The sequence below is a fragment of the Neomonachus schauinslandi genome, chromosome 12 (genome assembly GCF_002201575.2).
Source record: "Neomonachus schauinslandi chromosome 12, ASM220157v2, whole genome shotgun sequence".
NCBI classification, from domain to species: Eukaryota; Metazoa; Chordata; class Mammalia; order Carnivora; family Phocidae; genus Neomonachus; species Neomonachus schauinslandi.
This window is the reverse complement of record NC_058414.1, coordinates 54,043,814-54,187,992: the sequence shown is the minus strand read 5'-3', so window position 1 is coordinate 54,187,992 and position 144,179 is coordinate 54,043,814. Positions and strand designations below refer to the sequence as shown.

The 144,179-nt window shown below is 40.8% G+C and overlaps 1 long non-coding RNA gene and 1 pseudogene across 1 annotated transcript; both read right to left on the bottom strand.

Moving 5' to 3' along the window:
• Nucleotides 1–47,851: 47,851 nt before the first annotated feature.
• Nucleotides 47,852–48,323, bottom strand: LOC110580121 (annotated as a pseudogene).
• Nucleotides 48,324–82,465: 34,142 nt separating this feature from the next.
• Nucleotides 82,466–117,849, bottom strand: LOC110580166. The gene is made up of 3 exons (XR_002480317.1): nucleotides 117,489–117,849; nucleotides 83,013–83,144; nucleotides 82,466–82,669 (listed from the first exon to the last, which is right to left on the bottom strand). It is a non-coding gene; the product is annotated as an uncharacterized LOC110580166 (long non-coding RNA).
• Between the last annotated feature and the right edge of the window lie 26,330 nt (nucleotides 117,850–144,179).

Here is a 144,179-nt window from a genome sequence, read left to right as displayed (position 1 = left end):
TGCAGAAGCTTTTTATCTTGATGAAGTCCCAAAAGTTCATTTTTGCTTTTGTTTCACTAGCTTTTGGAGATGTATCTTAAAAGAAGTTGCTGTGGCTGACGTCAAAGAGTTACTGCCTATGTTCTCCTCTAGGATTTTGATGGATTCCTGTCTCACCTTGAGGTCTTTCATCCACTTTGAGTTTATCTTTGTGAATGGTGTTAGAGAATGGTCGAGTTTCATTCTTCTGCATGTGGCTGTCCAATTTTCCCAGCACCATTTATTGAAGAGACTGTCTTTTTTCCATTGCATGTTTTTCCATGCTTTGTCAAAGATTATTTGACCATAGAGTTGAGGGTCCATATCTGGGTTCTCTATTCTGTTCCATTGGTCTGTATGTCTGTTTTTGTGCCAGTACCATGCTGTCTTGGTGATCACAGCTTTGTAATATAGCTTGAAATCGGGCAACGTGATGCCCCCAGCTTTGTTTTTCTTTTTCAACATCTCCTTGGCGATTCGGGGTCTTTTCTGATTCCATACAAATTTTAGGATTGTTTGTTCCAGCACTTTGAAAAATGTCATTGGAATTTTGATCGGGATGGCATGGAAGGTATAGATTGGTCTGGGTAGCATAGACATTTTAACAATGTTTATTCTTCCGATCCATGAGCATGGAACATTTTTCCATCTTTTTGTGTCTTCTTCAATTTCTTTCATGAGTGTTTTGTAGTTCCTAGAGTATAGATCCTTTACCTCTTTGGTTAGGTTTATTCCGAGGTATCTTATGGTTTTGGGTGGTATTGTAAATGGAATCGTTTCTTTAATTTCTCTTTCTACAGTTGCGTTGTTAGTGTATAAGAAAGCAACTGATTTCTGTGCATTGATTTTGTATCCTGCCACATTACTGAATTGCTGGAGGAGTTCTAGTAATTTGGGGGTGGAGTCTTTTGGGTTTTCCACATAAAGTATCATGTCGTCTGCGAAAAGAGAGAGTTTTACTTCTTCTTTGCCAATTTGAATACCTTTTATTTCTTTTTGTTGTCTGATTGCTGTTGCTAGGACTTCTAGTACTATGTTGAACAACAGTGGTGAGAGTGGGCACCCTTGACGTGTTCCTGATCTTAAGGGAAAGGCTCTCAGCTTTTCCCCATTGAGGATGATATTCGCTGTGGGTTTTTCATAGATGGATTTTATGAGCTTGAGGAATGTTCCCTCTATCCCTATACTCTGGAGAGTTTTAATCAGGAAAGGGTGTTGTATTTTGTCAAATGCTTTTTCTGCATCAATTGAGAGGACCATATGGTTCTTCTCCCTCCTCTTATTAATGTGTCCTATCACATTCATTGATTTGCAAATGTTGAACCACCCTTGCATCCCGGGGATAAATCCCACTTGGTCGTGGTGGATGATCCTTTTAATGTATTGTTGGATCCTATTAGCTAGGATTTTGTTGAGGATTTTGGAATCCATATTCATCAGGGATATCGGTCTGAAATTCTCCTTTTTGATGGGGTCTTTGCCTGGTTTGGGGATTAAGGTAATGCTGGCCTCATAGAATGAGTTTGGAAGTTTTCCTTCTGTTTCTATTTTTTGAAACAGCTTCAGTAGAATAGGTATTATTTCTTCTTTGAATGTTTGGTAGAATTCCCCAGCGAATCCATCAGGCCCTGGACTCTTGTTTTTTGGGAGGTTTTTGATCACTGCTTCAATCTCGTTACTGGTTATTGGCCTATTCAGGTTGTCAATTTCTTCCTGTTTCAGTCTTGGCAGCTTATAGGTTTCCAGGAAGGCCTCCATTTCATCCAGATTGCTCAGTTTATTGGCATACAGTTGTTGATAATGATTTCTAATAATTGTTTCTATTTCCTTGGTGTTAGTCGTGATTTCTCCCCTTTCATTCATAATTTTATTAATTTGGGTCCTTTCTCTTTTCTTTTGGATAAGTCTGGCCAGTGGTTTATCAATCTTATTAATTCTTTCAAAGAACCAACTTCTAGTTTCGTTGATCTGATCTACTGTGTTTCTGGTTTCTAATTCATTGTTTTCTGCTCTAATTTTAATTATTTCTCTTCTAATGCGTGGCTTAGGCGTCGTTTGTTGCTTTTTCTCTAGTTCTTTAAGGTGTAGAGTTAGTTGGTGAATTCGGGATTTTTCTATTTTTTTGAGTGAGGCTTGGATGGCTATGTATTTCCCCCTTAGGACCGCCTTTGCAGTATCCCATAGGTTTTGGACCGATGTGTTTTCGTTCTCACTGATTTCCATGAATTGTTTAAGTTCCTCTTTGATTTCTTGGTTGACCCAAACATTCTTGAGCAGAGTGGTCTTTAGCTTCCAAGTGTTTGAATTTCTGCCAAATTTTTTCTTGTGATTGAGTTCCAGTTTTAGAGCATTGTGGTCTGAGAATATGCAGGGAATAATCTCAATCTTTTGGTATTGGTTGAGACCTGATTTGTGACCCAGTATGTGGTCTATTCTGGAGAAAGTTCCATGTGTGCTCGAGAAGAATGAGTATTCTGTTGTTTTAGGATGGAATGTTCTGTAAATATCTATGAGGTCCATCTGGTCCAATGTATCATTCAAAGCTCTTGTTTCCTTGTTGATTTTCTGCTTAGATGATCTGTCCATTGCTGAGAGTGGAGTATTGAGGTCTCCTACAATTAGCGTATTGTTATCAATATGACTCTTTATTTTGGTTAACAGTTGGCTTATGTAGATGGCTGCTCCCATGTTGGGGGCATAGATATTTACAATTGTTAGATCTTCTTGTTGGATAGACCCTTTAAGAATGATATAGTGTCCTTCTGTGTCTCTTATTACAGACTTCAGATTAAAATCTAATTTGTCTGATATAAGAATTGCTACCCCAGCTTTCTTTTGAGGTCCGCTGGCATGGAAGATAGATCTCCATCCCTTCACTTTCAGTCTGGATGTATCTTTAGGTTCAAAATGAGTCTCTTGTAGACAGCATATGGATGGGTCCTGTCTTTTTATCCAATCTGCAACCCTGTGCCATTTTATGGGAGTGTTTAGGCCATTCACGTTGAGAGTGATTATTGAAAGATATGAATTAATTGTCATCATGTTGCCTGTGAAGACGTTGTTTTTATAGATTGTCCCTGTAAATTTCTGTTGTAGATCACTCTTGGGGTCTTTCTCCTTTTATAGAAGGCCCCTTAATATTTCTTGCAGGGCCGGCTTAGTGGTCACATATTCTTTCAACTTCTGCCGGTCGTGGAAGCTCTGCATCTCTCCATCCATTCTAAATGAAAGCCTTGCCGGATAAAGTATTCTTGGCTGCATGTTCTTCTCATTTAGTACCCTGAATATGTCTTGCCGGGCCTTTCTGGCTTGCCAGGTCTCTGTGGATAGGTCTGACATTATTCTGATGTTCCTCCCTCTGTACGTAAGGAATCTCTTCACCCTAACTGCCCTTAAGATGGTTTCCTTGGTTCTAAGATTTGCAAGTTTTACTATTATATGCTGGGGTGTTGGCCTGTTTTCCTTGATCTTAGGAGGGGTCCTCTCTGCCTCTAGGACTCGAATGTTTGTTTCATTCCCCAGATTAGGGAAGTTCTCAGCTATGATTTGCTCAAATACATCTTCTAGTCCTCTCTCTCTCTCCACTCCCTCCGGGATTCCAATTATTCTGACATTGGAACGCCTCATGGTGTCACTTATTTCTCTGATTCTATTTTCATGGATTCTGAGTTGTTTTTCCCTGACCTCCTCGTTTCCCTTTTTATCTATTATATTGTCTTCCAGGTCGCTTATTCTCTCTTCTGCCTCAGTTACCCTAGCTGTTAGATTATCTAGATTGGATTGGATCTCATTGATAGCATTTTTAAGTTCTGCCAATTCACCTTTTATTTCTGCCCTTAGAGACTCTATGTTGCCATTAATTGATTTCTCCATTCTAGCCATTGTCTTCACAATTGCCAGCCTGAATTCCATCTCTGACATCTTGGTTATATCTGCATCTGTTTGTAAATCGGCAGCCTAAGTCATAATCTCTGAGTCTTTTCTGTTTTGGGGGCTCCTCCCTAGTCATTCTGTTGATGGATGTTTGAGGGAATGTATAGAGTCGAAATTATTGACCAGAACCCAAGCAAGATGCACCTGTTTTCTTGGGACCTTAGGGTTGCTGGCCTCTTGTTTTCCCAGCCTGTCTTCTGTGGGAGGGGCCTGACGTGCTGTTACTCAGGCAACCCTGTTTGGGCGGAGTGGCCCTGCGCCCCTGTGGCGGGGGATGGGCTCAGCGGGAATCAGTCTTTGGGGCTTTTGTTCTCTGGCGCCTTTCCCTGGCGACTTTTGCATCTCTTCCGTGAGTCAGAGCAGAAGAGACCGTTTCCAACCCTCTGCCTCAGAGCAGAGAGACCTCAGTCTGTTCTTCAGTAAGCTCTCCAGGCCACACGGTCTCCGTTTCTGTCCATGCTGCTATAAACTGCAGCGTCCTGGGTTGTGCGCCCCTCCACAGCACCCCCGGCCCTGCCTCCAGGTCAGGGCGCGTCTCTGCCCTTTGTGCTTCTAAAACCGCCAGCTACTCCCAGTTCACGCGCGCGCACGACTCCGCCACTTGGGGTTCTGTCCCAGGGACTGCAGTTCGTGTGTGCGCGACTCCGCCGCTCGGGGTTTCCACCCGGGGGTTGCAGTTCACCTGCGCCACCCCGGCACACCCGGTTTCCCTCTCAGAGGCTGCAGTTCGAGTGCGCGCGACCGTCGCTCCGGTTTCTGTCCAGGGGGCTGCGGTTCGCGTGCGCACGACCCCACCGGTCTGGTTTTCCAACCTGGGGGCTGCCCTAAAGTTCTTTCCCGTCGCTACTGGTCTGCGAGTCTGTGTCCCGTCTGCAGCACACGAGGCTGTCACTCACCGGCGGTGTAGGATCCCCACGTCCAGGCTCCCTCCCGCCGCCGTTTATCCTCCGATATCTGCCCGCAGAATCACGGCTCCCCGCTTCGTACCTCAAAACCAACTGCCTGCGATATTCTGTTTGTAGAGATCCAGATCTTCTTACGTCTCACGCTGGTTTCGTGGGTGCTCAGAGTGGTCTGGTAGATATCCAGCTCAATTCCGGGGACCAGTTGAAATAGGGTCCCCTACTCCTCCGCCATCTTTCCCCCCTCCTCAACTTTTGTGGATTCCTTTGACCATGTTTTGAAGTTTGGAAAGTAAAGATCTGTTCAAATGAAAATCATCATTCTGTGCACTGAATTAAAGCCTTAAAAACCCAGGGTGTCTGGGTGGCGCAGTCAGTTGAGCGTCCAACTCTTGATTTTGGCTCAGGTCGTGATCTCGGGGGGTCGTGAGATCCAGCCCCGAGTTGGGCTCCACGCTCAGTGCAGAGTCTGCTTGAGTTTCTCTCCCTCTGCCCCTCCCCCACTCACATTCTCATGTTCTCTCTCTCTCTCTCAAATAAATAAATCAATCTTTAAAAAAATAAAATGAAGCCTTAAAAACCCGAACTTTATGCCTGCTATCTCTTCCCCAGGTTCAACTTATGATGGCACCCTGCAATTTTGAAGGAGAGCTAGATATGACACCTGCCACCTCTTGGTCAAAAGGGCTAGACACATGTCTGCTCCTCCTTACTGCATGCTTCCTGAAACTGGATATCTCTTCAATTGCAGTATGTGTGCAGTTGTATTCCCCTTAACATAGACCTTTGCATGGTATAAAGCTCTTTGGTGTGCCTTATTTGACCCTTACCAGAACTCCATGGGGTAATGAAGGCAGATATTCTTGGCCCCATTTTATAAATGCAGAAGGGAAGCTTAGGATCATGACTGGTTCCTAGTCCTGCCGGAGCTTATGCAAAGCAGGGTGCTGACCACAGTTCTTTCAAAAGTGTTTTTATTTAGAAAGCAATTATAAGACACTCATTTTTGTTCTGTTCTGTTAAGAATTGAGTTGTCTCCCCCTCATTCATATATTGAACTTCCCCCCTCCCCTCCCCTGTACCTCAGAACGTGACCTTATTTAAAATAGGGTTGTTGCTGATGTATTTAGGATGAGATTATACTTGATTAGGGTGGGTCCTTAATCCAGTATAACTGGTGTCCTTATAAGAAGCGAAAACTTGGACACACACATGCACATATAAAGATAAAGGCAGAAGATCATATAAAGATAAAGACAGAGATCAGAGTGATGCTTCTACAAGCCAAGGAATGCCAAAATTGCCGGCAAACCACCAGAAGCTAGGTGAAAGGCATGGAACAGATTCTCTGCCAAAGCCCTCAGCAGGAACTGACCCTGCCACACCTTGCTCTTGAATGTCTAGCCTCCAGAATTGTGAGACAAATTATTGTTGTTTAAGCCACCCAGTTAGTGGTACTTTGTTACAGTTGCTCTAGCAAACTGATATATACTCTAGTCCACAATTTTTAAAAATCAAAGAAATACATGAATCCTTGCTTAGTATAAGATATTTAAACAATGCAGAATATATTATATAGAATAAAATATGAAATGCCCACCTCACCATGTCAATACCATCCCCCTCCCAGTGTAGCCATGGTTATATTGGGTAGCTATCCTTCTAGAACCTTTTCTATGCATTGACATACATATTTGTAGAGGTTCCCATATGTATATTGAACCTAGTTTTTCTGACTTTGGGTTTTTATTACCTGTAATCTTTCTCTCAGATATCTAAGATAGTGTTTGCTCTTGTATCAGTTGTTAGAAGTGTTCTTTCTCTTCAATAATCCATTGAAGTGTGTGGGTGTGTTAATAATCATTCCTAGGAAGAAAGAAAAATTCAAACAGAAGGATCTCCCTGACTCAAAATACACACATTGGAAAAGCTTTTGGAGATTGCACATATAGGTATACTTGCTTTGTGTTCATCCCACTGCAAGACACTAGGTAAAGGTGTGAAATGCAAGTTTCCTGAGACATTTTCCACCCAGTTTAGAGGGTAACTCATGCTCCCACATAAACATAAATAGTAGTTGTTTCCCCACAAAGATTTGACTGGAACCCTCCAAGTTCCACCTGTTAAGAATATAGTTTTTCCCACTGTCTGGACAAGGTGCCCCTCTTTCCTTCCATCAACTCAGAAATGTCTGCTTTTTCAAAACAAAGCAAAACAGAAAAGACAGCACTATCTCCAGATGGCCATTGTTGCAGGGAACATATGGTGCCTGGGAGGAGAAAGAGAACCTTGGGCTCCTCTAGTCTTTTCCAATGGATACATGGGTGAGGAGTCTGAAATGTACCATCAGAGAAAGGAGTGGAAGCTCCAGGTCTGAGAGGCGAAGTTACCAGTCACATCCTGCAACACCAGGGGGCCATTTCCTAACCTGGTTTTCTTTCCACTTTACTCACCATAGTTCTTAGAATATTCATTCCCTGAGCACTAAACAAATGAGGCATCCCTGAGTAATAGCTGAGGTTGAAAATATTCCATTAACTTTTCTGCTTAAGGAAAATAAAGCAGTAGAAGAGAGGTAAGGCCATAGAACAGGAGGCTGAGGCAGAAAAGAGGAACCTAGAGGCCACAAGGAACAAAGGAAGAGAAGGGAAGATATAGAGAAGCAGTGGGGGTTGGGAGGGATGGGAGGAGGGGTGACCAGAAGGGGTGTGGACAGGAAGAACCTTGGCTACTGTGGTAGCAGGCTCCAAGGTTGGTCCCTTGTGATGGTTACTTTTATGTGTCAACTTGGCTAGGTCATGGTATCCAAATATGTGGTCAAACATTATTCTAGATGTTGTTGTGAAGGTGTTTCTGGATGAGATTAACATTTAAATTAGTAGACTTTAGGTAAAGAAGACTCCTCTCTATATTGTTGGTGGGACTCATCTAATCAGGTGAAGGCCTTAATAGAAAATGACTGACCTTCCCCAAGCAAGGAGTAATTCTACCAGCAGCCTGCCTTCAGACCCAACTGCAACTCTTCCCTTCTTTTCTAGAGTGTGGCCTACCCTGCAGATTTTGGACTTTAGAGGCATAGTCAGCCTCTAAAATCTTATGAGCAATTCTTTAAAATCAATCAATGTCTGTCTCTCTCTGCTTCTCTCTGTCTCTCTATCAAGGTCCCCTATACACCCATGCTACTCCTTCAGCCAAAAGATAGGGTTTATTTCTCCTCCCCGTGAATCTGGGCTGGCCCTGTGATTTCTTTGACCAGTGAAATATGGCAGATGTGAAATTCTGAGATTTCTATGTCTAGGCCATAAAAGACTTGAAACTTCTACTTTCTTCCTTTTGGGACATTTGCACTTGGAATGCTTCCACTTAAAACCCAACCTCCATGCTTTGAAAGGCCCTAACCACAAAGAGAGACTGTGTGGAGGAAAATCTAGGCACTCCGGTCAACAGGTCCCATTGAGGATTCAGCACCATCTTGGATTTTCTAAAACCGGATGAGCCCTCAGATGACCATGGCTCCAGATGACATCATATGGAGCAGAAGAATGACCTAACTGAGCTCAGTCAACCCATAGCATCATGAGAGATAAGAAAACTGATGTTGTTTTAAGCCACTACGTTTGGGGCTGGTTTGTTACACAGCAATGGATAGCCTACCTTAAAATTTGGCCTAAGGTAGGCATTTTGTCTACTAACAACTCAGTTTTTTGGGATGGTTCCATCCATACTCTGTAAGAATCCATTAGAGCTCCCAGAAAAATTATTTTCAAACCAGGCTCTCCTTTCCCTAAGTCTTCAAGCAGTTTAAGCTAACATGCCAGCTGGAGAAAAATCATGAACCTGAATTATACTTCTGCACTTGAACCAAGCAGCTAAAAACTAAAAACCTTTCACTGTGTTTTCCAACAGCCAATGATTTGTTCATTAGCAAGCAAGAAAAGTGACCCACACCTTTTTAACTTATAGAGCCTTCTTGGGGTGGAGAAAGAAACTTTGCCATGGAGTCATCTGAATTAACTCCACTATTATTTTATTTTCTTGGGACAAACGGGGCCTTAATGGCTTCCTTTCAACAAAGTAATACACTGCATTACCCAAGGTCATTATCAACCCCAACCATGGTGGAACTAGGCCAAACTGCTCGTAAGCTTCACTTTATGCCCTACCACAGGAATGCCCTCCATCTCTGAAGAAGATGTTCATTCCAGTCCTATTGGAAGTTTGATGTTAAGACCTGGTAATGACGTTAAGACCTTTACAATATGATTTTAACTCAAAAGAATATAAAAAATTTCATAAAATCTCACTGTAACAGGGTCTAAAATTTATTCTTTACACTCAGATGTGTGGGGGCGAAATGTAGTTCTATTTCCTGTAAATAATCTGATATTCCTCAGGGCTACATCAGTTGCATGGGGGTGGAGGTTCAAAAACACAATCTGAACTTGCCACAGACGATGCAACAGTGTATTGCAGTTCCACCATCTCTCTTACTCTCTTAGATGACTCAACTTTCCCCTCCTCCTATTTTTCTTGGGGGGAGTGGAGATGTGTGCAGCTCGCATGGCCTGAGGGCCTGTATCCACATGGTGGAGAGCTTCAGACTTGCATTGTTCTGCTGGGGAATGAGGCCTCTGGTCCAGTCTCTAGAATGTTGGCCACCAGGATGTGTCTGGGTTTCAGACATTTTCCCTGGTCATGTGCCCCTGGGATGTGCCCACTTCTGTGCTCCTGTTTACCAAAAATGTACAGGACCTTCTAACCCCCAACAGATCCCACTGAGGGAGCTACTCCAGCTCATCTGAATAGTGGCCTTGCTTGCACCGCTATAGTATTGTGTCATGTTGGCAGAACCTGGGTGCAATTCTTTTCTTAGAGGCTTGCCCCTCCTGCCCCATCCCACCCCCCAAGCAGGGGAGCATGCCACTAGCCCTTCACCCGTGGTGACCTCAGATTCCCTTACTCTGGATATTTTTACTAAGTACCTCCTGGAGGACTCAGTCCTAGTGGGCACAATGGGACACATATGACTGAGCTCCTTCCCCTACCTCTCTGCCTCACAGTTGACCAGGGCTGGAAGGAGTGTGTTTTACTACTGTCTCCATCATAACTGGGTTCTCTTTATGCTATAGAACAGGAGTTGGCAAACTTTTTCTGTAAAGGGCCAGATAGTAAATATTTTAGGCTTCGTGGGCCATATGGTCTCTGTCACAACTACTCAACTCTGCTGTTGTAGTGTGAAAACAGCCCTAGACAATATATGAATGAATGGGTGTGATTATATTCCACAAAAGCTTTGTTTGTGAAAATAGGAGGTGGGCCAGATTTGGTCGGTGGGCCATAGTTTGCCGACCCCTGCTGTGGAAGAAACCAGTTGAGCTGAATCTTCCATGTAAAGATCTTGATCAGGAAGTGTGGTGGGTTAGAGATAGCCACAGTTTTTTCTTCTCTTTTTTTCTTTCCTTTCTTTTTTTCTCTTCCTTCCTTCCTTCCTTTCTTTTTCTTTCTTTCTTTTTTTCTTTCTTTCTTTCTTTTTCTTCCTTCCTTCCTTTCTTTCTTCCTTTCTCCTTCCTTTCTTCCTTTCTCCTTTCTTTCTTTCTTCTTTCTTTCTTTTGTTCTTTCTTTCTTTCTTTCTTTCTTCCTTTCTTCCTTCCTTCCTTCCTTCCTTCCTTCCTTCCTTCCTTCCTTCCTTTCTTTCTTTCTCTCTCTCTCTTTCTTTCTTTCTTTCTTTCTTTCTTTTTCTTTCTTTCCATTCTTGCCATCAACTAGTGGCACCCTGAATCTTCACATTAAAAGCTCATAACTGCTTTGACCAATAAACTACAGCGGAAGTGACAATGTGCCCATTTCTGGTTCAGTCCTTAAGAGACTGGCAGATCTCTTTCTATCTCTTGGAACACTCATTCTTGAAAGCCTGAACTGTCATGTAGAAAGTCCAATTACCCTGTAAAGACTATATGGAGAGGCTCTGAGATTATATGGAGATTAGAGGGGAGCAGAAAGGATCTGGAAGCCCAATCTTTCAGCCATCCCCCCAAGACACCTGGCATGTGAGTGAAATGGTCATGGATCTTTCAGGAAAGCCCAGCAGCCAACCGACTGCCCCCAGCCCAAGCTGTAGGAGGTAGAAGAATCATGCTACAAAGTTCTGCCCATATTCATGACCTACAGAAATTCTCTGAAGTCACTAAATTTAGGTGGATTGTCTGAACAGATTATGGATGAAAAGTCAGTGAATTAACTCAAAACTGTTATTCTTGTTCTATTTAAAATGTAACAGTCATTGGGGCGCCTGGGTGGCTCAGTCCATTAAGCGTCTGCCTTGGGCTCAGGTCATGATCCCACATGGGGCTCTCTGCTCAGTGGGGAGCCTGCTTCTCCCTCTCCCTCTTCAGCTCTGCTCCCTCTGCTTGTGCTGTCTTGCCCTTTCTCCCTCTCTCTCTCAAATAAGTGCATAAATAAAATCTTTTTTAAAAAAATCTAACAGTCACTGAATCTCATTGTTTCCTCCTCTTGGTAAATACATGGTAAAGCTTCAAGCAATTGACCTCTTGTCTTACATAGCAGGGCATGAGATGATTCCTTTTTCCTACCACAAAATTCCAGCCAAAAACTCGAAAGAAACATGAGCAAATAAAACAAAACAATAAGTGGTTTGGGAAATAAGAAGACTTTGGCATGTGTTTGACAAGGTTTACATTTTTACTGCCATACAGGGGCTTGTAACTTCCTTGGCATAGTTATTCAGGTCTGTAGGGCAGCACACAGGATAGAATGTGTCTATTCAAGTGTCACATGAATTAAAAAAAAAAAATGAATACAAAGCCTTTCTCCTTTCTGTCTGATTTTCAAGAAGGAAGGGTTCTTGTTTGTAGGTATAACAGCACCTGGACTTTCCTGATTTTGGGACAGAGTCTGGGCAATGGACAGATTTTCCCAAGAAAAATAATTGGAGTAAGGGACTAGACTATGCCTCCCAGAATGATTTTGGGGGGAGCAGAAATGGAGGCCCTGGGGTTGGGGGTGGGGTGGGGATGGGGAGAGAATGGAGGAGTCATGTGGAGGTAAGGGCAAAGTGTGGATGGGAGAGAAAGAAACAGATTGTGAGCCACTCTGTCAGCTCTGTGAGTGGGAGACAGACACGGCGCCGGGTGCATGTGGGGGAAAAATTCCATAGTGGGCAATGGGGATGGGGAGTGATTTATGGAGTGGCAGCCGCTGATTGTGTGGAAAATAGTAACAGAAAGCAGAAGAGAAGATTGTTAAGAGGTTTGTTGGACATTAAGAATGCCGTCTTCACCTCCAACTCTGATCTTTTCTAAAAGGCTAAATAGCATTGGGATAGTTTGATTATCATACATGCCTATTTGTAAACCGAGGCGTTTTCTGGTTTTCAAAAGTGTCCTTTAGAGGAGAGGAATCATAGCCAAGTCCCTACAAAGTTTCTCATATTTGGAGCTCTCTTCCATTTACTTCATTTTGAACAGTTAAATGCTGTTTGGGGGAAGGCACAATGGCCTAAAAGATCTCAATCAACGCCATTTTTTTTTTAAGATTTTTTATTTATTTATTTGACAGAGAGAGACACAGCGAGAGAGGGAACACAAGCAGGGGGAGTGGGAGAGGGAGAAGCAGGCTTCCCGCCGAGCAGGGAGCCCGATGCGGGGCTCGATCCCAGGACCCTGGGACCATGACCTGAGCCGAAGGCAGACACAACGACTGAGCCACTCAAGCGCCCCAGTCAATGCCATTTTTGAGTGATTCTAAAAATCACTTGGTGGAGTCTAAGAAAAAAGCAAATATATTTAATATAAATTTTGTTGTTTGTTTCTGGAGTATCAGGTCGCAATTACAGTTGATGTCTACAGAACATCTTTTATAGATCTTTACAAATCTGTTATAAATCTTCAAATAGATCTTTATAGGTCTTTAAAAAGCAAAACAGTATTGGTTTATGTTATGGAGACCAAACATAAACACCAACAAAATGAATATGAATAAAAACAAGACATCTAATAGTACACAAATGGGTACTTGCTCCTGGAGGAACATTACCAGCGACAGCATCATGCATGGAATCAAAAAGCACTGATTGTCCAACAGCTTAGATGGAAATAAAGATGCTGCACTCTGGAACACTGTTGGGAATGCTTCTAACAATGATTTCGGTTACATTTTTAGTGATTTTTCTTATTGGGGAAAATAGAAATTTTTCTTTATATCTAGGGTTGTTTTGTTTGGGGACATACAGACAAATGTTTATTTCTTTTGTGTTTTTTTGCTGTTTCTTTCCATTAACACTGCACATTCATTGAGCCACACAATTATATTTGGGTTTCACACTATATTCTTTAAGACCTATCTACATAATGCAGACAAAAGTTACTCTTTTGTTTAGATTTCAATTTTGTTTCAAGAGAAAATATAGCATTTAGAATCTTTGTATCTCCCAAAATTTGCTTCTGCATTTCTTGACAGGTATAAACAACTTCAGAGAAAATTCCAGGTAAAATCTCATAGGTGATAATCACATATAAATGTACTTCTTGAAATTGAGAGCAGAAAAGGAGCCTAAACAAAAATTTCTTTAATGTTTGTGTTGATTAGGAATAAGAGAAGTTATGACTAGAGCTCTCTATTGATCTAGCATTGCTGTGGAATCAAAGTCACGAATTTGGCACAGTACAAGTCGGGTCAGTCCCCAGACTTGCTTTGTTTGGCTTGTACAATGTTTTTTCTTTGTTTTGAGTTTTAATCAGTTCCTTTTAGATGGGGCTTACCATAATTACCATTACTCCCTTATGCCCTGCTTGCTTTAGTCATTTCTATTATCTTACTGATGTTTTGTTTTGTTTTGTGTGCAGTCCTTGGTGAGAATGTATAGAAATTAGTTCCATAAGTTGACTATAAAACCTACAAAGCAATTTGGTTATGCATCAGTTGCCTTATTATTTCTAGATTCACTACAAAGTGGCCTTAGTTTGGCTCTCCCTGCAGCTTTCTTAATGTTATGTGTTTAGTTTACTTATAACTCTGGACCTAAAAATAATATTGCAGCACCCTGGTTACCATTGATGGCATTGAATTATTCCCTCTGAACAAAGGCCTTTGGTGTTATTAGGGATGTGAGATGCAGGTTCTCGCGCTCGTGAACATCAAAACTGGACTCCCTGGAAGAAAAGTTTATTTCAGAAGTCTGGTTCAGGCTGATTTCAAACATTTCTTGAGGGCCTACTAAAAATCTATAGCATTTTTTACCTTTCAGGATCCATCGCGTATTCTTTTTCCTATTCCGTAGACCAAACAAATAGATCACAAAGAAGAGAAGACTTTATTCTGAAAAACAATGTCAATCACATTAGCATCTACTTGAAATGATATTCCTGTGTGTTAGAATCCCTTAGTAAGTCTCCTTCCATTTTTCTAAAAAAAAAAAAAAAATCTGAGTAGCAATAATATGCATTTAAAAATAAAAGCCAGCTGCTCATCATACATTCACAGCTCCTCCCACCCCTTTGCAGGGCACACAGGAAGTCAGATTTTCAGTTTTATTTTGCCTTTTTCTTAATCTTCTACTGCAAGGCTATTTTCCAGTTAGATGGCTCTGGTGCCTGGAAGTAGGTACTTTTGTGTCCTGCCTCCCTAAATAAAAAAGGTATTTATCCATTTAGCACATTGTCTTTTTCAGCTTTTTAGACTGAAGGGACTTAGACAGCACACACATTTTGGAAGACTCTGATGCTATTTCATCAATTATAAAACCACATTTTAAGCAAACATGTTTCTCTTATCTGCTTTTTTCCCTAAGATATGAGATGTGCTAAGTTGATTGCATAAAGGGCCGCAATTCTCTACTCCTCCTATCTAAGCCCTTTGCAAAGTGACTTTTCAGCTCCTTCCATCCAGAAGTAGAGTCCATTTCCCCACACTTGAACCCGGGCTGGTCTTGTGACTTTCTCTGGCCAATATGGCAGCAGCATTGATGCGCTCGTTCCTAGTCCTCGAGGGGCCTTGTGCTTCCATTCTGTCTTATATAGCCTTGCCGCTGTCAGGGGAACAGGGCTGGGCTGGGTTGCTGGAGTGTGAGAGAACACATGGAGCAGAACCAAGTCATCCCAGCTGAGGCCATTCCAGATCAGGCTGCCCCCAGCCAACCTGCCAGCTGGCCATAGATGCCCGAGAGACACCAGCCAAACCCAGTCCACGCCAGCAGAACCGCTCAGCCAACCCATAGGCTTGTAAGAAATAATAAAGAGTTCTTCTTAAGCCACTGTATTTTGGGGTGGTCTGTTGTACAGCGCTCGCTATTGGCTATACTTCCTCATAGTAGTTTAGTATAAGTGAACCTTTATCAAAGACAGAGGTGCTGCTACACTGCGATTTGGACGTTAGTGTCAGATTGACGTGTTCAGAATCCCAGCTTTATGACTCACAAAGTGTGTGGCAAGCGAATCCCTCTAAATTTAGTTTCCTCATAGAAACTAAGGAAAATTAGCACGTCGAAGGGCTATTGTAAAGATGAAAGATGATTATATATAAAGTGCCTGGGAAATAGGCACTCAATAGATGAAAGGGACTAGTGCATTTGTGTATATGTTTGATGTTATGTGACTTATAACGGCTAAGTTTCATCTTCCTGGAGCCCACTGGTTTACAAGTAATAGATTGACAACTGGTCTATGTATCTATCTGGCCTCGGCTTAGGAGGCCTGCCTAAACCTTAAGTAACTGTAGGTAAGTTACCTCTAAGTGACTTTCTTCTCCTAGCAATATCTTAAGGTGGTTCTGCTTGGAGACCTAGGAATTATACAGCCCAGACGTTCATTCTGCAACCCATGGCATTCACTGCTGCTGGCCTTCTCTGTGGTTCAGTGTGACTATGCTGACTTGACCTGCCTCTCCCTGGTTTGCTGCTATTGTTTGCTTGCCCCTCCTGCAGTCTCTGTGACTGGTGGCATGTGGACATGGTTACCATGGCTTGGCTTCTCCACCCATTCACTCTATCTTGTTACTCTCTTTATCAGTACTTTTATCAGGTTCTCATGGCAAAGATGGTCTATATACTCACTCAAATCCCCCCCCCCCCCGGCTACATGGCGAAAGTATATTTCCTTGTCCCTCATATCTGGTAAGGCCATCCAACTAGTTTTAAACAATGGAAATTTGTTGCAGGCTTGATGTATAACTTCTGAGTTGAAACAATGAAAAGTGGATGCACGTTCTCCGTGTTCTCTTTCCTCTCCATGGTTGACTGGTTGGGAAAGAAGAGCCTGGATCCCTGTGTTATCACATGGAAGAAAGCCTCCTAAGGGAATGACCTGACCGCAATAATCTGCACTGGACTTTGCATGAGTTAGAAATAATTTTTTATTATGTTAAGTCCCTGAGATTTGAGAGGTTGTTTGTTACCACAGCATAGCCTAACATATCTTGACTAATGCAACTCTGAGATTTTATAGCCTATTTTGTTTCTTAAAATGCTCCCAGCATCAGAGCTATAATTTGTATCGTTGCTTCTCACATATATTTTGCATCTTTAAACCTTGGCAAATTTCTTGGAATTTGGGTAGAAAGAAAATATAAACAAACTCTGGAAGTATTTTGTGGATGCTCACCATTTGCTAGGTTTTGGGTTAGGCACTGAGGTTGGATAGACAAAAGACAAAAATGACACCACAGGCCTCATTCAATGTTACACCTCTCCAAGATGGAGTTCTGATATCTTCACTTGGCCCCCAAGTACAAGTTCTCTGTCCATACTGAATGTTGAAGAAGGGCAAGAGATAGTCTTTTTTCCTTTGCTTCTCCTTTACAAGTCTCCATCCTTGAGGCTATAGAGGGCAGCTCTGCCATATCATGTTACTTTTCCCTCCCAGAAGATCCAATGGAGACTCCTGTACAGAAGACCCCTCATTGCCTCCCCTAACATTAGGTGACCCTCACAAACACCCTCACTACAGATATAAAATTTCAGTGTCACAGTATTTTGTTGTTGTCGTTCATTCTCTTGTACAGATGCCAAGAAAGATGGATCACAAGATTGTCAATCTTTGGGTTTCACCCTAGCATTGTGTACAAGGCAGAAGGACCTGGTTATTTAAAATGGGAAAGTAAGTAATTAGTAAAATGATGTTTAGCTTTATTTCCCACTAAAAAGACAAAACACTTGGATAAAGAAAGAGACTATTTGACAGAGGAAAGATGAGGTTGATTTAAAAAAAAAAAAGTAGTCCCAGCAGTGATACTTGTTTCAATCATCACAAATTTGCATTCCCAATTTAGCTTCAGAGCCCTGAAACATTTCTCCTTCCAAAGCTTTTTGGGTTTTTCATCTGCTACTAAACAACATGTTGCTGGATAATTGGAGTCACATTTAGGGTGTTTTCAAGGATCTCTGTGTATTGATTAGATGCCGTTTGGGGCCAGGCAAAAGTGTGGTTCAGTAGAACTTCAGATTATTTGCCTGTTGTAAAATATTAAAAGGGTTTTGGGTTTTTGTTTTTAAACCAGAGGTGACTACTGAGCCCAAAACGAATCAGAGGAGCCTCAACAGCTGGATGCTATAAATGCCTCAGTATTGGAACTCATCTTTCAATCATTTCACTAATCATACATAGAATATTCAGGAAAAGGATGTTTGCCATGGACCCATCATCTGTTCCCCAGCTCTGCAGTATCTGACAGTGAGTGAGATCGGCTCGCTTAAGTGCTAAATGTGTTGGATGGAGATAATTAATTCTCAATCTGTGTAAGTAAATCAGTTTCCCCTCTTTCCCCAGCTTTAATCAGGCTCCCACGCACAGGCGGGCAGGACCTCACACATGCTCCCTGCTCCCTGGTATGCTGTCAAATCCCGTATGCCAAAAGAAATCGACTTTACAGATTTTAGATGGGATTTAAAAAATAGTGTTCTTTACTGAACAGTAATAAGATTCTACTAACCCCTTGATATCCAGACTAAATGTGACAGATGTGGCTAATTTGGCATTGCTAATACTGCAAAATACAATAAAATTCTATTTTCAAAATAGTGCCAGTTGAGAATCTTTCTTCCATGTAAACAATTCAGAAGTCCCTTATTGAAAAAGAAACGCTGTTTCTCGAATATGCTGCAATTGGCACAAAATATTTTGGTAATGAATTGGAAGCATTGCATTTTCTTTTCTCAGTGTTAAATTAAAAAAAAAAACATTTAGAAGCTTAGCAATGATAGCAAGACTAACTTTATTTTTGTAATTCTCTGACTATTGAGTTCAAGAACCTCATATTTAGCACAGAGCTGGCCACGCAACAAAGATATGTTGAACTAAAATCTGTAAAGGTTTGTTCAGTTGAAATGTCTGTTTTATCTTTAGCTTGACTTTTATCTGTTTGGAATGTTCCTCTGGCAATAGTACTATATTCTGACACATACTTCTTTTTTTAAGTACTAAATTACATTGCTGTTGGAGTTTTAGACTTTGAATATGCCCCATGTGGGACATTTCAAATGGTAGATGGAACTCCTATGGCACTGAAAATTTTAAACTATGTGAAAGAAAAATTTGTTTCTCTTACTAATTTCTGTCCAACCATAATATTTTTTATCCATGCTAAGATGATAAATCCAACTGAAGTAAATAAATTGTTTGGTTTTGTGTGTGTTACTGCCTTTATTTTTCTTGTAATCATTCTGAAATTCTTCTGTTGTTAAAAGGAAAGAACATTCAGATATACCCTTTTAATGAAAATTTTGATAAAGATGTATGAAAAGAAAGGATATAGAAAATAAGAAATGAAGAGGAAAGGACGTAAAAGATGCTTTGATGAAGACATAGTGAAGATCTTGACTTGGAGCCTTCTATTCAGTGTAGGGTCCAGACCTCTGGGCACATTCGTTGAACTGTTAGGACCGGTAGGCTTCACTGAGGTTTTTGACATGGTCTCTAAGCAGCCTTTGGGGAAACAATCCATTGCTCGGATTCTGAGCCCTTGGACACTTCTGAAGGCCAGGTGAGGGAGATAATGGAATTTGGGGAGAGGGGAGGCCTGAAGAGCATGTTGAGAGAGAGATCCCTTCCTTAGGAAAGATGAGGACTAAAGAGACCTTTAAGCAGCCCTTGGAGTGGGAAGATCCCATGGTCTGAATGTTTGTGTCCCCCCAGATTTCATATGTTGAGATCCTACCCCCAAGATGATGGTCTTAGGAGGTGGGGCCTTTGGAAGGTGATCTGGTCCCTTATAAGGGAGAACATCCCCCCCCTCCAGAGCTCCCTAGTCCCTTATGCCATGTGAGGACACATCTGTGAACCAGAGAGAGGGCCCTCTCTAGAACCCCAAAATCCCCAGAACTGTACAAAGTAAATTTCTATTATTTATAAGCCACCCAGTTCATGGAATTTTGGTTACATCAGCCTGACAGGCTAAAACAGATGGGGACTTCTAATCCAAATCACTGTGGCCTGAATCCTTACCCAGCCTCACCTTCAGATCTATGTCTGTGTCTAGGAGAAAAAAGCTGGGAGTGAAAACATGAAGATTTACTTCTCCAGACTGTGAATGGCCGTGTGTACAGGCTGTGACTGCTGTAGGACACTCGAATGAGGAGGGTCCCGGTTTCCCTCACATTCCTATAACTCATGGTGTGACCTTGCACTGACCACTGAAAGGGTGGACCCTGTGTCCAGCAGAGCAGTGGCAGGTCAGCTGGTGGCAGAGCATGGAGTGATGAGCCAAGTACAGTGGCCACAGGCAGGGAAGATGGCCACTCCTGTGGGATGGAAAGAGGGGTGGTGGAGTCCAGCAGAGTCCCACGGTCACCAGGTCATAGAGCACGTGAGGGGCATCCGGGATACCCGCGGGTGGCTTCTCAAGGGACTAGAGGTGCTGCAAAAGAAGGTGGAGGCGCTAGGTTAGTAAATGTAGGTATAGATACGAACATCACCCCAGTGGTCCCCCAGCGGTGTCTGCTGCCTGAACACTTGGGATAGAGAGGGAAAAAGGGACCTGAGGGAAAAGTCCTTATCGACTGAAGTAGAAAAATTTTGTTTAAAAAAACTAGGAAAACCAGTGGAAAGAATTGAAAAACACACAGGTATTAGGCACACACATGTGCCAGTCTCTCTGTTGGGTGCCTGCCAGGGCTGCCTTACCCAGTCTCAACTAGCTCTAAGAAAGGACATCACTAAGTCCATTTTGTATGAGATTAAACAAATGCTCAAGGTATTTAAAAATAATGTTTCTAAAAATCACAGAGCAAGTGTTGTGTGGTGAGAACTTTAATTTCAGTTTGTGTCTTTTCCACTCAAAGATGGATCATGATTTGTCCTTTATCCTTTCCATGATTTCTAAGAGAAAACCATGCAAGAAAAAAAAAAAGCAAAATAATAACAGTTAATAAATCGAAGTGAAGGGTATACAAGAGTTCATTGTACTATTCCTATAATTTTTGAGTACTTTTTTTCCCTTAAATAAAAAGGAAAAAAATAAAAGCCATGCGAAACCAAACTTTGGAAAGTGGAGGGAATCAAATGTCTGACCTGCAGTGCTCACCAAGAGATTGTCTGCCCCCTGGCCTCCCTTTTCTAGGAATTGCTCCTCCCCTTCCCACAACTTCATTCTTAACAACCACCTTTGATCCACAGAATGCTGAGTGGTCCCTGTATTACTCTCCTAGGGTGGCCATAATGTAGTATCACAAACTTGCTAGGCTTAAAAAAACAGAAACCCAAGGTGTCCCATGGGGCCATCCTTCCTCCAAAGACTGTTTTTTACTTCTTCTACCTTCCGGTGGTTGCCAGAATCGCTGGTGTTCCTTGGCTTATGGCAACATACCTCCAGTCTCTGCCTCCATCTTCAAGTCTTCTTCTCTGTGTTTCCTGTCTCTGGGTCCAAATTTCCCCCTTCTTATAGAGATACCAGTCATTGGATTTAGGGTTCACTCATGGGATCTGAACTCATCTCAACTCCATGACATCTGCAAAGACCCTACTTCCAGGCAAGGTCACAACCACAGATTCTGGGTAGACACGAATTTGGGGTGATTCTATTCAACTCAATCTAGTCCCCTCAGGATCTCCACCTCCTGGTGGACACACCCTGTGTAATTCCCTCTCCTTGAAGGAGTAGGCAGCACCCGCAAAAATGATGGGATAGTCATTTCTGTGATTACGTTACATTATAGAAGACTCCATCACAGCAGACTGGAGAGAGATTCACCTGGTGGCTTTGAGCAAGGACACAAGGGTGGTCTCAAGGAGAAGAAAGCAATCCCCAGCTGACAGCCAGCAAGAAAATGGGACCTCAGTCCTACAGCCACAGGGAACTGAACTCTGCCAGCAACCTGAGTGCAAGCTTGAAATGGATTTTCCCTGAGAGCCTGCAGACAAGAATTCAGACTGGCCAACACCTTGATTTTCGCCTGGTGAGACCCTGAGTAGAAGACCTTTGACCCACAGAAACTGAGGTACTCAATGAGCATTCTTTCAAGCTGCTATGTTTGTGGTAACTTTTTGCATGGCAGTAGAAAACTGATATACCATCTCAGTAACCTCATTCCCTATAAATTGGTCTACAAATGAAGCACATTACAGGGACCTTCCTGGGAGATGTGGAATTTGGAAGAGAGACACTAGTCCCATTTGGAGTTGCTCTGAATGATTCTTGGCGTCATCGTGACTTGGTTGTTATCGTGTACCCCGTATCCTCCCCAACAATCTGCTTTTTTTTTTTTCCCTTTAGGAAGCCAGAGTTGGCTTCTGCTTTTTGCAACCGAAGGAACCATAACTAATACAAAAGTATAGAATGTAACTATTGTTGAAAGTACTATTAAGTTGCCTAAATGGTGGAGTGAGTCTAAAACACGAAAGCTGCAATTTTTAAAGAAAGGTTTCAATTTAAAAAATTAGTACTGAGATGTGGAGGTGATAATGGAGTATTTTACTATATGCTAATTACCAGGCTACGTACTACACATATAGAAGTTCATTTAATTTTTACAAAGACCATATTCAATCCATGTTACTTTTCTTTTAAAGATTTATTTATTTATTTGAGACAGAGAGAGAGAGAGAGAGGGCACATACACAGAGTGGGGATGGGCAAAGGGAGAGGGAAAGAGAGTTTCAGGCAGACTCTTCATTGAGTATGGAGCCCAGCATTGGACTCGATCTCACAACCCTGAGATCACAATCTGAACCAAAACCCAAGAGTCGGGTGCTTAACTGACTGCACCACCAGGTGCCCCTTTATCGGTTTTACTCTTAATCTCACTTCTCATTTGCAGATTACAGAAGTGGCAAAGCTGGGATATTAACCTTGGTCTGTCTGATTCTAGAGCCTGCTTTATTCATCACTAAGCAATATTGCATCAAACAAAATAATTAGTGCCCCACGTTGGCCCTAAGCCATAACCCTAAGCTTAAGAGTCTCTTATTCCACCAAATGAAACAAGAAGGAGTAAAAATTTCTCTTGTAAATAATGAAATAAAATCTGGGTAAAATTTTAGAAATTATTTACTAATGATGTCAAGGAACACAAAAGATGTTTGTGCTGGGGCCATGCTTCTCAGCTGTGACGGCACATTCGATGCATCTGGGAACTTTTAAATATCATAGAAGCTCTGCCTGTACCTCAGGCCAATTACATCAGAGTCCCCAGGTGGGACTCAAGCTTTGGTGTTTTTTACAGCCTTCCAGGTGATTCCACTCTGCAGTCACAGTTGCGAACACTGGTCTAGGATCTATGTAGACCTTGGGAAGAAGGGCTGAAAGGAAGCCCTGCCCAGCAGCACGTCCCTGGCTCAGTGACAGGACAGAGGATCTCCATGGGGAGGACCTGGCTCAGTCCAAGCTTGTCTGGGGACCCATCTCTGCCTTCCTGACAACAGACCAAGAAGGGGTGTCTGGCTGGCTGCCCATGTTTGCATGTGGATCCACAGGTGAGAGAAGTGCTTTTTTTCCCCAATAGGATCTTTATACCACTGTTGGCTTTATGGGATGATTATACAGAGATCTAAAGTGATATTCTCAGGTGCTTTTCGTCCTGTGGCACTTGACACAAAGCCTTCAAGAAATGATTTTTGCCTCTTCCTCCTTCAAACCCAAGCTTTACTGCAAAAGGGCCAGTTATGTTTCTGTTTCTCTTGACCACAGGCTTTTGCGGACTGATGATAGTTTGTGTTTTGTTCCATTAAGTATTCTTAAATGTATTAAAATTACTGGACCACACACACGCACACACAAAGTCACAGGGCTGGCTGTCCTCTAGCTCAGCAGAGGCTGAAAGGGCTGAAAGAGGCTCAGCAGAAAGCTGCCAGACCTCTGCTTTTGTCTGCAGACCCACACTCTGTCTGGTACATCATTTCTAACTGCAGGGACCCTCCAGGTTCCTGGAGTCTGACTTTGTTTTAATAACCTGCCTCATACTCTAACTCCTACTACTTTGGGGCATCACCTGTCTTGACATGTCTCCCTGAAGCGGAGTTCTACTTGCAATTTATCAAATTGCCTTGAGCCTGTGATTCACAGACAGCGTCTCCTGAAGCCATCACCCCTTGCTACATCACCCTCTGCTGTGCTTTGCACACTGACCACACCCTCCCGGTGGTGGCCATTAGCGGCCAGGTTGGATTGTCTTCCTCCCTGGCCCAGACACTGTGCTCCCAGCTTTGTCCCATGCTGTCAGTCCCTCTCTCGGTCACCCCATGGTACTTGATGGGATTCTCTTGTGACCAAGCAGGAGCACTTACTAAAGGTAAACCAGTCACTGGCTTTTAGATATTAGTACATTTCATCCCCAAAATAGTCTAGCGGTGTTTGAAATGCCTTTTAGAATGTTTATGTGATTTACAGTGCTTACTCCCCAACAGATCAGTAAGAGAACATCTATATTTTATATGATTAAATACATGTGCACTCATTCAATAAATATTTTTATGTGCCAGGCACAATTCTAGGGGTGTGGGATACAAGACAGCCCAGGTTCCTGTTCCATGAGGCTGACATTCTAGTTAGATGAGACACACATTAAGCAAATAAAGAAGAAACTACTGAAGAATGTTGAGTACTAGGAAGCGGCTATGACAGGGTCAAGCAAGGGACTTTAAACTGGGGAGTTATGAAGGTAATTAATGAAGAGGTGGTGTGTGAGTTAAGGTGTGAATGATGAAGAGGTCTGGTGGGGAAAGTGTCCCAGACAGAAGGATGAGCCAGGACAAAGGCCTGCGGCGGGAACAAGCCCCGCTTCACGACGACCCCGTAAGAAGGCTATGGAGGTGGGTGTGACGGGGAGAGAGGTACCTGGTGAAGTCAGAGGTGTTGGCAGGGTAGGATCCGGGAGAACCATGATACCAATGTAAGGAGTACAGATAGTATTCTACGAGTTGTGGGAAGCCATTGACAGACCTTAGGTAAAGGCTGGAAGTGATGTGATTTACGTTTGTAAAACCTCACTTGGATTGCCAGGAAGAGAATAAATTATGAAGGGCAGGAGTGCAAGCCGGGAGACCTGTTGAGAAGGAAAATGTATCCATCCAGATCCATTTGGCTTGGCCTGGACTAATGGGTTGCAATTCAGATAGGATTAAAAATGTCTTTTGGGGAAGAGTTGGTACAAGAAGGCATCAAGGAAAGCGAAGAAGCAAGAACAACCTGCAGATTGGAAGGTAAAAAAATGGTTAATAGTAGCACCTTTAACTGAGATGATGAAAACTAGGAGAATACAGTTGGCAGAAAAAAAAGCAAGAGATCTACAGACAGGTTCCATCTAAGATGCCTATTAGGCACCAATCACTAAATAATCTCTTACGCATTCAGTGTACTGGGCAATTTACACAGCAAATTAAAAAAGCATAGCATCCTCATACTTGGTAAGATCTAAATCATATTCAGGATGGAAAACGGTATACTCTGGCCTATTAAGGTTCTTCTCACATTTTTGCTCATATAAATAATGTGACAGACATCTGTGAACATATGTTTTTATGCTGTCAATACTATTCTTATGATTTTCAACAAATTGGTAAAAAAAAAACCCAAAAAGCAACTGTGACAGTCATTCTGTATTCAAGGCACACATCTAACCTAGTGCCCATGTAACTGCAGAGTCTTTCAATGGTAAAGTGAACAGAAGGAGCTGGGGAGGCATCTGGTGAGGGGGAGCCAAATGCCAGCCCTCTCACGTTGCATCCTGGCCGCTGAGGACCATGCATGGGAGGGAATTTCTGCTGAGGTCTTGCTTTCTTTCTCCACCCTTCACCTCTGACCTGACCCTGGGAATACGGCACCTGGACAAGGAACACTTCCTACTCTTCTTCAGAGGAGTCCAGCCTCCAACTATAAGGTAGTGACTAAAATTGTGTTCACACCAAAGAAATTTTGAATTTAAACAACTCTGGGAAGTAAATTATTGCTGTGTTTTTCTGAATTATTATGACAGAAAGTTTGGAAGTTATAGTAAAGAAAATAAGCATCATTCATGATATCCTTATGCCCAAAGAGACACCCTTGAACTTTTGATGTGCTTTCTTCAAATAAATCTGTGTGTGTGTATACGTATATATACATATTTTTCTTTCATAAAATTGGAGGTTTCTGCTTTTTTCACTTAAAAGTATATCATATACATTTTTCCATGTCATTACTTTTCTAAAACATGATTATTAATGACTGTAATCATATGAATGTCCATAATTTTTAACCATCCCCTATCGACAGAATTTAAGATTTCCTTCTCACATTTTTGCTCATAGAAATAATGCTGTGACAAACATCCTTAAACACAAATCTTTGTCTACATATTTGATTCATTTAAAAATTTTAGTTTTCTTGATTCCTAGAAATTAAATAACTAGGTCAAAAGGTAAAAAAATTTTTAAAGATTTATGTATTTATTTGAGCGAGAGAGCGAGAGCATGAGCAGGTGGGAGGGGCAGAGGGAGAGAAAGAGGCAGGCTCCCTGCCGAGCAAGGAGCCCGATGTGGGGCTCGATCCCAGGACCCTGAGATCATGACCTGAGCCGAAGGCAGAGACTTAACTGACTGAGCCACCCAGGCACCCCAGGAGTTAAGAATTTTAAGGCAAATTCCCTGCCACCAAAGTTGTGCTAGTAATGATGACAAAACCTGTTTGAAAATGTCTGTGTCCCCACAGCCATTATGTGAGTGGACGTAAGATTTTCTCAATTTGGAAAAAAAAAAAAAGAAAAATGGCATTTTATTTATTTAATTTAAAGTTTTTGTGGTTTTCTTCTTTTCTAATTCTTTCTGTATTGAGTCTGCAGGTGTGCAATTGATGTCTGTTTGTTTCTGGAATTATTTTTTACTGAAGGATAGTTGACATACAATACTGTATTAGTTTTAGGTGTACAACATACTGATACAGTATTTATATACATTGCAACACAGTAAGTCTAGTTACCATCTGTCACCATCCAGAGTTGTTACAGGATTAATGACTCTATTCCCTATGCTGTACTTTATATCCCCATGTCTTATTTATTTTATAACCAGAAGATTGCACCTATTAATCCCCTTCAGCTCTTTCTTCCATCCTCTACCCCTCCCCTCTGGCAACCACCAGATCCTTCTCTGCAGCCATGAGTCTGTTTAAAGTTGTTTTGTTTTGTTTTGTTTTGTAAATACTGTCCAAATAAGCAAATCCATTGAGTCTGAACACTATTTATTTATTTATGTACAGTGGGAGCCAGGGGAAAGGCAGAAGGCGAGGGAGAATCTCAAGCAGACTATGTTATGAGTGTGGAGCCCAGTGCAGGGCATGATCCCAGGACCCTGAGATCATGACCTGAGCCAAAATCCAGAGCTGGATGCTCAACCAACTGAGCCACCCAGGTGTCCCTGAACACCTTTTGCCCTTTGGCCACTATTATGAATTGCCGTATTGATAATTTGCCCATTATTATTTTAGGAAAGTTTATTATCGATTTATGAAGGCCCTTTATATAGAAATAAATGAGTTACTTGGAAAGTGATGTCATTGTAAATATTTCCCTAGTTTGTCCCTTACCTTTTAATTTTCAATTTTATTTTTTCAATCTACTTTTTGTGGGACTATTACATCAAAGTTAATAGGTATTTGGGCATCAGATCTGAGATCAAATCCTGGCTCTGCCTCTTACTAGCTGTGTCCCTTCAAATTGTTTAGCTTCTCTAAGGCTCAGTCTCCCTACATTTTAAATTATTACAATAACTCTGATGTGATAAATTTGTGGTACAGAGTGAACACAATAATAATGATAACCTTAACATTCCTGTCAAATATTATGTACTCTTTATGTGGATCCTCTGGCTTAAATCTCACAGCAGCCATCTTAGGAAGTCTTCTGATATCCCCAGGCATATTACTCATGATAGAAAATGCAAACACAGCCTCCGAGGAGTCCTGTAGTAAAGAAACCTGGTACACTCGGTTTATCCAAGCATCTGCCAAACTTACTTAATCACAGAAATTCTTTTTTAAGTAGTACCGCTAACATTACACAGTATTGGCCTTTCAAGGACAAACTTCTTTTTTTAATTTTTTTCCAAGATTTTATTTATTTATTTGAGAGAGAAAGCAAGAGACAGAGCAGGAGTAGGGGGAGTGTGCAGAGGGAGAGGGCGAAGCAGTCCCCGCTGAGCAGGGAGCCCAACGTGGGGCTCCATCCCAGGACCCTGGGATCGTGACCTGAGCCGAAGGCAGACGCTTAACTGACTGAGCCACCCAGGCCCCAAGAAACTTCTCTTTAAATTATGTTTTAGGGACAACTGGTGGCTCAGTCAGTTAAGCGTCTGCCTTCGGCTCAGGTCACGATCCCAGGGTCCTGGGATGGAGCCCCGCATGGGGCTCCTTGCTCAACGGGGAGCCTGCTTCTACCCCTGCTTGCCACTCCCCCTGCTTGTGCGCTCTCGTTCTCTCTCTCTCTCTGACAAATAAATAAGTAAATTATATTTTGAGATAATTGCAAATTCCCAGGCAGCTGTAAGAAATAATACAGAAAGAGCCCATGCACCCTTTACCCAGTTTCCCCAATGGCAACATCTTGCAAAACCGCAAGACAAGGTCACAACCAGGACAAGGACACTGATGCGGCCAAGACACAGAACACTTCCGTCACGGCCAGCCAGGACCCATCTGCGACCTTCCAGGGCTACCAGGCTTCTCATTCACCCACCCCTTTGTTAGGCCAAACTTGTTTCCAGAGTGGCTGTGCCATCTGCATTCCCACTCGCAATGATGAGTGATCCAGTCTCTCTGCCACCTCATCAGCATTTGGCGGCGTCACTACTTGTTTCCTTTAGACATCCTGGTGGGGGTGTGCCCGCATTTCATTGTGGTTTTGTTGACCTTTCCTAATGGCAAATGATGAACATCTTTTCATGTGCTTTTTTGCCATTTGAATATCTTCTCCCGTGACATGTCTCTTCATGTCTTTTGCCCATGTCCTAATTGGATTTTTCAAACTCAAACCTCAAATTCTTTGTACTCGATAGTAGTTTTCAGTCGGATATGTGGCTTACAAATATGTTTTCCCCCTCCGCAATGTACTGGCAGTAGGGCTGTTCTTAGAACAGAAGTGTTTAATTTTTGACAAAGTCCAACGTACCAACAACATTTTTTCTAGATTCAGGATTCTAGATGGCAGTTCTTTTCTTTCAGCATTTAAGAGACAGATTGCTACTTTCTTTTGGCCTCCATTATTTCTGATAAGAAATCTGTTATTTTAACTGCTTTCTCCCTATACATAAGCTATTATTTTTCTCTGATTTCAAGATTATTTCCTTTGTAGTTGTCAGCGGTGTAATTAGGATGTGTCTCAGCGTGGATTTCTTTTGGGTTTATCCTTTTTGGGGCTTGCTCATTTTTTGAATCTATAGGTTTATGTCCCGTGCCAAATTTGGAAGTTTGCAGCCGTTACTTCTTGAGACTTTTTCAGCCCCACTGTGATATTGTGTATTTATAATAAATACATATTTCCCTTCCCCATTCCCTTTCCTGGCACTGAGCTCCTAAAACCCTTGGAATTTCCTAAGCGATGATAGCAATAAATGTGTCTTTGTTATGTTAATGAACAGACTTTTGGAAAGGCCTAGGTCACCTGAGGATGGGGGCTGGTTGCCAGGGGAGCCAACCACGTGATTAGAGGGTCGGAACTTTCAGTACCCCCAACTCCCCACCTCCGAGGAGGGGAGAGGAGCTGGAGATTGAGTTCAATGGCCAATGATTTAATCTATCACTACGTAATGAAACCTCCATAAAAACACAAAAAGACTGGATTCAGAGAGGTTCCTGTTTGGACCCATGAAGATGTGGGGAGAGTGCCCCATTCAAAAAACATGGGAGCTCTGTGCCCTTTCCCACATACCTTGCCCTATATATGTCTTCCATCTGGCTCTTCCTGAGTTATATCCTATTGTAATAAACTGGTGACCCAGTAAATAAAATGCATCTCTGAGTTCTGGGAGCTGGTCAAGCAAATTAAGGTCATGGTAATCTACAATCTATAGTTATAGGTCCACCAGGAGCACAGAGACAACCTGAGCTTATGATTGGCACCTGAGCTTATGATTGGCATCTCACGGCCTTGTGAGATTGAGCCTTCAGCCTGAGGTATCTGAGACTAGCTACCTGGAGATAGCCGAATTGTTGGACATCTAGCTGGTATAAGAGGATTTCTTTGTGGCGTGGGGAAAAAGCCCACGCTTGGGAATCAATGTCAGAAGTGTACCACCCTCTTTCTTTTCTCCTTCAGAAACTCCAATGATACAAATGTTTTGAGTTCAATGGCCAATGATTATAATAAATACATATTTATTTATTATACAGGTCCCTGAGATTCTGTTCATTGTTTTTCAGTCTGTTTTCTCTTTACTGTTGAGATTGAATAATTTCTCCTGTTCTATTTTTTAGTTCGTTGATTCTTTCCTTTGACCCCTGCAGTCTGCTGTGGAGCCCTTTCACTGAGTTTTCTATTTTAGTTATTGTCCAGCAATAAAATTTCCACTTGGCTCTTCTTTATATCTTTTGGGGGGGGGCGGGGGGCTTGCTGGGACTTTTTTTGTTTGTTTGTTTCAGCCATGCTTGTCGTTGTTCTTTGAGGCATTTTCAACATGGCAAATCTTTGTCAGATAATTCTCCATTTCTGTCATCCCAGTGTTGCCTCTCTCGTTCCACTTTGACCTTCCAATTCTTGCTCCGATGAATGATTTTTCTATCAAAGCCTGGATATCTTCACCTGCTAGGAGAGTCTGGATCTTGTTCAACCTTGTGTTTTAACCTTATTTAACCTGCTGCAGTATGGAAAGTCAGGGTGCCGCATCATTTGCCAGGGGGAGGTAGAAGTCCACGTTTCCCACTCAACTCCCATTGACACCCAGGGAGGGGGCTCCCCATTACTGCTGGGCAGAGATGGCAATTCCAGCCCCCCAACCACCTGTGGTTCCACTGACAACTCTCTGGGGGTGACCTCACTTCTGGCAACAGTGAGAGACTGGCTGTCCACTTGGACTCCTCCGGAATCACCCCCTAGTTAGGTACCCTAACTGCCGACGGAGTGGTGGTCTGGGCTCTCTTGCATGGTCTCCATTGACACGGGAGTGGGGGGTTGGTGCAGGGCAGCTCATTGCTTGACCTTCTCTGACACTACCCCAGAAGGGCATGAAGATGCCTCATTATAGCCTCTCAAAAGCTGAAGTCTAGGCTTCCCACACAGCTTCTACTGGTGGGAATGGGGCCACAATTTGTTCCTGTGCTGTTGGCTGGAGGAGAGTGGTGATTGTCCAGAAGTTTTTTATCATGCTAGGCTGCCTCTTTCCTGATGCTTAGACTAGAGAGAGCAAGTTTTTGTGGGAATTTTTTTGGTACGTGTCTGTTGGCATTTCCAAATGGCCGGCATCTTCAGCTCCAAATCTGGGATAGACAAAGCAAAAAGAAACCCCAGAACACTCACCATTGTGTCCTTCCTCAGGTCCCATGGCTCCCTAGCTGGCCTGCCTTTTCTTTCCACCTTTCAGAGTTTTATCTGCTTTAAATGTAATGTCTAGCAGTTTCAGTTGTATTTGTCAGAGGAGTAAAAAAAACAAAACAAAACAAAACAAAACAAAAAAACCTATCTGCTCCATCTTTCCTGAAGCAGAAGCCTTTCAAAAGGCACACTTTGAGAAATGTTCTTTATCATGCTTTGCCATTGTGTTGTGACATGCCAACATGTTTGAAGCACTTTGTTACTTATAGCTGATAAGGTGTCAAGGCTTGCAAACGATTTACTCTTTGATATACTAGAGCAGATACAGGGTTATCCGACCATCCAGTTAGTTTTTGCAGGATAACCAACACCCCAAAACTTAGCAGCTTGAAGCAGCCATTTATTTGCCTCGTGGCAGATCAGAAGTTTGGGCTGGGTTCCACTAGGCGCTTCTGCTCTGGATTGCTGCTTTAATGTGTCTGTGGTCTGTTCTGAATCAGCTGAAGCCCACCCCTTGGCTGGGCTCTCCCATATCTGGACGACAGGGCTGACTCAGGGCTGGCATGCATGGTCTTTCATCCTACAGCAAGCTAGCAAGGCCTGTTCATATGGGGGAGTCAGGACAAGGAGAGAGCAAAGATGTACGTGGCCTCTGGAGGTGTAGACATGGCTCTGGCCCACAGTCACTTTCACCTCACTCTACTGGCCAGAGCAAGGCACAAAGCCAGTTGAGATTCAACATGTGGAGGAAATAGACTCCCTGTGTTGATGAAACAGCGAAGTCACTTTACAAAGAATGTGGATTACATGGAGGGGTAGAGAACTGTGGCCAGTTTTTCAGTCTACCATATCCCTATAAAAATGTCTTCTCACTTGCATTTTCTAGCATGTTTTCTTGGCTAGTAATTTCTCATAACCCCTAGATAAATTCATGGGGAAATGTCACATGGATGAGAGTCACTGGTGATAGCAGGAAACAGATAGCCAGTCAGGGTGATTGACCTAAAGTGCAAATCTGATCATGTCACTCATGAACTTAAGACTCTTAAATGACTTCCCAATGTCTACAAAGAATTCCAAACTCAGCATAATACATAAGGCCAGCTGTGAGCTCACCAGCCTCCCTCCCACCTCCTGCTCTGCAGGTTAATATATGGATCTGAACACGGTTCCCTTGCACCTCCTGTGTTATTCCAGATTTTGCCCTACCCTTTGTGCTATTTCTTGTGCCTGTAATACCTTTCCCTGCCTGCTCTTCAACCACCTTCTCTGTCTGGCTAGCTCTCCCTCCTCCTTACAGGCTTAGCATATGGGTCATGCCCTTGAGATGGGCTTCTCTGGCCATCCCCTCCTCACAGCCTGGATTCATTAATTCATCTCTGCTCAAAATGTGCATTGTGCTAATGGTGTACTTATTATACTGAAATTGTCCATTTATAAGTCTGGCTTCCCCAGTAGACTATGAGTTCCTCCAAGAAAGAAAGTACATTCTTATTTAACTTTGTAACTGCAGTTTTTAGCACCATGCATATAGTGTCGAATAAATAACATAGCAGATGCTGATGGTGCTGCTATCCATATCTCTGGGTCCTTAGCACTTTACTCTGCTCTGGGTGTGACTTCCATCTGTTACTGGCTCACGGCGATTCTAGCTGTTCTTGAAATAATTCACTGTACTTGTTTCTTCAGATAAATAAGAGGTGGGACAAAATATCTTCTTTTGAAGATGACCTAAAAAAAAAATAGTGATTTTTATATGCCTCATCCAGATAAAAATGAATTTTTAATGATCTGGGTTCAAATCTTCTTCTAATTAGATATTCAACCTAGACAAAGAACCCAATCTCTCAGTGACTGCCTCTGAAAAATGGAGCTAATATAACTGGGTTGTTGTGAGAATTAAATGCTCTAATCCTTGCAGACTGCCTAAGCACAGAAAGGTTACGGCTAGAAATGTGCATATCTATACATAATCTGAAAAGAGAACTTCGCGGAGGTCACACAGTCAACAATCAAGGGTGTTTGTTGTAAACTTAGAAAAGTGCCCTTGCACAGAGGCATAAAAAGGTTAACTTCTTATATTTCAGAGTGTCCAAGATCCAGTGATCTTTGGCCCCTTTGCAAGTTAAAAGGATTGAGTGAAAGGGAGCAATCGATTTCTAGAGATAGGGTTTGGTGGAGTCCCTAAATGAGTGTGTGTTTGTTTGGGGGGAGAGGTGGTTCTGTTTTAAAGAACTGGAAACTTGTCTGCTAAACGCTTTGTAAACAAGCTTTGTTGGATTAGCAGAACCTGCGAAAAATACGACGACTGAAACCAGAACCGCCAGTACGCTCTAGTATGCCATGGTTTTCAACTCTTTCTAAGAGCCCCTTATGTGAAACCTCTCCAGGGGGTAAGGGGAATCAGGAGACCTGAGTTCTAGACCTAACTACTCCACTGCCTGGCTGTATGTGACCTTGAACAAGTTCCAACCTCTCTGTTCTCAATTCCCTCACTTATTAAAATGAAGAGACAATGTGGTCCCTTTCATTCTAATAGCCACAAGTTTTGAAGTCTTCCTATCTGCTTTTTCCAGAGCCCACGCCAGCCTCCCTGAGCAACAGGAGCTCCACGTTTGTCCCCCAACTTTGGCAAAGATTGTGCTTTTCCCTTATCCAAGGAGGAGTCAGAATTTTCAAAGTAACTAAATGATACTGTGTCTAGTATTGTAGATGAGATTATAGGCTGTGTCTATCCAAAATTACACTGTGGTTTGGGAGAAACTTTCAGGGAAATAAACTTTGGAAGCTGCAGATAAGGAGCTAGGGCTAAGAATGCGAGGGGCAGGATTTCAATGAATAATAAGCATGTTGATTTATAGGTAGCAATCAGCATTAATTATATTTAAGTCCACATCTTTTTGCTATAGCATGAGAGATAGTGATCCTCAGTTCTGATTCAGGATTCAAAATTCCAGAAGATCCCCCACCCCCGTGTACACACAGAAATTTCAAATTCAGTTGATGTTGGTAGGATCTACAAGACTTTTGTATCTGGGGAATTCTGAAGTCAGTCGAGTTTGAGAACCAATGGACTTAGAGTGCTGACGTGCCTCTCTGCTTCTTCCTTGAGGCAGACACTTCCATCTGCCCATCAAAAGCAAATAACAAAACTGAGAGCCTTTTATCATTTACCTGACTAAATCTAGCTTTCAGTGACTGTCATTACTATTTCCGTCTTACCTAACCCTGGCTTGGCATGTAACAGACAAAGTTAGTATTTATACTGTTTACAAAACAGGTCAATAAGCACTGGAACCATGGCACACAATAGAGAATTTGCTGCATCATGAGTCCATGTGAATTCTCTGATGGCAGTTCAGTGGTCTGTATGACAGAGTTCATGGACTTTGGACTAGTGAAGCTCCAGACTTTGCAAGTCCTAGATCATAGCTCCTAATCTTCAAGAATGTGACTGTTTACAAGAAAAAAAAAAAAAGTTTAGGGGAGCGGGATTAATATTGTTCCTGCTGAAGCTTGTTCTTGGCACTGATAACCTTGTTTACTTGCTCTCCGAAAAGATTGGCATCCCCAGTTCCAGGAGTGTGCTTCCAGCAGCTGTCCCCAAATGATTAATGCAAGCAGGCAGACAAACCTTGGCTCATTTCTAAATTGGAGAACTACCTGCAAATTAATATACTAGCCTAACCTCCTTTGAGTGGGATTGATGAAGATTTTCTCAAATTGATGTCCATCTGACATCACTGAGGGGCTAAGGCTGTACTTAACTCTAAATTGTACCTATGACAGGGCTGGTTCAATGACCTGTTTGTTTAACTTAGTCAACAAACCCTGATTTCCAAATAATACTCCTCAAAACACTCTTCAGAGCAGACTTGGAAAGCACCCCCTGCTTTCTTCCCTGCCACGAAAGCAAACCAAGTGTCAGAAATGAAGAATTTCAATGAAGGGATCTACTGATTGGTTCTGCCTGTGCAGTGTTTTCAGTCAGACTCCAAAGCTTGCCTTTCCTAAAACCCATATCTCCCAATTTTGCAAGAGAGAGCTCAATAAATTATTTTAAAAGAAAAAAATATTCGTTCTCTTTGCCTCAGTAATTCCATTCCTAGTGCTTTATAATCTGTCTTCTTTTCCTTTTCCATGCTAGAAGGAGGGAAGGCAGGCAGGAAGGAAGATGTTACACATATAAATGTGCTTCAGACAATACAGGGATTAGTTAAGTAAATTGTAGTATATCAATTTGAGGGACTATTACAAAATTATAATTATAAACAGTATACAACAATGTAAAAATGCTGATGTTTATGTGAATCCATAAATCCCTGAGGGCTGAAATGAAATCCAACTCACAACCTATACTCGAGTTTTCAAAGAGCCCAGTAGACTACCACAGTTGGCGAACACTGATTTTTTTAAGCTCAGGGATTTGTATAGTACAAGGGACTGATAGCCAGTCTTCCTGACTCCAGCCTCAACTTTGTCTAATTCATACAACTTTGAGAGGAATCTTGAACTAGAGCTTTCATGCTGTCACGCCCCTACTCTAGAACCAATAGTGACTAAAAGTCAATAGCTCAGACTCTAGGTGCTGGCATTCAGGGTCATCCATAACTCCAGTCTACTTCAGCTAACCTTTTTGCTGAGAACTACCTGCAGTGTATCTCTCTCCCTTCTAGTCCAGCCAAATCCTAGTACTTTCTGTGCAGTTGATAATTCCCTGCAAGAGTTCTTAAATTTTGTATTTTCATTTTCATGTTAAAATCTAAAAAAATGTATATTTTTAAAAGTCTGGTTTCTTTGGGTGACCCCTGATCACTGAGTGCTGACATTCACCATCAGTGCCTGGATTCTTCTATGTACTTAGGATCACATCGGCATCAAGGAGAACATCTTCCATTGTAATGGGCTGATGTGCTAAGAACAGAGACAGGACCAGAAAATAATGATGACATGTTAGCACTGTGTAAAGGCCAGACATCTCTGTGCACTACAGAAGCAAAGGTTTCCTGGTAGTTGGGACAGAGCTGTGTAGCAGGAGAGCTGGGTCATCACATGGCACGCATGTATCAATCTGCCAAAAGCCTGCACCGTGGCATCCACCTTTCAGTGATGTAGGCATCAGTTTGGCTACTGTGAAGCATCACCTGTCCAAAAAAAAAAAAAAAAAAATTAACCTATTGAAACCAAATATTACTGGTTTAGGAGTCTTGTTAATTGTAAATTTTCTTTGGTTTATAAGTGCTCTAATGCCTTTGGTTATTGTTCCAGTTTCTACGGGTGAGTAACATTTGAATTTAGTGGCTTAAAATAACAACATCTTATTATTCTCTGTCAGGGCTCTAGAAGTTGACTAGGCTCAGCTAGGCAGATCTCGCTCAGGACCTCTCACAGTTACCATTGGCTGGTGGCTGGGGCTGGAATTATCCAGAGGCTCGCTCACATATCTGATGCCAGAGCTGGGGAGATTTCAGCAGCTGAAGCTCCATGGGCATGTATCTCTAACTCTGTATGATCTCCCCACATGGTCCCATGGTAGCTTCAAGGTAGCCTTACTTCTTATAAGGTAGCTTAGGGCCCTAAAGGGGATAGACAGACTGACAGAAAATAGAGGGAATGACACACTGTCTCACATTTTATAATTTAGTAGCAGATGTCACCCAATCTCCCTTCCACCACATTCTACTTATTAGAAGTGAGGCACCAGGATCAGCTCACATGTGAGGAGAGGAGGATTAGACACTACTTTTATGGAAGAAGTGTCCAGAATCACCACAGTTACACAGTTCCCTTCCCTTCCTATTTGCTTATCCAGATCCTGTCCTCCTTTGCAATCAGATTAAGAATTCCCCTGAAGACATCTCAGGTTGCTCCCTAAGTCATTTCTCCTTTAATAAAAATCTCACAGCCTGTTGTCTGTACCATAGAGGTAAACCTTTAATTGTTCTGCCTCATGTTTTATTTCTGATGATGGAACAAAAATTGTAACAGACATTATGCATATATGATCTAACTGAATAAAGTCCCCGCACCAGTTCTGTAAGGGATGTCTATTAACCCCATTTTATAGATGAGTTCATTGCCCAAGGTCACTTCAGCTCTGCTGGGTCTATTTGACTTCTGAGCCTTTTCTCTTAAGCACTATGCTATGTGCTACTTCCTGTAATTTAAGTCGTATTTGTGGAATATGACCGGGGGGCATAAAGGCAAAAAAAAAAAAAAAACCCAGGAAAGGGGAATGGAACCCATAAAAGAGATATATGAAGGCAGTGATGTCGGAGGAATGACCACAGTGACTGCTTCAGAGGCACCCTGGCACCCTGGTCAGCCACTTCCCCCTCACAGCCATGCCAGTCTCTCCCGCTTTGAACTAGCAATCATAAAACATGCAGACATCTACAGTGACATTTGGAGGACAAAAGCACTTTGCAAATGTAAATGCAAAATATGCAGAGTAACCATTCAGTGATGAAAGGTGAGTGGAGAAGCTGAACTCTCTGGCTAAAGTGACTACCACTGATTTATTGCTAAGTTCAGGCAGACCATAAACCCAACACCCATTCCAGTGCACACACAATATGGCCTATCACTCATCACATTTGGTACAATCAATTTAATGTCCTCATTTGAATATCCCTCTGAAAGCGGATCTCTGAAAATGGGACAGATTTGCAGTGTTATCCTCAGCAAATGAATTCCCATAAAATGCAGGACCATTTCTGGAGGTTTGCAACTATTTAAATAAGAACTGATAAATAAATTCCATATGAATTCATCGCTGCTAGAATGCTTTACATCACCAGGGGTACTGCAAATTTGCTTTTCATTAACCTAATGAGCAGAATTCAATAGTCAAACAGGACTTGGAAAGTGCCTGCCAATTAGGTGAGGCACCAGAACTCTTCCACTTGGAATCTGAAGCCAACCCATTAGTAAGATTGCACAATGATGAAAATGTATTTAAGTGTCTGGTTATGTCTCCAGTTATATTTATGACATGTGAACTGGGTTGTCCTGCCAGAAATCTGAGAGCTGGTCAGTTTGTGACTGCCCAGGGAGCTAAATTTAAAAGCGATTTTTTAACCAAAATTATTAAGAGAGACCAAGAGGGGTAAAGTAAAATTAAATTGAGGACTGAAGAACTACAGTATAATGGCTGAGAGGGCAACTTTTTGGGCATCTCTTTCTGCCACTGACTAAGGATATGACCTGGAACATCTAACAATACTTCTCTAAACCCGAGTCTCCTCATTGGAAAATTAAAGATAATAATAACAGAGTTGTTTTCAAAATTAAATGAGAATGTCTGTAAAAGTGCTTAGAACAGTGCCAACTCACAAAATAAATGTTCAATAAATTATTGTTAATACCATCATCTGGGAATAAATAAAAATGACATTTCTTCTATCTTCCCTTGGCAACAAGGAGTTTATTTAACAAAAACCCCTCTAAGACTCTGATGCAAAGCCATGGTCTACTTCTCCAGACAAGTGTGTGTACACACTTGAAATTTTGCAATTTCAGAGGTTCACGGACTTCCTGGAGTCTAAAGAACTCTGGCCTCCTCTATCTTCCCATTCTCTCTCACTGTCATTTTCAAGTTGTGTGGCTATCCAGATTTTACAACTATTTAATTAGTTGTCTTTAATGCCAGCTTCTGGAAGTAAGAAAAACCAACACTAAAACTGTCAGTGTTTATATTTAAGATTTGAGAAAATTTAAGATCAAGGTAATCACTCAATTAAAAAATATAGGCAACTCAACAATAGGAAAACAAACAACATGATTGAAAAATGAGCCAAAGACCTTAAATAGACACCTCACCAAAGAAGACCTAAAGATGGCAAATAAGCATATAAAAAGATGCTCCACATCATATGGCATCAGAAAATACAAAATAAAAAACAATGAGCTACCACTACACACCTATTGGAACAGCCAAAATCCAGAATACTGACAATACCAAATGCTGACAAGGATGTGGAGCAACAGGAATGCTCAATGATGGCTGGTGGGAATACAAAATGGTACAGCTACTTTGGAAGAGAGTTTGGCAATTTCTTACAAAACTCTTTCAGTACTCTTACCATATGATCCAGCAATCACATTCATTGGTATTTACCCAAAGGAGCTGTAAATTTATGTCCACAGATGAACCTACACATGGATATTTATAGCAGCTTATTCATGATTGCCAAAACCCGGAAGCAACCAAGATGCCCTCTGGTAGGTGAATGGATAAATAACCTGTGATACATTGAGACAATGGAATAGTATTTAGTGCTAAAAGGAAATGAACCATCAAACCATGAAAAGACATGAAGGAAACTTAAATGCATATTACTGGGGAAAGAAGCCAGCCTGAAAAGGCTATATACTGTATGGTTCCAACTGTATGTCTTCTGGGAAATGTAAAATTATGGAAACAATAAAAAGATTAATGGTTTCCAGGGGTTAGGGAGGAGAGAGGTGTGACTAGGCAGAGCACAGAGGATTTTTAGGGCAGGGAAACCACTCTATGTGACACATAGAGTAATGGTGATTGCACATCATTATACATTTATCCAAGCCCATAGAATGTACAATGCCAACTACACTATGGAAAACCTTGGACTTTGGGTTATAATGATGTGACAGTGTAGTGTCATCAATTATAACCAATCTAGCACTCTGGTGGAGGATGTTGCTAATGGGGGAGGCCAAGTATGAATAGGTGAGGGGAGAACATGGGAAGTCTCTGTACCTTCCACTCAATTTTGCTATGAACCTAAAACTTCTGTAAAAAGTAAAGCCTATTTTTAAAAAAATTACAGGCTGTTTAAAGCTCATTAGCCCTTTTCCAAAAGAGTGATTCTAAGTTGATGGTATAGAACTCAGAACATACTAGCTCTTAGTAACTGTATTTAAAATGACAGTTCCATTACCAGGACAGTGCTCAGAACATATTTAGCCTATGAGGTTGGTACTGAACTCATTATCTTTAACAAACCTAATATTCATCCTGCATTTCCCATCTTGAATTTTTGGGTCTATCATTAATTTATTTACCCATTCAGAAATTGTACTAGGGCCTGAAGGTATAAAAGAACAAATCAGACCCCACCCTCAGAAGCTTAAACTCTACAGGAGAAAGATAGCTAAACAAAGAAAGGATGGGGGGGGGCGCTGTAATGAAAATACATACCAAGTGTAGGGTAATGGGATAAATTGCATAATTTTTCCCTGGTGTTCAAACTGTCTGTCCTTCTCTAAAAGGAGTAAAATCCCTACATCACTGATGTTGGGCTTGGCCATGCAGCTTGCTTTAGCCGAATTTTTTTTTTTTAATCTTTGATATATTTTATTACATATTGTATAGTACAGGCTTCATAGAATGTTTCCCAATGTTCTCTACTAAATACATTGCTGAATGAAGCACTGCAAGATACCTGGAGGTCTCCCACATGAGTCTAACTTCTGTCAATACCCATAGAGTTACAAAAGAAATCTGCAAAAGACAGCAAAATGGAGGCGGCCGGTCACTGTGGCCAGCGGGGCTCTTGACTGCTGAACAATGACATTGTCTTCTCCAGGGGCTGATCCACGTCCATGGCTGACAACCCAGAAAAAGCTGGGACCCAAATTTGTACAGAGGTAAGGCCAAGTAGAGAGAAAACAACTCCAGACAACCTAGAAGTCTCCAGCCACTACTTCTTATTCCTCGGTTTTAGCTCTTCAGCTGCATACACAGGAAAATGTAATTTTTCTTTTGGGGATTACAGAATTCATGTCCTTTTGACCAGGCATCGCTAGAAGCATATGCAAATGTTTTCCCATAATGATTGAAGTAGCAAGCTGATATCGATTGATTTAACTGTTTCTGAAGTTTTTAGTTTTGTTCTGGCATTTTTGTCCCAAAAGCTGAATCTGTCATCAGATTCCACAGTCGCTGGGGTGCCAGGAACATGATGGAATGTGATTCCATTTACTGCGTAGATATCCTAAAATGTGAATGAGCATGATGTATGTCATAAGAGAGCAGAAGCTTTAAATGCAACCGTGTGTTTCAGATGGCCTCCAACTTGTACTTCTGATCTCTGCCATAAGAAAAGCATGCCCTAGGCAACAGCTGCTCCTTCAGTCTAGGTCCATAAGAAGAGTCATCTGTTGCAAACCCATGGTTAACCTACTGTCTGGTGCAGACCTACAGCTCATCCCTCTGCACTCATGTAAATAAGCAAGAGATGAATGTTTGTCATTCTAATTTGGAGTTGTTACTGCAGCAAAACCTGACTGATACTGGTGGGCTTAAAGGAGAGTATACCTATTTCTACCTGGGTATCTGAGAAGAGAGTATGACCAAAAGAAAAAAGACTTTGAAAAGCTCAGGATGATAGTAGGTTTGGTATGGAGATTTGTACATGTTTTGGAGCAAGGTACAGAGATTAGGATATCTGGATTGGTAATGAAGGGCCTAGTATAGCATGCTAAAGGATTTGTACCATATTCTATAACATGGGACCTTTGAAATAACTTTAAGCAGTGGAAGAAAAGGGGCCAAATTTTGCATTTCAAAAAATTATTGTACCGTGGTTGTGTGGAGAATGTATAGATATAACGTCAGTAACAAAGATATTTGTTAGATGTTTAAAACAGTCCAGGTGAGATGCTTGAAGCTGTGCGACATAGCAACCCTGAGCAGACCTGGAGGACATGGAGGGTTGTGATGTGGGGCATCATAGGGGGAACAATTTCAAGGACTAGGACACTGATACAATATGGGAAGTGAGATAAAGAAAGGAATGAAAATGGCTCCCAGATTTCTACCTTGGGTGACAGGGTAGATGGTAACACCACTAAGCAGAGTAAGACAAGAGAATGCCAAGGAAGAGGGAAAGGAAAGATAAATCATGTAGTCTTGGACATCCTGTGCTGAGGTGCCTTTGGGATGCCCGGGAGGATGTGCCAACAAAGAAGTCTGAATTGGAAGGAGGTTATCCAAGGAATGTGCCTGTCAGACAAGCACTAAGGGAGGCAGGGAGAAGCTGAAGATGAGAAGCCCACAGAGGACACAGAGATGGACAGGTTAGAGACATGAGAGTAAAGCTGAAAGGCCGGCACAATAGGAAGGGGTGTGGGCATGAATGCACTGAATCTCCTCTCCCTCCAAACTGAGATGTAAGGTAGCCTAGACAAAAGGTGACGATGCTTCACAAGCCACCGCTACTAAAAGCCATGGATAGAGGGTGCCATGTTGCCATTCCATAAAGCAGCCCACTCACAATCACCTAAGTAAATAAATAAATAAGAGGTGGCCAACACAGTACAGTGGAAAGGGGATGTGTCCCCTTCCTTGCACAAAGAATCCTTGACTCTGCTGTGGTCTATTTGCATTTAAAACACAGTTGGGGGGCGCCAGGTGGCTCACTCAGTCCGTTGAGTGTCTGCCTTCGGCTCAGGTCATGATCTCAGGGTCCTGGGATCGAGCCCCGCATCAGGCTCCCTGCTCAGTGGGGAGCCTGCCGCTCCCTTTCCCTCTGCCCCTCCCCGTCGCTCCTGTGCTCTCTCGCTCTCTCTAAAATAAATAAATAAAATATTAAAAAATAATAAAACAAAATGCAGTTTGCAAGTCAGGTTTTCACATGCCAGGGACATCCATCTTACAAAGCACCACAAAGGAACTTGAGGCTGCTAACTAAAAACAAGGAATTAGCCTGTCACTGATTCCTAGCATGTTGGAGGGGGCAAGGCCAGCCTGGAGTCACCATCAATCGGTTCAGTTATTTAAAGACACGACCTTGCCTAGGTTCTTTCATTCATTTATTTGTTAATATTTTTTCAGTGCCTGCATTGTGCCAGACTAGCAGCTGGGGATACAGTAGTGAAGAATTTGACGGCTTCACCCTCATAGAATGCTGTTCTGGCAAGAGAGATGGGCATTAATCATGCAAATCGACTGATAATGGCAATCTCTGATAGTGATATTAAGGAAGTAAATAGGGATATGCGATAAGCCAGTGGCCTGCTTGAATCACCTGGAGGGCTTGTTAAAACACAGATTGGGCGGGGCGGGGGGGAGGGGCGGGGGCGGTGCTTCGGTGATCTGGGGCGGGGCCTGAAAATACGCATTTCTCACAAGTTAATGGGACACTGCTGCTCCAGGGATTGCACTTTGAAAACCAGTGAGATTTTAGGAGGTTTTTTTAGATAATAACAAATAACACCTATGTGGGCTTTGTTGCATCCCGGGTACTAATTTAAATGATTTGCCTATGTTAACCAATTTAATCCTTAGTAACAACTTTCTGAAGGGAGACCTCATTGGGTGGGCCCATTTTAGAGCTGGGGACACAGAGATGTTAAGCATGGTGCCCAGGTCTTAGAGCCATTAGGTGCAGGTGCTGTGATTCAGCCCAGCTGCAGGGCCTAACTGCTGTCTCTCACTGTGGGTCTGGGTGCATGTGCTCTGCAGGTGAGGGACAGCTCTTCCGAGCTGGTGGAGTTTGAGCTGAGACCTATAGAATCAGAATGAGGAGCCATGCAAAGAGCTGGGAGGAGAGCATTCACAGGCAGAGGAAATAGCAAAGGCTAAGACCAGGGGTAGAGAAGAGCTTGAAGAAGCTAAAGGAAGAGTAAAGCAGTCATGTGACTAAAGTTAGAGAAAAACAAAAGCACTGTGACAAAGGGTTGGAGGATTAGGCAGAGGACAGGGTCAAACGAACCCCTGCAGGCCACAATAAGAAGTTTGCCTTTTATTTTACAAGCAACAGGAAGTAAAGAAATAATTTTTAGAGTTAAGCCTTTTATTCTGAGAAATAAATGTCAATTCACATGTAGTTGTAAGAAATAATACAGAGGTCCTACATACGCTTTACCCAGTTTCCCCCAAATGGTGACAGCTTGTAAATCTATTGAATGTTATCACAACCAGGATAGTCTTAGAGAAAGTCAAGGTAAACATTTCAGTGCCCACAAAGATCCCTCATGTTGCTTTTAATAGCGACACTCACTTCCCACTCACCTTTGCCTGCTCCCCCTCCATCTTCAACTCCTGGCAACCACTATTCTGTAATTGACTTTTATAGTTTGGCCATTTCAAGAATGTTACATAAATGGAATCATACACTGTGTAGCTTTGGGGGATTGCCTTTTGTCACTCAGCATAATTCTCTGAAGAGTCATTCACTTTGCTGTGTGCAATCTGTGGTTTATTTCTTTTTATTGCTCAGTAATACTCCGTGGTAGGATGGACTGCCATTTAAACTGTCACCATTGAAGGACATCTGGTGTTTCCAATTTCGGGCTTCTGCAAATAAAGCTTCTACAAACACTCATGGACAAATTTTTATATGTCTTCATTTTGCTGGGATAAATGCACAGGAGGACAATTAATAGATCACAAGGTAGTTACATATTTAGTTTTCTAAGAAACTACATTACTGTTTTCCAGGGTGGCTGTATCAGGGTACATTCCCACTAGCAAAAGTAGGAGTAATTTAACCTCTCTGCATCCTAGCCAGAATTTGGTGGTGCCACTGTTTTTTTATTTTAGCCATTCTGATAGGTACATACAGACATTTCATTGTGGGTTGTTTTTTTTTAAGATCTTTATTTATTCACTTGTCAGAGAGAGAGAGAGAGCACAAGTAGGGGGAGTGGCAGGCAGAGCCACCCAGGTGCCCCTTCATTGTGGTTTAATGACATTTTAATAGCTAACAATGGTGAACATCTTTCCGTATGTCTATTGGCCACTTATATATCTTCTTCAGAGAAATGTTTCTTCATGTCTTTTGCCCATGTTCTGATTGATTTGTTGATTTTTTAACTCTTGAGTTCTGAGAGTACTTTATATATTCTAGATCCTATTCCTATGTCAGATATGTGGTTCACAAATATGTTCCCCATCTGTTGCTTGTCTTTCATCTTTTAATAGTCTTTCACGAAGCAGAACTTTTTAATTTTGATAAAATCCAATTTATCAATTTTCCTTTCATGGATTATACTTTTGGGGTCAAGTCTATGACTCTTTGTCTGTCCCAAGAGCTTAAAGGTTTTCTCCTATTCTTTTTTAACCATAATTTTATGTTTCGCATTTAAGTCTGTTGTCCGTTTTGAATTAATTTTTGTGTAAGGACCGAGGTTTATGGTGAGGCTCATTTTTTTTTTTTTTTTTTTGCTTATGGATGTCCAATTGCTCCATTTTTTGAAACATCCATTTTTCTTCCATTGAATTGCTTTTGTACATCTGTCAAAAGTCATTTGAATACATCTGTGTGAATGTATTCTGGGTTCTCTATTCTGTTCTATCAATCTATGTGTTTATCCCTTTACTGGTACCACATAGTCTTGATTCAAGAAGCTATCTAACCAGTCTTGAAATCAGGTAGATTGGTTCCTCCCACTTTATTCTTCTTTTTCAAAATTATTTTAACTCTTCTATTTTTTTTAAGTTTTCATATAAATTTTTGAACAATCTTGTCTATATCTACAAAAGAATCTTACTCAGTTTTGGTAGAAATTGGGTAAAACCTGTATGTTAATTTGGGGAGAACTGATATTTTTAATATGCTGAGTCTTCCAATCTATAAACACCATACAACTGTCCATCTGTTTTTTTTTTTAAAGATTTTATTTATTTATTTGAGAGAGAGAGAATGAGAGACAGAGAGCATGAGAGGGAGGAGGGTCAGAGGGAGAAGCAGACTCCCTGCCGAGCAGGGAGCCCGATGCGGGACTCGATCCCGGGACTCCAGGATCATGACCTGAGCCGAAGGCAGTCGCTTAACCAACTGAGCCACCCAGGCGCCCTGTCCATCTATTCTTTAAAAATTTTTTTAACCAGCATTTTGTAGTCTTTACCTTACAAGTCCTAAACATGTTTTCTTAGATTTATGGCTAAGTATTTTATTTTTGTTTTTGAGCAGTTATAAATGGTATTGGAATTTAAATTTCAGTGTCCACAGATTCATTGGTAGTAGATTGAAATACAGTTGATTCCTGAATGCTTATCTTGTATCTTGCAACATTGCCGAACTCACTTATTAGTTCTAGGAAGTTGTTTTTGTAGATTCCTTGGGATGTTCTAAGTAGACTGCCGTGTCATCTGCAAATAGTACCAGTTTTTTCTTTCCATTTGTACAACTTCTGTTTCCTTCCCTTGCCTTACTGCACTAGCTAGAATTTCCAGCACTATGCTGAATAAGAGTGGTGAGTGCAGACATCTTTATTTAGCTCCTGAACATAGGGAGAAAGCATTCAGCTTTTCACCATTAAGTATAATGTTAGCTGTGGATTTTTTTGGTAAGTACTCCTTATCATGTTGATGTAGTTCTCTTCTATTCCAATTTTTCTGAGAGGTTTTTTATTTTTTATCATCAATGGCATGGAATACATTTCTATACTGAGGGATGTGATCATGTGATTTTTCTTCATTAGCCTGTTAATATAGTGGATTACATCGATTTAGTTTAAAATATTGAATCAGCCTTGTGCCCTACAATAAATCTCACTTGGTCATGGTATATAATTCTTTCATATGTTGCTAAATTCTATTTGCTAATGATGTTTTGTTAAGGATTTTTGTGTCTGTATTCATGAGGGATATTGGTCTATAATTTTCCTTTTTTTATGCTATTTTTGGTTTTGATATTGAAGTCATACCAGCTTTAAAAAATGAATTCAAATGTTTTTCCTCCTATTTTCTGAAAGAGATTGTGTAGAATTGATTGTTAATTATTCTTTCCACCTATGGCAAAATTCTCCAGTGAAACCATTTAGGCCTAGAGATTTTGTCTTAGGGGGTTTTAAAATTACAGTTCATTTCCTTAGTAAGTATAGAACTATTCAAATTATCAACTTCATGTTGGGTAAATTACAGTAGTTTGTGGTTTTTGAGGAACTGGTTAATTTTGTCTAAGTTGTCAAATTTATGTGTGAACAGTTGCTCATAGATTCCCTTATTATCCTTTAGATTTGTGCAAGATCTATAGTTCTATCCCCTGTTTCCTTCCTGATATTGGTAATTGGTTTTTTCTCTCTTTTGGTCAATTTTTTGCAAAAAGTTTGTCAATCTTATGGATCTCTTCAAAGAACCAGTTCTTTCATTGATTCATTGATTTTTTTGTTTCATTGATTTTTCACTATTTTTTAATTTTCAGTGTCCTCAATTTCTACTCTAATCCGTTATTTTATTCTTTCTGCTTTCTTTGGGCTTCTTTTGCTTTCCTTTTTCTACATTCCTGAGGTGGGAACTTATATAATGTATTTGAGACTTTTCCTTTTTTTTTTTTGTTGCATGTCTTTAGTATTGAAAACTTCCCTCTCCATACTGCTTTAGCTATGTCCCACAAATTTTTACATGTTGTATTTTCATTTTCATTCATTCAATGTATTTTTAAAAATTTCTCTTGAGACTTCATCTTTGACCCATGGATTACTTAAAAATGTGTATTTAGTTTTCAAGTATTTAGAGTATTTTCCTGCTATCTTTCTTATTGATTTCTATTTTGATTCCAGTGTGTTCAAAAAACACACTCTGTATGATTTCAACTATTTTAAATTTGTTAAGATTTGTTTTATGATCCAAGATATTATCTATCTTTGCATATGTCCCTTGGATACTGCTGTTATTGGGTGGAGTATCTTGTAAATGTTGCTTCAATCCTGTTGCTTGATAATGTTGTTAGGACTCTTCTATATCCATACTGATTCTCTGTCTGGTTATCCTATCTGTGCTGAAAGGCATAGTGAAGTCTCCAACTGTAATTGTGAATTTGTCTGTTTCTCCTCTCAGTCCTGTCAATTGTTGTTTCATATAGTTTACAGATCTGTTGTTTGGTGCATACATACTTAGGATTACTATGTCTTCTTGATAGGTTGACCCTTTTATCATTATATGATATCCCTCTCTGTCTCTGGTAATTTTCTTTGCTTTGAAATTGACTTTATCTGGTATTAATATAGCCACTCCTGCTTTCTTTTGATTAATGTTTTCATGGCCTATCTTTTTCCATACTTGCCTTTATTTAATTTCTTTTTTTTTTTTGGTGAAAAAATTTATATTTAGATTTAGCCAGCTGGACTCAGTTTAGATGATTCCAATTTTGTTGGCAAAATCCAAAGCATCGTAGTCAGGAGCCAGTTGAACATATGCCTTCTTCTCTCCATCAGGCCTGATCAAGGTGTTGACCTTGGCCATGTCAATGTTGTAGAGCTTCTTCACAGCCTGTTTGATCTGGTGCTTATTGGCCTTGACATCCACAATGAACACAAGTGTGTTGTTGTCTTCTATTTTCTTCATGGCTGATGCAGTTGTCAGGGGGAACTTGATGATGGCATAGTGATCAAGCTTGTTTCTCCTGGGGGTGCTCTTTCGAGGATATTTGGGCTGCCTCCGCAGACGCAGTGTCTTGGGTTGTCGGAATGTAGGTGACGTGCGGATCTTCTTTTTTTTTGTGACTGTAGATGCCTTTCAGCACCACTTTCTTGGCCTTCAAAGCCTTTGCTTTGGGTTCGGCTTTGGGAGGGGTAGGGGCTTCCTTCTTAGCCTTCAGCACCATCTTTGTAAAAGGGCCATACTTGCCTTTATTTTTATATTTGAAATGAGTTTCTTATAGGCAGCATATGTTGGATTATGGTTTTTAATATACTCTATCTCTGTCTTTTAATTTGTGCGTTTAGATTGCTTGCATTTATATTTTTTATTATTTTATAGATTGCTTGCATTTAATGTGATTATTGACATATTAGGACTTAAGTTGTCTACCCTGGGAGAAGGGGTACTTCTTGTTACTGCTGCATGGGAATGGGAGTTCCTGCTCCCTAGGTGGTCTCCACTGGCATTGCAGAAAGAGTGGGCCTCAATACTGGCCAGTGGGGTAAAAGCCCTGAGTCCCCACTTGGCCTCCTCTGGGACCACCCCAGAGGGAAAGGTAAGCTGCCTTGTTACAGCCTTGTGAGGTTGGAAGTCTAGGCTCCTTCTTGGCTTTTGCTGGTGTGGGTGGGGTAGAGTCACAGTGTTGTTTCTGTGGTGCTTGGCTGGAGTGAAGTAGTTACTGTCTAAAAGTTTTTGTCTTCCTAGACTGTCCTTTTCCTGATCCTTTTACTAGAAAGAGCAGGGTTTTGTTGGGACTTTTTTTTGTCTGCTCCTGTTGTTGGCATTTCCAGATGCCAGCTCCAAGTCTGCAATAAATGGGGCAAAAGGAAAACCCAGGAAAATCATCACAAGTTTGGTCCTTGGGTCCTGAGGTCCTTTGCCAATCTGCTTTCTTCTCTCCACCTTTCAGGGTCTTTTTATGTTAGTTTTTTATATGATGTCCAGGCATTTTAGTTGTGTTTGTGTATTAATCATGTTTTTAATTTTCTATACATTAAGATGTTTTGACATTTTTAAAAAATATTTATTTATTTATCAGAGAGAGAGGGAACACAAGCAGGGGGAGATGCAGGCAGAGGGAGAAGCAGACTCCCCACTGAGCAGGGAGCCTGATGTGGGACTTGATCCCAGGACCCCAGGATCATGACCTGAGCCAAAGGCAGATGCCTAACTGACTGAGCCACCCAGGCGTCCCAAGATGTTTTGACATCTTAAAAAACCTTTCTAGTCCCTCCATGGCTAGTCAGTTCTTAGAGATAGCAAAAGACTCAACCATGAGCATGCCTTTGTAATATGAACTAACAAATCCAGAGTCCTATCTCTCCATCTGTTCTGTGCACCCAAGGAGGCAATATTTCTCTGCCTTAATCATCCCAGGACCAGATGCCAGACAGCTAGAGACTATCCCTATAGCCCAGAGTCCACTGAAATTATTCAAACTAGCCAATCCTAAATTGTTTATCCTGCCCTGCCTTGCCTCTGCCAGGGAACTCCAGTAAAGTCTTCCGGCCTAGTCTCTCCCCTCACTTCTGCTTCTGTTTCCTGACCAAAAGCTAGTGTTCTTTCTGTGGCCCTGTGTGGCAAGCCCTCTTTTTCCTACATCATCCGTTTTTATTTATTTATTTTTTAAAATGTTTTATTTATTTATTCATGAAAGTCAGAGAGAGAGAGAGAGAGGCAGAGGCAGAGGGAGAAGCAGGCTCCCCGCCTAGCAGGGAGCCCGATGCGGGACTCGATCCCAGGACCCTGGGATCATGACCTGAGCCGAAGGCAGACTCTTAACCATCTGAGCCACCCAGGCACCCCTGATCATCCGTTTTTAAATCTCTACTTGATCATCTCATCATTATGCAAACATGTTATTTTCCCACCTTAAAAAAAAATCTCCCAGGTACACTCTAATGTTTTTCTCACCTTTGCACAAAACATCTCAAAGAAACTGCCATTAGTCTCCTCCTATTCTCAAACACACTCAACTCAGGCTTTTTCCCCAACAATTCATGAAAACTGTTCTTGTCAAGTCACCAGTGACCTCATTGTTGCTAAAGCCGATGATCAGTTTTAAGTTCCTACCTTATTTGACAATCAGTAACAGTGATCACTCTCTCATCCTTAATACACTATCTTCATTTGGCTTCCAGGTCACCTCAGCTTCTTGGTTGTCTTCCTAATTCACCGGCTGCATCTTCTCAGTCCCCTCTGCCAGTTCCTCTTCTCCCCAACTTATTAAAGTGGCAACAGATCAGTTCTAGGACTTAGTCTTTTTTACTCTAACAGAACTCACCCTTTTAGTGATCTCATGCAATCTCATGGCTTTAAATACCATCTCTAGGCCATGACTCACAAATTTTTCTCCACTGTGCAGACCTGTCAACTGAATTCTTGACTCATGCATTCCACCGCTTACTCAACATCATCTCTTCTCAAATGTTTTGGTAGATATTTAAAATTCAGCATATCTAAAACTGAGATGTCCATCTCATTCCATAAGTCTGATTTGTTCTCAGCCTTCCTCATCTGAGCTGATGGTAACTCCAACCCATCTCCACTATCACCCAGGCCCTTCATGTCTTTTCTCAGATGCCCCCTTCTCATTGAATCCATCCTGACCACACTTTAAAATTGCCACTCTCACTTCTGATCAATCTTACCCTGCTTTATAATTTTTCCTTTTCTCCCCTTATAGCATACATCATCCTCAAACATACAAGTAATTCACTTATTTACATGATTATTATATTTCTGCCCTCCACAAAAACAAGGGTCTTTACTCTGTTCACTAGTGTGTCCCAACTCTGTTTGCTTTGTTCACTGGTGTATCTTATATCTATGTGAACCTAGAAGCATTCACAGCACATAATATGTGTTCAGTAAATATTTGGTTACTGAATAAATCTTGCTTATGTTTAAAAAAACAACAAAACACTTCTCTGGATGCTGTGTGGATATGGATTGATGCGGGTGGGGAGAGATCATTTATCAGGAATGTTTCACCTGCAAATAATAAGAAAATAATATGACTATTTGGGATTAAAGAAACAAGTTATTTTTCACTCAGAACATGATATCTGAAGGTGTTGTTTTGTATCTAGTATATCAGAGCTAATGTCTCTGTGATGCTGCTGCCATTTCTCTTATGCTCGAATGGATGCCACATCTTCGGCCATAAAAAAAAAAAAAAAAGAAAGAAGAAGAAAACCTACATTCTAGGCAAGGAGAAGGAAAAAGGCAGATGAGGTATTATTGGGGGCAAAGTTTAGGCAAAGGTAGAGATGGAAAAATGCAAACAGACTTACAATATATTTTTGTTATTGATTGGGGAGGTAGTAAAGAAAAGAGGGGTATTTATTTGTTTTTAATGAGCAGTTGTATGAATGGTAGAACCATTTATGAAAGTGGTTCAAATCAGGGAGAAAGAGATCTGCAGAGAAAAAAAAATCAAGGTCTCCAGTTTGCACATACAAATTTGGAGATGCTTGCCCATCATCTAAGTGTAGATGCTAAGTAAGCAGTTAGATATGCAAGTCTAGCAGCAATGGGAGAATTTGAGGCTAGAGATACATACTGGAGAGCTATGAGCACATGAATAGTATTTAAAGCCATTGACTGAATGAGATCACCAGGGAATATAGATGGAGAATGTCCAAAATTGAGCCATGGATGAAGGGGGAAGGAGAAAGAAATAGTAAAAAGGCTGAGAAGGAGAAGAAAGGGAAAAATTAGGAAAATGTTGTATCATTGAAACATCAGAGCAGAACATTTTAAGAAAATTACTTAACCTTTTTAGAGCCCCAGTATCCTCATCTATAAAATGAAGTGAATCACAGTAGCTATCTCCTAGGGTGTTCATGATGATGAAATGCTACAACATCTGTAAATGGCTGGCATAGTGACTCACTGTGACAGGCACACAATCAAGGTCTGTTCCCCTCCCCTTTGGGTAGTTTCCTAGGCCATGTTACCAGACCCATGGGAATTTGAGAGAACCTTTCTAATATTCCAACAGTGTTTGTTGACTCAGTATGGTAAATAGCCACTTGTCTGGGAAAATATTTATGCAGGATGAATAGAACAAATATTGATTTTGTTTTATCCTGGTATCCATGTAACTCAAGGGCAAGAGAGACTCAGTACATGAATTTTAGAAACAGTAAATGTGCTGTCGCATCTTTTCCAGTCTGTATTAGTAATGAATGAATTAACATTTGCTTGACAAATAAATGAATGAACAGATCACATAAAAGGAAATGATGTAATGTCTATTCCAGGGCAGCATTAACATGTTTGTGAGTGTATATGTGTGTTAATTATCTTAGGGTGGTGCTAATTATCTTAACGTGGTTGACATAGTTAGTTGGTTCCATAATGGTGTTATAAAGTCAATATTGCTTTTTTCTCTAATACCACACACTGAACTACTGCCCCCCCCAAGGTTGGATCAGTGGTGAGCCCATCACCACTACAGGAAACAAAAACTCAACTCAAAAAAGAGGAACTCTACCCTCTGGAGAGTGGATATAGAATGTACAGTCTCTTTATATATTAAGGCCAAGATTAGCTGCTGGGGCCTCTTCATGTAGTTATAGCTACAAGTGTATTTGTGGATGTGTCTACCGGCCTGGGCAAGCAAGGTAAATTCATGTCCTTGGACAAAGGAGTGCAAGCCCACTTGATATCAGGACAGATTTGCCCACTTAGAGTCAAGTGAATGGAAATTAGAGTGAAAAAAATCAAGGGACTATAATTTGAAGTGAGAGTAGTACTGGAGTTTGTTTTATTTATAGTGGTTCTGAGTACTTACAGTCAAACAGTTTTTTCTCAGGGCGCCTGAGTGGCTCAGTCAGTTAAGCTTCCTGTTAAGCCTCCAACGCTTGATTTCAGCTCAGGTCATGATCTCAGGGTCGTGAGATCAAGCCCTGCGTCTGGCTCCGTGCTCAGCTCAGAGTCTGCTTGAGAGTCTCTCCCTCTCCCTTTGCGTCCCCCCCGCTCTCATGCTCTCTCTCCCTAAAAATAAATAAATAAAATAAATCTTCAAAAAAATTTTTTTTCTCATCTCTTGGTGGCTTTTTTTGCTTTTTTTTTTTTTTTTTCCTTTTTGCCCTCTTTTTGCAGCTTGCTTAGAAACACTCTGGAAAAACCAATGGTTATAATTTAAATATGACCCATGTAAAACCAACCTGACATTTGGGGTGCCAGGTTCCTGAGAACTGTTCAGCAACACTTAACATACCAACCTCCTTTCCCTTCACTAGGGAATGACTCATGTACAGACATCAGGGGATGTGGTTGAATGGTTATAGAACCTAATTTAAACTTGTTTTTGAACAGCAAGAGATGTACACTGGGCTGAAGAATCCATCTCGCGGCTGCCTACAGCCATTTTTTTTTAATCACTCTTTTATGTGGCATCCCTGGAAAGTCATCCATTTACCCAACAGAGGGAGCAAGGACTCTGCAAGGAAGCCTTTCGTTGCTCACTGAACACATACTTGAGCACTGTTTTGCAGTTTGAAAATTTTCAATCTGTTGCACCCTTCAAATCTTGGCTGGTGGAGACATGGCCCTAACAGATCCCATTCCCAGAGCTTTGCTGCAGTACTGACAAAATGAAATGAAGCAGCCAGGAAAATAAAAGCCATCTTGCGAGCATGTGGAGTTCAGGAAACCCTGGTCAAAAATTTAATGTTTGTTAAATGGAAAGGGAAATAAGATATCCTCCAGCGCCCACTAAAAACTTAATGATTTTCCTGGCAGGCTTTAAACAAAGGACAAACCACAGTTCCAAGTGCAATTTCATATGGCCCGTTGAGAAAGAAAAGTGAAAGCAAAAAAGAGAAAAACTGATCAGGAGCAAGATTTTTGCCACCGGATGTCCCTTCCAACCCATGGGAACCAGTGGAATGAGAGCTAATATTAAGGGCTGTTGTTTTTTCTCTCAGTGTCTGTGGGAGGCATTCTGAGCCCAGGTGAGGTGGTGAATGGCAAGGAGCTGGACTTGAAGTCTAAGCTAAGCACAAGATAGGTCCTCGGAGATGAGGCTGGCAGAAGTTAGGGTCGGCGGTGCGGCTGGGCAGCCTGGGTTGGATTAGAAAAGGGTCGGTGGCTGGCCTGTGGACAAGACTGGGGGCATGGGGAGATCAGACAATAAGAGCTAATTCTTATTAGGCACTAGCTACGCCCCAGGCCTTGTACCAAGTACATTACAAGGATTACCTGTTTGCTTCACAGAGGTTACAGTGTCGCTCTTGGTTTACAGATGAAGAAACTGAGGCTCCTGTAGGCTGAGTTCCCTTCTCCCCAAAGGTTGCTCCTAGAGTAATGGGGAACCAGGACCCCAATCTAGAAGATCTGACTCTAGAACTGAGCCTCTTATCATATGTGCTAGATCAGGCCTCTATGACACGGCAGCTGAGTTCCTAAACTGGGGTGTGACAGAGACATCCTCCTCTTCTCTCCCCCCTTCTCTCTTCTGCCACACCTCCGGCAGGCCTGGCCACCACCCAGGCTCACATGCTGACAAAGGGAGAGCAAAAGCAAGCAGGGCCCCAACGAGAGTAAGTTGGCAGGAAAGAGACAGGCGGTACGGAGCCGGAGAAGGAAAGAGCTGGTTGCTGGGCACATGACAGCCCATGGGAAGGAGGGAAACACACCTCATATCCCATATTGGCTACTCAAAAATCGGTTTGCTTAAACTTTGAGAGAAATCTAAACTTTTTCTCTGTGGTTGTCGAACTGTTTCATCAAGAAGTCAAAGTAATGAAGCTAGGACAGGATAATAGCCAAATAGTGGATCAAAAGCCACATTGCCACACTGTGAAATAGTATAATCTAAGAGTGTAATTTAAATTGGTACTTTGGGTCGTAGGAAGGAAGAAGTTATAGCTAATACAGTTTAGTGCGTCGCAAATTGTTTACTGTCTTCATGTGTTTGGAGGGCTAGCCAGTGAAGGAGGGAGCTGACTGGTTCTGGATGGCCTCCAGAGATGCACTAATTCCTATTAATTCTAATAGGAATGGACTGTGTAGCAGTGAATCGTCACCCACAAAGCAGAGATTTTTCATCATGGGACACAGCTAAGCAGAAGCTAGATCTTTGGTCAAAAACTAGTTGCATGTTACAATCCTCGGGAAAGTTTTTTTAAAATGTTGATGTCTTGGCCTCATTCCCAGAAATTCTAATTTAATCAATGTGGGGTAGAGCCCCAGCATTTGGGGTTTTTTAAACTCCTCCAATGATTCTAATGTGCAACAAACTTTGAGAACCACTGAGCTCTTTCACTGGGGATGCTGGAGAACAGATGCCCACCGTGGGTAGGTGGCTGGACCAGGTGGCCTCCAATGCCCCTTTGTTTTAAAATTCTAAATTTGCTGACTAAGGCCCTTCACTGTGTATTTCTTGTTTATGATGGCTACCAATAATATTGTGAGCAACTGTTAGTGAAAGAGGGCTACAATTTTTAATGTGGAAGAAAGTCAAGCTCTGAGCAACAAAAGACCACATCCACTCCCTTGGATTCCTGTCTCTTCAAAATTACATTCAAGGAAAAGAAGGTAAGAAAATGCATGATAAATTTAGCACGTCATTAATCCGAAACCACCCTTCTTCTCTGGCTCTAAATCCTGGCACATTGGAACATGAATTGTTTCTGGAGACTCACAACAGCCGTGCACATGGATATACTTGCATCATGAACATTCAATCTAATTATTTCAAGGGAAAAATGATTTGGGATTGAAAAGAATTTTCCAGAGGCAAAAAAAAGAGTGTCGGTTCTGACTGCCGATCGAAAGGCGAATGAAGAGCTCTCCTGTTTCAGCTGCACTTTATACCCCTGCCATCTTGCAGCTTTTTTCTCACTCCTCGACCTAAGTATTATTATATTTGGCAGAAACTGCCAGAATCCTTTCAAGCTGCAGTCTGAGCTTCACACAGTCCTGCACTGAGCCTACAAAGGGACTTACAAACATGACTGCCACTGGACTATTTAAAGACAGAAGTGCAGGACCGGTATCAACATAACCGCGTCCAGGAGTTCTGCCTAGTGGAAACAAGTTCTTGGTCTGATTTTAGCCTGCCACAGTCCTGCAGCGTGACTCAGGACGAACTGTGCCCCCCATGGTGCTTCAGTAACCTTAGAAGCTGAACAAGCACAGAAATGCTGACTCACGTCAGACGGGGCTGAGCGAGACTCCGAAAGAGGCCCTGCATTATCACAGGAAAGCAAGCTAAACCGGGTTGTCATGATCCTGGACGAGAAGCCCCAGAACTTTTAACTTGACACAGTTTTGTGTTTCCTGCAGCAGGAAGGCCTGTGACAGACAGTGGAGTTCAAGTGAAGCCACTCAACATTTGTCCACAGGAAAATCCCAAAGCTTGATGCTTGGGACACTATCCTCTCCTAAAGAAAAAAAAAAAAAGTTATGGTAAATTGCACTGTTCTGTGGATTAAAAGTTTAATACGATACGTTATATTGATGAAAAATCTATTTCAAACTGTGCACTTTGAACTGTCAAGCAGCTTTGGCAGGAGCAGGATGGGTTGGCAGACAGACAACTCCCTCGTGCGTGGGTAGAACCACTTAGAAACCTCTGCGCCCTGGTGGGGAGAAGGATGCTGGGAAAAGAGAAACCAGACCTGGGCTCTGAAATGGCCACTCCTATATAGAAGTACACTTCTATGGCCCCTAAAACTGTTAGCATTGCTCCTCAGGCAGGTGAATGATGATTGGCAAGAGCAGAGATAATCGCTGATGAACCACCCACCCACCAGCCTCAGAGGGTAGCAAATGAGGGGGAAGCAGGAAGGAGGCTGGGAAAGAGAAGGAAGCAAGCCATAGCCCCACTTACCACTGAAGAGAGGTCATTTCTAATCCTGTTACAAGGAACGAAAAGGAAGTAAATATTACAGGAGGAGATTGTGGCACACAAAACCAATTGGCTGAAGAGTATTCTCAAAGAGGGACTAAACTTAAAGAGTGTGTTTTCCTAAATAACAAATTGGAACCTGATCTATAATCTCTACCTTCTCTCTCCCACTATCCTGAGCAAGGAAATATCTTGGGGAAATACTCATCTCTACTCTTGCCTGAATGTCTCTTAATCTACTCAGCTCCATCCACCTTCATCTGTGCCCTCCTTGAGCACCCCACTCTTGCAGCCATCCAGGATTCTTGTTATGACTTCACAGTATTCCACCACAGACATTGAACTCTGACCAGCCACTCCTCAGCCAAATCCCTTTACGTAGTTAACTCCCTCTCTTTCTTTCTCCTCACTGTCCCTGCCTGCTGAGACCTCCTAAGACCTCCATTAGGTCTCCCAAATCCACCCATTGTCCCAAGCCCAGCAGTTATCCACAGGTTCTACTTCCTGTTCTGTGTACCCTGAGTCATCATGATGGTTCCTCTAGTCAACCACTCCTTCTCAGTGACCTTCCCTCCTCACCACCCTTCCACCCCCTCTCAGGAGCCCTGCTTTTCTTCCCAATCTCCTGCATCTGCGCTGCCAAACACTGCTTGGAAAAAAATAACACAAATGTGAATCACAGTCACCACAGTTTATGGTTTTCATTCTCCGCGGGGCAACCAGTGCTCTTACAAGTTTTCCCTGCCCTTTCGCCTCTCCACAGCCACCTCACATCCCCAGTGCTGCAGTCAAGCTCCCCTATTCCAACTCAGCCCAAACCATCTATTCTCCACTGATAACTTTTGCTTCCACTGGCCAGAGAACAAGAAGTCAAAGATGTTCCTTCCCGCCCCCTAGTCCAGTCTTACCATCCAATTTATCCATATCTGCATCCATGCTCGCCAACTCCCCTCCAGACCGAAGGAAGAAGGAACCTTCCTGGATGTTTGAAGCCACTGCGTCCTTCCCTCTCCGTGATCTCAATCTTGTCCCTCCTTTCCCCCTGGTTTCTTGCCCTAAACTTCATACCTGCTCAAGCCTCTCCACTCTTTCCAAAACAACAAAACCAATACCAATAACCAACAGCCATAACCAATTCTGGAGCCCCTTCTAGTTATTGGAATGCTCTTCTTTCCTTTCCAATGAATCTTCTTTAAAAGTAGATTTGCTTCCAAAGAATCCTTACCTCCCATTTGAGGTTTGATCAATAGACATGTGACTTCTGTCCTTGGCACTGCTTTTGCTAAGATAACCAATGACCACTTTCTAGATCTGAGGGATAGTATTCAGTTTTTATCTCATTGAACTTATTTCACTTTTTGGAAGCCTTTTCCTCCCTTGACTTTGGTAACTCACCTTCTTCAGTTCTCTTTCTGCCTCCCAAACTGCTCTTGTCCCTTAAATGTTGCGGCTTGCTAGGATCCTCTCCTCTCCACAGTTCCCCAACTATTGTCCTTACTTCTGCTAGCATCTGCTTGTCACCTCTCCCCCATGAAACCACCGCAGTGGTCTTTCTTTGGCCAGAGCTGATCATGTCATTACCCTACCTAAAATTCTCCAGTGCCTCCTTAGCACCCTCAGGATGAAACCCCTTCTTTTTGTAGTACACAGGCCTCCAGGAAACCTGTCCAGCTTCCTCTCTTTTTCTGCTGAAAGGCATCCTCTGCTGTAGCCATCTGATAAACCTGCAAGATCCCTAGTAAACAAGAGCAAAATTGGATAAATAGTAATTCATATTCAGTAAGAGGACATTCTAATAGGAATGAGTTACAGAGGGTTTGATTAATATCTCCTTATCTTATTATTTAAATAATTTTTCCCCCCACAAAGTCTTTTTCATACCTCTTTGTTTTTATACAGCTATTTCCTCAGCCTAGAGTGGTCCTTTCCACTTGGTGAATTCCTCAGCCTTCAAGATCCAGTCTAAATTAATGTCACATCCTCAACAAAGCCACCTTTTCCTTGCCTCTTTCTGGGCTTCCCCTCCTGGCCCAACAGAATCACTGGCTCTCTCTCTTTTGTCCCCAGCGTCTTGTAATACTCCCACTGTGGCACCCGTCCCCCTGCATTGCAGTGTTTTATTCAAGTGTCCATTTCCCTCACTGGTCTGAGAGCTCCCTCAGGGCAAGGACAATGTCTCAATCATCTTTATATCCCCAGACCCAGCCCATGCCTGCCACACAGGAGGCTTGATGAATGATGAATTTTATTGAGTTAAATCACATGAAATTGCCATTTTTATAGACCATCAATGGTCAAATACCAGCAATTTCTTATGGTTCAACTTATTACCATAAATATTTTCATTGTGTTTCTCCCTGGAGCTGAAAGCTCCTTACAAGCATTGTGTAATTAATCTTGAGGAAATTCCTGTATGATAGTATGAGAAATCATAATCATCATCTTATAGATGGCTCAGTAGGTTGGTGGCAGAAGAGGAGCTAAAACCAGATCTTACAGTAATACCCCTCATTCTAGGGTTCACAGTGCTAGATTCATGGAATTCTAGAGTGAAAAAGAAATTCAGAGGGTCACCTCCCTGCCAGCTTCAGGCAACAAGATATATAAATCATCCTTAAATGGTTTTTGGCCTTTCCTATCATGTGTCCAAAGTTGAAGATGATAGGTTCTCTCGCAATAATAATGTAATATTTTCCTCTTACATCCTCACTATGCAGTCCATTGCTGACCCAACTCTCTCTAGCTGCACTATGTCAATTTGTGACTTTATGGAGATAAAGCAGCTGTGATGTACCCAGCTTATAATAACCCTCCTTCTACTTAGAGCCACTTGTTCTCTCCTCAGTTTTATTTTACTCCTGAAAAAAAAAAAAGAATCTTTTCTCTTTTAAACTCTATTCATAGGTCCTTCACATCATTTTAATCAAAAGATTTCAGGGTCTTCTATAACAACATTTTCCAGTTTCGTTAGACCATGTTAAAAATGGAACACCCATTATTAACATCCTGCTGATCTAATGTGCAGTGGAATAAAATTTGGGAGACAGGGCTCCGTGATGCTTACACATTCCTTTTTAAATATTAAGATAAAATTTAGATGTGATATCCTTGTAAGGACAGTATAAAGATGCCTTCCTAGCCTTGGCAAGGTCCTATTTCTGTTTACATAGTCATTATTGCAATTATCTCTTTAACCATGGACTCATAATGCCACCTCATACTTAGACCATACTTGTGCTTTTACAGTCTTGAATAATAATTGAGCTTTTATTCTCTGTCATGCATAATAATTGAGTTTGGGTTTATTTATTGTGTATGCCATCTTGATTGGGTTCTGACTACAACCAATTTTTTTTCCCTATTTCTCTTCATCATTTTGAAGTCTATCCTTCTGAAGCGCTAGCAACCACCCCCATCCTGTTACCCCCTCCCCTTCTGCCCTTCAGAATTGTTGTTACCTATAGGTTACATTAGGATGCTTTCAGATAAACCACCTTCAACGTTAATTTTATTTTGTCTCTAAATATTAAGGATCTTGGGTGAGCAGCTTCCTGATAAGTTCCATACTGCACATTTGCTACGTGTTTAACCCTGTGCTAGATACTGTGACGGCTTTCAAAGCTCACAGTCACTGTGAAGAAGTTGTTCATCCACACACACAGTTAACTAAGAATAGGAGATATCGTATGATCAAAAAGATAAAGGAATCATAATACAGTGTCATGCAAATCATAAGAAGAAGGGTGTCAAGATTAGACTTGATCTATGATATGAAAGGTTAGGAGGATCTAGGCATTTAAGAAGGATTAAGAAGGGATGAGGTGGACCACAGAAGCAACAGCAGATGCCAATATGGGCATCAGTGGCCCCTTGCTATGTGTGCTACAGAGCTGCACATTAATCAGTTACAGCCATATTACTCTGTGCTACCATTGGCCATATAGAAGTCTGACATCCTCAGTGGTTTATAACTACAATGAGGGCAGGGACCATAATGACTTTGTCCGGTAAATGATATACAATTTTAAAGAGTGATTTTAAGAGTGCCTGGCCTATAATACATGGTCAGTAAGTATACATTTAAGATATTTTTTTTTAATGGGTTTGAGTGAAAAGCTGGGTTAATATGGGGATGGTGATTAAATTCAGGTTATGGAGGCCTCTGAAAGGCAAGCAGGCCATTTCAGCTTCATTGGGTCGGAGCCACTGAAGTCTGGGATAGGAGTGACAAGATAATGTGGTTTCTGGGGAATTTACCTGGCAACAGTATTCAGAATGAATTAAAGGAGGGGAGCGGGGAAGGTAGAGGAAGAAAGGAATTATTGTTTAAGTCTACCTATCACGCTATCTCTCACCCTTGCATCTCATTCAAGCTTCTAGAAAGATCTTTGGCATCTCATTATCTTCAAGCTCCATTCACTCCTCAGCTCGTTCTAACGTACCTTCTGTTCCTACTTCATAGTATTGAACTACTCAGTCTCTCTGCAGTATTTAACATCATTAACATTTTATCTTCTAATAACAGCTTTATTGCTTACAAATTTTCATTAGACTTTATTTTTTAAAGCAGTTTTAGGTTACCAGCAAAATTGAGCAGAAAGTACAAAGATTCCCTACATTCTCTCTGTTCCTACATATGCAGTTTTATTTTTTTATTACATAATTATTGTAACAAATTTAAGCAATACTTTAAATGCAAAGAAGAAAATAAAACTTACCCCATTCTCCTCTTCCAGAGATAATCACCATTAACATTTTGGTGAACATTCTCCCAAACATCTCTCTAGTCTATGCCTACATGCACAAGCAGATGGCTATGTGTATAGAGATTTACATAAATTGGAACATATAATACTCATTTTTCAGTGACTTGCATTGCTTTTCCTGAACAATAAGTATAAATGTCAGTGAGCATAAATCTGTGTAATTTTTGATAGGGGCATAATCTTCCAGTGACTATGTGTATCATTATTTATATAACCTGTTCCCTAGAGGATGAATGGTACAGCTTGTTTTCAGCTGTTGCTATTATAAATAATGTTGCAGTACACATTTTTATTTTTATCTTTTTGCCATTTTACCATTATCTTAACAGACCCCCTCCTCCTTCCAATTCTCTGTTGTACTTGGTACATTCCTATAATCTGTCTCTACTGCCCATTGGCTCTGGTTCCTCCCGGTTTTCCTACTGCTCTGATGGATGGTTTCTTCTCAGCCTTCATCATGGGCTCTTTGCCTGGCTTACTCTTTTTTTTTTTTTTAAAGATTTTATTTATTTGACAGAGAGAGCACAAGCAGAGGGAGAGAGAGGGAGAAGCAGGTTCCCTGCTGAGCAAGGAGCCCGATGTGGGACTCGATCCCAGGACCCTGGGATCATGACCTGGACCGAAGGCAGCCGCTTAACCAACTGAGCCACCCAGGCGTCCCTCTTTGCCTGGCTTACTCTTTAAACGTTCATGTGTAACTGGCCTTTACACTTGTCTCAATCTTACCCTTGCTCTCCATCCTTTTCCCAACCCATCTCATCTACTCTCATTGTTTAACAACCACATCCAGATGGACAAGTACAAATTCAGGATCTCTATCTCTGACCTCTTTCCTGAAATTCACATAGATATCTGCTAGCTGCTGCGCCCAACATCTCAGGAAACTCACTGCGTTCAGTGTCTTCACTCCACTCTCAAACCCAGCCCCATTCTTTTGCACTCAGCCATTTAGACACTTCAGACAAGAGCTTGGGGATCATTTCTTATTCCTTCCTCTCTCTTATCACTCTACATCCAGCCGACCATCAAGTTTGTGAATTCTGCCTCCTAAATATTTCATGAAATGCCTTAAGATATTTCTCAGGAATCTACTGGAGGATGCACTGCACGAAAACAAGAAAGTAAACCAAGTAAAGGAAGATATGGTAATTAGGACATAGTGGCCCCAAGGCAGGAGGGAGAAAAGGGAATTCCCAAGATGATGGAGATGAGAAGTTGCAGGCAATGGCTGCTCAGCAGCCCAGGGAAGAACCCATCCAAGGGGAAGCAGGAATGATGGAGGACCCCTGGAAGGATGCCTCCAAGAAGAACGTGAAACTGCTAGAACACGTGATGTGTTGGGACACACGGGGAGATGTTATAGCAGTTTGGCAAAGGTTTGGGGTAGAATAATTGACTGCTTCACAGAAAAAAGAGGGTGTGTGTGTGTGTGTATAAAAGGAAACCCAGAGGCTGAACTCTGAAAAATAATTTCATAATCATAATATTGCCAACACTGAATACTGATTTAATTGAAAATATGAATATAACTACACTGGAAAGAAGAGATAAAGGAAAGTGTTTTGTGTATGTGTCCGTGGCAGAGTCTAAGAGAGCTTATTTCTTATCTTCCATTTTAGAATGTGAATAAATAACATTTAAAATTGAAAAATCAAGAAACAGTACTTAAAGAAAACAACCAAAAGAGTTGATAAGAGTTGCCTGAGAGGAGAGGGGACTGAGGATGGATGGGACAGGAAATTCCTGTTTTTCATCAGAAACCCATAGTGTTATTTCTCTTCTTAAACTAAATATATGGATTACTTTGATTTAGTAAAAAATTTTAAAAAGGAAGAAAAGTTGGGAAGAATCCAAGTATTCATCAATAAATCATTTAAAAAATGTTTCATTCATGCAGTAGATTATATATTGCTTTTTTTTTTTTAAGATTTTATTTATTTATTTGACACAGAGAGAGAGACAGCGAGAGAGGGAACCCAAGCAGGGGGAGTGGGAGAGGGAGAAGCAGGCTTCCCGCGGAGCAGGGAGCCTGATGTGGGGCTCGATCCCAGGACCCTGGGATCATGACCTGAGCTGAAGGCAGATGCTTAACGACTGAGCCACCCAGGCGCCCCTATATACTGCTTCTTTCAGGTAGATCTAAAAAATAGTAATAATAAGGTAGATCTATGGGGAAATGCAAATATGTCCAAAATACACTGAAAATGAAAAAAGCTAGTTGCAAAAAGTATCATGGTGTTATCTGATTTTCACCTCCCCACCAACAATAATCACAAGTCATTTTTAGAATTAAACAAATTGAAGGAGTTATAACCACACCATCAATGATTTGGGGGTGAAATTTCACTTTTCCACATTATGGATTTTAGTAATGTTTGAATTTTACATAAGGAAAATATCTGTTTTGTTCCTGGTCACAAAATGATACCAAACACAGATATGTCTCATATCCACTATGTGCTCTTCATTCCTAATATCCCTGCCCTGAAAGCCTTTAAGTGGCTTATTAGCAGCCCCAGAAAGTCCAAGCTCATTAGGATGACATTTAAGGCATTCTAGGCAGGGCCTCTGCTGAGTATCCAGCCTAGGCCTCAGCCACTTCCTGCCTTGCCCTCTGAGGACTGCTCACACATCATTCTTGTGCTTGTCCTGCTCTTCCCTGGGAGACCTGTTTCTATGTCGCCATCCCTCCACTGACCCGCTCCCAGCCCCGTCAGCCCCCAGCACAGTCTAGGCCTCACCTACTTTAGGGAGCTTTTCCTCAACCCTGCGCTGGGTTGAGGTCCTGCCTCCACACCCGCCAAAGCAGCTTATACACGACTTTCCATAGATGTACCACACTGTACAGAAATAATTATGTTCTGTGCCAGCCTCCTGTCACTGAACTCTTAACTCCAAAAGGACAGGGGCATGTTTTATTTATTTCAATGTTCTCAGAGCCTAGCCTAGTGTCTGGCATCTAATAAACATTCAATACATGTTTCACTGAATAATTCAAGCACAGGTGGATGAGAATTTGTGAGATGTCCACTTGGGTTAAGCATTACTATTAATCTCTACTTTAAGGGTCAGAACACTTTGAAAAACCTCTGTGCACTGGCATTCTAGGGTGTGGGAGAATGGAAAGGGAGTAGGTGCTGCTGTCTTCACGCCCACCTTCACATGAACACAGCAGCAACCATGTGCCAACTCATGGAGAAGGGGTGGCAGACCACCTGTGGTTGCAAGTAGCTATGCTCACTGTTGATAGCTTGTCACTTTCCTGGGTCTCTCGTCATGGCATCTTTGCCATGCAGATATGACATGCTCCAGAAGACTGACCCGATCCATCCACTGAGCCAATCTTTTAACCAGTTATGAATCTACTCAGTGGCAATCTGATTCAGTACTGACAGGCCTTGCTTCTTATGATGGTTGTGGGAGAAGAACCAATGTCATTCCTTCCATCCAAGTAGACTCGATCTGCACCCATCATTCTTTCACCATCACCAGTCTGTAGACTCAAGTGGGGTCCCATCAGTGGTAATGATCCAAATTTCACTGACTCTCATGCCTCCCTTGACAGACTACAAGGTATGTCCCTCCACACCAGCTACCATTTGGAGTCTCTGGTGTGGTCTAAAGCACTCACACGTGTTTTTCCTCTCACTCTGTTCTGGCCTGCCTCTCTACACCACATCTCCCACCAGGCTCTGCCCTCTCCAGGCAGATGCACCAGAGACTGTGTCCCATGGAGACCCCTGTCAGTGTCACATGGTTGTAGGGGTCACAAATCAGGGCTGCTTCTGTTACAGTGTCTTAGAGAGGTTTTCATGAAATTGCTCATTTTGTTTTCCCTGTTCTTCCTCCTCTCTACCTAGAAATAGCCCTGGGTCCTTCTTACTGTGAATTGAATTCACTCCCCAAAGGATCCATATTCAAAATATGTCCAGAATCCCACCACTTCTCCCCTCTCTTACTACCACCCTAGTGCAAGCCACCATCTTCTCTCACTAGCTCATTGACATTGCAACTGGTCTCCTTACACGCACCCTTTCCCCTCCAGCCTCTTCTCAACACACCAGCCCAGTGTTCCTGCGAAATCTAAGTCAGATCTAAGCCAACTTCCTCTCATTTTATTCCACCAACCTCACCTCATACTGTTCTTCACTCTCTCATCCGTTCATAGCCATATTGAGTGTCTCTCCTTCGTTATACGTCTACCATCAGAATCGTCTCCTAAAACTTGGTAATCTGATTACTAATGATATAAATAGCAGATATTTTATATTTGGGGATTTTTTAATTGTATATATTTTTGGTACAAATGGGATATATTCAATCAGTAAAATAAATATTAGATTTAAAATAAAGAATGGATTAAAATAAATACCTATAAGGCACTCTAGTGGAATGAGTGGGAATAGAAGCTAAACTCTTAAAAATATATCTTGCTTTGACTTGGTTTTTGGACCATGTTAAGTATTTTACATGATTATGAAACAAGTTTTTTAGAATACCCAAAAATAAAAGTCAAACGTAACAATAGAATTTAACTGTTATCTAATTGGTGGCCTAAGCACATGAAGAAGAAATTTTCCAAGCAGTTTTAAACCTGGTAACTCTATTGTACACATCTCTAGCGGAATATACCTTAATGACAAAAATAACTGCTGGAAAAAAAAATCTTAAATTGTTCTTAGTATTTTTATTATTGGTGATAGTGCTGATGTTCCTATTCTAAGACTGTTGTGTATATATTATGGAATAAAAGAAAAGGTAGGGAAATTATACTGATATCATTGAAAACTAATTATTTTTGGCATTAAGTAAAAGGACATACAGGGACACGAGGGTGGCTTAGTCGTTAAGTGTCTGCCTTCGGCTCAGGTCATAATCCTGGGGTCCTGGGATCGAGCCCTGCATCGGGCTCCCTGCTCAGCGAGGAGCTTGCTTCTCCCTCTGCCTCTCCCTCTCCCCCTGCTTGTACTCACTCTCCCTCTGACAAATACATAAATAAAAACCTTAAAAAAAAAAAAAGTAAAAGGACATACAGATATAAGATTCATGAAATTAAGTAAAAACACTCTAGACCTGAAATTGAATTGCAAGTATCAATATGAACTGAAAATAGATTTTATCTTTAAAATGGAAAGCCTATTTGCCAGTTCTTTCCACTGAAAACCAATCCAATGGCAATAACCAGACTGTGGTCTCTAAATACCATTTCCTAATAAAGGAACCCAAGTTCTTTGTAGGAGCAGTTGACTCCAGGCCTGGAACTGAAAAGTACACAATGAGCCAGGAATATCTTGTCATAACAGACAATTCAGAATCTATCGATGACTTTCAGGTCATGGCAAAAAGTAGCAAGGACCAACTTCAATAATGAAAATAAGTGCAGTGAATTCAAACACATCAATATGTTTTAAGTCAGTGAGTTCAAAATTATACTAAAAGAAGAAAAATCTCGGGCGCCTGGGTGGCTCAGATGGTTAAGTGTCTGCCTTCGGCTCAGGTCATGATCCCAGGGTCCTGGGATCAAGTCCCACATCGGGCTCCCTGCTCCTTGGGAGCCTGCTTCTCCCTCTGCCTCTCTCTCTCTCTCTCTGTCTCTCGTGAATAAATAAATAAAATCTTTAAAAAAAAGAAGAAGAAGAAAAATCTCATTGGCCACCTTTGGAGGATCCTAGGGAGCCAACTTGTTGCTTAGAAAACTGTAAGCAAAGGAAAATAATTGAGCATTTATCCTTCCTTTTCTTTGAGAACTGTATCTCAGGAAAACTAAATAATGGATGAAAGGACATACTTTGGATGGAACTATATTAGTTAATAATGAAGAAAGAAAAACAGAATTAGAATATCTTCATTTTACAACTTTGAATGAATTGATGAGTCTACTCAATAATAATAATAATAATAGACAAGCAGACATCAAGTACTGCCAAATGGAAAAACACACCACCTACAAATTAGTTTTAGTGGGAAAAAAAATTGATTCTAAATCTGATTAAGCATCTAAATCCAACTACTAACTTATAAGAAGTTCAGGAGACTAAAGACAATGTTCAATGAACCACAAGGACACAATTAACAAAATCTTAAGTTCACAAAACTCCTCAGAATTCTAATGATAATTTAAAAACAGCTTCCTAGAAAAAATTTCAAGGAAAAGAGAGGGGCAACAGATGGCTTGCACCAATCATAATGTATGGACTTTATCTGAATTCCAATGCAAACAAATCAACTGTTTAAAATTTTTAAAAAATAATTGGCTGGGGAAATGTGAACAGTAACTGGTTTATTGATGATAGTGAGGAATTATTGTTAATTTTTTGGTGTGAAAGCAGTATTGCATCTTTACCTTTAAAAACAGTTCTTATTCTTTGTAGAGACATATTCTGAAATATTCACAGATGAAACTGTAGGCTGTGTAGGATTTGCCTGAGAATAATCCAGAGGAGGTACTGAGGGTAGAGATGTAGGAGAAATATGATGACAAGTTATAAGTAGGTAACTGTAGAAGCTGAGAAACAGATATTCTGAAGGTCGTTATACTCTTCTCTCTACCTTTTCACATGTTTGAAATGTTCCATAACAAAAAAGCATTTTTTAAATAGGTAAGTGTATGTTATCAAAAAGAATGAGTCTGGAACTTTGGGAGCAAGATGGCGGAGGAGTAGGAGACCCGGATTTCCTCTGGTCCCAGGAATTCAGCTGGATAGGGATCAAACCAATCTGAACACCTACGAACTCAACAGGAGATCAAAGAAAAGAAGAGCAACAACTCTCTGAACAGAAAAGCGACCGCTTTCTGGAAGGTAGGATGTGCGGAGAAGTGAATCCGAGGCGATATTCAGGAGGATAGATGGCGGGGGAGGGGGCCTCCGTCCACTGCTTCTGGCAAGTGATAGAGCCGCGGAGCACAGAATCGGAACTTGTAGAAGTCTGCTCCACTGAGGGACATCACTCCGGTGGCTAAGCAGGGGGTGGAACCCTCGTGCGACAGTGTGGTCTCAGGACCCTCGGGGTCACAGAAAGTCCAGGGGTGCCTGAGTGCGGCAGAGCTCCCAGGTAACGGAGCAGGGAAGCCGGCTGCAGAGGCGGAGCCCAGGTGCGGGCTCTCAGCTCGGGGTGGCCATAAACCGTGATCCGCGGCACAGTCGGGCCACTGCTCCTCCAGCAGGGACCCAACAAGCGGCAGATCCGGGGAGACTCACCTTCCTCCCCCAGGAGAAGCCGCGCAGGAGTACACCGCAGGGATCTGCTGGGTTTGGAGACTCCACCCGGGGTCGGGGGCCAGAGATAGAAATGCGCGGTCACAGGCCGGGTGAGCACGGAGTGCGGCTGGAGACCGGGGAGACGGGAGTGACTGACTGCTTTTCTCTGGGGGCGCACTGAGGAGTGGGGCCCTGAGTTCTCGGCTCCTCTGGGGCAGAGATTGGGAGGCCGCCATTTTCACTCTCCGCCTCCAAAGCTGTATGGAAAGCTCGCAGGCAACAAAAGCTCTGGAGAGCAACCCGAGCAGGTTACTTAAACCAGACCGGCAAGGGCGGGGCAATTCTGCCTCCGGCAAAGACTTTTGGAAACCACGGCAACAGGCCCCTCCCCAGAAGATCAGCGAGAACAGCCAGCCAAGACCAAGTTTACCGATCAATGAGAATGGCAATACTCCAGCGCTAGGGGAATAATGCACATAGAATTCATGGCTTTTTTACCATGATTCTTTAGTCTTTCAAAGTTAATTTTTTTTTACTGTCTTTTTTTATTTAATTTTTCTTTTTCCCTTTTTTAATTTTTTTTCATTTTTTTTAAAGATTTTATTTATTTATTTGAGAGAAAGAGAGAGAGACAGAGAAACAGCATGAGAGGGGAGAGGGTCAGAGGGAAAAGCAGGCTCCCCGTTGAGCCAGGAGCCCGATGTGGGACTCGATCCCAGGACTCTGGGATCATCACTTGAGCCGAAGGCAGTTGCTTAACCAACTGAGCCACCCAGGCGCCCTTCTTTTTCCCTTTTTCAACCAACATCTTATCAATCCCTTTTTTTAAAAAAACATCTTTATTTTTCATTTTTAGAGTCATATTCTATCCCTTCATAGTAGTTACCCGTATTTTTGGCATATATATATAAGTTGTTCTCTCTTTAAAATTTTGAGATAGTTTCTTCTAACAGATCAAAATATACCCTAAAGCTCTATTGTATGGTTTTTTTCTACTCCCCTGCCTGATCACATTCTCTCCCATTTTTTTTTTAAATCCTCTTCTTTCTTTTTTCAAATAACTTCTTATCAATTCCTTTTATAAAATTTTGTATAATTTCCATCTTTACAGTCATATTCCATCCCTTCATCATATCAACCCTTATTTTTGTACATATATAAGTTTTTCTTTCTTTAAAATTTTGGGAGGCACTTTCTTCTAACAGACCAAATACACCCAAAATCTAGTGTGTGGCACTGATCTATATACCAGCCTGATCATATTTGATCACATTCTGTTTTTTTGTTTTGTTTTGTTCTGTTTTTGTTTGTTTTTATTTTTATCTTTTTCTTTTCCTTTTTTTTTTCTTTTTCTTTTTTCTCTCTTTCCCTTTCTTTTCCCACTGCTTCAGGTCTTTTCTGATTTGTTCAGAGTATATTTTCTGGGAACGTTGTTACCCTGTTAGCATTTTGTTCTCTCATTCATCTATTCTCCTCTGGACAAAATGACAAGATGGAAAAAATCACCTCAACAAAAAGAAAAAGAGGTAGTACCGACTGCCAGGGACCTACTCAATATGGACATTAGTATGATGTCAGATCTAGAGTTCAGAATCATCACTTTAAAGATACTAGCTGGGCTTGAAAAAAGCATGGAAGTTATTAGACAAACCCTTTCTGGAGTAGTAAAAGAACTAAAATCTAACCAAGTAGAAATCAAAAAAGCTATTAATGAGGTGCAATCAAATAGGGCGCTAACTGCTAGGATAAATGAGGCAGAAGAGAGAATCAGTGAGATAGAAGAACAAATGATGGAAAACAAAGAAGCTGAGAAAAAGAGAGATAAACAACTACTGGATCACGAGGGTAGAATTCGAGAGATAAGCGATACCATAAGATGAAACAACATTAGAATAACTGGGATCCCAGAAGAAGAAGAAAGAGAGAGAGGGGCAGAAGGTATAATGGAGCAAATTATAGCAGAGAACCTCCCTAATTTGGGGAAGGAAACAGGCATCAAAATCCAGGAAGCACAGAGAACCCCTCTCAAAATCAATAAAAATAGGTCAACACCCCGACATCTAATAGTAAAACTTACGAGTCTCAGAGACAAAGAGAAAATCCTGAAAGCAGCTCGGGAGAAGAGATATGTAACCTACAGTGGTAGAAACATTAGATTGGCAACAGACCTATCCACAGAGACCTGGCAGGCCAGAAAGGACTGGCAGGATATATTCAGAGCACTAAATGAAAAAAATATGCAGCCAAGAATACTATATCCAGCTAGGCTGTCATTGAAAATAGAAGGAGAGATAAAAAGCTTCCAGGACAAACAAAAACTAAAGGAATTTGCAAACACGAAACCAGCCCTACAAGAAATCTTGAAAGGGGTCCTCTAAGGAAATAGAGAGCCTAAAAGCAACATAGACCAGAAAGGAACACAGACAATATACAGTAACAGTCACCTTACAGGCAATTCAATGGCACTAAATTCCTATCTTTCAATAGTTACCCTGAATGTAAATGGGCTAAATGCCCCAATCAAAAGACACAGGCTATCAGATTGGATTAAAAAACAAGATCCATCGATATGCTGTCTGCAAGAGACTCATTTTAGAACCAAAGACAGCCCCAGATTGAAAGTGAGGGGGTGGCAAACCATTTACCATGCTAATGGACACCAAAAGAAAGCTGGGGTGGCAATCCTTATATCAGACAAATTAGATTTTAAACCAAGGACTGTAATAAGAGATGAGGAAGGACACTATATCCTACTTAAAGGGTCTATCCAACAAGAAGATCTAACAATTGTAAATATCTATGCCCCTAACATGGGAGCAGCCAATTATATAAGGCAATTAATAACAAAAGCAAAGAAACACATCGACAACAATACAATAATAGTGGGGGACTTTAACACCCCCCTCACTGAAATGGACAGATCGTCTAAGCAAAAGATCAACAAGGAAATAAAGACTTTAAATGACACACTGGACCAAATGGACTTCACAGACATATTCAGAACATTCCATCCCAAAGCAACAGAGTACACATTCTTCTCTAGTGCCCATGGAACATTCTCCAGAATCGATCACATCCTCGGTCATAAATCAGGTCTCAACCGGTACCAAAAGATTGGGATCATTCCCTGCCCATTTTCAGACCACAATGCTTTGAAACTAGAACTCAATCACAAGAGGAAAGTTGGAAAGAACTCAAATACATGGAGGCTAAAGAGCATCCTACTAAAGAATGAATGGGTCAATCAGGAAATTAAAGAAGAATTTAAAAAATTCATGGAAACCAATGAAAATGAAAACACAACTGTTCAAAATCTTTGAGATGTAGCAAAGGCAGTCCTAAGAGGAAAGTATATAGCAATACAAGCCTTTCTCAAGAAACAAGAAAGGTCTCAAGTACACAACCTAACCCTCCACCTAAAGGAGCTGGAGAAAGAACAGCAAATAAAGCCTAAACCCAGCAGGAGAAGAGAAATAATAAAGATCAGAGCAGAAATCAATGAAATAGAAACTAAAAGAACAGTAGAACAGATCAACGAAACTAGGAGCTGGTTCTTTGAAAGAATTAACAAGATTGATAAACCCCTGTCCAGACTTATCAAAAAGAAAAGAGAAATGACCCAAATCAACAAAATCATGAATGAAAGAGGAGAGATCACAACCAACACCAAAGAAATACAAACAATTACAAGAACGTATTATGAGCAACTCTATGCCAGCAAATTTGATAACCTGGAAGAAATGGATGCATTCCTAGAGATGTATCAACTACCAAAACTGAACCAGGAAGAAATAGAAAACCTGAACAGACCTATAACCACTAAGGAAATTGAAGCAGTCATCAAAAATCTCCCAAAAAAGAAAAGCCCAGGGCCAGATGGCTTCCCAGGGGAATTCTACCAAACATTTCAAGAAGAATTAATACCTATTCTTCTGAAACTGTTCCAAAAAATAGAAATGGAAGGAAAACTTCCAAACTCAATTTATGAGGCCACCATTACCTTGATCCCAAAACCAGACAAAGACCCCATCAAAAAGGAGAACTACAGACGAATATCCCTGATGAACATGGATGCAAAAATTCTCACCAAAATACTAGCCAATAGGATCCAACAGTACATTAAAAGGATTATTCACCACGACCAAGTGGGATTTATCCCTGGGCGGCAAGGTTGGTTCAACATCCACAAATCAATCAACGTGATACAATACATTAACAAAAGAAAGAACAAGAATCCTATGATCCTCTCAATAGATGCAGAAAAAGCATTTGACAAAGTACAGCATCCTTTCTTGATCAAAACTCTTCAGAGTATAGGCATAGAGGGTACATACCTCAATATCATAAAAGCCATCTATGAAAAACCTACAGCGAATATCATTCTCAATGGGGAAAAACTGAGAGCTTTCCCCCTAAGGTCAGGAACGCGGCAGGGATGTCCACTATCACCGCTGCTATTCAACATAGTAGTAGAAGTCCTAGCCACAGCAATCAGACAACAAAAAGAAATAAAAGGCATCCAAATCGGCAAAGAAGAAGTCAAATTCTCACTCTTTGCAGATGATATGATACTTTATGTGGAAAACCCCAAAGACTCCACCCCAAAACTGCTAGAACTCATACAGGAATTCAGTAAAGTGGCAGGATATAAAATCAATGCACAGAAGTCAGTGGCATTCCTACACACCAACAACAAGACAGAAGAAAGAGAAATTAAGGATTCGATCCCATTTACAATTGCACCCAAAACCATAAGATACCTAGGAATAAATCTAACCAAAGAGGCAAAGGATCTGTACTCAGAAAACTATAAAATACTCATGAAAGAAATTGAGGAAGACACAAAGAAATGGAAAAATGTTCCATGCTCATGGATTGGAAGAACAAATATTGTGAAGATGTCAATGCTACCTAGAGCAATCTACACATTCAATGCAATCCCCATCAAAATACCATCCACTTTTTTCAAAGAAATGGAACCAATAATCCTAAAATTTGTATGGAACCAGAAAAGACCCCGAATAGCCAGAGGAATGTTGAAAAGGAAAAGCAAAGCTGGTGGCATCAGAATTCTGGACTTCCAGCTCTATTACAAAGCTGTCATCATCAAGACCGTATGGTACTGGCACAAAAACAGACACATAGATCAATGGAACAGAATAGAGAGCCCAGAAATGGACCCTCAACTCTACGGTCAATTAATCTTTGACAAAGCAGGAAAGAATGTCCAATGGAAAAAAGACAGTCTCTTCAACAGATGGTGTTGGGAAAATTGGATAGCCACATGCAGAAGAATTAAACTGGACCATTTCCTTACACCACACACAAAAATAGACTCCAAATGGTTGAAAGACCTCAATGTGAGACAGGAGTCCATCCAAATCCTAAAGGAGAACACAGGCAGCAACCTCTTCGACCTCAGCCAGAGCAACTTCTTCCTAGAAACATCTCCAAAGGCAAGGGAAGCAAGGGCAAAAATGAACTATTTGGACTTCATCAAGATAAAAAGCTTTTGCAAAGCAAAGGAAACAGTCAACAAAACCAAAAGACAACTGACAGAATGGGAGAAGATATTTGCAAATGACATATCAGATAAAGGACTAGTATCCAAAATCTATAAAGAACTTATCAAACTCAACACCCAAAGAACAAAGAATCCAATGAAGAAATGGGCAGAAGGCATGAACAGACATTTTTCCAAAGAAGACATCCAGATGGCCAACAGACACATGAAAAAGAGCTCAATATCGCTCGGCATCAGGAAAATCCAAATCAAAACCTCAATGAGATACCACCTCACACCAGCCAGAATGGCTAAAATTAACAAGTCAGGAAACGACAGATGTTGGCGGGGATGCGGAGAAAGGGGAACCCTCCTACACTGTTGGTGGGAATGCAAGCTGGTGCAGCCACTCTGGAAAACAGTATGGAGGTTCCTCAAAAAGTTGAAAATAGAGCTACCATATGATCTAGCAATTGCACTACTGGGTATTTACCCCAAAGATACAAAAGTAGGGATCCGAAACGGTACGTGCACCCCGATGTTTATAGCAGCAATGTCCACAATAGCCAAACTGTGGAAAGAGCCAAGATGTCCATCGATAGATGAATGGATAAAGAAGATGTGGTATATATATACAATGGAATATTATGCAGCCATCAGAAGGAATGAGATCTTGCCATTTGCAACGACATGGATGGAACTGGAGGGTATTATGCTGAGCGAAATAAGTCAAACAGAGAAAGACATGTATCAGATGACCTCACTGATACGAGGAATTCTTAATCTCAGGAAACAAACTGAGGGTTGCTGGAGTGGGGGAGTGGGGTGGGAGGGATGGGGTGACTGGGTGATAGACACTGGGGAGGGTATGTGCTCTGGTAAGCGCTGTGAATTGTGCAAGACTGTTGAATCTCAGATCTGTACCTCTGAAACAAATAATGCAATATATGTTAAGAAAAAAAAAAAGAGGCAGGAGGGGAAGAATGAAGGGGGGGAAATTGGAGGGGTAGACGAACCAGGGGAGATGATGGACTCTGAAAAACAAACTGAGGGTTCTAGAGGGGAGGGGAGTGGGAGAATGGGTTGGACTGGTGATGGGTATTGAGGAGGGCATGTTCTGCATGGAGCACTGGGTGTTATGCACAAACAATGAATCGTGGAACACTACATCTAAAACTAGTGATGTAATGTATGGGGATTAACATAACAATAAAAAAATGAAATAAATAAATAATAATAATACAACTTTCCATGGGAAAAAAAAAATGAGTCTGTTCTTGAAGAGGTATTTGTACATTCATGTTCACAGCAGCATTATTCACAATAGCCAAAAGGTAGAAGCAACCCAAATATTCACCTATGGATCAGTGGATAAACAAAATGTGGTGTGGACTTGCCATGGAATATTACCCAGGCTTAAAAAGAAAGGAAACTCGAGCGCTGGGTGGCTCAGTTGGTTAAGCAACTGCCTTCGGCTCAGGTCATGATCCTCGAGTCCCGGGATCGAGTCCCACGTCGGGCTCCCTGCTCGGCAGGGAGTCTGCTTCTCCCTCTGACCTTCCCCCCTCTCATGCTCTCTATCTCATTTTCTCTCAAATGAATAAATAAAATCTTTAAAAAATAAAAAATAAAAAGGAAACTCTGACACATGCGACAACATGGGTGAAACTTGAGGACATTACACTAAGTGAAATAAGTCAGTCACAAAAAGACATATACTGTATGATTTCGCATATATGAGGTACCACAAGTGGTCAAACTTACAGAGACAGGAATTTGAATGGGGTTTGCCAGGGGATAGTGGGGGCAGGGAGGAGGCTGGGGGGAAGGGGAATTACTGTTTAATGGGTACAGAGTTTTAGGTTTTTTTTTTTTTTTTAAGATTTTTTTTATTTATTTATTTGAGAGAGAGAATGAGATAGAGCATGAGAGGGGGGAGGGTCAGAGGGAGAAGCAGACTCCCTGCTGAGCAGGGAGCCCGATGCGGGACTCGATCCCGGGACTCCAGGATCATGACCTGAGCCGAAGGCAGTCGCTTAACCAACTGAGCCACCCAGGCGCCCCAGAGTTTTAGTTTTTTAAGATAAAAAAAGTTCTGGAGATTGGTTGCAGAACAGTGTGAAACGTACTTAACACTACTGAGCTGTACACCTAACAGTGGTTAGGTCGGTAAATTTTATGTCATGTGTATTTTTCCACAATTAAAAATAAATTTTTTTTTAAGAAAGAGTGATTCTGGATCAGAAAGATTCTGGGAGAGCAGGCACGGTAAAAAGGAAGGAAATTATGTGAGATAGTGTTAGGCTATAAAATAGAGACGGAAACTTAGATGGAGTTTGGGTGTTTAAGAAGGGGACAAACATGTCAAGCCCATGGAAAAACAGCTGAGTTATGGGGGCGAGGGGGGCACAAGGAACCTGTGGGCCCCAGAACACCTTAGATTCTGTAGACACCTATAGTGGTGTGTATGAAGACCAGAGGAAATAAGCCATGTGTCCCAAGAACCAGATTGCCTCACGAGTCATGACACTGCACAGCTCATTCTCCTGGGAACCTTAGGAGGTTGACAAGGACTGGTGGCTACTGAGCCATCATAATACCTTGATTCTTCTCCCAGCCTCTTGTCACCTGTTAAGTGTCAAGACTCCCTGCAAATGGTAGACTGGGAAAGATAGGGAGTTAAGAATTGCCTTTAAAGTTCCTGGCTTAATTTTATTTTAACATCTTAACTTGGTGAAGATGGCACATGAGTTTCATGGCTGAAACTTCCCCCAAAACTTGATAAATAAGTTTTTATACATAAATATTTAAACACTTTTTTAAAACATCAAACATTCTACTAAAAGATAATAAAGTATTAAAGCCAAAAAAATTTAGTTTATGTAATTGGAAAAAGCAGACTATTATACAATACCCATTAACATCTTTTAAGACTGATGTGTAGCAAATTTTTATACAATGTAATTAAAAGGGAAAAATAATGCAGATTAAGCATTAGCACTAAAAAGGGTGTCAGCACTTCTTGCAAAAACATCATGGTGTACTCTATTCAGAACAAGTGTTTAAAACTAAGGAACAAATATGCATTCAAAGAGATTTGGTAGCTGAGAACATTGGAAATGAATTCTGAATTATTTCTATTCTAGGTCATCTCTTCCAGGGCCCTAATGAAGTTAAATAGTGCAGCTAAAATAGTAATTTTGGTTGCGTGACTAGAGGGTTTTTTTTTTTTAAGTATACCTTTGCTATGTGGTAGTTAATTGGGCTGAAAAAGCAGGGGTTGACTAATGGATATTAAGAAATGAACAGAAGTATCAAAAAATAACAGATACCAATGAAAAAGTCTTTTGGGGTTATATCAGCATATCTTTAATATATTTTTAATGGAATATCTTTATTATCACCAGTTGTTTATGTTTAGTCAAAATCTCTACCCCTACAGTATTCTGTTGTCAATGGTAGGACCACAGGAGGCTACAGATGGTACAGACCAGTCCAGGGGCTGCACTGGGGTAGGTCTAACCAAGCAGGAGCACATAATGGGTCTAGGGCAGGAATACATTCTAATGACCAAAGCAGAGTCAGGAATAGGAAGATACCCTATTCATGCAAGTGACAGCCAGGCAAAGGATCTGGAACCACTTTCAGTGCCCTTTCTTTGTATTTCCCTGGCACCCCGGGGTAAACCTCAAACATTGCCCTAATGGGTATTATATCACCGTTACTGATTTACTTGCCCATTGTCTCCTAAAGATTATAAGCTTCTTAAGAATCACTCTCTTAAATTATTCAATTTTGTGAATCTAGCCCTCAAAACCATTGGGTATGTAGTAGGGGGTTAATAATTGCTCCCTGAATATCTAATTAAAATATCAAATGAATAGTAATTTCCAAATCTACATTCTTTGTCCTGATTTTTATTATAAGCTCAAGACCCATATTTCCAACTGGACGTTAGGCAGCACTACCCATCTGTCCCAGTGGCACTTCAAACGACAAATCCGAAATCAAACTCACCATCTTTCCCACCCCACATAAACCTGTTCTTCCCCCTGCTCCCTATTGCTCACCTTAAGTCTTGAAGATTCGAGCAGGCAGAGTTTAGAGCAGATAACAGGCAGTCATGAAAGACATTATTTTTCTAGCCTTTGATATGAACAATTCAAAAATATGGAAATGAAGGATACCTCTACAGTAGTTTCAAACATCGCCAAGAAAACGGGGTGGATATGTGTAGACTTTTCTCACTGGCTTTCCTTCCTTTAGTCACCTGTGCTATCCAAGCCCATGAAGTTCTACTGGGGCTGCTGATCACAGGTCTTCACAGCCCCTGATCACACTGGCCAGTCTCACTGCCAGGACATGAGTGTAGAGCAAAGCCACATAGGCAGGCAGTTGACGCTGAGTCACTCACTAGGCAAGCCTTTCCCAAATTCCTAGAGCTGGCCTGACCACCGCCCTTCCCGACACCTAGGGTGTCCTTTCTCCTTTAAGTTTGTGAGCACCCCCCAGCATCCTTTCAATAAACCCTTTTCTGTTGCTTCAGACTCGATTTCTGCAACCTAAAATCAAAGCACACTGATACAAAGGAAAATGGAAACATTCTCAAATATGTGCACTGATCTTTTGTTTTCAAATAGCTAAAGAAAATGTAGGCATAAAAGTTTTATAATGATACTCAGGACTAGATACCCTAAAAGGGAATAATAGGTCTCACAAAGAGTGGAGGATTCAAGGAAAGAAAATCCTGCCTGAATTTGCACATGCTTGATCTCTCTCTCTCTCTCTCACACACACACACACACACACACACAAGAAGAGAAAGAAAAGAAAAAACATCTGTAGAAAACACTGTGACTATCAGAGAGTTTGGGGGCGAGTCCTTGTTTTTAAAAGACATACAAAAATGGAAAAAGGGCTCAGAACTCAGCTCAAATATAGAAGGATCCGGCATGAATAGGATCTCAAAGCTCAGGTCAAGGTGAAGCTCGTGAAAATGTGCTGTCTCCAGTTGTGCTTGGAAGGGGGGAAGAAGAATGCAAAGGGGAAAAATACGCAAACATTTATTGAGCACTTACTGTGTGTCAGCCTCTGCACTAGGTATTTTACATAGACATAGAATCTCTTTTACATAGATTGTTAAAACAAAAAAAGGTGGGCAGTGGTGAGGGATGCAAATGGTCAGGTTTCCTGTTTGAGGAAATTACTAGAACCGTAATAGAAGGAATGTTCTTCCTCTAAACTAGAGGCATTGTAATGTCTCCCCTGTATCCTGACATTTATAGGCTGAGTAAACAAATTAAATGGAGACCACTTACCTTATGTCTAAATATTTATAAGTTCTAAGTCACAGTTTGCTCATGTCAACTCATGTTCCCACCCAGTGTTCCACGGCCAGGTGGGGAATCACCCTTGAAAACCAAAGGCTGAAAAAGTCGTGCTTTCTCCTAAATGGTGGCACAGATCTGCTGGGACAGGGGCAAGATGGAAGTGAGTCCTGGTCACCCCAGTCCCCTGCACCACAGGGAGCCCAGCAGGTTAATTCACTAACACCATGGCCTCGCCTTTCCATCTGAGGCAGTTCTAAGTGCTTCTTCCCAAAATTACTCTTCATAGGAGTGCAGTCAGCTGGGAAGCCCAGTCACCTGGACACCTGCCTTGGGGGATTTGGAGTGGCCAACATTAAACAGAGCAGCCTGGCTCTTTCTCCAGCTTCCAGAGAGAGACTATCATTTTCTTCTAACCAATAACCCCTCTCCTACCTACTACCCCATCATGTTCTTGGTCCAACAGCCTCCATCTTCAGGGTGGGGAGGCACTGGGGGAGGGTCCTGTTTTCACACGTGTGTCCCTTTTCCCAAATTCCCATTTGATCAATCACTTCTAAACTTTCAAAAAATTTTAGGGGACCCAAAGGGGGGTGAAAAGTATTTCTGTACTGATGTTTGTGACATGTGGGTCCTCCCTGCCAGGTGTGATGGCAATAGTGTTTGTGTCCATTAGCCTCTTAAAATGAAGCATGCAAAATTGAATACACCATATAAATATAATCTGACGAAGGCAGGTTATATTGGGGCTATTAGGTTCCGTGATCTTGACACTGTTCTAGCTGTTCAGTTCAAGATGATTAGCTTTTTAGCAGTCACATCACATTGTTGGCTCACATTAAGTTAAGAATTAATTTAAACCCTTAGGTCTTTTTCATAGGAGTTCCTACCAAGCCAGTTTTCGTCTATTCTCTAATTGATGTTTTTGAATCTAAATGCAGGATTTTGCATGTATTCATATTACCTCTCACCTTACTAGCTTAGAATTTTCTCTGTGTCATTTGTAGTGTTTATTAGCACTCCTATGCTTCTATCATGGGAAAACCTGGTAAGCTTATGTTCTACAGCTTCATCCAAGTATTTGATGAAAGTCGTAAGTAGGGCAGACAGCAGAGGTAGAATCAATGAAAGAATCTTAGAGACAGCAGATTTCAACTCAGCTTTTTTGAATCTCTATTTCTAACAATTTTCCAACGATGGAATGAACTTCTTAGGAAGATAGGAGATTTCAAACAAGAGGAAAATGACCCTCATTAAGGAAGCTATAGAAAAAATTGGGGGATATGTAGACTTCCAAGGATACTTCTTTTAAGATGCCATGATTATAAGATTCTAAATCCAGAGTGATGGGGGAATATCTCAGCATTCCTTAAGCCCATCTCAGATTCCTCTAAGAAACCTTCCTATGCCCCCAAACTGATGTGAGGTCTCCTCTAACCCCTCCCCCACTCCATCCTATCTATCGTTCTGATCATATTCCCCTTTTAAAAATAATTGTTGGCATAACGGTTTCATTTTGCCATTAGATTCTTATACTCAAGAACTACATTTTGTTTATTTCTCTTCTACCCCTGGAATCTAATTTGTACCCAGCGGGTATCTAATTGCAGTAAGAGAAAAAGGGGTGGGTTGGGGTTTTGAATCCAGGAGACAGATTTAGAGTTCCAGCGGCAAGGGAAAATTTACCGTGGTCCCCCCTGACCAGGTGCTGTATGAAGGCAGAGGCTGCACTCATCTCTTCCTACTCCTCAGAAACCAACATGGTATTTAACACATGATAGGTACTCAGTGAATGTTTGAGGAATGATGAATGAGTTGACAATTCCTCCAAGAAGAAATTCACTCTAATCCGTTCCCTGGGTGAAAAAGAAAGGGCAGGGTGGAGGTGGGAGGGAGACTGAAGGGCAGAATCTGACATTTTGAAGCACAACAGATACACGAAGGCCTGAAGTGCCCTAATTGTCCTAGGAACTCATCCCCAACCCTGACTTCAGACTTCTCAATTTAGAATAATCCTCTGATTGGAGAGCCCCTGGTCTCTGTCATCTTCCTCCTCCTACCCTTTGGGCCAAACCGCTGTTGTAGATTTTGCCTGCCAGATTTAGCAAATAAAAAACCCAGTTAAATTTGAATTCCAGATGAACACCAAATAATTTCTAGAATTAGTAATTCTTAGGATAAGTATGTTCCACCAATATTTGGGACATACTGGTACTAAGAAAATATTTGTCATTACGTGAAATTCTAATTTAACCAGGTATCCTATATTATATAGAGCAATCCTATTCAGGAGGCACACTCTGGATTTGCTTTCCACACACAGTGCCTTTTCCTAAACTGTCCCTGGGTACAAGTCCTCAGCTTCATCCCTTTGCACACCATTTAAATCCAGGCTCATGATTAATACTCTGGAAGTAACATCAAATGTCAAAGCACCATTTATTAGTCACACAGTATTTGATGGAACTTCTGAGCCAGTTGAGCCCTTGTTCTCAGATTAGAAAGGGAGCAGAAAGAAATTGAGTTCCTTTGCTTGGTTTCCACAGCAAGTCATTGTCAGAGCCAGAATTAGGGTCTAAGAGTCTGAATTTGGAGGAGCACGGGATTGTTTTTCCTCTCTTCCTCTGTTGAGAACTTTATTCTTTTATGCAGTCCTTCAGCTCTTGTTAGTCTTCAAATTGCTTGGAAATCCCCTGAAGGGATGCAGCCAAGGGGTTGGGGGAGGGAGGAACAATGGCTTCAGTAAAAGAAAAGCACCTATTACAAGCGAGCTTCCCAGCAGGCAGCTTATATGACCGAGACGTCCAACTCTGGCTGGAGCCCACCTTGGCATCAGTAGGCTAACTCCGAAATGTCCCTTTAGAAGCACCTGAAGCAAGAGAAAGAACACAAGTGACTTCCTCACTGTCTGCTCGCATCTGTCTCTATCTTGTTCTTGTCCTTAGAGAGATTACAAAGGGAGAAAAAAAATGAAAGAAGAAACAAGCCCCTTGGTTGATTTTTTTTTTTTCAGTAAATCTCTCAAACACTGAGTGAAATTCGCAAATGGCTTAATTTTTGGAACTTGTTTTTATGCGAAAAGATTGGATGTTAGATGCTTCAACCCTGCAGCTCTCTCTCCAGCCCAGCCCAGATTCACATCATCTTACAGTAAAACCATCTGCTCTTTAAAACATTCACACGTCTTAAAATATACAAAACTCAAGATCTACCTTCTCATGTAGGCTCTGAATACATTCTCCTTGGGCTTGGTTCCTTCTAGAAGACAATTTGTAAAACATTGCTTATTATTTGGAAACGGGTCTGCAGTTGGTCCAATTTTATCCATTGCCTGGCTCATCATTCTAAAACACACGGGTATGGAAACAGGTTATTAGCTTCTTAAGCTTCCAGATGCAATATTGTGCAGAAGTCATTTCATTTCATAGCAAAGCAAAAGAGACATAACCTCCATATGAAAGAAATAGAAGTGTGCATATAGAATTGAACCAGTTTTTCTTTGTTGGAAACTCTGCCACAATTGTCTGAACTACAATCCTTTATGAAACCTACTGGAGACCCAGGACTTGGAAAATGTCGAGGAATTTTACCAGAAGATCAAACCATAAGCACTTGTCTTCTGTGTTGTTAAATCTTTAAGTACAGATACCAACCATGATGCCAACCCCCAAAGTGCATCTTTTTTTAGGGTAAGAATATCTTAATAACTTTGGACTAGAATGGTCTGAAATACCTTATTCCTTTAACTGACAGGTACCAAAGCACCCTGACAGGTAAACTAGATATTGTGATGTAATGATGAGAGCAGCATTTTGAAGCCCAGGCTGGTATCTTTGCATCTCTGTCAGGAAGGTATCCTAGGTCAGAGAAGCCTGATTTCCCAGCTAAGAGCCCCTCTCTGAACAGGGACACATTAGGGTCAACATCCTGCAAGTGTTTGTGCCTCAGAGCTCAAGAACTAAATAACCACGCCTGAACAGTCTTAGATCTTACCCTACTTTGGAAATAGATTAACAATGTTTAATATTAATGAGGAAAAAAATTAAGACATTCTTAATGCAGAGGGACATGAAACCTTGGATGCAAACAATGTAGGTTTCTAGAAGTTCTGATGAAAACAAGACCTCAGGCAGAGAATAACACAATGTTTGTAAATTAGCCTGGCTAGATGAAGAATTTCTGTTCAGTAGCCTGCCGGGGCTGTGGTCCAGGGAAAACGGCATGATAAGCTCCAAATCGCTTTTCCGCGGTCTTGGGAGGCAGAAGAGAGCAAAGAGGGACTGCTGAGGCTGCTATGGCTTTCAAAGAACAAGCTGAAAATGGACCCTCTGGTGACAGCTCCATCAGAGAACGATCAGATACACTTAAAAATGAACATCTCTGTTCACATTTTTTGGCGATGGCCAAACCCGTCCAGTTTCTGCCTACAGATCAGTAAACTTGAGCGACGGCACTCCGGATGAGAAGCGCTTATGTTTTCGAAGAGCACCACCTCACTGAAGGTGGGTCTGATGCGCCTGTGAGGGTGATCTGGTTTGCAGAGCACGACACAGCTGGCTTTGTGCAAGAGGGACACAGAATACAGATGTGAGGCAGAAGAGTGGCTGGGTAGAGCCGGACTCTGACATCGCCTCCAGAAAGAAATATGCGGGCGGCATTCTTCACGGCTTTATGTTTCCACATCTCAGCTCAGGGCATATTGATTGCTTAGTAGTTATACCAAGCAATTCAGGGAACTTAAAATCCAGGCAGTACAAGAGTCCCCTTCTGGGGAAGATGTTTTGGTTTGCAAATTGCTGCGAGACAGGCTCGAGCAGAACTGAATCTTAGGATGTTGTAAGGGTTTCCACACCATTCTGCCTCTTTCTCCTTCCAAATGCTGGCCTGCCCGGAAAGGTGGAGGGATGTCTGCCTGCTGAGGCCGAGCAGCCCAGCAGGAAGCAGTCCTATACGGGACCACCATCTGTGGCTAGCACTCCATGTGTGTGTTTGTGAGATGGGCTCATCTTGCGTTCAGCTTGGGGTCTGTCTGAAGCGGACGATTTCCCTCACATTGCTATTCTGCCTTCGCCAAGACAAATGCAGAATTGTTTGTTCTCTCCGAATGATATCCTGAGTGCTGAAACCTCCAAGATGAAAACCAGTGCCCCCCTAATTCTGGATTCAGCTCACACACAGCAAGTTGTGCAATCTCTTGAGACCACTACTCTTGCCAACAGAAAATTAAAACCAATTTGGCCAGATAATAAGGAGCCACGAACATAACTCTTTTTTCTTAATTTGCCAGGAATTTGATGTTCCCATAGGGATGACAGGGAGTCATTCAGAGAGGTTTTAAGGGAAAAGAAGTTGAAAGGGAAAGCACACTGTTCCATTTTCTTTTCACTGAAGGGTTGTAATGCTTAATCCAGACCTACAGCAAAAAAGATTCACGAGGTGAGAGGGCATAGGAGTTGTCTTGTTACCAAAAACATATTCCCGTAGTGCTGAATTAGCAAAAGAGGATATTTCTGTGGAGCTGAGTAGACGGAGGTCCTGCATGTAGAGTCTAACTCAGAAATATCTTGAGTTGTGAAATGATTTTTGTTGCTATATGTGTTAATAAAGACCTCAGAATTTTTTTTACGTCTGTAATAAAAATGACTGGATGAATATCAAGTGATAGAGATTTGAGTTGGGTAGTTTTTGTTTCTATTTACTGAATACCTGCTAAATGCCACGTGTGTTCTAAGTGCTTTGCATGTATTGGTACATTCTTTTTTAAATTGATTTATTTTTTATTTTTAATTGAAATAAAGTTGACATACAATATTATATTAGTTTCAGGTGTACAACATGGTATTTAGACAATTACATACATTGCAAAATGCCCACCACAATAAGTTTAGTTACCATCTGTCACCATACAATATTATTACAATGTTGTTGACTATATTCCCCTGTACTTTGCAACCCTATGACTTACTTATTTTATAACCAGGAGTTTGTACCTCTTAATCCCCTTCACCTATTTCACCCATCCCCCCACCCCCCCCTCCTCTGGCAGCTACCAGTTTGCTCTCTGTATTTATGAATCTGTTTCTCTTTGTTTGGTCACTTGTGTTTTGAGATTCCACATGTAGTAAGATCATATGGTATTTCCCTTTCTCTGACTTATTTCGCATAGTATAATACCTTCTAGGTCTATCCACGTTGTCACAGGTGGTGAGATCTGATTCTCTTTTATGGCTGAGTAATATTCCATTTACACACACGTGTGTGTGCACACACACACCCCTCACATCTTTATCCATTCATCTATCAGTGGACAATTGGGTTGTTTCCATAGCTTGCCTATTGTAAATAATGCTGCAAAAAACAGAGGGGTGCATATATCTTTTCTAATTAGTGTTTTTGTTTTCTTTGGATAAATAGCCAATAGTGGAATTACTAGATCATGTGGTATTTCTATTTTTAATTTGTTGAGAAACCTCTGTCTCCATACTGTTTTCCACAGCAACTACACAAATTTACAATCCCACCAGTGGCGCACAAGAGTTCCTTTTTCTCCACATCCTTGCCAGCACTTGTTATTTCTCGTCCTTTTCATACTAGTCATTCTGACAGGCATGAGGTATTATCGCATTACGTTTTGATTTGCATTTCCCTGATGATAAGTGATGTTGAGCATCTTTTCATGTGTTTGTTGGCCATCTGTATGTCTTTGGAAAATTGTCTGTTCAGGTTCTCTGCCCATTTTAAATGGATTGTGTTTTTTGGTGTTAAGTTGTATGAGTTCTTTACTATTTTGGATATTCACTCCTTATTGGATATATCATTTGTAAATATTTTCTCCCATTCATTTGGTTGCCTTTTAGTTTTGTTGATGGTTTCCTTCACTGTGCAGAAGCAGCTTTTTAGTTGATGTAGTCCCAATTGTTTGTTTTTGCTTTTGTTTCCTTTGCCTGGGGATACACATGTAGAAAAATACAGCTGACCTTTGAACAACATGGGGGTTAGGGGCACCCACCCCTTGGACAATAAAAAATCCATGTATAACTTTTGTCCTCAAAAATTTAACTAATAGCCTACTGTTGACTGAAAGCCTTACTCATAACATAGTCAATCAAAATATGTTTTGTATATGTAGTATATACTGTTTTCTTAAATAAAACAAGCTAAGGAAAAGAAAATATTGCTGTCCTGTAGAAACTCCACATAGAAGGGGGTCCGTGCAGTTCAAACCCATGTTGTTTAAGGGTCAACTGTATTACTGAGGCCAATGTCTGAGAGTTTACTACCCATGTTTTCTTTTAGTTTTATGTGTTCAGGTCTTACATTTAGGTCTTTAATCCATTTTGAGTTTATTGTTGTGTGTGATGTAAGAAAGTGGTCCAGTTTTATTCTTTTGCATGTAGCTATCCAGTTTTCCCAGCACCATTTATTGAAGAGACTGTCTTTTCCCCATTGTATATTCTTGCCTCTTTTATCATAGATGAGTTGACCGTATAAGTGTGGGTTTGTTTCTGGTCTCTCTATCCTGTTCTATTGATCTATGTGTCTATTTTTGTGCCAGTACCATACTATTTTGATTACTATAGTTTTGTTGTATAGTTTGAAATTTGTGGGATTGTGATACCTCTAGCTTGTTCTTCTTGTATTGGTGTATTCTTGATCCTACTTTGCAGATACAGAAATTGAGGAAGAGAGAGGTGTGTGACTTGTCCAAGGTCCCACAGCTAGCAAGTGGCAGAATTTAAACCCAGGAGTCTGGCACCAAAACCTCTGCTCTTAACTATTAGACTTTACTGCCTCTCAGGAGGCTTTAATCTTATTTTTCCCACTCTGGCAGGTGTAATATGAGATAAGCATAAAAAACAGCAGTTTGAGCTATCCCCAATTTTCGATACCCCCCAATCTGATTCTACAGTGAAATAAAGTAAATAGTGCCACACACTTGTATTGTTAACATAACCTCTCTTAAGATACTTCTATACGAGTAATGAAATCAGTAATTTAAAGGCTTCCAATAGTAAATATACCTAATCAAACTATTTAATTGAACATTTTCCAAGTCTCGATTTTTCTCGAGACCTCCACTCCCAAGTTAAAATTAATAGTCAATGAATACCACTAGAGAACAAATAGAAAGATGCTGTGTTTCTATTGTTGAAAATAGAAAATAAAGCATACAATTTTAATGTTATTAATATGAAGAATGTTATTGCAAATTTTACTTGCCTCATTGCTCTGCTTTTGATTCTGTTCCATTGATCTATGTGTTCGTTTTTGTGCCACTACCGTACTGTTTTGATTACTATCGATTCAGTGATTGTAACTCTTGTGTCATTAGTAATGGATATGTTCATAGCCTCGTTCTTGCTCTCATGAAATGGAGATATAGATGTGCTTTACATACGCCCTTCATCTGCCCTTGCCTTCTTGCCTGTTAAAAATGTATTCATGGGTAAAATTAGAAAATAAACAGAAGTAGCTGGATCACACATTGCATAGTCATTTGTAAGCACAATTAGAACAGCACATCAGTAACTATCAAAAGAAATCATGACAATGGAAGAGTGGAGACATCTCATTACAAACATAACCTTGAATCAGCTCCAATATCTTTTTTAAAATAGGGAAGAAAAATCACTCCAGAACCCCAGTATTTTATAATTTTTTTTTAAGATTTTTTATTTATTTGCGAGAGAGAGAATGAGAGAGAGCATGAGAGGGAGGAGGGTCAGAGGGAGAAGCAGACTCCCCACTGAGCAGGGAGCCCAATGTGGGACTCGATCCCGGGACTCCAGGATCATGACCTGAGCCGAAGGCAGTCGCTTAACCAACTGAGCCACCCAGGCGCCCAGTATTTTATAATTTTTAACCAATTAGTTGCTAGGTGTTTCATAACTTGGCACAACACATTGTGTGTCCTGACTTTATAGATTAGAATAGCCAAGCTGGATGAATTTTGCCACAGTTCAGTTCAGCTATTCATTCATTCAACAGATATATCTACTGAGTGCCTCTCATGTGTCCCAAAATGTTTGTCCCTTAGAGGTATCTCATCAGAAATTGAGTTCCCTATACCTTGTGCCCAATAAAAATGCTCTGTGTATTGAGTGATATCATTTTCATTAAATACTTTGGACTTTTCTCCCTTCTAGCTTTCAATTCCCTTTCCTGGCGGCCTCCTTCCCAAATGAGTGGCTTTCTCCAAGACAGCACAGGGAAGGCAGAGACCTTTCTTCTAAGTCCAAAACACCCTCTACAGATTTCATTTCCCTTCTGAGTAAATCAGAGATGAATAATTTCAGAACCTCAGTGATAAAGCATCCTGAGCTGGTGCTCATTGTCACCTGTCTTTGGCTGTTTGTCATCAGCATGCCTGAAAGCCATACTGTCTTGTCTGTCATTGTTTGGAAGCAGATGGAGCAGAAATGTGCAGGGATGGTTGCTGTTAGTGGAAGGAATCAACGTTCCTAGTGAGAGGCAGACTACTTCAGAAATGATTCAAAGGCTTTTTGCTTAAAAAAAAAAAAAAATGATTAGTAAATGGCTGTGGACTTCTGATTCGAAAGTTGATTTTGGCCACAAGGAAGTCAAAGTCAGTCCTGGGAGGGGAAGTTAAGGTGGTGAACCCTGAGTAAAAAAATTATACCGTCGTTCTATCATGACTGTATTCCAAGTGCCATAATTAGAAACCTCTGAAAACCTCACTCCCTCTCTCTCTCTCTCTATAGCTCTGAATTTCAAAAATATGATGGATTTATTCTGCTTGAAAATAACATTCCTAGGGATAAAAGACACTTGGGAAATCCTAGAACAGGAAATTATCCAACCTCTACAAAGCAATTAGCAGTCAATCAAAGTATATTTATTTGCTTTTCATAAAAAAAAAACCTTCATTGTTTACATGACTGCATTGAATTTTTATGAAGCCCATAATAGAAACTTACTGACTCATCGACAGAGCTTGAATTGATTCAGAAAATACTGTGGTAAAAATCTCAGCTTGGTATTTTTGGCCTTCTCGTAGAGAAGAGGATCTCAGCAGCTCTTTAAAACAAATCCTGAAAACACAGTCCATTATTTGAGAGTTTGTTTTTTGTTTTCAGCCATCCTGTATCTGGGTTTTATCACGTATTAATCATTTAGTGGTGTCCTTTGGTCTACCTTAAAATAACAAACAAATGATGCAAATCACAACCACAAAATTCATCTAACAAACACTGGGAAGCAAATGAACCACAGGACCATTGGGAGATGGATTTTTAACTTGTTACTGAAGCACAAAAGAAGACTTGTGCCTAAGCCAGCAGCCTTTTTCCTTTCACAGCAGATGTGAAATATGTTCCATCCCCTTGGCAAGGAGCCACCAGAGGTTGGGGGAGCCAGTTTGGTTTAATTCAAAGTCACCTGAAGTCTTGTTTGAAGTTCATTAGGGCGATCTAATTAAATGCCACAGACATTTATAGAGCTACCTCATGCAAGGATGTATGTGTGCTGGGGTCTATGGGAGCCACAGTGTGGCCCAAGACACAAGCACAGCCCCTTAGAATTCGGATGATGGGCATCCCCAGCAGCAGCATTATATAACCCTCATCCTAATTGGTTTCAGTGATCCTGTGAAATTTAGTAGGCATTGAACCACCTTGAAAATCAAAGCAGGTGTAAGCAGGCCATTTCCTGGAACTTCTGGAATCTCCATGTTCTAGATAAAAACTAGAAAAGGACAAGTCAAGCATTTAACACATGGTTCACTTTGGAAACCCTTTTCTCACACATCGATTTTTATAGCTATGTAATGTTTATGCCAGTGTGTTTTCTCTGTGATAATAATTTACTAAGTTTTACCAAGCTTATTTAGATTTATTTAGACTGAATTAATTTAATTTTTTAAAAGAGTTCCAATTTTTAATTACATCTTTAAAGTTTGCATACTTAGTTCTCAATGTCTCCTATCATTTTTTTCAAAGCTTAATAGTGGTAGCTAGCATTCATTGCATTTGCTCTGAGCCCAGAACCATATGAAGCACTTTTTTGGGGTTTTTTTGGTTTGTTTATCTCCTCCCGTTTTTTTTTTTTTTAAGATTTTATTTATTTATTTGACAGAGAGACAGCACTTTAATATATTACCACATCTAACCCTCACTACCCCTATAAGGTGGATATAATTACTGTCCCACTTTTACAGATGATGAAATTGAAATTTAGTAACTTGCCTGAAGTCATACAGCCACTGAGCGGATTTGAATGCTGGCTTGTTTCCTTTGTCCCCAACCCGCTCCTCCTTCCATATTACCCATCTAGTACCTTCTCCCATCTCTCGGGCTTCAGATTTACTTCCCTCCTTTACACTCTTGGCTCCACATAAAATAACCAGAAGAGCTATTCCCTGCACTGTGTGAGTCTCAAGCTCCTGCCCCAACTCTGAAGTCACCATCCTTGCTCTACACCATAATCCATCCTTGTCTGCATTCGTGGTTCTCGAACAGGGGTGATGTTGCCACCCTGGGGACATTTGGCAGTGGCTAGAGACATTTCTGGTTGTCAAAACTGGGGGCGGGGGTGTGCTACTGGCGTCTAGTGGGTAGAGGCCAGGGATGCTGCTGAATATTTCAACAGTAAACAAGGCAGTTATCCAGACTAAAATGTCAATTGTGATGAGGAGGTTGAGAAATCCTCTACGTGGTTTTTCTATGTGATTGATCGACATGATACACTCCGCGTATAAAATAGGCTCTCTTCTGCTGTGAATTGTATGTTTTTGACATCCATTTTACTAATTAGGTTATCCAGAGGAACTAATCCAATACTTCTGTACCTCCTGTGGCCTGACACATACCTTGCCCAGAATATGCACTTAATAAATATATCAGTAATGATGAGTCACTCATCTCTTTATTCACTCACTTCCTTCACTGTTCCACAGATAGTTATTGAATATCGTTTTATAGTAGGTATCAAACTGGACAGTGGCAGTAAAATGTAAGCAACACAAATACACCCCTACTTTCAAGAAGCTTATACTCTAGCGGGAACTTGAACCATAGATGAAGAGCTGAGTGCTGGAGTGGGCGTTGTATGGAAACTAGGGGTTGGGGAGCATAGCAGGAGCAAATAGCCAGAGGGGACGAGGTGGTGAGAGAGGCTTCCCAGAGGAAGTAACAATTAAACAAACGCCTAAAGGGTAAGTAGGAGTTAAACAAATCAAGAGGAGGAAGTGGTCTAGGCAGACCACACAGCATGGACAAAAGCCAAGAGATGAGAAAATAACACAAGCATGGCTGCTAATGCTGCAAGGGGCAAGTAAAGGGAAACCAAGGGCCTCGAAGCTATGCATAAGTGTTGAATTTTATATGAAGGATAACAGGAAGCAGTTGAAAGCCTTTACACAAGAGAGTGACTGGATCTGATTTTGTTTTTAAAGAATAAATCCGGCTCCATATCATTTGTCATCAGAGAAATGTAAATTAAAACAACAATGAGATACCATACACACCTATTAAAATGGCCAAAATCTGGAATACTGACACCACCAAATGTTGACAAAGATGTGGAACAACAGGAACTCTCATTCATTGCTGGTGGGAATGCAAAATGGTGCAGCCACTTTGGAAGACAGTTTGGCAGTTTCTTACAAAACTCTTACAATACTCTTACAATATAATCCAGCAATCACACTCATTGGTATTTACCTAAAGGAGCTGAAAATTTATGTCCACACAAAAACCTGCACATGGATGTTTATAGCACTGTATTCATAATTGCCAAAACCTGAAAGCCAACGAAGATGTCCTTCAGCAGGTGAATGGATTAATAAATGGATTAATAAACACATCCAGACAATGGAAAATTATGCCGCACCAGAAAGACATGAGCTCTCAAGTCATGAAAAGACATGGAGGAAGCTTAAATGCTTATGACTAAGTGACAGGAGCCAGTGTGAAAAGGCTGCCTTCTGTATGATAACAACCGCATGACATCCTGGGGAAAGCAAAACTATGGAGACAATAGAAAGATCAATGGTTGCCAGGGATTAGGGGGCAAGAAGGGGATAAATAGGCAGAGCATGGTGGATTTCTAGGAGAGTGAAACTACTCTGTATGATACTGTAGTGTTAGATACACTCCACTGTAAATCTTTCCAAATCCACAGAACACACAACCCCAAGAGTAAACACTAATTGAACTCTGGACTTCAGATGAGAATAATGTGTCATTGTAGGTTCATCAGTTGTAACAAATGTACCACCCTGGTGGTGGTGGTTGGGGGGCAGGGAGGTGGGTAGTGGGGTAGGCTATGTGTGTGAGGAGGCAGGGGGTACGTAGGAAATCTCTGTACCTTCCACTCAATTTTGCTATAAACTTAAGACTATTCTAAAATAATCTGTTAAGAATAAAACAAGATTCACTCTGGGTCCTGTGCTTAGAATCAGCTGGGAGGTTAACCGTTACGACAGTCACAGGGAAGAATCTCTTTGGGGCCACAAAGTGCCTCTACAACTTGATGTCAAGGTTTTGAAATGTATGAGGAATGACTGGGGAGTCCTATAAATCCTAATCAATAAAGGTGATTGCAATACACAAAAGTTGAAATCTTTGCACATGTATTACACCCAGTCTGAAGAAAGACTACATTGCTACCAGAGCATGTCACCCTGGGGGCTAAAACAGTAAGAGCAGAAAGTGAGCATTTGGCAGTATGTCTTTAGTACGAGCTTCCAGACTTGGAGGTGCAGCCCAACAGTATAAATGAGGATATTAGTCTATCATAACTCAGGACATCAGCTGTTGATTTCATCCTGCCTAGTACACATTCAATAAATATTTGTTTGCAATGAATTGGATTAAATTGGATTCCATGCTCACCAAGCAACTTTCTGATCACAATTTGTCTTCCTGTGAATCTTTCTTATGAGCATAAAATGTACTGATTAGCTGACACAAGCTTTCTAGTCTGGTTTACGTTTCTATTTTTGCCCTAAACAACTAAGCTGGCATTATGATTGATGGATCTTTCCTCTTCGTGTTTGGTCAGTATAGTGGACACCTGTGGCTGTTTATCCAGCATCCACATCTCATTCCCCTCCAGTCAGTAAGCCCATTTTCCATGTAGTTACCTATCATTCCACCATGCAGTCCTTGTACTTCTGGGCTAGCCATAGGTGGTCCCTGACTCTCTTAAGACAATCATCACATTTGACCAGGGCCACAGTGATTGGTTTAAATGTTGGCATGTGACCTAAACCAGTATAATCTAAGGGAAATTCGGAAGGCTTTCTTGGAAAATTGGGACAGAGATGGTCTAATTCCTGATGAGGAAGGGACACTGCTGCAAGCCAGATTGCTACTCACATGGTTAAGTGTAGGTGTCAATGTGGCAAGACTAGTGCCCAGTTGCTTGATCAAACATCTGTCTGTATATTGCTGTGAATGTATTTTTCAGATGTGATAAACCTTTAAATCAGTGGACCTTGAGTGAAACGGATTACCCTTCGTAATACAGATGCGCCTCACCCAATTAATTGAAGGCCTTAACAGAAAAGACTGAGATATCCCAGAGAGGAAGGACTGTCTTTGAATTCAAGACTGCAACATCACCTCTTCCCCGGGTCTCCAGCTTGCTAGCCTGTCATGCAAATTTTGGACTTGCCAGTCCCTACAAATCCTTAAAATAAATTCTTTTGATAGATGATAGACAGATAGACAGATAGATATAGAGATATCTATATACAGAAAGATAGAGGTAGATATAAGGATGAAGAGGTTGATAGATCTCCCATTGATTTTGTTTCTGTGGAGAATCTTGACTAGGATACCTATCACCAGGGAACAAAGCAAACACACAGAGAGCAGGGCCAAGACCATTATAGGGGACACAAAGCTAGAGCTGGGATCAAACCTGGATCTGCAGCCCACATGTATCAATCAGGATGACTTCAGCTGCAAGCAACAGAAAACCCAACTGCCTTAAACAGGGTGGCAACGTATGACTTAAAAGTAGAAATTCTAGTAGCAGAAGAGGCATCAGGGTCAATTGACCCAGCAGGTCAGTGTTGTCACCAAGGGACACTGCTCCACAATCCATAATGACTCTTCCCAAATCTGACCCTCTCATACTCATTGGAGCACAGTGATAACAATCAGAGATGCCCTCTTCCTCCTTTATATCCAGTGGAGGAGGCTGGATTTCCATGGTTCTGTCTCTCAAAAGTGAGGAGGGTTCTTCCTTTATCTCACATTAATTCAGAATGCATACAACCAGTATGCCCAACCCTAAACCAGTAATTTTCAAGGGGGTGAAAAAAGTGAGGGATTATCGCCATTGGCTTAAATTCACCAGGCCTACCTGTATGCCCCTAACTCGTCTACAGCTCAGTGCATCCAAGCAACATGTATTGTTTCATCTTCCAGAACTGCTTTTCCTTCCAATTGCTGCATTTCTTGACCATGTGTGGATGCCCAGGCCAAAAATCTCAGGATCATCTGTCATTTTTTTTTCTCTCCTCCCTATTTATTCAGTCACCACAGTTTAATTTCTTCCCTTTGAAAGTTCCCCAAAATGCACCTTTTCTCTATAAGTATAAAAGGAGGGGGGTGGGTACCATGCCAGCCATAGTCCAAGTACTCTCCACCTCATGTCTCTACAGCCACCAGCGCCGTGTTTCACCCTGCCCATCACCCTGCCTCCAGTCTCCCCACTCCTCACCATTTCATTACCTAATGATGACCTCTTTCTGCTTTGGGTCCGATTCAAGAACACACCAGAGCTCCTCCTTGCCCACTGAAGCAAGCCAAAGTCTTGCGGCTCTTGTCAGGGGCTCCTCTGATGAAGTCCCATCAATCTCCATTCACCAGTTAGATCTGTCTTTCTGAGTCTTACATCCCCAGCTGGTACTACACTATGTAAAAATGACTTATTCTGCAAAGGAGCTGTGCAGAGCTACCCAAACAACTTTATTGCAAATATTAATGATTTATCTATCTTTCCATTTAGCAAGTTGCACTTACTGGGTCCTTTCTGTATACCCAGATAGTGTGGGAGGCAGGAAGAAGTAAAAAACAGAGTCCTGTCCTTGAGCAATTCACCATCTAGTGGGAGGGCCAAAGACAAGCACTTACAAACAATAATCACTCCATCAAAAATTGTGGTTTTTAAATATTTATCACACAAAAACAAAAATTGTTCATCACAAAGGTTATATATGCGTGTAGTGCATATATTTTGTAAAAACCCAGGCATTATAGAGATATATAAAATAGATAGTGAAAAACCCCTGATGTTCTGCCTCCCTAGTTCTTACTTAGTAAGGGTAACATGATCACAGGTAACATATAACATATGTATATATATATATACACACACACATATATATTTATTTACATTTTACAAAAGATAGCATCATTCTATACATATTATTCTGCAATTTTTTCTCACTCAAAAATAATGTCTTTTGATAACATACCTGATTCTTTTTTTAATGGCTGCATAGTGTTCTTTTGAATTCAGTAGTCCTCTCTAAATAATCACTTATTCCTATTTTTTTCTATCACAAATAAGGCTTCAATGAGCATTCTTTTACACGTTTTCAGTAGTATGCTGGTAAATCTTTTAACAGTTGGCTCTCTGAATAAAAAAAAAAAGCAGTCCTGCTTTGTAATATTTGCCAGTTTCCATGGTGTAAATACTCCCACTATTGGTGATTTCAAGCTACCAGTGTGATACCACTGTGGGCGGAGATAGGATGACATGTAGGCAAGCAGCTCCCGCTAGCCAGTCCAGTCAGCTCTGGAATACCACTGTATGTTTTATGGTGCACATTCTTTTGAGTGTTTCACAACACAGGAAAGCAAGATATTAAAAGGCAATTATCACTTTGCCAGACAGAGGAAACATAACTACCTTATTAGCTGTAATAAAGTTGAACCATGAATTAAATGTGTTTCTTTTGGATTCTAAAGAAGACCCTTTATCTGTTACCTTAAATAGATTCTGTTTAAAAGCCAAGGAAATTTCAACGTGTTTCTTTTTATTTTGCCACCTGAGAAAATCACTTACACAAAATAGACTGGATATATGACTAAATATATTTTAAAGATTCAATAAAATCCCATTAAATTCACCAGTTAGTATATTCGGGCACAAACACACATGAGAGAAGAGAATGCTGACCCCTCCTCTCATTTTAACAGGGCTGAATTACACACAGGTGCACAGAAGAACCACCTGAAACTTGACAGTGTGAGTCACCGGGAAGGCTTATTAAGCCACTTATTGCTAGGCCCCAGCCACACCATTCCTGATTCCATAAGCCCAAGGTAGGGCTAAGAATGTGTATTTCTGTGGAGGTCCCCAGTGATGCTAATGCTGATGCTCTGGAGACTACACTTAGAGAACCATCAATCTACACGGACTCTGGGCCCAAAGGCCAGATAATCTTCCATATTCTGGTATCCTGTGAATTTCTGCCACTGGGTGAGATCTCTTTAGCTAGAGACATTCTCCTGTTAAACCACATTAAATTTAGAAACATAGTAAGTTCTTATCAGTAATCAAAGTATTTGAGAATAGGCTTAGTAGGGGAATGGCACAAATTCCTTTTTATAGAGAAAAGCATACTGAGATGTGTTCTCTGTAAATGAAGGGCAAGGTTAATGACTGCCATTAGTGTTGGTAGGAAGGGTAAACCTTCAAAGTAGTATCAGTAGTTAAGGAACTCAAACTTATTCACAGTAGTGGTCACACCAACATCTGGCTGTGAATCCCGTCCCTGCCACTTAACTGTGTCACCTTGAGCAATGTATTTAATCTCTCTGTGCCTCAGTTTATCATCTGTAAAATGGGGATGATCGTAGTAATAGTTACCTCATAGGGTTATAGAGAAGATATGAAAGGTATACAACCTGACGTGGGAAGAACGCAATGAATATTGGCTGGAAATTAGATCTCCAGTTCCATATTAAGAAGAAAGTATTCTTTAGGCAAGTAAATTTGGGAAATACTGAGAAATAAAGTAAATACGTTCCTTTGTTACAGGACTTCTATGTACCTTTTATATGCCAGTGAACACTGTGATTCTGCTAGAAGAGGGTGATTCATTGTGTTTCCAAGTGTTATTTAGCCACAGAACATTTTTTGCAAGTAGCATTTTGAGGATAACAATTTTTATAATATTGTTACAATTATGGTAATAAACCAGTGTTATTGACTTAAATATACAGCTGAAAGAAATTGGCATGTGGCCCCAGTATACCTAGGCTGTAGGGGCAGGATTGGGATAGAACAAAAAACAAAAAAACTTTTTTGTTTACTTACTAGAAAAATAGTAAGAATTTTCTATGGCCCTTCTGAAGTGATATTATTTCCCCCACTCATCCCTTTATTCTTGTCTGCATTTAATATTCCCAACAAATATTCATTAAGTGTCTCTAAGTAACAGGCAATATATAGGTACTGGGGACTCAATATAGAATAACATTTAAAAAGTTCCTGTCCTCAAGGAGTTTACCTTCTAAAAGTCAGAAAATATACAAATAAACAAGTAAATAGGTAGTATGTCGGATGGTGGTTAAGTTTAATGAAAAAAATTGAGGTGGGCAAAAAGGAGAAGAAACACTGCAAGGCAGTGGCCATTGAAGCAGAGATTGAAGGAAATGAGGGAGCAAGCTCTGGGGACACCAGAGAATACTACGGTCCAGGAAGAGGGAAGTTAAGTACAAAGAAATATCCTAAAATAGAGCATGCCTATGTGGCAAAGCTGAATGAAGGAAACAGAGAAAGAGAAGTTACAGGGGAGGCTGCAAAGGTACAGGGGTCCACACTGGGAGAAATTTGTATTAGTTATCTTTTGCTGCATAACAAATCATCCCCAAAGTTGCTGGCTTAAAACAACAATAACTACTTACCTCCCCCCAGCAGTTTCTATGTATGAGGAATACGGGATGGTTCAGCTGGGCACTTCTGGCTTGGAGGTCTCATGAGGTTCTGTCAGATGTCAGCTAGGACTGCAGTCATTCAAAGACTTGTTGGGGGCTGGAAAATCCACTTTTAGGATGGCTTAGCACACACCTAGCAAGTTGGTGTTGGCTGTTGCCTGGGATGCTCAGTTCCTCTCTATTTGCTCTCTCCAGGGAGCTGCTGGAGGGTTCTGCATGTTCACTGGCTTCCCTCAGAGCAAGCACTCCAAGAGAAGGAGACAGAAACTGCAATGCCTCTTAAGTCCTAAATTTGCAAGTCACATGCTGATTCTGCATGCAAAGGCATTATAAAGGCATGAAAATCAGGATGTGAAGATCAATGACAGCCATCTGGGAGGCTGGCTACCACACCATTTTAGGGTCTCTAGCTTTTACTTTGAGTGAGATGAAGCAATTGAGGTTTGGGTGAGAAGAGTAATATGGTCTGACTTGTATTTGTAAAGGATTGTTCTGAGTGCTGTGTTGAGAATAGATTATGAAAGGATGAGTAGGAAGGGTGGAAGTGGAGAGAACAGTTAGAAGGCAATCTCAATAATCCAAGTGAAAGGTTATGATGGCTTGGACCCAGATGGTAGTGGTAAAGGTAAGAAGTGATATATAGTGCTCTGAATATACTTTGAAGTTAGAGCCAACAGAATACCTGATAGATTAAATGAGGGCTGTGAAAAAAGAAGAGTCAAAAATTACCCCAAGGCTTCTGAACTTGTACCTTTTTTGCCCTCTGCTACCTCCTGGCACCAGGCCGATCCCTTGCCATGGAAATTTATAGAATTAGGAGGGGAGCTTCCAGGGTATTGATAGAAGGTTACTCAAAGTCTATCTAAATGACACTGATTCAGTACCCAGCATTTTGCATAAAAGGATCTAGGTGTTGTTTCTTTTTTTTGTTTGTTTGGTTTGGGTTTTTTTTTTTTAAGATTTTATTTATTTATTCATAAGAGACAGAGAGAGAGGCAGAGGCAGAGGCAGAGGGAGAAGCAGGCTCCCCCCGGAGCAGGGAGCCCAGTGCGGGGCTCGATCCTGGGCCGCTGGGATCATGACCCGAGCCGAAGGCAGACGCTTAACGACTGAGCCACCCAGGTGTCCCCCAGGTGTTGTTTCAAGTGACCTATAAAAAACAAAGTTGTTGCAAACCATTAAGAACTTTAAGGCACTTGTGGTTGTTCCCAAAACTATAGCTGGGCCAATTATAACCTCTCTGCCCTGATTCCCCCTACCTAATTGTCTTACGTGATAAAATGTGACTCTCCAGTTTTTGTTTTAACGCCCCATTAACAGAAAAATTCCTGGAATCTGTCGGCAGTAGAACATGTTCAACCACTACAGATTTAAATAATCTTTCTTTGCTTTATAATACAAGCAATGTTTATTTAAACTTTTAACTTTTACAAGAATTAAAAAATTGCTCATTGATCTGATACCTGAATATTTCTGGTGAATATTCCAAATCACCGTGGAGATTAGCACTCTGCAGAACAATGTTGGAGTTACAGATATTTGCAGTTTAATTGACTAAAAACTGATCTGTTCTAAACTAAGTATGTCTTTCCATAGATCCTGAGCTTTGGATTCCCTGAAAATGGGCAAAGCGATCTTACTAAAATTTTTGAAGACTCCATGTTTAATTATTATAACAGGTCTTTGAAAGTGCTGTTATTCCTTCACTTAGTCACGTATCCATTCCATATTGATCTTATATGACATTCAAGTCTTGTGCTCTATGCTGGTGATTCAAATGTGGACAGATCCTTGATCTTAAGAGCTTACACTGTATTGGGAAAGAGATAAGAAAATACACAAAGCGCTACTATAGAGGAAGGACAGGACACTGTGGGGACATGGAAGAAGGACACTGCCCAGTCTTGAAGAGTCAGGGAAGGGGGGTTATGAATAAGACAAGACCTTAAGCACAGAGTTGGGTGCAAGGGCGCTCCAAGAGAGAATCTGGTACGAGAGAGCATAAGGAACATTCAGTGAACAGCGAGACAATCCAATAAGGTTAAAGCTTACTGTGGATAGTGGAAAGTGAAAAGACCTCCAGAGAAGTAAACTGAAACTAGTCCAGGAAGGCCTAAAACTTCAAGGAGCTTATGGTTCATCCGGAAGTAATGAGGAATCATTGGACAGTTTTAAGCAGGGCAGCTCTAGGATATGTTGGTGATTTGGAAAATTCACTCCATCCACAGTTTAGAACATGGATTTGGGATGGAATGAAATCTAACCTTTCCTCTATTTCTTCATCCTATCACCACATTCAAGTCACCATCATCTCTCTCTGGTACCATGCATCAGGCCTCCCCAAAACCCCTCAATCCATTCTCACCAGCCAACTAAAAATGCAAATCAGATCAGGTCACTCTCCACTGAAACATTGCTTTGGCAACCCGTTGTCCTTACAAAAAAGCCAAAATCCTTAATAGGGTTCATGAGTCCTTGCTCAGTCAGGTCCAAGTTTCCCACCTAGTTTCAGCCCATCTTTACTTCCTTGGGTCTTTTCTTTTCTTTTCTTTTCTTTGTCATTTCCTTTTTTTTTTTTTTTGAGAGACAAGGAGCACACCCAAGTGGGGGGGGGGGGGGGGGGGGGGGGTGGAGCAGAGAGAACACAAGTGGGGAGGGAAGTGCAAAGAGAGAATCCCAAGCAGGCTCCACAACCATTGCAGAGCCCAGCAGGCTCAATCCCACAATCCCAAGATCATGACCTGAGCTGAAATCAAGAGTCCAACGCCTAACTAACAACCATCCAGGCACCCCTTTCCTTGGATCTTGCAATTCCACTCATGATGGGTTTTCTTCTGGTTCTTCCAAGGGACCAAGCTCTTGTTCCCACTTGTTCCTGGAACTCCAAAGGGGCTTTTTTTCCTGCCTAGAATACTGGACTCATCTCAGGGATGTGGTACTTTATCTCTTTGACTAAATTAAGCTCACCACCATACCCTGGACGCTTTCATTACACCTCATACCTCTCTTCTCATTTCACTTTATTGAAGATGCTTACTGAATCCCAGCCTTTCCCACTAGACTGAACTCCTCCTTCCCACCTCTCTCGTTGGTCATGGTTCCCCATAACCTAGCACAATACTGGCTCAGTGTATCACTCACTCATTATACAGAAAGTCCCCAACTTACAATGGTCTGACTTAGGACTTTTTTTACTTCACAATGGTGCAACAGCAGTACACATTCAGTAGACAACATACTTCAAACTCTAAATTTTTATCTTTTGGGGCCCCATGGTAGAATACTCTCTCATAATGCTGGGCAGCAGCTGTGAGCCACATCTCCCAGTCAGCTACATATCACAAGGGTAGACGTTACTGACACACTTACAACCATTCTATACGTATACAACCATTCTGTTTTTCCCTTTCAGTACACTATTGAATAAATTACCCGAGCTATTCAATACTTTGTTATAACACAGACTTTGTGTTAGATTATTTTGTTCAACTGTAGGCTAATGTAAGTGTTCTGAGCATGTTTAATGTAAGCTAGGCTAAGCTGTGATGGTCGGTGGGGTAGCTGTATTAAATGTAATTTTGACGTATGGTATTTTCAGTGTCTGATGGATTTATCAGGAGGGAACCCCATCATAAGTTGAGGAAGATCTGTATATTAAATAAATGAATGATGGCAAGAAGACAGTTAAGAGGTGTGTCTGAAATGAAGAGGTAGAAAGAAAGGATGGATTTGAGTCTTGAGTGCTCAGAGTAACTGGAAATCAGCTGTAAATGAGGGGGAAGAATTGAGGGTTCTTATGTGTCTGACTCTCCACTGTATTGATGAGCATTGGCTGATGCCTGGTACATGGTAAAAACAGTCAATAAATATCTGTGTCAAATGAATGAGGCTCGATGGGTGGAGCCATCACTCAGGTTTCTGTCTTGGTCTAATGAGCAGCTCCATTCCCTGAGAGAGGGAAAACGTGACCAAAAGTGCTTTACCAACAGTGTTTCCAACAGCATCACTCAGCGATTTGATTTTGAAGAGGCCATACAAGAATTCAAAATGACATTCTACCAAAAGAAAAGAAAACAGAGCATGAGTGTGTTTAAAGTATTATTGGACTGTATTCAATTTGGTGTTTATATGAGTATTTTAACACTTTAATTTGTAACCAGTTATTTTCATTAGAATTATTTCATCTGATTGATTTCCAATTTTGAGAAAGGCAAGAAAGGTTTTTGGATGGGATGCCTCTGAACATTGTGGCTGCAAATTGAAAAACAAAACAAAACAAAAAACTCTCCTTCCTCTTAAAGGGGAAGAATTACAGAGATTCTCTAAAAACCTCTCTACTGTGACCATTTAACCATCTTTTAACTTTATAACACACAGTGTTTGCATTTGGGATTTTGATTTGTGGAACTAGATAGTAGTGATGATTGCACAATGTTGTGAATGTACTGACTGGCACTGGATTGTATACTTTAAAATGGTTACAATGGCAGATTTTCATTTTGTGTCTTTTACCGCACACACACACAGATTTAATACGAAACATGTGTTCCCCAGACCTAAAAAAGCTTGACCACTTTTTGCAACTTAGATGTTTTAGAAATGTGAGAAGCTTCACTCTGCTTGTGAGATGCTTTTGAAAAGCCCAGCAGGGCAAGGCTGTGGAGATTTTTTCTGGCAAGAAGATTTGGAACCCAGTGTCTGGGAAAGGAATGAAATTCAGGTTGTGTGTGACATGACTTTGCAAGTAAGAAAAAGAGAATCTAAGAAATAACAGAAAACAACCACTTCCCCCGTCTTTTTAAGAAAAGGGTTGTCCTTGGTTCTCCCTCCATCTAATTCGGTTTGCTTCTCAAAAGTTGTATTGTTGGAGAATGTGACTCTGGATAAAATTCTGTGCTTAAGAAATCCAAGAATGTGGCCTATACAGTAATTTTCAGCTTTGTCACCAACAAGAACACACTTACTTATTATTTTCCTTCAGGGATGGCATTTTTTTTTTAAACATTTTATTTATTTATTCATGAGAGAGAGAGAGAGAGGCAGAGGCAGAGGGAGAAGCAGGCTCCCCGCGGAGCAGGGAGCCCGATGCGGGACTCGATCCCAGGACCCTGGGATCATGACCTGAGCCAAAGGCAGACGCTTAACGACTGAGCCACCCAGGCGCCCCTAATTTTTTTTTAAAGATTTTATTTATTTATTTGACAGAGAGAGACGTAGCGAGAGCAGGAACACAAGCCAGGGGAGTGGGAGAGGGAGAAGCAGGCTTCCCGCAGAGCAGGGAGCCCGATGCGGGACTCGATCCCAGGACCCTGGGATCATGACCTGAGCCGAAGGCAGACGCTTAACCGACTGAGCCACCCAGGCGTCCCGGGGATGGCATGTTTTGAAAGGTCATATCTATTAGACAATATCAAACAAACTGTCCTTGTTAAATAAAATGAATTCGTTCCTGATTTTCTACTCCTCAGCTATGTAACACAGATCTACCTCCCCATCGTGTCTCTGATTAGCAGGACGTAGCCAGTGTTACTACACTCAGCTGATATAATTCCAGGTAAAAGCAAAGAATTGATACTTACATTTATCCATCAGCTTTCGCATCTATAAATGCCTTTAGACATATAGAAACACTAAAAATTCATTAAGCTTTTAGAAATACTGAAAATAGCTTAAACACCTCCATTGCTACCTTCCTGGGTTCTAATAATTGGTGTTTATATCAGTGTATCTTAACAGAAAGGAGGCAACCACCTTAATCAGGTTTATCAAAATCACCTCAGGGGCTTGTTCAAGCTCTGCATTTCCCTGAGCCCCTGCGGAAAAACTGGTACACCTTCTGAGTGGGGGCAGGTTGATGGGGGTGGTTTTTTTCTCTCTTGAGAATTGCTGGTGCTGTAGTGAGTCACTCTGTCCAATGAGAGTGGATTGTACTCTCTTTCAAGTGAATTAGGGCCAAGAAAAGAATAAAAACCAAACACTGATTTATATAACCCTCATGTGAGGCTTTCACAGCAAAATAAATTTCTAATGGCAAGTTGTTGTCTCGTTGTCTAGACTGAATAATGTGGGCCAAGAAATGATACATAAAGTGCTCTAACAAAGTGATAAGAAAAAATAATAAATTTCCAATAAAAATGAGCAACAATAATGGACAATTGCTAGGAGAAACTAAAGTTACTAACAACTATTGGGGTGGGAGGGTGGGGAATATTTCAACCTGACTAGGACCTGAAAAAAGTAAAGTTTCAGTGTGGGCTTGACTTCTGCTTCCAACCAAATGGATTAATGATGACCAGATTTGTCCTCACAATGAAACAATGAAAACTAAACAAGCTGCAGAAAATAGCGATTTGCATGACACTAGACATCAGTCAATGGGGAGAGTGATTCCTGAGAGGTGGGGCAGAAAAATGAGGTGAGCCACATGATTGTCCAGCTTCCGCCTTGAGAGAGAGTTTCCAGGCTTTGGCACAGGGAGGAGGACTCAGGCAGAGACTAGGGAGCTCCCTGAGTTGAAAAGATGGAACAGAGAGAGAGTCCAGGGAGACTAAGGCATCTAGAATTTGCAGGATAGAATAATGAGAAGGAAAAAGCTGCATTCTGGAGAGAACCCCAGAAATCTGCAGAGGGAGGTTCCTGTTCAGTCTTCAGCTGAGTACTGATTAGCACATGCATGTGAGAAAAGCACCAGAGGCCAGGGAAAGAACTCCCAGAAGGATTGAAGTAGACACTGCCCGGCGCTCACCTAGGGCCTGTCCCACCAGCCACAATGACAAAACTCATGATTCACAGGACATGGCGGAATACTCAAAAGAATCTTGCCTCACTAGTAGGCAATTCATCTTTGAAAGAACATTGCTCTGGTCCCACCTAACAAATCTTAAATGACACAAAGGATCAAACTGTTTCCAAGTAATTTATCTGCATTCCAGAACAAATCCCAATGTGAGTACAAAAATATTCAGCACCCAGCAAGGTAAGATTCACAATGACTAGATTCCAGTGAAAAATCGAACAGGCACATTAAAAAGAAAGAAAATAAAACTCATAATGAGGAGATAAATTAATCACATTGCTGATTAATGTAATAGTATTGGGGGCGCCTGGGCAGCTCAGTCGGTTAAGCATCTGACTTCAGCTCAGGTCATGATCTCAGGGTCCTGGGATCGAGCCCCGCATCGGGCTCCCTGCTCAGCAGGAAGCCTGTTTCTCCCTCTCCCTCTGCCCCTCCCCCTGCTTGTGCTCTCTCTCTCTCTCTCTCAAATAAATAAGTAAAATCTTTTTTAAAAAATGTAATGTGTTAGACTTGGGAACTAAAGACAATATAGCAGTTATTATACAAATATATTCTATATATTTAAAAAGTTAGAGACGTAGAAGACATAAGAAAAGACCCACATCAAACTTGAAGATGAAGACTACAGTAGGTAGGAATAAAAAATACACTGAGATTAATAGGAAATTTGACATCACAGAAGACAAATATTAGTAAATTTGAAGACAGCAATAAAAACTCTCAAGTATACTGAGAGAAAAGAGAATCAGAAAAATAAACAGAGCATTAGAGAACTGTGGGACAACTTTAAGAGGCCAAATATACATGAGATTGGAGTCCACCAAGGAGTGGTGAGAGGCAGGAAAATATTTGTTGGAACAATGATCAAAACTTGTTCAAATTTGATGAAAACTATAAACCCACAGATCTAAGAATGCCAACTAACCCCAAACACAAGAAATATAAATAAAGTTACAACAAGGCATATTATAACAAAGTTGTTCAAAACCACTGATGAAGAAAAAAATCTTAATATCAGCCAGAGAAAGAAGATATGTTCCATGCAGAAGAAGAAAATTTAGTCTGACAGCAGGTATGTCACTGGGAAAAAATGCTAGTGGAATTGAGTAGAAGAATATCTAAAATACTGAAAGAAAAATATTATTAACCCAGAACTCTATACTCACGGAAAATACCTTTTTTTTTAAGATTTTATTTATTTATTTGACAGAGAGAGACACAGCAAGAGAAGAAACACAAGCAGGGAGAGAGGGAGAGGGAGAAGCAGGCTTCCCGTGGAGCAGGGAGCCCGATGCAGGGCTCGAGCCCAGGACCCTGGGATCATGACCTGAGCTGAAGGCCCACGCTTAACGACTGAGCCACCCAGTCTCCCTTCAAAAATGAAAGCAAATTAAAGGCTGTTTTAGACATGCAGAAGATCCAAAAGCTAAAAGAATTAATCAGCAGCAGCAGTAATTAATTAACTACAAGAAAAGTTATGAAAGTCCTCAGACAGAAAATGATATCATACTGAAGTACAATGGAATGAGGAGATCCAAAATGGGAACTATGTGGATAAATGTAAAAGACGGTTTTCATTATTTAAATCTCTTCAAAAGATCTAAGCTGTTTAAACAAAAATGATAAGAGTTGAAGCACAAGTAAACTGTATGACAATAGCACACAAGGTGGAAGAGAAGAAATAGAACAATAATATGGTTTCTTACCCTCCTATAACTTAGTGTCTATTTGCAGTATCAGTCAAATCTTCAGCACTCCAAGACCATCAATCTGTCCTGCAGATCTATTTCCCTAAAGTTATACACATAGATGCTTAGGGGTGTTTGAGGCAGCATCATTTGCAATAGCAAAGAACTGCAAGCATCCTAAATGTTCATCAACAGAGGAATGATTAAATAAATTTGGATCCATCCATATCATGTGGGATGTGGTGCTAAAAATAATGAAATAGATCTCCATCTGCTGATTTGTATTGTATTCAAGACATATTAAGAAAAGGTAGGTTGCAGAATAGTTATGTAGAGTGAGATACCACTTGAAGAGAAAGATGGATTGATGGATGATAGATGATAGATACATAGATAGATCGATAGATAGATAGATTGATAGATAGTAGGTAGGTGGGTACATACATAGGTAGGTAGGTAGATCATTTGAATATGCATAACATGTCTGGAAGAATCCAGTGGGGTGTTGTGACTTTTCACGTTACTGTCTTACACTATTTACTGTGTGCATTCACCCTTGGAACTCTGTGCTCAGGCCAATATTCTCCAAGACACCAAGCCTTTTCATGAACCTTTGCACATACTGTTTCTTCTACCTGAAATGTTTCCCCTTTCCTCCTTCACCTCACAAGCTCCTTTTTTTTCCAGTAAGGGTTCCAGCTCAATGTTACCTCCTCAAGATGCTGTCTTCAGAGTTCCTACTCTGCTTTCATTATCTGTTAGCACTTTCCACACCTTTACTGGCTCTCTCTCTCTCTTTTTTCTTTTAGCATGCTACCTCCCTCACTAAAAAGGAAGCTTCTCAAACCAAAAACCACTTTATAACTTTGTGTTTCAAGATCTAAAGCCATGCCTGGTACCTAATAAATACCTGCTAAGTGTTTGCTATTAAAAAGAAAAAAAAAAAGGAATGGCCTTTCCGTATGAAAGCCTAACTCCTAGCAAAAAGAAATTAGCCTCAGCACCCTAATCTGATAAATCTGGAATTTCTTTTAAAATGCCCATTTAGCCAAAAAAAATTCTGCAAATCAGGAAGATACGGAGGCCCAATAATGTTGAAATAGGTTTAATCAAAATGGATGCTTTGAATTAAATGAATATCTTGAATAAATGTTAAGATTTAGTCATTTACTTTAAAGAAATTATTCTCTATTAAATCTTAACCATTTCAACTAATTCTTCAACTTTAATTTATACAAGGAAAAAATACAAATGACTGGGTTTTTTGGCATTTGTCAGTTATAAATCTTATTTTAAAAAGAAATATATGATTACAGTGTTGATTACAGGTCATATATTCTTTTTTTTTTTAAGATTTTATTTATTTATTTGAGAGAAAGAGAGAGTGAGAAAGAACACAAGAGCGGGGTGAGGGGCAGAGGGAGAAGCAGACTCCCCGCTGAGCAGGGAGCCTGATGTGGGACTCGATCTGGGGACCCTGAGATCATGACTTGAGCTGAAGGCAGACACTGAACCACTGAGCCACCCAGTCACCCCTACAGGTCATATATTCTGTGAACCTTTTTTTTAATGTTGAAACTCCTTTTCTTGTCTTTTTCTTTACTGTAGTTCAGACATGAGGAAAAGGTAAGGAAAGGAGCAGAATGTGATTGGCAGCAAACACAAATATTAACCAACCCTTCCCAAAGAGACTACAATGGAATGGGAGTAATAATATAAATTGTAGGGGAGCCTGGCTGGCTCAGTTGGTGGAGCATGCGACCCTTGCTCTCGGGGTCATGAGTTCAAGCCCCCGGGGATAGAGATTACTAAAAAATAATAAATTTAAAAATGATAACATAAATTGAAAAAGAAAGTGAAAATCAGTTTCCACGTATAGCATGTGCCACTTGGTTTCTTGAATGCAGGAAGTGTTGGGATGATTGATGGATGTCTGGACATGTGTCACCTCTGTCTTTAACAAATCACAACAGAGTCCTTTTGTAATGCTAATAATGCAGATATTCAGATAAATGACAGGGTATCCTAAAATTTCCATGGGTGGTTGTGATTTCAAATATTTGTCCCATTGTCTGATGAATGTATCTTTCATACCATATGTCTTAAATTTCATTTCTGAGAATGCAGCTTACTGGAGTTATAGACTAATTGTTATATAAATAACTTATGAAGAATATTGTTTTGTTTAAGAGAATAAGATTAGATCTGTTCTATTAAGTCCTCCAAATAAATTATATTTGTATAATATATTTGTATAATATCTGTAATAAGAAGTTACTTATGTGGAACAGGTGAACTGTCGACAGCCAAAGGTTGCTCCTCATCATTGCCCATATCCCTTAGCACTTGGTACCATTCCTTACACAAAATAACCTTTTCAGTAAGTAGTCATTGAATTAATTAAAAGACTGGAATTCAGGAGTAACATCTTTCAACCACTCAGAGAAATTGATCTTCTCTTCTAACACGACCCTAATTTTGCATTTGCCTAGAATTGGTGATTTTCTGGGGTGTTGTCTCACATCCTCTAGGACTTCGGCACTAAGTCCTGCTCAGTTTATCTCAAAGTCAACAGAGAAGTGCTTGAATTTTCAGCATACCAACACCCACAAACTCTGTCATCCATGGCCCACTCTACTCACTGGGCTTCAAATAATATCTTTGATACTCCATTTGTTTGCTTTTGTGGTATTTGTCCTAGAAATTAAAAAGTGTCTTTGTTCATGTTTTTATTGGGTTTCAAAATTCAAATGTCTGGAATGAGAAAAAATACTGCTGAAAACAAACTTTCTATGCTTTGTCCCTGAATAACCCGGTGATTAAATAGGATCAGTTGAATATGGCGTTTTACTTGTCTTTTCTCACAAAAAGATCTTAAGCTTCCTCTGACTTTTGAATATTAAGAAAATTTTGTAATGAAGATGTGTAATTGAATTTAAAAATTTTTTTTGTCCTGATACGCAGATTTGAGAAGTTTTTCACACAGCAGCCGCAGGGATCTCTTTAAAAATCTGATCACAGCTCCACTGCCTAAAACTTTTCAATGGTTTTCCATTGGCCCTACAATAAAGCCTGAACCTCTCACCCCAGCCTTTAAAGCCTTGCCTGACCAATTCATTGGTCTCATCTTATACCCTTTCTCCTCAACCCTCACAACTAGATATATCAAGTTCTGCTTTTAGTCTTCTTTCCACTAGAACCTTCTTGCATTCTCTTCCTCTGCTTACAACACTCTTCCCTCCAGCCAACACCACCTCAGGACTTTTACCACCCCCACGCCTCCTTCATACCTTCACTTGACTACTCAACCTTCAGTTTTCAATGTAAAAGTTACCTCCTCACATAAGATGATTTTGTTCCCATAGCATCTAGCAAGTTCTCTTCACAGTGACTTCTATAAAGTCTGTCTTCCACACTGAGTTGGATGTTCTCTGAGAGTGAGGGTTGGGCCTAATCTTGGCCCTAGTGGATCTTTAACTCCAGCACTGTGCTCAGTACACACTTCTGTAACAATGAATGAGACAGTATTATTGTACATGCAATACTAGAAATGATCAGGGTTCAAATGTGATAGATCTGTTTTTTAATTTAGATCTAAATGATGGATAATCACAAAATAATCTTTTTAATCTGTTCACAACTCAATGTTTAAAGTCACAATTGATCAAAAGGGGCTAAAGGCCTTCAGCTGTGAAGAAAACAAGCCAGAATAAAAGAATAAATTCTTCCTTTTTCAAAAATTTTACCCATGGTTTACCTGCTGAGAATCATGGACTTCAGCATTGCTTTTTAGTTGGTTTTCTTTTTTTTTTAAAGTTTATGATGAGCTTAGCCACTTTATATACAGGTTTCCCCCACTATCCAAAAGCGGAGTGTGCCTATGAAACCTTTCATAGGCCAAAATGGCTAAAATGAAGAAGCAATTACCATTTTATAAAAGCAAAAATCCTCTTGGGATTTCTTTCAATGAGCAAAAAAAAAGACACTGATGTAGTTCTTCTGTAAAAGCAAGTGTTAAGCCAACTTTCAGATTGTGAGGGAAACCTGTATTTCAATATTGTACAGATGAAGGAGTAAAGGAGGGAAGTAAGATGTTTCAAAGTGAATGTTGAGTCTGACTCACCTTTGGCCAAAGACTGCTAGGTCTGCTGGGACACAGCAGCCACAGGTCACCCTTGGATATGGCTTTACCCACGGCTCCCATATAAAGCTATGAATCTACTCACAACACTGTGCATTTCCAAAGGCAGGAAGGGTTGGGACCTATTGTCTTTATATTCATACGACTATCCAGGAAGCACATAGCAGTTGTTTGGGGGACATTTTTTTTACTGTACTTTACTGTATATCAATTTTTAATATAAAAATATATATAATCTGTGTATTTGAAGGTCTTTGGTATTTTCACAGAGTTGTGCAACAATCACCGCATTAAAATTTTAGAACATTTTCATCACCCCACATGGCAACCCTATATAGATTGGCAGCCATTCCTCACTGAGCTCCAATCCCCCATCCCTAGGCAACAATTAATTGACTTTCTGTCTCTATAGATTTGCCCGTTCTGGGCATTTCATATAAATGGAATCACAATATGTGATTTTTGTGGTGCCTGGCTGCTTTCATTTAGTATACTGTTTCAAGGTCCGTCCATGTAGTAGCACGTATCAGTACTTCATTCTTTTTATAGTCGAATAATATTCCACTGCATGGATATGCCACATTATATTTGTCCATTCATCAGTTTATAGACAGTTGAGTGATTCCACTTTTTGGCTATTATGAACAGTGCTTCTCTGAACACTCGTGTACACATTTTTGTATGGATATGTGATTTTAATATCTCTTGGATATATACCTAGGAGTGGAATCACTGGATAATATGGTGACTTTATGCTCAACCTTTTGAGCAACTTCCAGACTTTTCCAAAGTGGTGACACCATCCACCAGCACTGTATGAGAGAGTTCCAATTTTTCTACACCCTCACCAGCATTTGATGTTGGTTGTCTTTTGATTATAGCCATCCTAGTAAGTATGCTGTGGTGTCTTGTGGTTTTGATTGTTTTTCCTCTTGATGGCTAACAATGTTGAATATCTTTTAATTTGTTTATTGGCCATTTGCACTTCTTTTGGGAGAAATATCTATTCAGATTCATTGTCAATCATTCAATCTGGTAGGTTTTTTTGTATTATTGAAATGTAAGAGTTCTTTATTCTGAATACAAGTCCCTTATCAGCTACATTATTGGCAAATATTTTCTTCCATTCTTTTCACTTTCTTGATGGTATCCTTGGAAGTATGAAAGATTTTAATTATGATGGAGTCCAATTTATCTATTTTTCTTTTGTCACTTGTGCTTTTGGTGTCATATTTAAGAAGACTTTGCTTGACTCAAGGTCAAAAAGTTTTTCCCCTAAATTTTCTTTTTTTGTTGTTTTTTTAAGATTTTATTTATTTGACAGAGAGAGACTGCGAGAGAGGGAATACAAGCAGGGGAGTGGGAGAGGGAGAGGCAGGCTTCCCACTGAACAGGGAGCCCAATGCAGGGCTCGATCCCAGCACCCTGGGATCATGACCTGAGCTGAAGGCAGACACTTAATGACTGAGCCACCCAACTGCCCCTACCCCTAAATTTTCTAAGAGCTTTATATTTTTATATTTTTTAAATTTTTTTTATATTTTTTTAACCTGACCTTAGGTCTCTGATCCATTTTGAGTTAATTTTTGTACATGGTGTAAGGAAGATGTACAACTTCATCCTTTTACATATGGATATCCAGTTTTCCCAGAACGATTTGTTGAAAGGACTGTTTTTCACCATTGGATTGTCTTGGTACCCTTGTTGAAAACAAATTGACCATAAGTGTGAGGGGTTATGTCAGTACTCTCAATTCGATTCCATTGATCTATATATCTATCATTATGTCAGTACCACAGTGTCTTGATTATGTAGCTTTGTAGTAAGTTTAAGTTTTAAAATCAAGGAATGTGAGTTTTTCAATTTGGTTCTCCTTTTTCAGGATTGTTTTGGATATTCTGGGTCCCTTGCATTTTCATGCGAATTTTAGGATCAGCTTTCATTTCTGCAAAAGGTCGTCTTGAATTGTGGAAGGAATGATATAGAACTGTAGATCAATTTGGGAATACTGCCATCTTAACAATATTAAGTCTTTTGCTCTAAGAACATGGACTGTCTTTTCACTTATTTAGGTCTTCTTTAATTTATTTCAACAGTATTTTGCCGTTTTCAACCATTTAAGTTGTATACTTCTTGTCTTAAATTTATTTCTAAGTATATTTTGATGCTACTATAAAGGAGTTGGTTTTCTTGTTTTCTTTCAACTATTGCATGAAAAAAAACCAAGGTATATAAGGAGAAGTGGAATGATGTTATAGAGTTCTTATAAAATGTTATATGATCTTGTAGTGTCGAAAAATGCATACCCTCACAAAAAAATTAAAATAAAACCCACTGATACCAAATACATTACTCAATGAGAGAGAAAGAACCACCAAAAAAAGATCAGTTTTTCTTATTAGTAGATAAGATCCTTGAGTTCTAATGATTGGGCTCCAAAAATTAAAAGAAGCTACAAATTAATGAATTAATCAAAGATGGAACAGGCCACCTCAGGAATTTTGACTCAATGAGAATGTTTAGAGATAGTCTTTTTCAGCTTCTAGATTCTACCCTATTCATTAGCATGATCTGAACAAGTCCTTAATTTTTCTGGACCCCAGTTATTTCAGCTGCAAAATAAAAGGATGGGACCAAGTGAACACTAAGGTCTCTTCTAATAATGTTCCCAGATTATTACTTTATTAAATTTAGACAACAACAAAAAAATTAATGGCAAATGGTAATTTCTGCCCCCAAAATAGGCACACTCTTCCTAAGAAGGCACTGTACACAGAAATTTGGTCTCTCTCAAGGTTATATGCTAATGCCTTCCCATTACATATGGTGCTTATGGTCAAAATCTATAAATATACGCATTAGCCTTCTTTCCTAATTTTTCTACATTTTCTACAAACTTCATGTATTTTATTATAGCACAAATGTTATATACCCTTCCTTATTACTCATTTTAGTGTTTAAATACCTTTGGTGCCTAACTTGGCCCCTAACTATTTTCCAATTCAGAACGTCCTATGGAGAAGGCAGGATAGACTACTACTTAAGTAGTACACTGATTTATAGCAGCTGGTGATAGTCTCCAAGGCTCCTAATGTCCCTTACTTGTTTACCAGTTCTAGAAAATTCTTTATAAAGACTGAGATAACACTGAATACAAACAGGAAAAATGTTTGACTTTAAATTTATAATAAATCAACTGATTTTTGAAAAATTTATCATGTGAAATCCTTTAAAACTGTAAAGTATAATAAAAATAGTTTTTAAAGTATAAAAAAGCATAATAATAATTTTTAACCATTAAAGGTACAGGCACTCAGCATCTGACATGGGAGGTGATGAGAACAGATAGCAAAAAGGGGACAGAATAAACATCTGTGTGATGGGGGCTTTGGAGGAGACATGAAAAATATATACATTGAGGGCCCTGACAATAATCTTTGACTAAGAAACCAATTTGCCTAGGAGATGAATAGATAGATGGATAGATAGAGATAATCTTCTAGGAAAATTGGCAAATATATATGATATGATGTTATATCACATCATATACCGTTTGGATGGCAGTAGGAAATTTGGAGAACTTTTTTTGGGCATTAGAAATCACAGTGTATGACACAAAAATAGACACAGAGATCAATAGAACAGAATAGAAAGCCCAGAAATGAACACACAACTATATGGTCAATTAATCTTTAACAAAGCAGGAAAGGATATCCAATAGGAAAGACAGTCAATAGGAAAGACCGTCTCTTCAACAAATGGTGTTGGGAAAACTGGACAGCTCATGCAGAAGAATGAAACTGGACCACTTTCTTAAACCATACAGAGAAATAAATTCAAAATGGATTAAAGACCTAAATGTGAGACAGAAACCATGAAAATCCTAGAGGAAAACACAGGCAGTAACCTCTTTGACACACCGGCCATAGCACCTTCTTACTAGATATGTCTCCTGAGGCAAGGGAAACAAAAGCAAAAATAAACTATTGGGACCTCATCAAAATAAAAAGCTTCTGCACAGTGAAGGAAACAACCAACAAACTAAAAGGCAACCTATGGAATGGGAGAAGATATTTGCAAATGACATATCTAATAAAGGGTTATTAGTATCCAAAATATATAAAGAACTTGCAAAACTCAACACCCCCCCAAATAATCTAATTAAAAATTTCTCCAACAGACACATGAAAAGATGCTCAAAATCACTCATCATCAGGGAATGCAAATCAAAACTACAATGAGATATCACTGCACACCTGTCAGAATGGCTAAAATGAACAACATAAGAAACAACAGGTGTTGGCGAGGATGTAGAGAAAGGGGAACCCTCTTGTACTGTTGGTGGAAATGCAAACTGGTGCAGCCACTCTGGAAAACAGTATGGAGGTTCCTCAAAAACCTAAAAATAGAACTACCCTACGATGTAGCAATTGAACTACTAGGTATTTACCCAAAGAATACAAAAATACTAATTCGAAGGGATACATGCACCCCAATATTTATGGCAACATTATCAACAATAGCCATATTATGGAAAGAGCCCAAATGTCCACTGACGAATGGATAAAGAAGATGTGGTATATACATACAATGGAATATTGCTCAGCCATAAAAAGAATGAAATCTTGCCATTTGCAATGATATGGATGGAGCTAGAGTGTATAATGCTAAGTGAAATAAGTCTGAGAAAGACAAATACCATGTGATTTCACTCTTATGTGGAATTTAAGAAACAAAACAAATGATCCTAGGGGGAAAAAAAACAAGAAACAGACTCTTAACTATAGAGAACAAATTGATTGTTACCAGAAGGGAGGTGGGTGAGGGGGGATGGATTAAATAGGTGGTGGGGATTAGGAGGGCACTTGTTGTGATGAGGACCAGGTGTTGTATGGAAGTGTTAAATCACTATATTGTACACCTGAAACCAATATTACACTGTATGTTAACTAATTGGAATTTAAATAAAAATTTTAAAAAAAGAAATCACAGTGCACTACTTAGATAACAATCTAATCTGCTTTTCCCAAAAGATATTCTGAATAGGAAAATAGTTGGGGCCAAGTTAGACACCAAAGGGTTTAAATGCTAAAATGAGCAATAAGAAAGGAGATTACACACACACACACACACACAAATGCATGTATATGTATATGTAAATATACACATGTATACCTATGTATATTACCCAAATTATAGAAGTATCATTCATTATTCATGAAGATAATATTTATGACTGTCCACTATATGTGAGGTACCATTCTCCACCCTGGGGTTTTATCAGTAAACAAAACAGAGAGGTTACATTCTAGTGGGAGTATATTGTCAGATTAGATTTTACTGATCATAGCACCTAGCGCACAGGATATGCTTACCTCTTCTGACTATAATGTGGGATGTTATCTGTATCAGTCAGTGTTTGGTAAGAGGAGAACAGTCCCTTGAGTAGTATGGAAGAAGGGACTTCTAGAATTGAGCTCACACAGTTATGAAGAGCTGGTGGTGGAGTTGGGGCCATTCGCCAGTCAGGCCGAGAAACTCAGAGTCCAGGCTAAGAAGGGGAGCCGAGGAAAGGGTGCTGGAAGTGTGGCCTTTGTGCAGCAGTTGCCTCGCTAGTCAGCCTCTGGTGGGGGGCCTGGGCCAGCTGCTGGTCAGCAGTTGGGAAGAGGAGCTGGGCATGGACTGCCTGGAACCCGCTGTGCACCCGTGTGTCTGCCCGTCTCTCATCTGAATGTGACGACCAGCCGAGAGCACGGGCCGCTCCATCACGTCTGCCCTAACCAGGGTGACGCAGCCCAGAACCCCACACCTGCCATCATGGTGAAAACATGGTGTGCCAACAGATTCTAGGGTGGTCCTTGTGATTCCTGCCTCTGAGCGTCCACACCTTTGTAGAACGCCCTCCACCTGGTGCAGGTGGCACCTATGACTTGATTCTACTCAACAGAACACAGCAAAGGTGATGAATATCACTTCCGTGACTATGTTACGTTCCATAAGGCTCAGTCTTCAGCAGACTGGAGCTAGAGAGACCCTCCAGCTGGCCCTGAAGAGGCAAACAACCATGTTGTGAACTGCCTATGGAGAGCGTGCCTCGGAAGGAGCAGCACAGCGCAAAAGACAAACCAACCCCCAGGCCTCACCAGTACTCACTGCCACCTTCTGGTTGCACCTTTCCTTGTCTCGCCCTGGTACAAGGCTTCTCAGTCTCGGTGCTGTGGACACTGCAGGCTGGAGAACTTCGTGTGCGGGGAGCCATTCTGTGCACTGCAGAAGGTTTAGCAGCATCTCTGGCCTCGACAAACTAAACGCTATTATCATTCACTACTCTCCGCCCCAGTTACAGCAACCAAAACTGTTTCCAAACATTGCCAAATGTACCCTGAGGAGTAAAATTGCTCTGAGAACTGCTATTCCAGTATAAGAGCTAGTATAGTACTGAGTGCTGTGTGGCCAAAGGGAAATCTTTAAAAAGAGAAAGATACTGGGGCGCCTGGGTCGCTCAGTCATTAAGCGTCTGCCTTCGGCTCAGGTCATGGTCCCAGGGTCCTGGGACCGAGCCCCGCATCCGGCTCCCTGCTCAGCGGGAAGCCTGCTTCTCCCTCTCCCACTCCCCCTGCTTGTGTTCCCTCTCTCGCTGTGTTTCTCTCTGTCAAATAAATAAAATCTTTAAAAAAAGAGAGAGAGAGAAAGATAAGCCTTGGGCACAGTTAATTTGCACACTAGAAAAATCTATTTTCTAAGCACACACCCCCAAAAGTCAAAGCTGGTATTTGCAGTCCTAGGTTCAATGGCTTTTTCATCTTGCTTGCCAGCTAATAATGAAGGAAGTGCTCATGTGAACACATGACAGGTACAAGTTCTTTGGAAAACAAGACTATATTTCAAACAATTCATGCAGGATTTGACTTAACCATTAAATAGCACGGTGTAGATGTAAATCCTGTTCAAACAGCTCCTATCCTGCAGGAGAATCTGTGGAAAGATAGACCTTGAGAAATGCTTCATAAGTGACTAAATATACAGTGGATCTTTCTGAAATATTTGCTTGAGGTCCCAGAATCTGTTCTCATCATTTTGGCAGAAGCTGCCATGCCGTTAAATTATTGTGGCCCAACTGATGCTGTAGGATATTAATGCTAATATGAAATCCTATAAGTGGTACCAATTAAGCACAGAATCATTTTGAAACACATAATCCAAGATACAGTGCTACTAGGATAATAAGTCCTCTGGTAACAGAGCTTTTTTTAAAAAATAAAATTGGCCAAAATATGAATGAATGAGTGAATGAATTAGTTCTTGCAACCTGTCTTTATTGAAAAACAACCACGCATCAGGCACTGCTGTCATTTCTAGAGACATAATAGGTAAGGGGAGAGATTTAGTGACTGGGGTTACAGAAATGATAAGGCTCCTTGTTTAATAGAAGAGACAGAAGAATAGTTGCATAAACAGGAGTGGTGTTATAACAACGTTATGCGCAGGGCCCTGTGGGAGCAGAGAGAGAAGGCACCTAACTCAGCACGGAGATCAGTGAAGCTTCCCATCAGAAGGGAAGGATTCGTTTGCATCTGCCAAGTGAAAAACTAGAAAAGTGTGCCACAAGCAGAAAGAACAACAGGTGTGAACTTGAAAACTGTGATCCAGGGAAGACCAAAGGAGGGAACAGGTGAGCAAGTGGTAGGAAATGAGGCTGGATGGGGAGGAGGGGCCAGGTGACAATCGGCCTTTTATGGCATGCTAAGAAATTTTAACTATGTCCTGAAGGTGGTGCGTACCGCTTGGATTTTAGGCAGGGCTGTGACATAGTGGAAATCTGCATTCCCGGAAGGGCTGGCTTCTGCTCTTCTAGTCCACGGAGCATGGCCTAGACTTGGACAAATCCCAAGTTACGAAGACTAGTGGGCAGCAAGGGCACAAGCCGTGTTAAAGATATTCATGAAAGCTTGCATCGACACGGCAGGGTTGGAGAAGAGAGGACAGAGGATTTGGGTAAGTTCTCACCTCCTGGTGTTGGGTCTATAAAGGCTCTCAGGGCCTGCCTCTCAGGAAGGGAAGAAAAGCAGAAAGAAGTAACCAGCTTGGCTTCTGCAGGAGGTAATGCACATCTAGAACACATTCCTAAATGTCTCAAATAATTACTATTACTATCATAGTCATATGATTTAGAGTGTAAGTTTACTAGTCCCATAAGGAAAGATGTCATTTGGAACACATATTCATTAAAAAGGAAGTCTCATGCTTTACAAATCTGTCTGTGATTGTCAAATCTTGCCTTTAGCATCTCTGAGGAAGATCATCCGAGTAGATGTGCGTGTAAACCACACTTCATTTTTCTCTCCTAATTCTACTCTGTAGACATCACTCAGTACAGCAAACAATAAGTAATCTATTTTATACATTTGTGCCAAATAAAAACTGCTAGATTCAATTATATTTCAAGTGGCAGAGCAATAACCCATAAAAACGGAAAGTAGCAAGATGTTCAAACTAGGTACGTAAACACAACTTTTCAGGAATATATTTATTGTGGATGTCAAGCTCTCTTCTGCTATAATAAAAACGTTGTTTAGCTATGTCATGCTACTGACTTGGCACTGCTTTGTAATTTAAAGCAAAGACTTATGCCTCACCCATTTCAGGCCCAACAAATGGGCTAATTTTATTTTATTTTATTTATTTTTTTTAAAGATTTTATTTATTTACTTGAGAGAGAGAGAGAGAAACAGCATGAGAGGGGAGAGGGTCAGAGGGAGAAGCAGTCTCCTCGCTGAGCAGGGAGCCCGATGCGGGACTCGATCCCGGGACTCCAGGATCATGACCTGAGCCGAAGGCAGTCGCTTAACCAACTGAGCCACCCAGGCGCCCTAAATGGGCTAATTTTAAAATGATGGGAAGCAGAGATAGAATGTGATAACTTCACTCATATAAACGTAGCCTGGACAGACTCAACAATTTAGAGTTGACTTGCCCAGAAACCTCCAGAACAGTACTTATTAACACCTAAATCATTTAAAGTGGAATGAACTGTAGATCAAGTCTGAACTAGCAGAATTGCTCCAATTGTTTCTATTTTCAAGTTATCTAGGCTGATCTAAAGTTTAAATACATTTTCAAGCTTAATTAAATGAAACACTTAAATTATACAAGCATTTAATACTTAATTGGAAATTGAAAAACAGATACCATGAAATCCCTAGGTAAAAAGAAAAATGAAGTAACATCTGCTAGTCCCATTTCTCTGTCACTTGGGGATGAATGTGTTTATAAAGACCCACATTTTAAAATAACCAAATGCCTCTGAAATGATTTTAACCTTTTGCACAGTATTGCTGATCAATGGAAAGGCCTGGAGACACTTGCAGAGCTGTTACCAAAGAATGTTTCACGGGGGCATCAGGATGGCTCAGCACCAACCACAGGTGTTCTGAGGATCACTTCTTGGAACTTGGAAATTCTGGAAAGGTAGGAGAGAATCCAATTCCTGATCCCAACTATTCCAGGATCCAAACAGTGCTTACTCTTTTGGTATGAATTTTATAGTGATCCATTTATGAAAACTTTCTCCCTGACATTTAGCAGTGCTATTTTATAGTAATGAAAAAGGAAAGTGATTTTTAATAAGTAATGGAAAAATTACAGCACAGCATCTTACACAGACTCAACACACATTGCTGAATGAATTAATAAGTGAGATCACCCTTCCCCCCCCCAAATAGAGCATAAGAAACAGAATTCACAAACGGCCAGAAGCCTTAAAGGTCATCCACCTTGGCATCTCATGGCACCACACACACCCAATTTTAAAGATGAATAAACTGAGACCCAAGGACTTCAAATAATTTGCCCAAGGTCATGAAGTTAATTTAGTAGTCAATCTCTCTAATAAATAAATAAAATCTTAAACACACACACACACACATCTTGCCAGGTGGAAGCAACCCAAGTATCCATGAATGGATAGACAAAATGTGGCATATACATACAAAGGAATATTAATCAGTCTTAAAAAAGAAGGAAATTCTGACACCTGCTATCACATGGATGAACCTTGAGGGCATGATGCTAAGCCAATCACAAAAAGACAAATACTGTAAGATCCCACGAATATGAAGGGCATGGAACTGTCCAATTCACAGAGACAGAAAGTAGAAAGGTGGCCACCAGGGGCTGAGGAGAGATAAAATGGAGAGTTGTTGTTCAGTGGGTTTAGAGTTTCAGTTTTACATAATGAAAAGAGCTCTGGAAATGTATGGTAGTGATGGTTACACAACAATGTGAATGTATTTAACACTATTGAACTGTACACTTGAAAACGGTTAAGATGGCAAAGTTAATGTATGTGTATTTTACTTGAATTACACACACACACGCACAAACACACACTGTCCAGATTGCCAGACTCTACACCAAATTACTGCTATAGTGGGTCTGAGGTGGAGTCTGAGAATTTACATTGCTAATAAGTTCTTAGGTGGTTCTAATGCTGCTGGTTCGGGGTCTACATCCTGAGAGCCATGGTGATGAACAAAGTTGGTGACAGCTCCAGAATCTCTATATTAAAGGAGTTTATGGGTAACAATCTGGTTGGAAGAAGGATAAGGGGATTGCCTTTCCAGTGGCAAGCATGCTGCCTTTCGATTGCATGGTTATTTGCAGAAGCTATAATGGGAGAGCTGAAGAAATGATGACCAGCGCCCCCCCCCCGCCCCCGCCAAAGCCACCGCTTGGTGACAAGCCATACCTAGCTAATTGCTCAGGGCAGTTAAAAAATCCTAAGTATAAAGGGGAAAACCTAAAAACCTGACATTTTTGCAATTAACAGACACATTCTCCTTTTATAATTTTTTAATTGGAAAAAGAACAAGTAGACATTTTTGAAAGTGTACAGAAAAATATGAAACGTTAATCAAGTGAAGGGCCATATATCGAATACCTGCTATCAAGAGAACAGATATTTATTGTTGTGTGCAAATTAAGAATGGAGCAATGTGATAACCCCTATCAAATTAAAATTCGTAATACTCCCTGGGGTGTGATAGAACAGCAGCCTCATCAGCCACTGTTGAGAATGTAGACAACTACAAACACCTTGTAAAGATTTGACCATGTATGTCAAGTATCTATAACCTTGCACTCAGTAATCCCACTTACAGAGATATACCCTAAAGAAATAACAGTGTCGAACATAAGAATATTTATCACAACATAATATATACCAGCAAGACCTGGAAACAACCTAAATGTGAAGGTGGAGACCAGTGAGGGGCGAAATTGATTACAGTGTATCCAGACAACAGAATTTGCAGCTGCAGATGATTCCTGTTCTTTGGGGGCTGCTCCACCACCTTTCCCTCGGGTACTTCAGCTTCCTTCATTCTGTTTGTCTCTGACAGTACCGTCAATCAAGAGACACCCCCCCCCCCGCCCCACCTACACACCCACTTCTAACATAGGAGAACTGTTCAAGTGTTCACGACTCATTCAGGGCCAGAATCCTTTCGGAAGGTTGGGGGAGAGATATGAGTGCTTGACAAGAGAAGTCCTCTTGCCTTGTGAGATTGCAAGCTGTAAAAGCAATGAGAAACAAGCCCTAAGCCTGCCAATAAAGAAGCCAACACTGAGAAAAGAAGAGGTGACAGAGAGTAGCATTCTTATCACCATTGTGTGAGTCCCTGGATCCCACTGTACCTGAAGGTAGCAGGACTGCCTTTGGATTTGCCAGTCATATGAATCAATAAATGCCTCACTTTTTTTCCTTAAACTCATGACTAAAAGATTCTTGATTTATGTGCTATCACTACAACCATATTTTATATGAATATATAAGAATACACATCACATGGACTCAATTTAAATATATACATATTTGAGGAATATTGAAATGCTTATGAGGTTATAGCATTATAGATCAAAAATTTTACTTTCAAAGATGCTTCACTTCAACAAAATTTGTTAGTGTCTTACATCCTGGCTATGAATATTCTAAGAGAGAAAGTCTATTGCATAAAATATAGGTGCATGTTTCACAGATCACTTGTGGGAATGTAAAATGGCATAATCCTGATGGAGAGAAATTTGTCAATATCTAACAGAATTACATATGCATTTACTGTTGAACAGCCGCACTAACTCTAAGACTATCCCAAGGTACAGTAGCAAACATATGAAGACATATGCACAAAACTATTAATTGCAGCATATTTATAAGAAATGTTTAGAAACAACCTAACTGTCCATCAATAAGGGACTGATTGAATAAACTAAGGTACAGCCACACAATTGAATACAGGGCAGATGTAAAAAGAAATAAGATCTTGTTATACTATATTACACAGAGATCCCCAGGATATATAATTTAAGTGAAAAAAGCAATGTGCAAAACAGAAAACAGTATATATAGTGTTACACTTTGTGTGATAAAGTGTATATGTATATATATATATATTTTTCCTTTTTTTGCAAAACTAAATAATGGAAGAATAAGCCAGAAACTAGTACAAATGATTAGTCATCAGGGAAAGCACAATAAAAGCACAGTGAGACACTTACCAGAAGGGATAATATTACTAAGACAGAAATTATCAAGTGTTGGCAAGGATGAGGAACAAATGAAACTTTTATACATTGCTGGAAGAAGCGTAAATTGGAACATGCACTTATAGAAACTCTTTGGCAACATCTACTAGAGCCTGAACACACACACATGCCATATGACCCAGCAATTCTACTCCTGGGAATATACCCACCAGAAATACATATATACATGGAAAGACACATATGAGAATGTTCTAAGAGGCACTATTGGTTAAAGCCCCAAACTAGAAATCCTTACCTCCATCAACAGTAGAATGGATAAATTACGGTATATGCTATATATGCAATACGGTAGAATACATTAACAGCAATGAAAAAGAGTGAACCCTTCTATTTTATACAGCAACGTAGATGCATCTCATAAATACACTGTTGAATGAAAAAAGTGTAACACAAAAGAATACAGACTGTATTATTCCACTTATATGTAATCCTACATCTGGCAAAATTAATCTATAGTGTCTGAAGTCAGAACTGTTGTCTCTGGGAAGAAGGGTGGCGTAGAGTCAGAGGGGCAAAGGACAATTTCTGGGATGCTAGAAGCTTTCTATTTCTGCATCTGGGTGGTGGGTACATGGGTATTTTCAGCTTACAGGAGTTCGTGAAGCAGCATGCTCCCTCTGAAGGGCGGGGGAGAACAGGTGGAGAAGACAGGATGCAAAGTCAGACTTTTCTGGATCTACCTCGTTATACAGTTTTGGCTTTGGAATCATGTACATGTTTTATATAGTCAAAAAATAAATTTAATAGAAAGAAGAGAATGTATAAATGCATGTATTAAATGGAGGTAATTAAAACTATGTTTTGCCAGGTGTTAAATTCCAATGATGAATGACTATATATATTTTTTTTTCTTTTTTCTTTTTTTCTTCTAAGGGTATTCTGTAGCAGGCTGTTCTTTCAGTATTTAATGTAAGTCTGAAAATGGACAAAGCCAAGTCCTCTGAAATGCTAGAATGATAATTCTAGGTTGGTCTAACAGCTTGAAAAAGATCATGAATACTAAAAACTCAAAAGCTCCAGCCGTAGGGAAACAAAGAAGGAGGATAGAAAGAGGAACAGCTGGAAAAGCACTCACTATTATCCAGAACAAACATGTACTACGGTTAGGCACGTACTAACCTAATGGCCTTGGGAATAAATGCCCACACAAAGACCCCACTCGCTTGGCCCCGGGCTAAGTCCATTTTTCAGAACATTTAATACTGACAACTGCAGAATTGTGCAAAATGTGAGTGAAAAAGATGGTCAGGAGATTCACAAATGTTTTTTTATAATGAACTTTAGCTGCTGCTTCTAACTACTTCACGCCAAACATTTTCCCAAATGGTCCCAATGGAAAATGTCCCCTAATGGAGGATGGAAGATAATGGGAAGAAGCCTAGAATTCTCATCTTGGGGAGAGGCAAGAAATGTAATTATACAGGTATATACAATGAGCAATTTGGATCTAATCTCTAGAGAAGTCTGACCCCACCTCCATGGATATTACACCATAAATGGGATCAGGATTTTGAACATTCCTCTAGTTAGAGGGTTCAAATTCAGCTCTGTACCTTACTAATTTTGTGACCTTGGCTATGTTCCTTAATCTCCTTGGACCTCAACTTTCTTCATCTGTAAAATGATAAGAAACCCTATTGAGGGCGCCTGGGTGGCTCAGTTGGTTAAGCGACTGCCTTTGGCTCAGGTCGTGATCCTCGAGTCCCGGGATCGAGTCCCACATCAGGCTCCCTGCTCAGCGGGGGGTCTGCTTCTCCCTCTGACCCTCTTCCCTCTTGTGCTCTCTGTCTCTCATTCTCTCTCTCTCAAATAAATAAATAAAATCTTAAAAAAAAAAAAGAAACCCTATTGAACTGTTCTAAGTTTAGATCAGATAAGGTACATGAAGTTTTTAGCACAGTGTGTTTAAGACACGCTAACATTACCATGTTACCACACTGTATCTTCTCTTTATGCATTACTAACTAAAAAAATAAGTAAAACAGGGAGTGGAATGGATTCACACTTATTCACCACCTACTATTTGTTAGATGCTTCAGCAAGCATTTAAATAGTATAAGATTTTATTTATTTTATTTCATCTTTACAAAACCCTTATGAGGTCACAAATGAGGAAATGCTGTTCAATCTCACAAGGCCAATAAGGGGCAGAATGAGGCTTTGGGCCCACAGTCCTCTGACTCCAGAAATTATTTTTTCTGTGTCTACAAGGAAGCGATCATCCGGATGAGAAAAGAACATCAGGAAGAAAGTTGGTGACTGCCAGGAAAGCATTCATCAGTCATTCATAAAGTAGCTCCCACACACACAGTAAGAACTAAGTGAAAGGGCTAACTCCCTCTTAGAAATGACAGAGACAGTTCTCTTTGGGAGACGGAGGTGGGCTGGAATTGATACAGCGTGGGCAAGTCAGAGGTGGTGGCCTCGAGAACTGTGCCTGGCACAATAAAAGAGTAAAGGGAGACATTTAACACAGAGAAAAGCATCCTCAGTCATTACCAGTCCTCTGGGTGAAGCTGAGGTCAGCACTTAAGGGGTCAAGGCAAACAGGAGGACTTGGTCCAAAGAACATATATTCTAAACCAAAGCCAGGGATCATAGAATAAAATATTAAAATTGTCCTGAAAAATCCAGGCAAGACTAACCGTTCCTATAGGCATAAGCAAAAGGCTGGGCAGGGCTCGTAGGTGGAGGAGGAGAATACGCACAAGGCATGGACCACTGCAGTTCAGATGGGGCATCAGAATAAACCGGGAGGGAGGGAAATATGGACTAAACAGGGAGACACCATCAGTTTCATCTGTGAATCCCAAGACAGTGGCTGTTCACCTACCATATCTGGTTTTAGCTAATTAAGCTAAGAAGAGTAGGTATTTTCTGGATCACATTATAAAATGTATTATTTACTAGGAGCCCTGAAATCTTGTTTTAGGGAATGTGGGACCTACCTGAAGATTATCCTGCTGTCAATGGTAGTTAGGGAAATAAGCTACCGTTGTTGATTAGGAAAGAGTTGTGGTCCAGATATGCCTCTAGGGGTAGCCACACCTCAATAAAATCCCCGTGCTTCGTGGGTAAAGAAATTTGGTTGTGTTGCTCGTGAAAAGATGGCCAGTATCTTAGGACTGACTCATTTATGAATTTCGAAAGAGAAATATGGCTGCATGAAGCTATTCTGATCATTCCCTCCCTGTGGGAAAAATCTGCCCGGGTAGTTGCGGGAGAAAGTGGCTTGGCACACACTGAATCAGAGAAACAGTAATTAGTTTGATAATGTAAGTGGTAGTGACATCTGGGTGTGAAAACTCTCTCTGGTGATGATAATTAATACCAGCTAGCATTTAGTGGGAGCTTATTGCATGTCAGGCATTGTACTCAACACTTTATATCTCATTTAATCCTCACCCTGTGAGATTCCTCACTGCCGAGATGAGATATACCTGCCAAGCAGATGGCATATTGATGTCAATTAGTCTACCTACGGTTCTCGTAAACACATGCCAACAAATTTTCTCTCTGACTCCACTGTACCAGACTCCGCTAACCCTGCCTGCTAATGCTGTGTGCCCACCCTTGCCTGAACAATACTCCTGAGGTAAGCAAGGCGCACCAGCAGGCACGTAAACTACAGAATAACATGGAAAATTTTCCAAAGAATCAATCTTACTCGATGGTAAGCAATTCCAAATATTTTTATGTGAAATGAACTGGATATATTATTGAAAAACAATGAAAAATTTGAATGAATTGTGAAGGAAAAACCTCAAAGAAATTTCATCCTTAAAGTAAAAATCTTGAGATTTTTCTTTCAGGGCACTTGGTGGAAAAGTTTTAAAATCGTAGTCCAACACAGAACAGTTTAGTAGAACTGTTTCCTGAATCATAATCACACATTTGTCAACCTTCTTACAACACTGCCTGGTTCAACTTGAGTGAATTAGGTGTTTTAAATTTCATGAGGGATGCCTGGGTGGCTCAGTCAGTTGACCGTCTGCCTTTGGCTTAGGTCATGATCCCGAAGTCCCGGGATTGAGCCCCACGTTGGGCTCTCTGCTCAGTGGAGAGTCTACTTCTCCCTCTCTCTATCTCTCAAATAAATAAATAAAATCTTTTATAAATAAATAAATAAGAAAATAAATAAATAAATAAATAAATAAATAAATAAATAAATAAATTTCATGAGCCCCATTAGCTCTTAGGTTCTGCCTATAGATAGTGAATTTTATCCATCAACACTTTTTTTCAAAATTAGAGTGTATTCTTTCTCTGACCCAACAAGGAATATAAGATTTATTGTAGAAAGTTTTTAAAATCTAGGGAAACATAAAGAAAAAAAATGTAAGTGCCTTAAGCTCATCAATAGGAAATAAGACTGTCAACATTCTGACAGTAAAATATTGTTGAGTGTCTGCTATGTATCCAGTTACTATACTATACTAAGTTGTGTATTAGACAGTCAAAATCGCTGCCTTCAAAGACATCCTATTTCTTCATTCTTATAGTTATATATGATAGATATACAAATACACATGCATATTTTTATGAGACTTGAATACTACTACACATATTCTTTTATTAGTTGACTTTTTATTTAACAATATGTTATAAACATGAGTTTATTTTATTACACATTCATCCACACCATAGTTGTTAAAAGCTGTAGAGCAATTTATTTTAGAGACATGCTCTATATTATCTAATAAACCTACATCTTATTGTTGGAGTTTAGGTTGTTTTCAGTTTTTGTTCTTATAAACACACTAAGACTAATGTTTCTATAGACACATTTTTGTGTGTGTGTATATGGCTATTTCCTTTGGATAAATTCTTTTCAGATCAACGTGATCCTCTTTATGGGTCAAAGATCATGCATATTTTCAAGACTTTTGATACATCACCAAATTGTTCCCCAGAAAGATTTATACCAGCTTCTATTTCTAAAAGCAGTTTATGATAATGTCTATTTTCCCATACCGTCAACAACATTAGGTATTTATTGTTAAAATTTTTAAACCAGGGGCGTCTGGGTGGCTCAGTCGGTAAGCGTCTGCCTTCGGCTCAGGTCATGATCCCAGGGTCCTGGGATCGAGCCCCACATCAGGCTCTCCGCTCTGCGGGAAGCCTGCTTCTCCCTCTCCTGCTTCCCCTGCTTGTGTTCCCTCTCTGGCTGTCTCTCTCTCTGTCAAATAAATAAAATCTTTAAAAAAAAATTTTTTTAAAACCAAATTGTAGGTGAAAATTGGTTTCTTGTTTTAATTTGTTTTTCTGATTTCTCTTGCAGTTAAGCATTCATTGGTCTCTGTAGTTCATCTTTGGTGAATTGCCTTTTCATGGCTATGGCCCTCTTTCTATTAGGGTAGTTCTCTTTTTCTCTCTTATCTAAGGGCTTCTTTTCTTTTAAATAAAATACATGATGACTTATTGTCTGCCACATACGATACAGCTAATTTTCAGTTTATAACTTGCATTTTATTTACTGAGTTTGACTTTGAGGAGTTTTAAAATTTTTTGTGGTCATATTTATCAATAATTTCATTTTATAACTTGTTCTGGTTTATAGCTTAGAAAGGCCTCTCCCAGGGATGCCTGAGTGGCTCAGTCGGTTAAGCGTCTGCCTTCGGCTCAGGTCATGATCCCGGGGTCCTGGGATTGAGCCCCACGTCAGGCTCCCTGCTCCACGGGAAGCCTGCTTCTCCCTCTCCCTCTGCCTGCCGCCCCCCCTTCTTATGCTCTCTCTCTCTCTGTCAAATAAATAAATAAAATCTTAAAAAAAAAGAAAAGAAAGAAAAGCCTCTCCCACCTTAACATCTGTTACCTTTCCATTCTTTCTAACTTTAAAGAATAACATCACAAAATGTATTGGACACATTCTGAATATCTCCCAGATTTGAGAGAAGCAATATGATCCTTCAGTTTTCAGCAGAAACTGGGGGGGCCAGGGGGTTAGCGACAGAGAGGAGGGGCAGGTAGTGCTCTGAGGAGGGCATATTACTGTCTTTTCTCTCCAGAAAGCAACTGAACTCTAATCCAGTGGCCTTGGGTAGGACCCAAGAATTTGCATTTCCAACAAGTTCTAAGATGAGGCTTGAGGCTGCTCTAGTCTATAACAATAGATGAGAACACTGAAATTCCTTAATGTAACAACCAATTTAAAGGATGTATTCCTCTTTTTTCTAATGTAATAACTTTCACTAATCTGACGCATGAAGATAAATTTAGGAGTCTGAGCAGAGTTTCTCTACTGTGCCTGTTCCCACTCAGCAATGGCCACTCAATACCTAGCCAAGTGAGGAAGACTGTGTCCAGACACTGAGTTTTCAGATCTCCATGGCTCCCTGAACACCCAAGATGCTCCTGAAGTCATTGGCTCAGGTCTGGTTCTGCTGGAGTGCTGGGAGAGGGCCCATTCTTTCCTGCCTCAGTAACTACTTTGTAGATAACCTCAGTGATGAATGGAATGTCAGACTCCTCTGAGCTAGAAAGTGTTTTTGGTTTTCTTTTTAAGTAGCAAACCAAATTCCCACTTCTGAGATTTATATTTATTTTCAAGCTAAGAAATCATAACAAGTCAGACCTTAAAGCCAATTAATATCACCATCCTCTCATCTCCATCATCCCTGCCTAGATGCAAGCCCCCAAAGGCTTAACTTTCAATCCACATGCTCTTCAAAGACTGCTTGGCTAGGTCTGCTTACCCTCCCCGTCATTTCTGCTATGCTTTCTGAAATCCCTCCTCTATCTCCTTCCATGTTTTTCCCACATTTGGGAGTCATCCCAAACTCTTTCCTCATTCCCCACATCCAGACACCAAATCTGGGAGACCATGCCCTCTCAATGTCTCTCAAACCTGTCCATTCTTTTCATCATTGTTGCAACTGCCTTAATTCGAGCCCTCAAGATCCATCCCTTGAAAAAGCAGCATGGTACAGGAAAATACCACACCAGTGACTTGGTATCAGAGGGACCTGTGCTTGACTCACATCCACTATTTATTAATGGCCTGACATTGGAACAATTCCTTGATGTTTCCTGGGCTTCCTCTTTGTTAAAATGGAAGTCAAATCCATCTCACAGGCATGCTGTGAGGGTTAATGAGATAGCATGTGTGAGAGACTTAGCATGCTGCTCCACTGAGCAGGTCTTCAACAAATATTGGTTTCCTCCCCCTACTCATTTTTTGGTTCTTTGGTTTTGATCAGTGTTTCCTAACAGATGCAAAAGAGCAGCTTTTCTGAATCAGAAATCTGCTTTTTTAAAAAAGCAATGAGAGTTTTACTTTTGCTCACAGGACAAAGCCACTCCCAAAGGTGCTTCATCCACTGCCCTCCATCTGCCTTTGCAGACTCATCTTCTATGTCTCCCCTTCTAGATGCTTCCTGAAGTTACATACTCTCCGAACACACCTTCAGACTTTCCTGACTTCCCAGTTCTGGGCGTTATTGCAAATATCCTTCTCTTTCCCCAACTTTGTGCACCTAACTCCTTGCAGTACATGCCTAAGGTCCACTTGAAGCATTTCCAACTCTAAGAATCTTTCTCTGAATTATTTATAATTGATCTTACCTCCTTTTTTGTCACTACTACACTTGGTATAAAACATGACTACATCCTTTATAACCCTGTAGTGTGATTATTTGTGTGTCTATTTCTCTACCAGAATCTGAGTTCATTGAAGATTGAGATCACACACTAGATAGCCTGATATGGCCAACACCTAACAAATACAACCATCTTCACTCTAACTCCTCTAGACCTTATTGCACTTTGTATTGAATATGTTAAAATAAACACACATCCCATAATTCATATAACTTTTTTGCTATGATATTTTAAAATAATTTTATAATTCTGCTTTTAAAATTATTTAGCTATAAATAACTGGTATAATTCTCAAAGGGCTATGACTTCTAGGCAGTCATTAAGCAGACTCACCATTCTCCCAAAGTAGGAAATCTGACCTAGAAATTATTTTTAAATATAATGAAATGTTAAATTAACAATCATATTTTGCAAATATTTAATAAAAATAGTTACTATTTTAAATTGAATCATGTGTTTTCTTTTCTCTTTCTTTTTCTTTAAGTTTTTGGAACTCACAATGAAGTTTTTTTTAGCTCTCAGATATTTTCATAGCCCTGAAAAGCTTGTGTACCATAAGGGTTGTTTTTATGGTATATAATCGACATGATGCTTCTGCTGATACATACTGGGTATTAAATAAATAATAACTGTTTTGGTGGATTAATAAAAACTATGTGGTCTTTTCGTATTTTTAAAATTTTTTGCTACCATTTATTTAGCCTTTACAGAGTGGCTGGCACTGTACTAAGTTATTTTTATATATATTAACCCAATTATACTCATCATTATCTCCATTGTTACAGATGGAAAATCCTGATTCTCAAGGATATTAAGGAATTTGCCCACTCAGTTCATTGATGCCAGAGCCAAGATTCACCAGATTGTCCGACTCTAAGGCCATGTCTTAACCACTACACTATATCATCTTTTTTTTTTTAATTTATTTATTTGAGAGAGAGAGAGCACGCATGAGCAGGGGAGAGATGCAGATGGAGAGAGAGGGGCAGACTTCCCTTTGAGCAGGGAGCCTGATGTGGGACTCAATCCCAGGACTCCAGGATCATGACCGGAGCTGAAGGCAGACGCTTAAATGACTGAGCCACCCAGGTGCCCCTACACTATGTCATCTTTAGTAAACTCTTTAAACAATCTGACAGCTTCCTCACTCATAAACTAGAAATAATTATAATTTCTCTTCCTCCCCCCTCTCAAAAAATATATATATCTATGTAGATAGATGTGTAGATATATATATTTTGAACATGAAATGAAGAGTGTCTAGCATTGTACTGGGACATAGTCGGTATTCAATAAATAATTTAAGTAGTTTGCTAGGGATTGAAACAATTCTGCTGTGCTAGAATAACAATAGGTGAGCTTGGTACTCCCTATTATGTGCTTCCATAGCAGCTGGACTTTCCTTATTGAAGCACCTGTATTGAATCTAATGCATTTGCTTGTTTTAATTGTCTCCCTAACTATACTATGAGCTCCATGAAGGCAAGACTTATGCCTTAGTCACCTTTGTACTCATGTTCCTAACATACTGACATATATATTAGGTGCTTGAAAGAAATATTAGCTGAAATTGTTAATTTATAAGCACCTACCTGGTGTAAATAACACCAGGAAACAAAGTAGAAATCAAATCTTTTGCCAAAAAGTAGCCTGCACTCTAGTTGGGATAAAATTATAGAACAATATTTCCAAAGCAATAGGTACTTGAATTATTTATATAGTAACAACTCATAAGACCTTACCACTTTTTCTGTCCAAAGAATCCCAGAAAGGACATAATAAGAAAAAATTGCCGTAATTCTGCTAATATTCTTTTAGCATACTAAGACATCATTAAAATGTTAGAAGAGAAGAAAAAAAAACCCATCAAGCCCATAATAAAATGCAAATGATATTGATCTAATCAGTCATGTTTGCTGTCATAAAGAAGTCCACATGATTACAAAATATTTCACATATTGTGTGAACATTATTATAGACTGCATCATCATCATTAAACACACATCTGTGTAAGGCAGTCTGCTAGGTACCATGAAAAAGGCTTTAATTAAAACAAATACAATCCCTATACTTTGGGAATCAAATTCACTCAAGTCATCCTTTCTTTAAAAAAAACTTTCCTGATACTTTTTTTTTTAATTTAAAGAATAACTTGAGCAACTGGATTCTATTGATACTTTCATAAGTTTTTGAATGTAAAAGGTGAATCCTAAAGAACATCGATTCAACCAAGCTTACATTTGTCATGTATTAATTTAAACTACATCTGCTCATTTATATCTATACTAATTTTTAGATATTCTTTATAAGTGATAACACTTTGTCATGGATTTCACTTGTATTTCTAAATTTATCATTTCACTTTCAACTTTGTTTATGGCATCTTTTTCTCCAAATAATTTTATGTAGCCACAGTTTTTAGTCTTTTGATTACAGTTTGTGTCCTGGTATAATGTTGTATTTTCTTTTGGTCACTCACATGGTTTAATCTTTTAGATTTAACTCTTCAACTGGAATTTATGTTGTGGATGGTACTTTAAAAACATTTTACCAATTATCTTCACACCATCTTTTTGAGTATCCAAACTTTCTCTAGCTATTTTAAACAATAACTTTTGAACTCCCAAATTTCTCTCTATATATAGGTCTATGTCTTGACTATTTTGCTCTATAAATTTATCCATCTATTCTTTCTCCTATACTGTATGCTTCAATTACTTTGGTTTTATATTTAAGTTTCTGGTATGGCACATTTTGTTGCTATTTTGATTGGGATATTTGCTTTTTCAGTTTAATTTTCTATCTTGCTATTATGTCTATGGAAATTGATTACATTTTGTATGTTTTGATCAGATCTGATTATCTTTCAAATCTTTTTTATTTTATTCTTTTAGCTGATTATTCATCTAGAGCTACAATTTTATCATCTGTAAATAATGATAACTTTGTCTCTCCTTTCCAATATGAATATCATATCTCTTCTCTTTCTTATTGTATTGCACTGGCTAGAAATTCCAGATCAGTGTTTAACAATAGCAGATATAATGGAAACTTAGTCTTCTTGAAGAGGAAAGATTATCAATTAAGAGTATTCTTGGCGGGCGCCTGGGTGGCTCAGTCGGTTAAGCAACTGCCTTCGGCTCAGGTCATGATCCTGGAGTCCCGGGATCGAGTCCCACATCGGGCTCCCTGCTCAGCGAGGAGCCTGCTTCTCCCTCTGACCCTCCCCCCTCTCATGTACTCTCTCTCATTCTCGCTCTCTCAAATGAATAAACAAATCTTTAAAAAAAAAAAGAGTATTCTTGGCTTATAATTATGCACTAAAGATAATTAGCAAATGGTCATTTGCTGTTTTACAACTACTGTGAAGATAATAATAGCCAATAATTTCTCTCTGCTCTGAGCAAGCATTTTACAGGTTTAATTTATAATCCTGAAATATCCTGTAAGGTAGGACTATTATATCTGTTTTGCAGATGAAAAAAAAGAAAGGCTTTCATATATTGAATAACTTGCCCAAGGTTACCCAGCTTACAAGAAGTAAATCTAGAAGCAGAACTTAGAGCTCTTTGATTCTAAAACTCTCACACCCTATTACCTGCATTATATAAATACCATCTTGCCTTAATTCTGGAATACATAAATAGATATCTCTGGGCAACTGGTATATGTTGCAGTGATACACTTTAATACATTTTAAGTATGTATTCAACTCAAAGAATTATATATTGACTTAGAATGAGATGAATTACAGTCATCACTTCTTGATTTAAAAAATTGGAATGAGTTAATCAAATAAATGTTAAGTACCTACAATATGTCTGTATCTTCATAATTACCTAACTACCATATAATCATATGATTGTATTGTGAGTTAACATTTCATAAGCATATAACTTCTCCAGCAAATAGATTGTCTGTAAGTCAGAACTCTGTTAGTGACAAGTGATAGAAATCCAATTCAAATTAGTTTAAATTAAAAATGGTCTTGTGAACTTATGTAACCAGCAGAGTCCAGGGCTGGCCTCAGGCACGACTAAATCTTCCTTTCCTGAGTTTCTGCAAGTGTTGATTAAAGGAAAGAAAAAAAAATCTTTCTCCTTACTGTAGTATATAAAAATCCTAACTTTCCCTGATTTAGGTAACATGCCTACTTCTTGGACTAAACACTGTGGCTGAGGGGAGGGAGTCCTCTGATTGGCTATGCCTAACTCCTATGACTTGAGAGGCTGGGAAGGATACCATGATTAGCAGCCCTCCTGGAATTTAATGCAGTGAGTAGTGACAGAAACATTTCCCTAAAGGAAAAAAGAAGCTGCAATTATTAGAACATAAGGGAAGGAACATTGGTTAGATAAAAATGAGAGGCACCCATCATAAATTATAAGCTCTTCTAAGTCAACAAAGTTTCTTTCACTTAGTTGTATCCCTCATAACAACCAGCAAAGCAATTATCCATGTGGATAGAAGACATTCAAACAAGGCATAAATAAAAACAATACATACATACAAAAAAAATTAAATAGATTCAGAATCAGCCATGAATCTCCCTTGAGACAACTGGATTAGCACATATGACTTGATTATGTTTTCTCCCTAAGGTAAAGAAATGTGTGCAGTATGAATCAAAATGTGCCACTTTCTTGTGTCACCTGTTGCATTCTCTGAGAGGCAGACTCTGAGACAGAGTCCAGTGTGTAGTTCGGTAGGTGCACTTGGATGAACGCCTGTGGAAGGAAGGGAAGGTAGGCCGAGGGAGAAATCAATGTGGAATGCAGGCCTGAACAACAGTCTTAGCCAATTCCATAGGGAAGTTGAGCTAAAAATGACTTCTTGGCAGCTGGACCTTTAGATCCCCTATCCTCTCCATCAGTCATTTAATGTGGATCACGCTGGAAAGGGCTTGGGGCATGCATTTGAGCATGTGCACTTTCTGCAGCTCCAGGGATCCCCGAAGGGCTCACAGGAACTGGAGCCTTTCTTCTGACAGCTCTCCTGCAGCTGGAGTAACAAGTCTTTCCTTGAAGCATATCTGGGGAGTGTCTCTCTGCAACTACCATGTTCTCTAAGGAAGGTGAAGTTAACAGGCAATTAAAAAAAAAAAAAAAAAACTAGAGTAATAGTTTCTGTAATGCTCTGTTATCAGTAATTTACATACATGTGTTTAAAAAGTATTTCCCTTAATCCTAGCATTGTTCTTTCCTAGTAGAGAAGTGGATTTACACATCGTGAAGCTGAATTGATGTTCTCCATTCCTTTCTTACTTGGTAAGTACTGTACTATAAAACCATCTTCAATGCAGTGTGTTGACAGCTAGACAATGGCCGTGTACTTCTAAATGAGTAGGAGAAACTTTTCTTAGTCTTTTTTAAGGTGTTGTTTATTTACTATTTTATTTATTTCTCTTTTATTTCTTGAAAAGCCTAGTTCAGAAAAATTTGCACTTTTCTGTAATACAGTTCTATAACAACAACAAAAATAGCCTTTCCACAAATGCTGCATTATTCAAATACACACTCACAGTAAGTTTGAAAATTGTGGTGATGAATCCAAGTTAAATGACATGTTACAGAGAACCCTTAATTGTGGGGACTTGTAATTCCAGTTGAATGGACCTGAGAGTTTACAAAGCACTCTGTGTATGAGGTGTGGGAATGAGCAGGAGCTTTGCATTCAAACTGACTCGAACACTTCTAGTTCTGGAGCCTTGGGAAGGTTAACTTTACCCCTCTTCACTTGTTTCCTCGTTTGTACAGTGATGGTGATAATAATGACTCAAATGGGATAAAAAGACATAAAACACTGTCTGCTATAAGGTGTGAGCTCAATAGGTAGTTGTCATTATTCACTTATTATTATCAAAATGGGATTTTTTTAAAGACCTGGACTTTCATATTTACAAGCAGCTGCTTTCTTAAGAAGAAATAAAGTGCTCTATATTGTCTAAAATGAAGAGGGCCTCACTTTAGAATGGGCCATTAAGTTCTTGGACTTTTTAACAGCCAAAGCGGCTTGCCCTGACCACCCCCTATATACCCACATATACACCTGCTTCTATCTTTGCTCCCAGTCCCCTGATCTTGATCATCTTTCATTCATTTATATAACAAAAAATGCCCTAAGTGCCTGGTATGCACCCTCATGACTTGGTTTTACCTTCGTGATGGCTCTTCAGTCTTCTGGAGGAGCATCAGACTCCGAGAGTTTTACTATTTGCTTTTGTGGTTAATCGCTATTCAGATACTCTTTTTTACTATAATGGCATAAAACTCCTCAGAAAGACCTCTTCTGCCCCTTCAATGAATACTATTTTTTTTCCTGTTTTCATATCTTTCTAAATCTTCATTTGATACCTGAGTAGAGGGGCTATTTTTTTCTCAGCTCATATATAAATGGGAGACGTGGAATTTAGAGGTTAATTTTAAATGAGAACCCCAAAGGGTTAATTAGACATAGAGGTTGACTGCTGACAAGATAAAGTCAAGTAGCTCTCTTAGGGTCCCTGCCTAAAATCTGACTATCCTTATAAGAGCCATAATTGCATATTCAAGAATTGGAGTTCAATTCTAATTAGCAACATTTTTGCCATTTAATTTTCTTCAATTTTAAAGCTCACCAATTAACGACTTTATCTGTTTCCATAAATGAACCCCTACTATGAGCAATATTGTGTCAAGTTCCACAAGCATTCCTGTACACAGCACCCTGGACTCTTATTTGCAAACTAGAAGGGGCCAGGGGTGGTGGTGAAAAGAGTGTTAAGATTAATATTCAGAAACATAAATGATGCTATTATGAAGTAGAATAGGAAAAGGGCCATGAGAGATCATCAAAGTCTTATAGGAATTCAAAATAAATCAATTGCTTCTTTTTGGGGTGGGGCAAGAAAGTTTTAATAGAAAACGAGCACGTGAGATGGGCATAAAAGTTTCTGTTTGATCAGCAGAGACGAGGGAAGGCATTCCTGCAAAAACAGAGGAGTGGGAATATGAAGGTGCAAGATATGGCTGATGTGTGATATCCACACATGGGGAAGCCTTGAAGATCGCTGTGAATGACCTTGTGAATGGAGCCCCACAGACAGTGAGGAGGCTGGGATGATATGCTTGACACCTGGCATTCAGGTGCTCATGAGATTGGGCAAAGAGACTGTAGGGTTAGAGGAAATGGACAAGAGAATCTACTCCTGTAACATTGAGAAGGTGAACTTCAAGGGACCTGGGTGCAGGCTGTCTCTGTTACACAGAGTGTAAAAAGAGGTGAGGGAAGGGAGGTGCAAGGGAAATTCGCAGGAGGGGATTGAGTAGGGTAGCAGAAGCAATGAATTTTATTCTAGACATGTTAATTTGAGTTTGAATGGCTTATCCAGCTGGAGACATTCAACAGGAAGTTGAAAACAACCCCCAGGGGAGTGTAGAACTGTAGATACAGATGTGGAAGCATTGAAGATGGCGTTCTAAGGGTCATGATATTCTTGAGAGAAGCAGTGGTCTCTTTTTCGACACTTTCTCCCTCAAAAGTCTCTTCCTTCTTAGTGTAATATTTTAATTTAGGAAGTGGGAGGAGATACGCAACAAGAGGTCAGACAAGGAATAATCAGAGAAGTTGAAGAAGTTTCTGGGTTGTATAGTATCAGAGGAATGAAAGGAAAGGAGAGGTTTAAAAGGTGGGGGTGTGCTGGTCAACCTCTTCAAACACAGCAGAGAAGTTGAATTGTTTGAACACTAAGCGAAGACTGTCCCCTCACGATTCCATTGTGTCTGCTTAAGACTCCTGACATAGCACTTACCACATGATATTTTAATTGCTTATTATTCTCCACCACAAGGTAGGGATAATTTGATAATGTTAATTATTTTATTTCCAGCAATTATCACTAACAAATGAGTGAATGAATGAATAAACATATGAACGAAAATGTCAGTTGTGACAGTTTTAATACAGAGGTGGGTGTGGAAGAAAATTCCATTATCTAAAGTAAATGAGTGGTGGTAAGGAGAGTCAGGGAGATATACTGAGATATATAGTTCTTATTTTGTAAGAAACAAGAAAGAACCCGAAACACATAAATTTTTATAACTGTTGGCTTTAATTGTGGTGATCAAAAAATGAACTGCCGTTGTGTCAGGGAATGTTCTGATTTCAGATGGGTAGGAGAAAGTTCTGCTAAGAATAACATTTCTGTTTATTTTGAGATTGTCTGTTGACCTAGTGGGACTTCAGAGAGATTTAGATGACAAGAAAAGCCTCTGACATGTATCTATGAAAGCTGGATTAAAACAATAATATACACAATCAACTGTGGTCCAGGGGCTTGTAAACCAGTGCCAGATGGGATGCTCAGAGAATTGGGAACAGCGATCTTTAGGCAGCCAGGTGAGACTAATCTGGAGAAGCTTTAGGAAGGAGATAAATTTAAGCTGTTTTGAAAGGGGACTATTCTAGTCAATTGGCAGAGTCTTAAAGCCCAGGATTAGGTATTTTAATTTGATTACTTGAGGTAATTTGGAGCCACCCCAATGTTCTGAGAAGACTTGGTATAAACATTGTTTGGAAGATTACTCATTTCAGTAGTTCTTAACTCTAGCTACATATTAGAATTACCTGCAGAGCTCTGAAAAATCCTGGTGCCCATGCTGCACCCCAGAACAATTAAATCTAGAGGCAAGATCTAGCTATTAGTGATTTTTGTTTGTTTTTTCGTTTTTAAAGTTCTCTTGATGGGGTGCCTGGGTGGCTCAGTCGTTAAGCGTCTGCCTTTGGCTCAGGTCATGATCCCAGGGTCCTGGGATCGAGCCCCGCGTCGGGCTCCCTGCTCTGCGGGAAGCCTCTTTCTCCCTTTCCCACTCTCCCCGCTTGTGTTCCCGCTCTCGCTAACTCTCTGTCAAATAAATAAATAAAATCTTTAAAAAAAAAAAGTTCTCTTGATGATCCCAATAAATAGCCAAAAGCAAGAAGCACTGTTCTAAGTGTAGGGAAAATTGCAAGCAAGCAAGAGAGAGACTTGAATTAGAAAGGTTAGCAAGGAGGCTGGAAATTGGAGTCTGACCTAGCTTAGTGAACAGAGATAAAAGGGGTGAGGCTAAATAAAGTATTCTGGAGGAAGGCTTGGCTGGACTTTGTGATGCATGTCAGTTGCAATTTTTCATAAAGCTATATTCCAGGAGCATCACTGCTCTTATTATGATGGATTAGTTGGAAAACGAGCAAGTAACTTGCTTGGCTAAAATTTGGGGCTTGTTCTTTAGTAAAATTCTCAGTTTCTGAAGTAGCAAAGCAGGTCAGAAGAGAAAAGAAAACACAATCATATTAAAAGTATGGAAGCTTCTGTTTATACTGGAAGGAGGAAATAAAGCCAATGATGGATGCTCTGGAATTAAGAATCAAAATTCAGACTTTAAATTGAGTTATGGTTAGGAGATATCAGGCTGTGATAAAATTATCCCTCTAGAGTAACTTTGAGGGAAATGAAAAGTCAGATCATTAAGGACACTGAAGAGAAGGATTCCCCATCATTTTCAATCAAAACATTCCCCTTTCTGGAACGAAGAAGTTGTAACAGATACGGGAAATGGATGGGTAGTGTCTCAGAAATTATGACCTCTCAGAAAGGTGGGCTGGCAAGCAATGATGAGAGTTCCAATGTTCCTATTAGATCACTTTAAATTTATTCTGGCATGTCCCACCTCTAAAGTTTAGAGGAAGGGCAGAATGTCATAAAGTGGCATATTATTTATAAAAAGTAGTGTTTCATAATATACCCTGTATATGAGTGTTTGATAAAATATAGATGCCGAAAGAGAAACTTCACTGACAAGAGAATCCTAAAGAGAAGCGATTGAAGCAATTGTTGTGGAGCAAAATCATTTTTCTGGCTCTGAGGATCAGAGCCAGAAAACTGTGATAAGCCTCCATCTAATAGCTGATGTCATTATTTAGAGCATAAACTTAGGATTGTAAATAAAATATGATTGTTCCTGCTCCCAAATGCTGGGTCCTTGGTACATGCAGGAATAAGGGAGCTAGCCAGGGCTGGTCCTAGCTGTAAGGCAGCGAGGTCTACGTGTGATTTGAGAGGCAGAGACTCCCCTGTCTCTCCCTCCCCAAAACTTCTTCCTATTTGCAGGGAATGAAGGAAGAGTAGGAAGTTAGGACATTGTTTCCAGAAGACCCTTGAGAAAATAAAAGTGCACTATAGGGATCAAAAACACACCCCAAAATGACATTCATCCCCTCCTCCCAGAGGAGCTTCAGGCACTAGCTGGGCAGGAGGGGAGGTGGTGAAATTGGGGGTCAGAAGGGAGAAGAGAATAAAAGTTCAGAGGCCTGGGTGGGGTGCAGCAGGAATGAGCCACTGGGTATCCTGTGGGAAGCAAATGAGCCTGGGAAGCAAAGAGGAGGAAAAAGAAGATGTCAAAGTTATGTCGAGTCTCTGAAAAGAGAAACCTTCTTCCATTCTACCTCCACCTTGCCTCACTCTTGGGCACACCACCCACTCTACTTCATTTCATCCAGCTGACCTGACGGGGGCAGGCAGCACATGTGCCCAAAGCTACTCTCTTCCCCTTAGTACCTTCAAATCTCCATAAATGCTTCCAATTTCCCCTCCTCAGGTTTGCTGTTCCAGGAAAGAAGTTTCTCAATTAATACTCTACAAACTCCCCCTGCATGTTGGTTTGCAAAATTAATGATCCTACTGGAAAAGTAAATTAATCTTTGATGCTTGGTTGAGGCTAAGGAGAAAAAAACACTTTAGGGAACTAGGCCTTCTTAATACACCTCATCCATAGTATTCTCTCCCTCTCTTTCATGTTAACCAAATTCACAAAGAGGGGGGAACCTACATAGTTTGAAACTCCATCTCTGAGTCCAAAGGACCAGGATGCATCCACTCATTCTGCAAACGTTTACCGTATACTAGCCTGCTTTTGCTGCACTGTGCAGCATGCCCAAGAGAAGCCAAGAAAAGCTGCATAGAGGTCCCCTGATGGGATATTCCTCACATGTCAAGTTTTATTTGCACTTTCTACAGCCACTGTTTGAAAGGACTGCAGTAAACATTTTGTAAAATTTAAATAACATCTTCATAGTTTCTCCAATTTCAGGAAGAACACAACAGCTGTTTCAAAAGCCCCCAATCAGGTCTGACAGTTCACAGACATCTTTTGGGATTAGGTAGATGTTAAAGGAATTGGAATCCTTGCTGTGTTTTTCTGGCCAGAGTCTCTGCTGCACTGCATTGCTCAGTTCCTTTCAACTGAAAACTTAAATCTGCGCTCCTGTCAAAATGTGTCATCCCAGCCCCGGACACTCCTCACAGTTCACCATACTCTCCGCAGGGTCAGAGCTGAGGTGGCAAGGATGGCCAAGTCGCCCCTTCGGAGGTCTGGGAAGGCCAGATGTTTGGGAGGAGCTGAGCACCTGGTGTCCTGGGGATGTCCAGCAAAGCCGGCTCCGGGAGTTCCACGGGATACTCGGTGCTAGAAGAGCTCATGTCAGTCCATTTCCTCGGGTGCGAATCACACTCCCCGGTTGGGCCTTTGGGAGAAAATTCATGAAGGACACCTCAGCGTTGTAGACGCTGCCAAATACACATCAGAACCAGGGTTGTGTGTGTGAAGGGGAAGGGAGGAGATTCTCCAGAGGCTTTTCTTCGAGTCTGTTTATGCTTTGTGCCCCATGACTGGGTTCTTTGAATGTAAACTCTTGGAAAGGACAGGGAGGAGCCTCTTTTATGCCCCATGGAGGACCTCGTCTATCAGTAAATGCTGAATGACAGCGGCGATTTCGGCCGGAAGCCCAGGCGCGGATTGGGGGGATTGGGTCTCACCGACCCTCTCGCGGGCGCGGTTGGCGGCCGGCGCCGGGAGACACTGGGAGAGACCGCCGCGCGCAGGCTGCGCAGTCAGGCCTCGGCGCCGCGGGCGCGGTCTGCGGGCGCTCGGAGGGGGGCTCCACCTGGCCGCCGCGGCGCGGCCGGAGGGGCGGGGCCGGGCTTCGCGGAGGTGGTGACGCCTCCTCGCGCCCGAGCGCGCGCTCCCCGGCGTCCGGCGCACGCGCGAGGCCTGGAGGGAGCGCGCCCCCGGCAGCGGCGGCGCGAGGAGGAGGAGGGGGAAGCGGAGGAGGAGGAGGGCGGCTGAGGGGAGGCTGGCCGAGCGCGCGGTGGTGGCGGTGGCGGCGGGGGCGCCAGCGACCGGAGCCGGGGCAGAGTGGGGAGCGAGGGAGGGGGCGCGGAGAGGAGTGAGAGCCGCTTTTCCAATTCCCAACTACGAGCCCCGAGTTCGTAGATGGGGCTGCTCGGCGGCGCCTGCGGCTGAGGGAGAGCAGCAGCGGCGGGCGCAGGGGAGCGGTGGTGGCGCGGAGGCGGCCGAGGTGCGAGCCGGTGAGTTCACTGGGGCCCCCACGCTGCTCGGGTAACGGTCTCGCCGCGCGCCGAGGCGGCCGGGGGGCGCCCTGTTGCTCGTCGCCGTGCGCCACGCGGGGACCCCGACCCGCCCCGCCCCCTCAGCACCTGGGCTCGGCGCGCGGGGGGCCGGGGCAGCGGAGGCGGCGCGGGTGGGGAGGGCTGCTAGAGCGCCTGACCCGGCCCGGCAGGCGCAGATGGGGCGCGCTTTGCCGGGTCCCTGGCTCCG